General features: G+C 38.6%; 1 protein-coding gene across 1 annotated transcript; it reads left to right on the forward strand.

Annotated features, from left to right (window-relative positions):
* Window positions 1–19,691: 19,691 nt before the first annotated feature.
* Window positions 19,692–109,357, forward strand: LOC149086265 (metabotropic glutamate receptor 3-like). The gene is made up of 4 exons (XM_089232286.1): window positions 19,692–20,017; window positions 66,003–67,149; window positions 106,131–106,320; window positions 109,236–109,357. The coding sequence occupies exons 2-3, from the start codon at window positions 66,120–66,122 to the stop codon at window positions 106,304–106,306; spliced, it is 1,206 nt and encodes a 401-aa protein (XP_089088412.1). The 5' UTR covers window positions 19,692–20,017; window positions 66,003–66,119; the 3' UTR covers window positions 106,307–106,320; window positions 109,236–109,357.
* The last annotated feature ends 6,970 nt before the right edge of the window (window positions 109,358–116,327 follow it).

The raw sequence follows: 116,327 nt of genomic DNA on the forward strand, positions 1-116,327 counted from the left end.
TATTCCAGAATTGATGAGCAACGATTCCAGAATTGATGAGAAATAACTGAAGAACCGATGAGAAATAACTCAAGAATTGATGAGAAATGATTCCAGAATTGATGAGAAATGATTCATTCCAGAATTGATGAGAAATGATTCATTCCAGAATTGATGAGAAATGATTCTAGAATTGATGAGCAATGATTCCAGAATTGATGAGAAATGATTCATTCCAAAATTGATGAGAAATGATTCCAGAATTGATGAGCAATGATTCCAGAATTGATGAGCAATGATTCCAGAATTGATGAGAAATTATTCCAGGATTGATGAGAAATAACTCAAGAATTGATGAGAAACAACTCAAGAATTGATGAGAAATGATTCCAGAATTGATGAGAAATGATTCCAAAATTGATGAGAAATGATTCATTCCAGAATTGATGAGCAATGATTCCAGAATTGATGAGAAATGATTCATTCCAAAATTGATGAGAAATGATTCCAGAATTGATGAGCAATGATTCCAGAATTGATGAGCAATGATTCCAGAATTGATGAGCAATGATTCCAGAATTGATGAGAAATTATTCCAGGATTGATGAGAAATAACTCAAGAATTGATGAGAAACAACTCAAGAATTGATGAGAAACAACTCAAGAATTGATGAGAAATGATTCCAGAATTGATGAGAAATGATTCCAAAATTGATGAGAAATGATTCATTCCAGAATTGATGAGCAATGATTCCAGAATTGATGAGCAATGATTCCAGAATTGATGAGCAATGATTCCAGAATTGATGAGCAATGATTCCAGAATTGATGAGCAATGATTCCAGAATTGATGAGCAATGATTCCAGAATTGATGAGAAATAACTCAAGAATTGATGAGAAATAATTCCAGAATTGATGAGAAATGGTTCCAGAATTGATGAGAAATGATTCCAGAATTGATGAGCAATTATTTTCCAGAATTGATGAGCAATTATTTTCCAGAATTGATGAGAAATGATTCTAGAATTGATGAGCAATGATTCCAGAATTGATGAGAAATGATTCATTCCAAAATTGATGAGAAATGATTCCAGAATTGATGAGCAATGATTCCAGAATTGATGAGCAATGATTCCAGAATTGATGAGAAATTATTCCAGGATTGATGAGAAATAACTCAAGAATTGATGAGAAACAACTCAAGAATTGATGAGAAATGATTCCAGAATTGATGAGAAATTATTCCAAAATTGATGAGAAATGATTCATTCCAGAATTGATGAGCAATGATTCCAGAATTGATGAGCAATGATTCCAGAATTGATGAGAAATGATTCATTCCAGAATTGATGAGAAATGATTCTAGAATTGATGAGCAATGATTCCAGAATTGATGAGAAATGATTCATTCCAAAATTGATGAGAAATGATTCCAGAATTGATGAGCAATGATTCCAGAATTGATGAGAAATGATTCCAAAATTGATGAGAAATGATTCATTCCAGAATTGATGAGCAATGATTCCAGAATTGATGAGCAATGATTCCAGAATTGATGAGCAATGATTCCAGAATTGATGAGCAATGATTCCAGAATTGATGAGCAATGATTCCAGAATTGATGAGCAATGATTCCAGAATTGATGAGCAATGATTCCAGAATTGATGAGCAATGATTCCAGAATTGATGAGCAATGATTCCAGAATTGATGAGCAATGATTCCAGAATTGATGAGCAATGATTCCAGAATTGATGAGAAATAACTCAAGAATTGATGAGAAATAATTCCAGAATTGATGAGAAATGATTCCAGAATTGATGAGAAATGGTTCCAGAATTGATGAGAAATGATTCCAGAATTGATGAGCAATTATTTTCCAGAATTGATGAGCAATTATTTTCCAGAATTGATGAGAAATGATTCCAGAATTGATGAGCAATGATTCCAGAATTGATGAGAAATGATTCCAGAATTGATGAGCAATTATTTTCCAGAATTGAGGAGAAATGATTCCAGAATTGATGAGCAATTATTCCAGAATTGATGAGCAATGATTCCAGAATTGATGAGAAATGATTCCAGAATTGATGAGCAATGATTCCAGAATTGATGAGAAATGATTCATTCCAGAATTGATGAGAAATGATTCATTCCAGAATTGATGAGAAATGATTCATTCCAGAATTGATGAGAAATGATTCATTCCGGAATCGATGAGAAATGATTCCAGAATTGATGAGCATTGATTCCAGAATTGATGAGCATTGATTCCAGAATTGATGAGAAATTATTCCAGAATTGATGAGAAATTTTTCCAGAATTGATGAGAAATAACTCAAGAATTGATGAGAAACAACTCAAGAATTGATGAGAAACAACTCAAGAATTGATGAGAAACAACTCAAGAATTGATGAGAAACAACTCAAGAATTGATGAGAAATGATTCCAAAATTGACGAGAAATGATTCCAAAATTGATGAGAAATGATTCCAGAATTGATGAGAAATTATTTTCCAGAATTGATGAGAAATGATTCCAGAATTGATGAAAAATGATTCAAGAATTGATGAGAAATTATTTTCCAGAATTGATGAGAAATGATTCCAGAATTGATGAGAAATTATTCCAGAATTGATGAGAAATTATTCCAGAATTGATGAGAAATAACTCAAGAATTGATGAGAAATAACTCAAGAATTGATGAGCAATGATTCCAGAATTGATGAGAAATTATTCCAGAATTGATGAGAAATTATTCCAGAATTGATGAGAAATAACTCAAGAATTGATGAGAAATGATTCATTCCAGAATTGATGAGCAACGATTCCAGAATTGATGAGAAATAACTGAAGAACCGATGAGAAATAACTCAAGAATTGATGAGAAATGATTCCAGAATTGATGAGAAATGATTCATTCCAGAATTGATGAGAAATGATTCATTCCAGAACTGATGAGAAATGATTCCAGAATTGGTGAGAAATTATTCATTCCAAAATTGATGAGAAATGATTCATTCCAAAATTGATGAGAAATGATTCCAGAATTGATGAGCAATGATTCCAGAATTGATGAGCAATGATTCCAGAATTGATGAGCAATGATTCCAGAATTGATGAGAAATTATTCCAGGATTGATGAGAAATAACTCAAGAATTGATGAGAAACAACTCAAGAATTGATGAGAAACAACTCAAGAATTGATGAGAAATGATTCCAGAATTGATGAGAAATGATTCCAAAATTGATGAGAAATGATTCATTCCAGAATTGATGAGCAATGATTCCAGAATTGATGAGCAATGATTCCAGAATTGATGAGCAATGATTCCAGAATTGATGAGCAATGATTCCAGAATTGATGAGAAATAACTCAAGAATTGATGAGAAATAATTCCAGAATTGATGAGAAATGGTTCCAGAATTGATGAGAAATGATTCCAGAATTGATGAGCAATTATTTTCCAGAATTGATGAGCAATTATTTTCCAGAATTGATGAGAAATGATTCCAGAATTGATGAGCAACGATTCCAGAATTGATGAGAAATGATTCCAGAATTGATGAGCAATTATTTTCCAGAATTGATGAGAAATGATTCCAGAATTGATGAGCAATTATTCCAGAATTGATGAGCAATGATTCCAGAATTGATGAGAAATGATTCCAGAATTGATGAGAAATGATTCTAGAATTGATGAGCAATGATTCCAGAATTGATGAGAAATGATTCATTCCAGAATTGATGAGAAATGATTCATTCCAGAATTGATGAGAAATGATTCATTCCAGAATTGATGAGAAATGATTCATTCCGGAATCGATGAGAAATGATTCCAGAATTGATGAGCATTGATTCCAGAATTGATGAGAAATTATTCCAGAATTGATGAGAAATTTTTCCAGAATTGATGAGAAATAACTCAAGAATTGATGAGAAACAACTCAAGAATTGATGAGAAATTATTCCAGAATTGATGAGAAATGATTCCAAAATTGATGAGAAATGATTCCAGAATTGATGAGAAATTATTTTCCAGAATTGATGAGAAATGATTCCAGAATTGATGAAAAATGATTCCAGAATTGATGAGAAATAACTCAAGAATTGATGAGAAATGATTCCAGAATTGATGAGCAATGATTCCAGAATTGATGAGAAATAACTGAAGTACCGATGAGAAATAACTCAAGAATTGATGAGAAATGATTCCAGAGTTGATGAGAAATGATTCCAGAATTGATGAGAAATGATTCATTTCAGAATTGATGAGAAATGATTCATTTCAGAATTGATGAGAAATGATTCATTTCAGAATTCATGAGAAATGATTCCAGAATTGATGAGGAATAACTCAAGAATTAAGGAGAAATAACTCAAGAATTGATGAGAAATGATTCCAGAATTGATGAGAAATTATTCCAGAATTGATGAGAAATTATTCCAGAATTGATGAGAAATAACTCAAGAATTGATGAGAAATAACTCAAGAATTGATGAGAAATGATTCCAGAATTGATGAGAAATTATTCCAGAATTGATGAGAAATTATTCCAGAATTGATGAGCAACGATTCCAGAATTGATGAGAAATAACTGAAGAACCGATGAGAAATAACTCAAGAATTGATGAGAAATGATTCCAGAATTGATGAGAAATGATTCATTCCAGAATTGATGAGAAATGATTCATTCCAGAATTGATGAGAAATGATTCTAGAATTGATGAGCAATGATTCCAGAATTGATGAGAAATGATTCATTCCAAAATTGATGAGAAATGATTCCAGAATTGATGAGCAATGATTCCAGAATTGATGAGCAATGATTCCAGAATTGATGAGAAATTATTCCAGGATTGATGAGAAATAACTCAAGAATTGATGAGAAACAACTCAAGAATTGATGAGAAATGATTCCAGAATTGATGAGAAATGATTCCAAAATTGATGAGAAATGATTCATTCCAGAATTGATGAGCAATGATTCCAGAATTGATGAGAAATGATTCATTCCAAAATTGATGAGAAATGATTCCAGAATTGATGAGCAATGATTCCAGAATTGATGAGCAATGATTCCAGAATTGATGAGCAATGATTCCAGAATTGATGAGAAATTATTCCAGGATTGATGAGAAATAACTCAAGAATTGATGAGAAACAACTCAAGAATTGATGAGAAACAACTCAAGAATTGATGAGAAATGATTCCAGAATTGATGAGAAATGATTCCAAAATTGATGAGAAATGATTCATTCCAGAATTGATGAGCAATGATTCCAGAATTGATGAGCAATGATTCCAGAATTGATGAGCAATGATTCCAGAATTGATGAGCAATGATTCCAGAATTGATGAGCAATGATTCCAGAATTGATGAGCAATGATTCCAGAATTGATGAGAAATAACTCAAGAATTGATGAGAAATAATTCCAGAATTGATGAGAAATGGTTCCAGAATTGATGAGAAATGATTCCAGAATTGATGAGCAATTATTTTCCAGAATTGATGAGCAATTATTTTCCAGAATTGATGAGATATGATTCCAGAATTGATGAGCAACGATTCCAGAATTGATGAGAAATGATTCCAGAATTGATGAGAAATGATTCCAGAATTGATGAGCAATTATTCCAGAATTGATGAGCAATGATTCCAGAATTGATGAGAAATGATTCCAGAATTGATGAGAAATGATTCTAGAATTGATGAGCAATGATTCCAGAATTGATGAGAAATGATTCATTCCAGAATTGATGAGAAATGATTCATTCCAGAATTGATGAGAAATGATTCATTCCAGAATTGATGAGAAATGATTCATTCCGGAATCGATGAGAAATGATTCCAGAATTGATGAGCATTGATTCCAGAATTGATGAGAAATTATTCCAGAATTGATGAGAAATTTTTCCAGAATTGATGAGAAATAACTCAAGAATTGATGAGAAACAACTCAAGAATTGATGAGAAATTATTCCAGAATTGATGAGAAATGATTCAAAAATTGATGAGAAATGATTCCAGAATTGATGAGAAATTATTTTTCAGAATTGATGAGAAATGATTCCAGAATTGATGAAAAATGATTCCAGAATTGATGAGAAATAACTCAAGAATTGATGAGAAATGATTCATTCCAGAATTGATGAGAAATGATTCCAGAATTGATGAGCAATGATTCCAGAATTGATGAGGAATAACTGAAGAACCGATGAGAAATAACTCAAGAATTGATGAGAAATGATTCCAGAGTTGATGAGAAATGATTCCAGAATTGATGAGAAATGATTCATTTCAGAATTCATGAGAAATGATTCCAGAATTGATGAGGAATAACTCAAGAATTAAGGAGAAATAACTCAAGAATTGATGAGAAATTATTCCAGAATTGATGAGAAATTATTCCAGAATTGATGAGCAACGATTCCAGAATTGATGAGAAATAACTGAAGAACCGATGAGAAATAACTCAAGAATTGATGAGAAATGATTCCAGAATTGATGAGAAATGATTCATTCCAGAATTGATGAGAAATGATTCATTCCAGAATTGATGAGAAATGATTCTAGAATTGATGAGCAATGATTCCAGAATTGATGAGAAATGATTCATTCCAAAATTGATGAGAAATGATTCCAGAATTGATGAGCAATGATTCCAGAATTGATGAGCAATGATTCCAGAATTGATGAGAAATTATTCCAGGATTGATGAGAAATAACTCAAGAATTGATGAGAAACAACTCAAGAATTGATGAGAAATGATTCCAGAATTGATGAGAAATGATTCCAAAATTGATGAGAAATGATTCATTCCAGAATTGATGAGCAATGATTCCAGAATTGATGAGCAATGATTCCAGAATTGATGAGCAATGATTCCAGAATTGATGAGAAATAACTCAAGAATTGATGAGAAATAATTCCAGAATTGATGAGAAATGATTCCAGAATTGATGAGAAATGGTTCCAGAATAATGAGAAATGATTCCAGAATTGATGAGCAATTATTTTCCAGAATTGATGAGAAATGATTCCAGAATTGATGAGAAATGATTCCAGAATTGATGAGCAATTATTTTCCAGAATTGATGAGAAATGATTCCAGAATTGATGAGCAATTATTCCAGAATTGATGAGCAATGATTCCAGAATTGATGAGAAATGATTCCAGAATTGATGAGAAATGATTCTAGAATTGATGAGCAATGATTCCAGAATTGATGAGAAATGATTCATTCCAGAATTGATGAGAAATGATTCATTCCAGAATTGATGAGAAATGATTCATTCCAGAATTGATGAGAAATGATTCATTCCGGAATCGATGAGAAATGATTCCAGAATTGATGAGCATTGATTCCAGAATTGATGAGAAATTATTCCAGAATTGATGAGAAATTTTTCCAGAATTGATGAGAAATAACTCAAGAATTGATGAGAAACAACTCAAGAATTGATGAGAAATTATTCCAGAATTGATGAGAAATGATTCCAAAATTGATGAGAAATGATTCCAGAATTGATGAGAAATTATTTTCCAGAATTGATGAGAAATGATTCCAGAATTGATGAAAAATGATTCCAGAATTGATGAGAAATAACTCAAGAATTGATGAGAAATGATTCATTCCAGAATTGATGAGAAATGATTCCAGAATTGATGAGCAATGATTCCAGAATTGATGAGAAATAACTGAAGTACCGATGAGAAATAACTCAAGAATTGATGAGAAATGATTCCAGAGTTGATGAGAAATGATTCCAGAATTGATGAGAAATGATTCATTTCAGAATTGATGAGAAATGATTCATTTCAGAATTGATGAGAAATGATTCATTTCAGAATTCATGAGAAATGATTCCAGAATTGATGAGGAATAACTCAAGAATTAAGGAGAAATAACTCAAGAATTGATGAGAAATGATTCCAGAATTGATGAGAAATTATTCCAGAATTGATGAGAAATTATTCCAGAATTGATGAGAAATAACTCAAGAATTGATGAGAAATAACTCAAGAATTGATGAGAAATGATTCCAGAATTGATGAGAAATTATTCCAGAATTGATGAGAAATTATTCCAGAATTGATGAGCAACGATTCCAGAATTGATGAGAAATAACTGAAGAACCGATGAGAAATAACTCAAGAATTGATGAGAAATGATTCCAGAATTGATGAGAAATGATTCATTCCAGAATTGATGAGAAATGATTCATTCCAGAATTGATGAGAAATGATTCTAGAATTGATGAGCAATGATTCCAGAATTGATGAGAAATGATTCATTCCAAAATTGATGAGAAATGATTCCAGAATTGATGAGCAATGATTCCAGAATTGATGAGCAATGATTCCAGAATTGATGAGAAATTATTCCAGGATTGATGAGAAATAACTCAAGAATTGATGAGAAACAACTCAAGAATTGATGAGAAATGATTCCAGAATTGATGAGAAATGATTCCAAAATTGATGAGAAATGATTCATTCCAGAATTGATGAGCAATGATTCCAGAATTGATGAGAAATGATTCATTCCAAAATTGATGAGAAATGATTCCAGAATTGATGAGCAATGATTCCAGAATTGATGAGCAATGATTCCAGAATTGATGAGCAATGATTCCAGAATTGATGAGAAATTATTCCAGGATTGATGAGAAATAACTCAAGAATTGATGAGAAACAACTCAAGAATTGATGAGAAACAACTCAAGAATTGATGAGAAATGATTCCAGAATTGATGAGAAATGATTCCAAAATTGATGAGAAATGATTCATTCCAGAATTGATGAGCAATGATTCCAGAATTGATGAGCAATGATTCCAGAATTGATGAGCAATGATTCCAGAATTGATGAGCAATGATTCCAGAATTGATGAGCAATGATTCCAGAATTGATGAGCAATGATTCCAGAATTGATGAGAAATAACTCAAGAATTGATGAGAAATAATTCCAGAATTGATGAGAAATGGTTCCAGAATTGATGAGAAATGATTCCAGAATTGATGAGCAATTATTTTCCAGAATTGATGAGCAATTATTTTCCAGAATTGATGAGAAATGATTCCAGAATTGATGAGCAACGATTCCAGAATTGATGAGAAATGATTCCAGAATTGATGAGAAATGATTCCAGAATTGATGAGCAATTATTCCAGAATTGATGAGCAATGATTCCAGAATTGATGAGAAATGATTCCAGAATTGATGAGAAATGATTCTAGAATTGATGAGCAATGATTCCAGAATTGATGAGAAATGATTCATTCCAGAATTGATGAGAAATGATTCATTCCAGAATTGATGAGAAATGATTCATTCCAGAATTGATGAGAAATGATTCATTCCGGAATCGATGAGAAATGATTCCAGAATTGATGAGCATTGATTCCAGAATTGATGAGAAATTATTCCAGAATTGATGAGAAATTTTTCCAGAATTGATGAGAAATAACTCAAGAATTGATGAGAAACAACTCAAGAATTGATGAGAAATTATTCCAGAATTGATGAGAAATGATTCAAAAATTGATGAGAAATGATTCCAGAATTGATGAGAAATTATTTTTCAGAATTGATGAGAAATGATTCCAGAATTGATGAAAAATGATTCCAGAATTGATGAGAAATAACTCAAGAATTGATGAGAAATGATTCATTCCAGAATTGATGAGAAATGATTCCAGAATTGATGAGCAATGATTCCAGAATTGATGAGGAATAACTGAAGAACCGATGAGAAATAACTCAAGAATTGATGAGAAATGATTCCAGAGTTGATGAGAAATGATTCCAGAATTGATGAGAAATGATTCATTTCAGAATTCATGAGAAATGATTCCAGAATTGATGAGGAATAACTCAAGAATTAAGGAGAAATAACTCAAGAATTGATGAGAAATGATTCCAGAATTGATGAGAAATTATTCCAGAATTGATGAGAAATTATTCCAGAATTGATGAGAAATAACTCAAGAATTGATGAGAAATGATTCCAGAATTGATGAGAAATTATTCCAGAATTGATGAGAAATTATTCCAGAATTGATGAGCAACGATTCCAGAATTGATGAGAAATAACTGAAGAACCGATGAGAAATAACTCAAGAATTGATGAGAAATGATTCCAGAATTGATGAGAAATGATTCATTCCAGAATTGATGAGAAATGATTCATTCCAGAATTGATGAGAAATGATTCTAGAATTGATGAGCAATGATTCCAGAATTGATGAGAAATGATTCATTCCAAAATTGATGAGAAATGATTCCAGAATTGATGAGCAATGATTCCAGAATTGATGAGCAATGATTCCAGAATTGATGAGAAATTATTCCAGGATTGATGAGAAATAACTCAAGAATTGATGAGAAACAACTCAAGAATTGATGAGAAATGATTCCAGAATTGATGAGAAATGATTCCAAAATTGATGAGAAATGATTCATTCCAGAATTGATGAGCAATGATTCCAGAATTGATGAGCAATGATTCCAGAATTGATGAGCAATGATTCCAGAATTGATGAGAAATAACTCAAGAATTGATGAGAAATAATTCCAGAATTGATGAGAAATGATTCCAGAATTGATGAGAAATGGTTCCAGAATAATGAGAAATGATTCCAGAATTGATGAGCAATTATTTTCCAGAATTGATGAGAAATGATTCCAGAATTGATGAGAAATGATTCCAGAATTGATGAGCAATTATTTTCCAGAATTGATGGGAAATGATTCCAGAATTGATGAGCAATTATTCCAGAATTGATGAGCAATGATTCCAGAATTGATGAGAAATGATTCCAGAATTGATGAGAAATGATTCATTCCAGAAGTGATGAGAAATGATTCATTCCAGAATTGATGAGAAATGATTCATTCCGGAATCGATGAGAAATGATTCCAGAATTGATGAGCATTGATTCCAGAATTGATGAGAAATTATTCCAGAATTGATGAGAAATTTTTCCAGAATTGATGAGAAATAACTCAAGAATTGATGAGAAACAACTCAAGAATTGATGAGAAACAACTCAAGAATTGATGAGAAATTATTCCAGAATTGATGAGAAATGATTCCAAAATTGATGAGAAATGATTCCAGAATTGATGAGAAATTATTTTCCAGAATTGATGAGAAATGATTCCAGAATTGATGAAAAATGATTCCAGAATTGATGAGAAATAACTCAAGAATTGATGAGAAATGATTCATTCCAGAATTGATGAGAAATGATTCATTCCAGAATTGATGAGAAATTATTCCAGAATTGATTAGAAATTATTCCAGAATTGATGAGAAATTATTCCAGAATTGATGAGAAATAACTCAAGAATTGATGAGCAATGATTCCAGAATTGATGAGAAATTATTCCAGAATTGATGAGAAATTATTCCAGAATTGATGAGAAATTATTCCAGAATTGATGAGAAATAACTCAAGAATTGATGAGAAATGATTCATTCCAGAATTGATGAGAAATTATTCCAGAATTGATGAGAAATAACTCAAGAATTGATGAGAAATGATTCATTCCAGAATTGATGAGAAATGATTCCAGAATTGATGAGCAATGATTCCAGAATTGATGAGAAATAACTGAAGAACCGATGAGAAATAACTCAAGAATTGATGAGAAATAACTGAAGAACCGATGAGAAATAACTCAAGAATTGATGAGTAATGATTCCAGAGTTGATGAGAAATGATTCCAGAATTGATGAGAAATGATTCCAAAATTGATGAGAAATGATTCCAAAATTGATGAGAAATGATTCATTTCAGAATTGATGAGAAATGATTCATTTCAGAATTGATGAGAAATGATTCATTTCAGAATTGATGAGAAATGATTCATTTCAGAATTGATGAGAAATGATTCATTTCAGAATTGATGAGAAATGATTCATTTCAGAATTGATGAGAAATGATTCATTTCAGAATTCATGAGAAATGATTCCAGAATTGATGAGGAATAACTCAAGAATTAAGGAGAAATAACTCAAGAATTGATGAGAAATAACTCAAAAATTGATGAGAAACGATTCCAAAGTTAATTAAAGATAACCGAAAATTAAAGGGTGAGAAATACATTCAGAATTAATGAAAATTCAGAATTTATGACAGAAATAATTTGAGGATTACTTATAAGGCTTTCAATACCCCCCCCCCCCTCCCAGACGTTTGATTCAGGTCCCTGTGCTCAGGCCCTGTTCGACGCCCTGTTAGATAGGCTTGATACTTGGGCATACAACTATAAATATTTTTTATGGGCATTATATTGTATTTTATCACGTGTATATAGTTTTTAGTTTTCGTGATCGCATTTTTAATTGGGTCACTATTTTAGAAATACATGGCATCCATATTTGTTACGGGCATCTGTTTCTCAGCCACCTCGTTGGGCATTTTGCCTGTTGTGGCGTTTGTGTTTGTACCTGTGAAGAAACCATGGAATGGGTTAGACTAGGTTCGAAAACTTAAGATTTTGTTCGTCAGAAATGTTTAACAAGAAGTTTTAAATTAAATATAGCCGATGGGTCGTAAAGTTGATCACGGTCAAGAACCCCCCCCGATCTACAACATTTGGTAGGAGATTGTTCTGATCGATTATAGTTCTTGGGCAGAAACGGAATTTATAACACCCCAGTCTGATGAAGCAATAGATGGTTTGCAATTTCTGGGGATGGTTAAGTCTAACAGAAAAATGTGAAGTAAACCTACAATTAACATATTGTTTCGTTGAACGTTTAATTAGAATGTTGGAAGTGTCGATGTTAAGAAGGCCAATGGAGGATTTTGAAAAGAAAAGATAATCGGGAGATTAAAATTTGTATATGAGAGGTAAAAGCGCGGCTGGATATATTGAGCTGGCGCTTGAGCTTAGTAATGGCGACAGAGGGAGACCAGCAGTCAAAAAGGAAGCGTGTGGACTTATTTCGCATAGATTCTAACTTGTTTATGATAGTTTGCGTAGCGTATATGGGTGCGAAGTTTCAGAGTCATAGGAGAGAACAGGGAGGATGTATAGGGTGTTGCCTTGAAGTGGCAACAAACACAGGGGAAGTGATATTAGGCATCAAGAGAAACAAAAATTGTCATGGAACATGGTATCGCAAATCGGTGAAAATCGCAAAAATACTTATGAAGGGTGGGACGAAAAAGCCAATAATAAGTAGAGAAACATATATTTGACATCATGATTACTATATAAACTGTACATGAATGAACGCCAGGGTCTCTGCCACCGGACTTATCCCGTTGCCGAGATCTCTTCCAGCCCAGCTTCGTGGCAGAGTCCGGAACAAAGTGAGTGCACCTAACAGTATGAGTGTGTAGCTAGTGTTGTGTATGATATTTCAGTGCTGCCATCTATACTTCAAATTGTGAGTGAAGTGTAATGATTGAATATTTCTAACGTTGTAGGCCTGTTGCTCTCTGTGGTGAGACTTTTTAACGGGGAGATCGGCTCGCATTCGCGCCTTGAAGTTTGGAACCACAGAAAACCAACTTCAGCCGACCACTATATAAACTGTACAGCACAGTTCAATACCAGAAAGTAGACGAAGAGAAATGATTACATGCGATTTTGTACTCATTATTGTACACCGAGAAGAAAAATTAGTTTTTGGAGACATTTCTTTGGAAAATGTAATCAACGTGAAGATTCCAGGAGATATCCGCAGAGATGATCGCGCTCAGGTATTTGGTAATGGGAAACCTCAGAGACTAAGGTAGGGTATTGTTGATTGAGTAAGGGAAATCGAGGGGAAGTCTTGTACGTGTAACATTCATAAAAACTGTTTTTGAGGCGTTGAGGGGCAATTCCCAGGATGAGCAAGCACCCTTCGGATATAATGTTAAGGTTGTGTTCAAGAGATTCTTGGTCGGATCTATTGAAAACTGTTTGGTGAACGACACAATCGTCTGCGAAGTGTCTGATACGGCAGTTAATGGAGTTAGGGAGATCGTTAATATAAATCAAAAATAGTAATGACGAGAGGACCGAACCTTGGGGCGTGTCAGACTCAACATGAAGAAATGAAGAGTTTAGACCCTTGAATGAGACAAACTGGCTGCGGTTAATGAGGGAGGCTTATACCCGTATAAAAGGTTTTAACATATAAGTAAATGGAGACCATACTTACACATAAGTATTTAGGAGACCATACTTACACATAAGTATTTAGGAGACCATACTTACACATAAGTATTTAGGAGACCATACTTACACATAAGTATTAAGAGACCATACTTACACGTAAGTATTTAGGAGACCATACTTACACATAAGTATTTAGGAGACCATACTTACACATAAGTATTTAGGAGACCATACTTACACATAAGTATTTAGGAGACCATACTTACACATAAGTATTTAGGAGACAATACTTTTACAGAGGGACATTGACTTGGTCGAGGGGGTGCAGAAAAGAGCCACGCGTGCTCTTGATGAAAGACTTCATTTTTTGAAAACGTTTGCATCGGAAGAGGGCGGTATCTATGCGTCGACACACTCCTGTTCCACCCTTAAGGGTATTCAGGTAATTTTAGCAAATCAGACGCTGCAGTCAGGCCCAGTAAGATACTAGGAAGGGCTAAACTGAAATAAATCCCGAGTCGAGTGCCATTGAGGTCTGATTCGAGAGGTGGTGCCAACCCTCTTAATGTCCGTCGTAGGGTTTTGCTAAAAATATCAATCGATAGCCTCTGCCATCAGGGCTTAACATTGCAAAACGGCAATGCCAAGCTCAAGTCTCACCCTACAACCCTGGGGCAAAACGAACTAATCCAAACTATCGGGGGATATGATATCGAAGTGTTCAAAATTTTCAACGGGATGGATAGGATGGACCATGAATTATTAGTACACCGTCAATCAACTGCTTTTTATTTATTTATTTTTATTCAAGCATAAAAAGCATAAAAGTTTTATAAGGGGGCACCAGTATCGGTTGGTAAGGGGCAATTCTAGATTATGGTGTCGCAGGGAACTTTTCTCTACTAGGATTGTTAATAAATGGAATAGCTTACCCCCGGAGGTAGTAAATTGTAAGACAATTAAATTGTATGGCTAACCATAAAATTTAATATGTCCACCTTGGGATGCACAGCATATGTACATACGGTAATTCGTCCCAAACTTTTGCGAGTATTCTGTGAGTACCACTGCAATTGGATTTCTGTGGACTACGTGCGGAACTCTGGCAGATGTGCTTCACATTCTTGTCTGACATGCGGGGACGGCCAGAGGATTTCCCTTTACACAGACAACCCGTGTAATGCTCTGAGCGGTAAACAATTCAACACCAGGGTATTATCGACGAAAAGCACGATGAACAGTTGTTATGGACTCACACTTCGCGAAGCTTAAAACACAAAACGATTTCTGTTGTGTAGTCGCCATCTCGACAAACACTGAAGTGGCTGCCGAAGGAAGAGCGTTAGCGCTACCTTTCGGCAACTGCATGAAACTCGAGATTTCCCTGTTTCTACCTATACATTATTCGATCAAAACGGATTAAAAGCTGAATAGTTATGATTTATTTTTTTTAAATCGGATGATTCTTTTTGAAACACCCTGTAGTTTAGATATGTATTCGGCATCCATACATCTAATGGGATTTTTTTTTCGGCAACCTCGATGGTGTGGCTTTTGTATTTGTCTAAAATCATCGAATTTTACAATGGTGGGGTGGCAAAACCACGTTTGCCCCTTCACCTCACAAAAGTCCTATTACGTGGCTCTGTAGTGTCCGATTCCTTGGCCTCGTGTTTAGATGTCCAACAGAAAAACCAAACACCTGCTTTGCTTTATAAAACGCTGTGGGATACTTAAGTTTACGTACCAAGATAATGTTCATCCTTAACAAAAAAAATACCGAAAAAGCGCTTTTTTACGAAGTACCCAGTTGATTAGTTGGTTTTGTGAGTTTAGGTATCACGCTTTATAATGGCATTCATGTTTAACAGAAAAAAAAACCAAACATCTCTTTTATAACACGCTGTTGGATTCCTTGAGCTCGAGTTTGAGTACCAGGATAGTGTTTATAAAATGGTGTTGGATACTTTAGTCTCGAATTTAGGCACCAGAAAAGTGTTCATCCTTCGCAGAAAAAACACTGCACACCTGTTTTATAAACTGCTGCTGCGCATTATTTGAAGTAAGGTACCAGAATCACCAGAGGATCATAAATCCTTAAATGCGTAGCTTTGCACATACGCAAAGGGTCTGTTTTAGACGTTCGTTACTGCAGCCAGTTCGAAGATAAAAATTTAGAACCGTCTTTAATGGAGACACCATATATTTCCCATCTTATATTTTGAATTGGCTGTGGTAGATGTCCCTGTTAATGAAAATAACTCTTTGTTTGTTGCGGAGCACGTGTGGCTGTGATTTCACTGATTTGTTAAAATATTTCAAATACAAATACAAATACAACGCCACAACAGGCAAATTGCCCAACGAGGTGGCTGACTTAAGAACATCATGGATCCCCGAGCCCCTACCTACTACTGCTACACCACCCATGCACCCCCCCGCGCGGAACCCCCCTCCCCGACGAATCGGTACATGCGGTAATGTGCGTGTACGTGTAGTGCAACCTGACGTAAAGTTTGTTTCTGTGTAATGCTTGTTATGTGTAGTGCTGCCATCTGCCCCCAGTTTTACTAACTATGAGTGAAGTGTTATGGTTGAATGATTTACCGTTGTAGGACTGTTGCTCTCTGTGGCGAGACTTTTTAACGGGGAGATCGGCTCGCATTTGCGCCTTGAAGTTGGGAACCACAGAAAACCAACTTCAGCCGACCACCACTGTGGGGTTCGAACCCGGATCCTCGCATCACGAGTCCGGCACTATAACCACTCGACCACCACAGCGGCGCTTACATTTCTTTTCTTTTTTTCTACCTTGAAGTTTGCAACCCGAATTTTTTTCTTACGATAGTTTGAATCACAAAGAAGGTAGTTATAGGCTATATATATTTTGCATTTAATACTACTTCAATACGCTTACAACATTATGGTTGATTTTCGAGGCTCTATGCAGCCTCTTTAAGCAGTGTAATTCGAGATAGATTGTTATCAACTATGAAAAAAACTATCAACTCCAAAGAAAAAAAATTGAACATTTAATGGTTAAAGATACCAGTTCATCCTCTGCATAAAATGCAAAACACCTGTTTCATGAAATGCTGTTGGTTTGTTCATCCCCGAGTTTAGGTACCAGAATAGTGTTCATCCGTAAAAGAAAAGGCCAAACGTCTGTTTTATAAAATGGTGTTGGGTTCTTTGGACTCGAGTTTATGTACTCAATAATGTTTTTTTTTTCTTTGTAATTCCAATCCAAAAACCTAGTGTAGTTTTAAGCGCTTTTTGGGCCCAGAATCTTCTTATCTAGTCTGCATTCTAATAAATACAGCGGAACTTTGGTTAGCGAGCTTAATTCGTTCCGCCAACGTACTCGTTATCCGAATCACTCGTATATCGAATCACTTCCGCATAGGAAATAATGGAAACGTGGATAATTACTGTGTTTAGGACGATTTACGAACTCTCTGTTGTTTGCAAACGTATTCTTTTTGTGTGACTTTGAAAAAGAACCCTTATCCAATGACACTTGCTTTTGCCTCCTTTTTAGGATTTCTCGGAAATGGGAAATCACATTGTCATCGGACGGATTCATCACTCGCTTTGATACAGTTTTATTTGATTGGTTCTATGCTACAAAATTTTACACAGATTTGTACATTCTACACACCTCTCTAATCTCATTTGCAGTGAGAGACTTCTCTTTACTTCTTTCTCTTCCTCAGACGAGATACCGTCCATAAACTCTTGCTGTTGCGTGCAAAGAAGACCATCCATGGTCAAGTCCTGGACATGTTCCAGCACTAGTTCTTGAGTATCGCCCTCATGCACTTCCAGTCCCATGGTCTTTCCAAAGTACATAGTCTCTTCCACAAATGTTGGCTCCTGTTCATGAGCTAGCCCCTCAAAGTCACGTTCAATAATGCAATCAGTTCAGCCTACTATTTTTTTACAAGCAGAATTTGAAAAAAAAAAAAACTTCAAGCGCACATATGCGTTGCGTATACATTACTATATCTTGTTACAAATACAAAATACAAATACAAATACAACGCCACAACAGGCAAATTGCCCGACGAGGTGGCTGACTTAAGAACATCATGGATCCCCGAGCCATTTTTTGGAGGCCCTACCTACTACTGCTACACCACACATGCACCCCCCCCACGGAACCCCCAACGAATCGGTACATGCGGGAATGTGCGTGTACGTGTAGTGCAACCTGACGTAAAGTTTGTTTCTGTGTAATGCTTGCTATGTGTAGTGCTGTCATCTGCCCCTAGTTTTTCTAACTATGAGTGAAGTGTTATGGTTGAATGATTTACCGTTGTTGGGCTGTTGCTCTCTGTGGCGAGACTTTTTAACGGGGAGATCGGCTCGCATTAGCGCCTTGAAGTTGGGAACCACAGAAAACCAACTTCAGCCGACCACCACTGTGGGGTTCGAACCCGGATCCTCGCATCACGAGTCCGGCACTATAACCACTCGACCACCACAGCGGCACGTTACGTATCGCAAACAGTCACGCTCGCCCGTGTGTTCATCTTTCGAGTGAGTCACGCTGATCGGAAGAGACTATAAGGGAGAATATTGTCCGCAATCCACATTACGTGTGTGGACGAAAGCGAAAAACCATCAGCTCAATTGTAATAAAGTGAAAATAAATAAAGCTCAAAATTTTTGCTCGTAATCTGAATCATCACTCGTTAACCGAGTCAAAACTTTTGCTCGTTATGCAAATTTCCCGTTAACTGAAGTTCCACCGTAGACCCAAGCTAGAAGACCAGCACTCTGAGCACGATTTCCTCATCGGTAAATGTTGAAATTTTCTCAACTTCTTCTTGTCGTAACCTATAATTCGAGATCCTTAAATTCAACATCATATATTTGCCGACTAATCGAATTATTTGACCCCCTGAACATTGGGACTTCCTAATGTCTCATTTACTTACAGCCATTTTACATCTTCAAATTTTCATTTCCCATCATTGGTTCAAGTCATGCCTAACCGGGATCTATATCTCAAATCACATGACGGTTTTTTTTTCTCTAAAGCAGGTATAACAGTTACAGATGAAGTTATCTCCGAAACACATTGAAGAATCATTTCGGTACTTATTCATGCAATAGACATCGATAACGAATCTACAAATTTTCCACGGACCACGTATCACAGACCAAAAAAAATTTTTTTTTACAGGGGAAAGTGGGGGGGGGGGAGGGAGGAAAGAGGAAAAACTGATAATACATAAAAGATAACGGTTAAAAAAAAATTTTTTTTTGACTCATTTCAGGCTGATGTTTACACATGGAAACATATTTTTTCGGAGAAATTTAGATGAAATCTATGAATAATAATATTTCGCGTTAAAATTTCATCAAAATAAATGACCGATAAGAGACGACAAACAACAACAAAAAATCCATTTCGCAAATGCAAAATCAATTATCATTTCCGAGATTTACGAAAAAAAAAAAAGTCAACAAAAAAAAACATGCCGAAAGTGAAGCTTTCGAAGCACTGCCCCCTGGCGTCGAATCATGGAAACGACTCGAAAAGCCTCTCGGTTTCGTTTCATTCGTTCAAAAGCGCTTTTCTTGTCCTTCCGCGAGGACGTTCTTCTTTCGGGCTCTTCTTTTGGATTGGTTTTTAGCTCTTCTTAATTTTTTTTTCTTTTCTGGTTGTTTGGTCCGGCTCATTCTTACTATTATTATTTTTTTTTGTGGTGGCCGTCATCATCATCATCATCATCGTGGTTTGAACTTGATCTTCGGAGACAGACCTTGTTTCTCAACGTGAGTTCCGTCGTCCTACCGTCGTTGCGCCCCGGTACTTCTTCTTCATAATATTAATATTCATACCGGAGGCAACGATGTGGTCTGGATTAAGATGACCTTCACTAATAACAGGTAATATTATCATGATGTTAATTTAAATTTTTTTTATTGTATAGCAGGTTATGTCAATTATATCTGTTTTCTCTTCAGACGAAAATTTCAATTTTATTGGGTTTTTTTTCTTTGTACTCTAAAAATTCCAATAACAATATTTTTTGAAATGCACGTGATTTTCATTAAACAATATATTTTAACTATTTCATGTCACCTTTGGGGGATCATTTAAAAAAATCGTTTTTGTCATGCCGTGGTTTTGTTATAACCGTAACCTACAATGATTCTTACAGGGATTCTAACCCGTAGCTGCTAGGAGGTCAACGCGTTAATCTTAGATTTGTTTTATGTCACCTTAGGTGTATATGGATTTTTTTCTCTGTCACTGTTAGTAGAGCAGGATTTATTTTTTTCTTGCAATTTATTCACACTTATCAGTGATATAGGATTTCTCTTTCCTTAGCAGTGATGGGATTTTTCTCATTAACACTTATCAGTCATGATTTTTTTACTTGTCATCACATATCACAGTGATGGGGTTTTTTTCTTATCAATATCAGTGGTTTTCTGTCACTTGTCAGTGATAGGAGTTTTCTTGTTACAATTTATCAGCGATGGGATTTTTCTTGCCAACAGTTATTAGTGATGCGGTTTTTTTTTTGTCACAACTTATCAGTGATAGAATAGGATATGATAAGATTTTTCTTGTCAATATTTATCAGTGATAGGATTTTTCTTGCCGAACTTTAGTGATAGGATTCTTCTTGTACAACTTTAGTGATAGGATTTTTCTTGCACAACTTTAGTGATAAGATTTTTCTTGCACAACTTTAGTGATAGGATTTTTCTTGCACAACTTTAGTGATAGGATTCTTCTTGTCATAACTCAGTGATAGGATTTTTCTTGCACAACTTATTAGTGATAGGATTTTTCTTTCTAATTGTTAGCAGTAATAGGAATTTTGTTGTTAACACTTATCAGTGATAGGAATTTTTCTTTTCAACACTTATCAGTGAAAGGATTTTTCTTGCACAATTTATCAGTGATAGGAGTTTTCTTCTTAACACTTATCAGTGATGGATAACACTTAGCAAAGATAGGATTTTTCTTGTCAAAATTTTAATGTAGGATTGTTTTTTGTGAACTTATCTGTATTATTTATTTTATTTCACAATAGATGTGATGGGATTTTTTTGTCACTGAGTGTAGTAGGAGTTTCTTATTGTCACTATTTTAGTATTACTTATTTTTTGTCACTCTTAGTGTAGTATATAGAGTGAATCTAAATTCATTCGACCAACTTTAAAAAGTGATATAAAACACCTACAAAGGCATTTTTAGTCATAGAATGTGTGTGCTATGGATGACTTATCAATCAATCGAGGGTGAATATGCACCTTCGCATCGGGTGAAAGTTTGGTTTTTGTTGGTGTGAGGACCATCAAGGTCATGTTGCGCCAAGCCATGCCAAGCGAGCGGTATAACAACTTGTGATAAATTTTGAATTACCCAGGTTACACCACGAAGAGACCTACCACAAGGTCCAACCACATTTATGAGTGGTCTTACCCATTGGCGTACGCAAGGGAAGGGGTGGGTTGAAATTCTAACCCCCAAGCCGAGATTATAGTGTTATTTTGCAGGAAAAAACATAACCCTCCGCTTGAGAAGAAAAAAAATTGAAACCCCGCCCCTGAGAAAATGTTCACTTTTGTGAACTAATGCGCCTATGTTCACTTTATAAAGCAAGCGAGCTTGATTGTATAAGACATTCTAAAAGAAAAATCAACAGGCCACCCCCCCCACGTAAAATTTCTTTTGTACAGGGTGCAATTTACATACAGATCATTGGCGTACTCAAAGAGGAAGGGGGTCGACTCGGGATTTATTTCCGTTTCGCCCAATCAGATCTGTACTGATGGCGGTGTCCGGTTGACGAATTTATCGAGAGGTGGGTCAGGAATGTATCTATGAGTCATTTTAACTTTTAGTGCTAAGCCCTGGTGGCAGAAGGCTATCGATTAATATCTTTAGCATAAACCCCACGATTGACATAAAGAAGGTTGGCACCACCCCTCGAATCAGACCTCATTAGCACTCGACTCGGGAATTATTTCCGTTTCGCCCTGCCAAGTATTTTACTAGGTAGAAGAACTGCAGCGTCTGGTTTACGAAGTTAACCTGTATACCCTTCGGGGTGGGTCAGGGATGTATCAATGAGCTCATCTAAACTTTGATACTTCTGGTATTCTAGTAAAACCATCTTACCTCTCCAGAAGACTGGACCATCCTCTTGAAATAAAACATATTTTTGCTTCTAGTCACCCTTAGCCTAGCGAGATTTTTTTTTTTTGCCATCCTGAATGTATAGACATTTGTTGGTCATCCTTACTGTAGTGAGACTTTTTTTTTACTACACCAGGTGTAACGGAATTTGCTGAGCACCTTAGTGTAGCGGGACTTTTTATTTGCTACACCGGGTGTAACGGAATTTGCTGAGCACCTTAGCGTAGCGAGACTTTCTTTTTTTCTACACCAGGTGTAACGGAATTTGCTGATCACCTTAGTGTAGCGAGACTTTTTTTTTTGCTACACCAGGTGTAACGGAATTTGCTGAGCACCTTAGTGTAGCGAGACTTTTTTTTTTTTGCTACACCGGGTGTAACGGAATTTGCTGAGCACCTTAGTGTAGCGAGACTTTTTTTTTGCTACACCGGGTGTAACGGAATTTGCTGAGCACCTTAGTGTAGCGAGATTTTTTTTTTTGCCACCCTTTTTCATCACCCTAAATGTTTTAGGATTTGTATAGACACCAGTTGAATAGGAATTTTTTCCTGCCAGTAATGAAGTAGAATTTTGCCTATTATTCTTAGCATGGCAGAAGTTTGTTTCTTGTCCCGCTAAGTGAAATAAGATCTTCTAAACTTGTCACTCACGGTGATTGCAGTGATTCTTTTTTTTTTTTTTTTGTCACTGTAAGTACATTAGGTTCATATTATCTTTAGTGAAATAGAATTTCTTTCTCACCAGTAAAGAAAATGTAGGAACATTCACCCTCCTGGACACTCAGCAAATCATGATTCGTCATCGTCTCTAGAATGAAACCTCACCGAAAAGTCAATCATTCAAATATTGAATCCTACAAATAGGAAATTTATTTTTATTTAAAAAAAAAAGAATACATAGAAGGAAATTAACAAATTAAAAAAAAAATGGCGGCACATTCTACGCATTACACAGAATTTGCCTCCAAAACGAGGGGCGGATTAATCCAATTGTAACGCTAGTAGATCGTAAAAAAAGACGCTGCGAGAGATCGTAATCGTAACGTAAGAACGACGTCTTCAATGAAGTATTAAGTCGAGAGAGAGAGAGAAAAAAACGAGCGGAAAATTTTTATGGGCAGAGAAAGAGATGAAGAAAACAACTCATGAGGTCAAGAATCAATGTTCTCGTTAAAAAGTATTCACCTCACTTCATTACGAGGAGGGAGGGCACGCGCCCCCCCCCCATCATAAAAAGTCAAGTTATTATCATTATCATTACCCTTTTCTTGGGCTTATTATGGGCTATGAAAAAGGTGGTGCTTCCTTCCTTGCTTCCGGGAACACATTCCAAAATAATTCTAATGAAAATTGAAGAAAGATGATGAGAGAAATTGAAACTCATTTTGGAAATTTGTCAGCAAATTTCTTATTGTTTTTTATGATTTACGGAAAATTCACCACCAATAATTCACCGATAGTTCGTCATGTGAGTTGGTAAATGAGCTAGAGCTAAAAAGCAAGTGAGTGAGTGACCGAATGAGTGACTCACTCACCTACTCACTCTGTCGCTCATTTTCTCACCTGCTCACTCACACATTCATTTTCTCACCTGCTCACTCACTCACTCATTTCCTCACCTGCTCACTCACTCATTTCCTCACCTGCTCACTCACTCATTTCCTCACCTGCTCACTCACTCTCTCATTTTTTCATGTGTCCACTTACTCGTTCATTTTTTTATCTGCTCACTAACTCGCTCATTTTCTCACTTACTCATTTGCTTGCTCACGAACTCCCTGATTCATTTGATCAATCACTTACATGCTCGTTTACTCACTAACTTGTTTACTGACTCACTCACCTACTCACCCACTCATTCAGTACTTGTCAATGAATTGTTTGGCGGTGAATTGTTTTGTCGGGGGTGAGGAATTGCGGGAAGGTAAATTTTTCTGGTGGTGAATTGTTTTGTCTGGGAATTGAGAGGGATGGTGAATTTTCTTGGCGGTGAATTGTCTTGTCGATAAATTGTTTGGTGCTGAATTGCTTATTAGTTCACGCATGCTGTAAGAGGGTCTTGTACCGCAAGTAGAACCGACTTACCGTCTGCGTAAATCTTTAGTTTTTTCATCATATCTTTTAGCTGCTTTTATAGCTTCAAAAAAGTCTAACGCTATGTTTCTTGGACCGGTGGTTGAAGAACACTGCGTTAGAGGACGCTAAAGTTTGGCAATAGAAAGCACTCGTGTTGAATCTTACTGTGATTTGAGATTTACCTCTCGGATCAACCGTGGATCCAGAAGGGGCACGATGGGGTCGATCACTCCTTCCAAGAACAGAAAATTTGTCTGTTCTGGAAAATACTGGATGATGCATTGCAACACAATACGTCATTTTTCCGACACATCGCCCTGCATTCGCCTGCAGCCGCTCCATCCTCAGCTGAAGATGTCCACCTCCACTCCATTCGCAGTTGAAGATATCCGCTTCATCTTTCATTCGTAGCTGAAGATATCTGTCTCGGCTTATTCGCAGTTGAAAATGTCTACCTTTGCTTTATTCGAATCTGAAGATGTCTGTGTCCGCTTTACTCGCAGCTGAAGCTATCTGCATTGGCTTCCTTCGCAGCTGAAGATGTCTGTCTTTGTCCATCCGTAGCTGAAGGTGTCTGCCTTCACTCAGGTACGAATCCAGAGGAGCGGGTAGGAACAAACGCCCCCCCCCCTATCCCGAAGAGCCTAATAATGTAGGAAAATTTGTCTATCCCGCAAAAAATACGGGACGATCAAACGGACTTACACAATTCGCCCCTCCCATCACATCGACCTGGAACCGCGCTGGTCTCGGATCCATCACGCTATGAGCATCAGTTATCCTTAACCATATAAGTAGAGACGGAAACAGTAAGAACAAAGGTAAAAAATGAATCAGAAATATATCGATTTCACTCTCCAATGGAGTTCAACGCACTGGAGGAGAGATCGATGGCTCTTATCGAACCTTTAATGAAATATTGGTGGAGATCGTAATGCGTAATGAATGAATGAAAAGAGGGGTAAGATTTCGATTTTCTTGCCCGATACCGAAGAGCCCCGGATCGATCCCATTTACCCTTTTATCACTAGGTTAAGAATAAGAAAAGAAAAAGAAATATAAAGAGAAGCAGAGAGAATATATAACTCATCTCTGGTTGTTCTCTTGATACCACCGAGTGTAAAATTACTGGTTTGGTAAATCCGAAACCTGCTATTATATTTCAATATCTTCTCATGGGAACCTCAAATTAATCCCTTTTCTCCATTGGGTGCAGAAGAAGGTTCTTCTCGAAGACCTGGTGCCGAAATTAGGGTTAGGCTTGGTTTTTTTTTTTTTTTTTGTTTCCATCCAAGTTATGGGAAGATTAATGGACGTAAATCTCTTCGTGTTTGTCATAACATGGCGATTATTTGCTCTACAAGTTGTTGTAGATAATGTGTTTCTCGTTTGTATCCTTACAAAAAAAAGATCTACTTTTTTGTTAGTTATTTGGTAGAACATTCTCGCTACTGTCTTGCGCCCTAATCGACTTCACTGAGATCGTTTATCCTCGACTGTTGGGAGAGAGGGTCGTTGTTCGATAATCATGTCGATGATTATCTTGGACCTCAACATGAGAATTTTTTTTTTCAAGCTTTTTTATCGGAGGCATTCTTATGAAAATGACAGGGAGTGATTTCACGTCACCCAGATTACCATATCCTCGTTTATGATTCAGATTCAAGAATTTGTACCCTATCAGAATGACGCAGAAGAATTAGGATCTACGATTTCAACTGAATTTCGAAAATGAAGAATGCCTTCACGTCTAACCAGGATTTGCAGCGGGTACTCCAGTGATTAGAACTTCACACCACGGGTGCGCAAACTCCTTCTCGCGAAAGAGGTTCACACAAAACGATAAATGCCTGGATTGGAAACATTTTTTTCACAAAAATACGGGATATCGCCAAAAAAGTTATCAAAGCAAGCAAAGAGTTTCCAGTTATAGCCGGAAATATTGTCAAAGGCAAGACACTAGTTGGTCAAAAAAAAAAATTAATTAATTAATGAAATTTAAATTTGCTAGTAAAAGACGAAAAAAAAGTCACAGTCCAGTAAAGTTGTCAATTCCAACCAAAAAAAAAAAATTGTCAGAAACCACTAAAATTGCCATCTATCGCTAAAATCGATGAAAAATTGCCGATCGTGTAAAATGATAGGTACTGGTATCAAAATGTAATTCGCCAAAATAACGTATGTTTGACAAATATGTGAGATGAATACGTTTACACATGACTATAATTAATTATGATATAATTATAGTCATAATTGTCATAATATAATTCATGTCCCATGAAAATAGTCTTAATTCTTGATTTCAAAAATTCCACTAAGCCTCTTTGAAAATAATAGAAAAAACGGCACATTTCATGGAACATGGCACATGGCACAGGAATATCCCGTAAAACACAGGTCATATGTCTTCTACCCTTTATATGGAAGTGTCTGGCGCGGGAAAGACAAAAATACCGCATATGTGGCCCGCGGACTGAAAAGGTTGCGCACCCGTGCTTTACACCATGGGTAACTGAGAAACATAAAAACCCAAAGAAACTGAAACCCGCAATTCGGAAGAGACTTGAAACATTTCAGAAATCCAGCCTTTCCCCCACTTCTTTGGAAGTTGAAATTTTATCCCACGGGATTTCACAACTAGCATTGAAGACTGTTATCAATATTTCTGAAGCGATTCATATATAAGCAAAAGACAGCCGTATCCTGTTCTACATCCAAACAGACACCTCCAGAATCTGATATTTTGCGCACCATCAAAAAATAAGAAATGTCGAAAGCCATACATACATATACACTTACCACACCCCGTTATAGCGTCTCCCCCCCCCCCCCGGATATCGTGCCAAACCCAGTTAACGCCACAAACTTTATGTGAACAAATCTATGAATAGTGAATAATCGGGTTAACTTGTGATTCGATATAACGCAAAACACGTTATAGCACCAGAATTCTGCAAAACAAATGGTTGCGTTAAACTGAGGTTCGGCTGTAGCAGTTTCTGGTCTTCGAGCGCTAGAAATACCACATATCCCGCATATTGAAAAAGTTATGCACCCATGAATTAACGTTTCGTAGTAAAGACTTTCTTCTCCAGAAATTTATTGTATGGGTCCGCGAGCGGCAGAGGTACCGCGTATCTACCCCCTTACTGAAAACGTTGTGCCACCCTCATTTAACCACTAGCAGTGAAGACTTCCTGCTCCAAAAATTTATTGTTGGGGGTCCGCGAGAGGCAGAAGTACCGCGTATCTGCCCACTTACTAAAAAGGTCCTGAATTTACCACTCGTAGTAAAGACTTGCTGCTCTAGAAACTTATTGTGTGGTTCCGCGAGCTGCAGAAAAATTACATATCTATCCCACGGTATGGAAAGTTTGAACACCCCTGATTTAACGTTTCGGAGTAAAGACTTCTTGTTCCAAGAACTTTATTGGATGGCGGGTACTTGCGCCATCTCTCTACAACGAATTGAAACAACACAGGAAAAAAAAAAATAGTAACCAGGTTAACCATAAACCCAAAGTTTGATCATTATAGAGCCCCTTGAAGTCGCATAACCATCCATCGATCATTAAGAAAGGTTGGACGGAACTCTAAATAAAGTACAGTCATTTGCATCTTCAGCTAAGAGTTGAATCTTATACTCTTGAATATTGTAGAAGACGAATTGTATCAACGCATCATCGATCAACTTGGAAAGTCATTTTTCCTGTAAAAAAAACAAAACAATACTTTGAGATAATACAAACACAAAAAAACAACAACAACAAAAAATGCCGTCACGGCCTGTCACTAAAAATCGCGTAACACGTTTCACTATCAATTAGATTCGATTGATGAAGTTCCCTCTCGATAAACTTTCACATCCGTTAAGCTTACAGTTGCGTAAACTGTTTAAAAAAAAGGCGGGGGGGGGGGGGGAAACGCTTACGCCAGATATTTTTTTGATGACATCGCAAATTCCATATGATGGCGTATCCGAGCGTGAAACATTCATCTTTGATTTTTCTTCGGTAGGCTCATGGAGGCGAGCGAAATCGTCATGGTGAACACAGATTGCAATGATTTAGGACGAAAAAACATGTATGTATGTTTTATTTGCATGAATTCACGGCGATTCTATTTTTTTGGGGTTTCGAAACCGAGACCGTAACGATGAATTCCACGAATTTGTGTAATTCATAAACATACACGCTATTCCGATAGCTCTAGTCTCGGAAAAACTATCGCGTAAGTTCAATGATATCCGTTGAACGGAATCGGTTCTCTCTTAACGATAAGAACCGGGAACTGTGTGTGTGTGTGTGTGTGTGTGTGTGTGTGTGTGTGCGTACGCGTGTGTGGTTCGGCAGTCCCAATTAGAACCCCAATCACGAATCTTAAGCTGGTTAAAAGTGAAGTCAACTGGGACTGAACAACGTACTGCATTGAGGAATCGTGTAACATACTCCCACGAGAATTTTTTCTCATGCATGGATTAGGACAGTCCTTCTGGCTCCTTCAGGGGGAGGATTATTTCCAGATCATCCCTTTTAATTGTGTATCTGGATCACACAAGCTTTCTCTGAACAATACGGAAGTGCCATTATTATGCCACTGGCATCATGAAGGAAGCATGTGAAGATTCCTAAGCTTCTAGTGCTAGTTAGATCTAGGTGTATGTAGGTTCCTAACGATCAGCCGTTGATCTTAGAATATTCTGGCAGGGGAGCTACAAACGTTTCATTTACATCGGGGATGGATATCCTTGGTGACGAAGGGAGGAACGTAGTTGATGAGATCTTTTTGGTTGTTAAGAGGATGCGCCTAGATCTCAGTCTAAGTCGATACGATTTTCTCGGTTATTCAGGGATGCTTAGGCCTCATTACAAGTCGATGACACGTCTTTTCGTTTGCTAAATGAATTACTAGGTCTAAGTACTCTGATTTCTAAGTCGATGAGATGTTCTCGGATATTCAGGGATGCTCAGTCCTCATTGCAAGTCGATCAGATCTTTTCAGTTGATAAAGGGAAGACCAGATCTCAGTCCAAGTTGGTGAGATCTGCGCGGTTGCTCAGAAAAAGCCTATGTCTCAGTTAAAATTTATGCGATATTTTTGGTTGTTCAAGGGATATCCGAAGATGATGTCACTCTCCGCTATTCCGCTATCCGTACAAAGATTTTTGTGAGCTTTGGCCTAAATTAGGTCCGACCGTCCATGTACGGTCCCGTTTAGTGCACACGAGCTCCAAGGAAAGATTGAGATATTCGCTGCCTCTGTAGTCTAGGGCGTTCACCCGGAAAGTGAAAGGACGCGGGTTCCCCGCAGGGACAGTTGAATTTTCTCTATTTCCAAAATATATTTTCGCCTCAGCCAGCAGTTAAAAATCTTTGTATGTTCAAATATTGCCTAGGTCTTAGTCCATGTCGATAATATCTTCTCGGTTATTCAGGAACGCTCAGGCCTCAGTGCAACTCGATGAGATCTTCTTGGTCATTCAAGGAGGATCATTGAGGGATCTTGCTGCTGGTTGGCTTGTGGCTTGGTGTGGGTGGTTTGCTGGTCTTGGATGTCATTTGATTTTTCCACCGTGGCCCACGTCTCCTGAGACGGACCAACTTACATCCCCTAGTGGGACAGAGCGGGGGTCACGGTTGGTCTGGTGGTGGTGGTGGTGGTCATTCAAGGATGTCTAGGCCTGAGTTCAAGTAGATGAGATCTCGGTCATTGAAGTACGAATGGGTATCAGTCCAAGTCGATGGGATTTTTACTATTATCTCTCTAGAGATGGTCACACATCGGTCAGTGTCTAGAGTCTCATGAGAGATCAATGTTTTCGTCTCTTCAGATATAAATGAGTGCTCTTCTTGGCTTTACAGAGATGTGTGCACCTCAGTTAAGGGGGCACAGGATTGTTGAAGTGATGTGATATTCTCGATTGTCCAGACATTACTGAGAAATATTCTCAAATTATGCTATTTAAGGATGACTGAGTCCTGGTACGAATCGAAGAGATATTCTCGACGGTATATAGACTGCCGTTGTTTGAAGGTCAATAGTATCAGACACCCGCGGTTTTAAACTCATGTCCACTGGAAGTGCCGTAACTAATCCGGAAGAGTTGCGCGTGAACACGTAAAAGCTAGGACTTCTTGTTTTTAGACCAATCGCAATTTGATTCCTTAAGGGCCTCCTCACACTAGGATACTCAAATTGAACTCGAGTTGCCTCACCTTGAGAGTTGAGTTTCCCGTTCTCCCTCACACGGTGCTACTAAAAAAATGTTCAAAGCCCGGGAAAATGTGTTAAAACGACGCAGTGCTTTTAGTTTACCTGTTTATCTCCCTATGCATCATGAACCGGGGTAAGAAAAAAATTCAAGGATAAAGAAATAATGTGTTACGCCTGCCCCAAAGGAAAAAGGATAAAGAATGTTTTAGGTCTGCCCCTGAGGAAAAAGGATAGAGGATGTTTTAGGATTTTTCTTGAGGAAAAAGGGTAGAGGATGTTTTACGCCTGCTCCTGAGGAAAAAGGATAAAGAATGCTTTAGGTCTGCCCGAGTAAAAATGATAGAGGAAGTTTTAGTTTGCTCCTGTGTGAGGTCAATGAGATATTTTAGTTTGCTCCTGTGTGAGGTCAATGAGATATTTTAGTTTGCTCCTGTGTGAGGTCAATGAGATATTTTAGTTTGCTCCTGCGTGAGGTCAATGAGATGTTTTGGTTTGCCCCCCTAAAGACAAAAAAGAAAACATATCTGCTGTAAAGAAAACATGTCAAACTCTGCTCCGTTAGGACAAAGGATAAAAAAATGTTTAGGTATGCCCCTGAGAACGGAAGTTATTTTAAGCATACTCCTGAGGACAAAGGGCAAAGATTTTATGTCTGCTTCCAAGGACAAGGGAGAAAATATGTTTTAGGTCTGCCCCTGAGGACAAAGAAAAAAATATGTCTGATGTTTGCTCCTACGAAACAAAGAAAGGTATCTCCCGTTTATCCCTTAAGAACGAAGGTGTCTTTAGTCCCTGAGGACAAGGAAAATGTTTTCTTAAATCTGCTTCTGAGTACAACTGCCTTCCCAAGTTTGCTCCTGTGTACAAAAGACTTCTAAAGTTTGTCCCCAAAAATAAAGGTATCTTTGTTAAGATTGGGAATAGAGACAACATCTCCTACTCTTCCCAAGTTGTTCTCAGCATCATTAATTCCAACTACAACCAATCCCAAATCGACGCCAGACATCTGATGAACGCTATATCGATCGAGACCACATCAGTTCCGAGTCACCTACTGATGCCGCCGGTATTTCAGCATGACTCATGGAACTTCCTGTTTTGTCGACGGCTGTTATGGTGAGAATCAATTTTCAAGATGATGGAAGATAGCACGTCTGTGGCACATCACTCTGTCAAAAACTGAAGATAACGCCGTTTCTCCAAGATGGGAACGCAGAGTGAGAGTACATACAGCACGGTCGCGGTGTTTGTCATGCGAGTCATTCCTTGTCCTTTTGATTGAATAAAAAACCACTTTCCCATTCGTTTCCCAGGGCTTTTTTTTTCCCGCTATTATTATTCCGTCATAGTTATGATGTACTGCGAAATCGAGGTAAAATCCAACCAATAGTATATGTGAGGGGTAAGCAAGTGTGTTGTCGTCTTCCCGCAACCAGTCACCATTATATGAATGCGTGTGGTGCGGTCGCGGCGGGAGGAAGCAACAGAATCACCTTGAATTTGGTCATGGAACTGTGACATTGACGCGTTATGGATGGTGGCGACTCTCGCTTAACATACACGCACTTGTTGTTGTTCTTGTTTACTGTCGACCCCTTCATCTTAAGATGTCCTTCTTTTTTCCCCCAGTTCGTCATTTCTGCTCCATATTAGGTCATTGCACTATTGGCTGCTGCTGTTTCCAACCTACTCTTCCTGTGGCGCGAAAAAAAAAAAACAACGTCCACCACATACATATCCCTCCTCCTGGCTGCCATCACCGAGCAGCAGAAAAATGGCTATTTAATTGACCATCTGTATCTCCTGCCAAGCATGAAGTGGACTTTCACTATCAACGCCGGGGTTTCTGCCATTTGTCATTATTTGCGGAGGAAAGTGCCCAAATTACCCTGGGTCGGGTTCCCCCCCCCCCGCTTTTGCTTCAGTGGGTAAAGGCAAACGTTGCGTCGGATGGATCATTGTTGGCTCTCCCCGTATGCTTGGTAGCCCATCGCGTTGTGTAACTTCCTACTGAGATTGAGGTCTCCTTCTATAGTGAAGAGCAACCCCAAATCCCCGTATTAACCCAGGTTTAAACATATTCTAAACTAATTAGAAGTTTATTGAGAGACTTGAAAATAATTACGTATACTCCCATTTAAATTTACATTGAATTTATTTACATTATTATGATGATTCATTACAGATTACACAGGTACATGCACATTAACAATTAACTTTTTCAGTGATGTGGAGGAACATATTCTAAAAACATGACAATACATATTGAGCACCACTTACCCCATCAAAGATCCTAGACCACAATTTCTTCGACGTCATCCTTCTGTCCTAAGATTCCTATCCCTCTGATCTAACTACCAAAAACTCTCTCTTAGTCTGCGGAATTCTCCTCTCTCTCCGTTAAAATCTCTTTATATTTTGATTGATAATTTCAACTCCACCTTTTTGCGCTATTTCAAGACTTTCCATTCGCTCATCTTGAAATTCTCTTTTCCCGTCTGAACCACTTTTTAGTATTAAACATAATTTCATTGGCCCATCTCCTTCTCTGGGAAAATCTCACATTCCCATAACCTTTGACCCTACCATTTACTTTAGATCCGCTCCACGTCCATAGAAACCGTCTAGACGCACATTCCTTCGTAAATCAATGCATTTGACCAGCGACAAAGATTAGCCTTATCTTATTTTTCATAAGATTTCCAGTGCCACGGTCTTCAGCTTGACACGAATATTATTTTACCCACCTAACGTTCTCAACTAGGGTACCGTTTTATTACATTTCCTTCATTATCTCCGACTACATACAACTGCATTCCAAAATATAGCTTTTCCCATAAATTCAACAGTCTGTCTCCTGGGATTAAACTTTCCCATCACATGCGATTCACTATTACCCAAAATTTTGCCTCCTGACCTACATTCTTATACTATAGTAGGTTTCTTTTACCTTCACTGTAACTTCTTACTTTTCTTTCTTTTTCTGCTCGTTTTTCCATGAATCACTACTACTATTATATAATATCTATAAACTATTTCGATTTTCCCTAACTACCATCAATTAACTCATCTCGTTAAGATTAACTATCTTTAATTAACTCATCAAGTTAACATTCCTCCCCTTGCCGGAAAAAATTTGCTCACAGCAAATTTTCAATCCTCTCAGCCTGGGACTAGTTAACTACTGAATCATTCCTCCTCTTCCATTTACCCTTTCATCATATTGTTGATTTGAATTGAAACAACAATACTGTATACTATACTAGGCTGGGTTGGGGCAAGTCATACTCAAAAACATATAACTGTTTCATGATAAACACAATCATACTTATATCATTCATTTTACAACACCATATAATGCAATTCTTTCTATAACATTTCAAATATTTCAGCTAGAATGATTATTACTTTCTACCTTCACCACATATCGACTATGTTCATGCAAGTACTAAAATTATTTGACTTCAAGGTCCACAAATACTTAAGGGTTACATAAGTAATAACATATATTCTTTCAAAACATTAAAATATTAAATTTACTAGCACATGAATAAATATCCCTCAACTAAAGCTTGCAATTAAACATAAATGATAAACAGAAAATCCATTTGAAAAATAGAATATGTGATAGGACAACAGATCTCGCTAGCATCATCTTCCAATGGGAGAATCATAAGGTGAGTCTGCTTGTACCTAAATAAATCATATATACAATGACCTTCTCCATTTCTTCTTATCGTCTACCTAGAGAAACAAGGGTAGAACAACTGAAAATAAAAATAAATATCGTTAGAAATGTCATTAAGATAATTCTTGAAAAGTGTGACAGGAATGTACTGGGAAGTCCATTCCAACCGGAAAACCAACGATCAGGAGATACTTGTCCTGCGTAAAACTGCAATGTAGTTAAATTCGGATGCAACAGTTCAATGTCTGCAGCTTCTAAGCAAAACGACAGCGGCTGGCAGGTATGTACGGTACGGCCATAGAGACATAGCTTGTCGGAAATGCACCTGGTTTCCGCCTTGAATTCAATCATCTGTTTAGTGGGTGTAGATTGTAGTCTCAGAGTACTAGTAGCGACCTCGATTCGTTCAAACTTGACAGTCACCATGCCCTCAGCACACGTCGAATATGCCATGAACGTCATTCTGGCGAGTGGCGCACAGGCATAACAGCCAGTTGTCGTGATTTCCTCACTTTGAAATTTAGGACACACTGTTCTTCTTTCAACTACAATGTTATAGTTGTCAAAGATGAGTTGCACATTCACAGGTTTGGTGAAAAGCAGCTCCGATTTCAACTGCTCATTTTCATCAATGAAATAATAATGATAGCCTATGGTGCGAGGAAGCGCAGCGACTTTGCTATCAATCATACGGTTGAGCGCGGAATTCTTCATGTCACACCGAAGCAACTCCTCATATGCACTACACACGATGCTACTTTCCGCGAAAATGAAAGTTTTTGTTAGTGATGCATTTGCTTGAACCTGCCCGATTGCGTTATCTTGAGGCACCCCTGCTGGCGAAACATATTCCATATATGCTTCACGTTGTTTCCCGACACGCCTAATGAGCGACTTCTGTATAAGTTGAGTCGGTTGATCATAAGCTCCTAGAACTTTTATTTTTATGCCGTTCGTTGTAGACATCGCGTAATTCATCACAGTGGCTTGTGATGTTCCGTTCATACTTTCCTCCATTTCGAGATCGTATGAGCAAGTATACCCTGTAATCGCCCTGATTTCGTAGGTACGGAGATAGTCTGGAACTAGAAAAGCTCTGTAAAATAAACAAGGCTGCGAGTCTATTATATGACACGACGATGAACCTCCATCAATCGCAATACATCTGTTAATTCCCGGAAACTGTTTAGATTCCGTTGTTTCGGCTGAGAACCTTTTACCAGAAACACAGTGTTCTCCCCAACCGCACATAACATTTTGAGGACACGCTACCTGTGCTACCGCCTTCAATTCCGTGGGAAATGTAAAGTACATCCTCTGAGTATTCCATGAGCATCTAACTTTATTCAGTTTGATACTCAATGAAAATAAATTATTTTTATTTTCATCCTGAAACCATAAACAGTGAGTGTAATGTAAATTTTCTAGTGTCACCGTCGCTTGAGTGGTCATTTTACATGATTGCGCATCGTGAACATCTTCACACTCTGCCGTAGTCGATTGCACGATTAAATGATTATTGCATAGGGTTGATGAGGGTTGCACCATAGCAAATAATGCTATTAGTACCAGCATGTTCACTGCATGCTCTGGCATCCCTACACGGTTAAGATACTCTTGCGTTTGTTGTACTGAGTTTCGCAAACGATTTCCCACATGGGCACCTCCTATCATCGTAATTCGAGCCGTTCCTTTAATCAATCGAAATATCTGGTAAACAACCACCACTGTTGTTTTTACCACTTGGAAAATCGCCACCAATGCGGATTTTAAGTAAATTATTGTTATTGAAGCTAACAATATACACAGGGTGTAGACGAAATATGCTGCCGTTGCTGGAAGACATTTCAAATGTTGAAATGCTGCTATACAAAAGAAACACGGTAACTTTCTGCATATCGTACGACCATTGACGTGCAGCTCCTCTCGTATCGTGTGACCGCCTTTTTCGGCTACGAAAATAAATCGCAATGTCCCTGGAAAACGAAGAAAGTTTTCTGGAACTACGGCTTGAGTAGATATGAAATTAAAGTGAATTATTGTTTCCAGGCCCTCTTTACGCACGATCAAAAGTCCTGGAGATGACACTGCCACTATAGGATCATGAAATTCCAAAGTTTCACCATTCAAGGTGAATATGGCCTCCTCTTCATCAAGTAGCGACCTTCTATGACGTTGATGTGTTTGTGAGTATTCTAATGGGTGCTCACAAAACGTCAAAGATATAACTCGGGGTTCATCAATTCTTTTAACACCGTCATAATGAAATATATTGGATCGACCAACCTTAATGTGGCAAAAGCATGCTGATTCCCTACTGCAATTTACCTCTTGGCAATACTCGGCAGTTCCATTACAAGGCAACTGAGTAGTGCACGCACAAGGAAATCCATCCTTATCACATTCGAAGATTCGTGACGTTCCAGTTAATGATGCATTTTGTGATATTGTGAACAGGCGAGGTGTAATGAATTTCTCCTCCGTTAGTGGTGACCAAATGTAACTAATCCACTTTTTCTGGTCACACTGGCTACATAGCTTTGAGATAGCACAACTATTTCGTGGGAAATACTCGAGGTATTCTTTGGGGACCGCATGGGAACACTTCTTAGTTCCTTCATTAAACAAACAATATTCTGCGTTGTGTTTGAGCGCCATCACTGGTAATAGCGCCAGCACCAAAATCTGAAATTAATTGAATGCGTTTTTTTTTTTTTAATGGAGAAGTCATACTCAACAAATCCTGCCATGCTTTCTTAGTCCCTCCACATCACTGCATTAAGTCAATTTAATATTACTATTCATTAAATTAACATGATTTACTTTAAATTTTCTTTGGATTTTTTTTTTTTTCTCAATTCCTCACCTCAATGACATTTAAGAGTTTACTCGCCAATTTATCAGCTAATCGGTCCAGCACCGTTTTTTCCGACTCTTGTGATGCACTAGGTTGTGCCATCCAAGCAAATAATTTATCAGCAATATTCATATTATTGCTACTCGCATCATTACTAGTTCCACCTTCCAACTCTCCATCTCCAGCAGGATTGGTACTTTCTGCCATCCTGTCAATAGAATTCAATTTTTTGCACTCTACCATACACATTGCGCGCACGTAAATTGTAACGTGTTGCCTCTGAATTTGACTGAGTATCAGCCACATTCGCGGCAGTTAAGCTGCTTTCGTTTTCGGTTTCATTTACACTACACGCGTCATCAATAAAAGATAACTGTTGGGGGTCTACGTGAAAACTTTCTGGAGAGACATGGTTTCCCAGCTGGTTTCGGGTTCCCCCCTCTGCATTCGGAGGCAACTGAGTCTGTCTTCTGGGGATTATGTACGAATGCCATAACTCAGGCAGTTGTAACTCCCCCCCATTGGCTTCATTTTCTTTTTCCTCTTCGTCGTCTGAATTTCCCCCTGCACTTACGATTTCTACTTCTGACCTGTCCTCCACTTGCGACTCATTTTCCCTCATTTCAGGAAATGGGTCATATGGCCTATGTAATGATACTTTCGTGAGTCTATCCGAATGGACCAGTTGAATATCTTTTGGTTTATGTACGTTTTTTATTCTAAATAACACTGGAGATTTTTGTTCAATGATTCTATATGGTCCCGTGGATAGCCTACATAATTTATGAGACACCCCTCTTTTGGGTTTCCCCGGGGTAAATAAATATACGGAGTCACCTAATTTTAACTTCTTGTCAACAGCCGTTCTGTCGCGATACTGCTCTTGACGTTCTGCTGCTTGCAGCATGCTAGAACGTACAAAATCATGTGCTTTCTGTAACTTTGGCAGCAGCTGCAATACATATTGTTCATGCGCATAATAATTAAAAACAGGTGGTTCTTTTAACAATTCCCCTGCCGTTACCATATCTCTTCCAAAGAGGACAAAATGTGGTGTTTCCTTTAACACCGCATGAACAGCACTTCTATAAGACATTAAAACATGGGGTAACATATCATCCCATTCTTCGGTTTCCGTTATCATGCACGCTAAGGTATGCGTAATTGTCGCATGACTCCTTTCATTACTGCTATTTGTCTGGGGGTGCAATGCTGAGGTAGCTAAAGGTTTGATCTTCAACTTCTCAAGCATGGCACGAAAAACTGACTTATGCAAGTTTGCACCTCTGTCTGTAAGACAAAATTGAGGCCGTCCATATCGTGCAATAATTTCGGAATAAAATGTCTTCGCTAACGTTTCAGATTTCGTATCTGGCAATGCTATGGCTTCAATAAACTTAGAAAAATTGTCCATCATGACCAAAACATATTTATTACCCGACATAGTTACGTTGAATGGTCCCATAATATCTACCGAAACTAGCTCAAACGGTTCGGTTGGAATAAAGTTCCGTTGCAATGGTGCTTTCTTATTTGGATTATGGCTTCGTCTTTCTAAACAAATGCGACAAGTGTTAACGTGAATTTGACAATCTCTATAGTATCCCGGCCAAAAATAATGACTACGCAGTCTTTCAAATGTTTTGTCGAAACCCATGTGACTACTCAAATTATCATGAATTTCTTCCAATATTTCTTTTCGCATTAAAGTCGGTATTACAATTTGTTCAATATACTCTTCTCTGACAGGCCTAATGTCTTTTGAAGCATAATGGCATAGCAAACCATTCTTCATAAAATATGCCTCAACCATCTTTTTGACTGGCTCTGCATTAGCCGAAGTTAACATGTCTATAATTGGTTTTAAATGTGGGTCCAGTTTTTGCGCTTCGCGTATTCGATTTTCTAACGAAGTCGAGTGAGTTTCGACAGTATTTATCTGTCGACTTAGACAATCGGCGACGACATTGTCACGACCCGGTTTATGAACAATTTCAAAATCGTATTCTGACAAATTCAAACACCATCTCGTCAATCGCGGATTATGTGTTTTAAGGTTAAGCAAGTATTTCAATGGTTTGTGGTCACTTTCCACAGTAAACCGTCTACCTAATAAATAAGGTCTGAAATAATTGATACCCTCCATAATGGCAAGTAATTCTTGTTCAATTGCTGGATATTTCTGCTCAGCCGGTTTAAATTTTCGGGACATGTATGCAATAGGATGATTTCCCTGTTCATACCGTTGATATAGACAGCATCCGATTCCTATCTTACTGGCATCCGCCGACATTATAAAGTCCATATTAAAGTTAGGATATGCTAATAACGGTGGATTTCGTAATGCTTTCTTTAAATACTGAAAAGCTTCTTCTTGACTCCGACCCCATGTAAATGTGATATTTTTCTTAGTCATATCCGTAATAGGTTTTGCATAATCCGAATAAAATGGTATAAATTTCTTAAAGAAATTACACATTCCGAGGAAACGTCTACAGTCCTTGACTGTGCGGGGTTGTGGAAATTCATCGATTGCTTTTACATTATCGGTATGTGGACGTACACCGTTTTCGGAAATGACATGTCCTAGATATTTAATTTCTTTCTTCAAGAAATCACACTTTTTCGGTGCTAATTTTAAGTTATACTTTTCAAGCAATTGAAAAACTCGCTCTAATTTCTGGATATGGGTTTCTATATCAGGACTAGCTATCAAAAGATCATCAATGAAACAATGAATATGTTCATCATGTAATTCCGACAATAAACTGTCAGCTAGACGCTGAAATGCTGCCGGTGCTGTTTTTAACCCCATTGGTACAACATTGTATTGATAACACCCTTCTTCATTGCTGAAAGACAGATGTTTTCTATCATTCTCATCAATTTCGACCTGATAATATGCACTACAAAGATCAAGACTACTAAAGTATTTAGCGCCATTTAACTGTGCCAAAATATCCTGAATTAACGGAAGAGCATATTCATCCGATTGAATCGCTTCATTTGTCTTACGAAGGTCAACACACAATCGATACCCGCCATTTTTCTTTCGTACCATAAGAGTGGGAGCTGGATGACTACTGACACATGGTGAAATAATTTCACTCTCTAACATATCGTTAATTTGCTCCCTTAATTCCGCTCTTAAATGATACGGAGTTCTATATCGTGGGGATTTCTGTATCGGCGTACCATTCCACGGTATTTTGTGCTTTGCCAAAGTAGTTCGCCCGATTTCCGTAACATCTCTGGCAAATACATGTGTATATTTCAAGAGCAATGGTAATAATTTTCTTTTTATTGCCGGTGATAAATTATTTAGGTCAAAATCCTGTTCCGACAGTCTAGGCAATGTCTTTTTCCTTAATGGAATTGGAGCCTCTCTAACATCATCTTGTTCCGAAATCGTCCCAGTTCCCAATTTTGTACCCTTATTCACATGCCTGGGCTGTTCAGACATATTGGAAATTAATATCTGAATTTTCCCAGTCTCGTCAATTTTTCCCACTGAGTTTGCTACCCACAAATCACTCAGCTTATTGTTTCTTGGCGTAACCTCTATTTCACTTCCATATTCAAATCCTGGCACATTAACTGTAATCACTTTCTGAGTACGCGCAGGCACCCAAATTTTATTAGGCATTACTAAATTTACACATACATTTTCTGCCTGCGACACTGTAGCACACCCTGAATTCAATAGTTTTATTTCTGTAAACTTATTCTTTAACATGCCCCTTTTGACATCAAAAACAAAATCTCCCTTTTGGAGAAAATCATAACCTAAAATCATCTTATAATCCCTACTCAGCTCATACTCGGAGACATATACTTTATGATTCACTTTGAATTCTCCCAAATTTATAGGTATGCTATAACACGCTTCGTGTGGTAACGTCTGGCCAGTTACACCACGAATTTCAATATTTTGATTTCTTAATTGACGACACTTCACAGTACACATTATATTATTCATAATACTAGAATCAATTACACTAATACAAGCACCAGAATCAATAAGAGCACAAAATTCTATATCTCCGACTTTCACTGTCACAATCGGTAGAGGAAAACCCCTAACCTGATTTTGTTGAATCCTATATACAATGTTTTCTTTTCTATTTACATGTCTTCCCCTACCCCATGACCGTCACTTCCGAGGTCGGAAAACCTGCTGTTTACAAAACCCTGTCTCTCCCCTAGTGCCCCAGTTATTGGAAGAAACCTGTCCCCTACGAAAATCCTGCTGCTGACGGGGATTCCCTCTGCGAAAACAATTTCGCAATAGGTGGGTGGTTGACCCACATCCAAAACACGCGAGATTCCCTCTCGGCTGGAAACCTCGACCCGAAAATCGCGGAGGCACCTCAAACCTCTGCATATTACGTTGAGCTGGAAGTGGGGTAGTTGACATTTGTGGTGGGACCCCTCTTCCCCTACGAGCAAGGACATTTCCTTCTTTTACTTCTCGTAATTCTTGAGCCAATTTTTCCATTGATGTACGCTGGAGCATACTTTCTTTCGCTACTTCCGCTAACATAGACTGCAATGTGTTCAATTCAAAAGAATTGCCCGTTGCTTGCCTCTCTATGGCTTTTACTGTACCATAGTTACGACTAATTCCCTCATTTCCCTCTACAAGGGCAGCAAATTTGATTGCGGTGGCCAAATCTTGGGGGTCATGGTTTAATACATGTTTTTGTATTTTAGGGTTCAGCCCCGCTAAAAATTGTGACAATTTAGTACGATCTGCCAATCGTTCAACATCTGGACTATTGAAATTTGCTCCTTGCAGGAAACCGAAAGCAGCATTTTTTACACGCGAGGCAAAATCCTTGACCGATTCATTCGGTTTTTGTCTACATCCCGTAAAGTTCTGGAGATGGTAAGTTAAAGGAAATTCATTCTTGAAATGTCTCAAAAATTCTGTCTTGAATCGCTCATAATTTCTTTCCTCTCTTAGTTCCGGACTGTTTGCCAGAAATTCAGCGGCTCTTCCCTTCAATTTTGCTTTAAGCACAATCAATTTTTCTGTATCTGCCCATTCCGCAATTCTACCAATTTCCTCTATAGATTGGAGGAAATATTCCGCCGGATAAGACGGCTCTGAACCGGAGAAACTATTAAGGAGGCCTAAATAACCCGCAATTGTATTTATTTTGACAGCTGCTCTGTCACCGGATGATTCTACTTCATTACTGTGGCTCATTTTGTTTAGTGTTTAATTGAGTGCAAGTACCAGATTCAATTAATTAACTTATTTGAAAACAAAATTATAAACATTTAAAAATTATTTTCAGTCTCCAAAATCATTTATATGTAACGTTACTGTCACGGCACCATGGTTGGCTCTCCCCGTATGCTTGGTAGCCCATCGCGTTGTGTAACTTCCTACTGAGATTGAGGTCTCCTTCTATAGTGAAGAGCAACCCCAAATCCCCGTATTAACCCAGGTTTAAACATATTCTAAACTAATTAGAAGTTTATTGAGAGACTTGAAAATAATTACGTATACTCCCATTTAAATTTACATTGAATTTATTTACATTATTATGATGATTCATTACAGATTACACAGGTACATGCACATTAACAATTAACTTTTTCAGTGATGTGGAGGAACATATTCTAAAAACATGACAATACATATTGAGCACCACTTACCCCATCAAAGATCCTAGACCACAATTTCTTCGACGTCATCCTTCTGTCCTAAGATTCCTATCCCTCTGATCTAACTACCAAAAACTCTCTCTTAGTCTGCGGAATTCTCCTCTCTCTCCGTTAAAATCTCTTTATATTTTGATTGATAATTTCAACTCCACCTTTTTGCGCTATTTCAAGACTTTCCATTCGCTCATCTTGAAATTCTCTTTTCCCGTCTGAACCACTTTTTAGTATTAAACATAATTTCATTGGCCCATCTCCTTCTCTGGGAAAATCTCACATTCCCATAACCTTTGACCCTACCATTTACTTTAGATCCGCTCCACGTCCATAGAAACCGTCTAGACGCACATTCCTTCGTAAATCAATGCATTTGACCAGCGACAAAGATTAGCCTTATCTTATTTTTCATAAGATTTCCAGTGCCACGGTCTTCAGCTTGACACGAATATTATTTTACCCACCTAACGTTCTCAACTAGGGTACCGTTTTATTACATTTCCTTCATTATCTCCGACTACATACAACTGCATTCCAAAATATAGCTTTTCCCATAAATTCAACAGTCTGTCTCCTGGGATTAAACTTTCCCATCACATGCGATTCACTATTACCCAAAATTTTGCCTCCTGACCTACATTCTTATACTATAGTAGGTTTCTTTTACCTTCACTGTAACTTCTTACTTTTCTTTCTTTTTCTGCTCGTTTTTCCATGAATCACTACTACTATTATATAATATCTATAAACTATTTCGATTTTCCCTAACTACCATCAATTAACTCATCTCGTTAAGATTAACTATCTTTAATTAACTCATCAAGTTAACATCATCATCATCTGGGCACACAAACAACGGTTTGGATGGAGATATTACTTTGGTCATGGAAGCATGTAAATTACACCGAGTAATAATAACAATACGCACATGTATATAAGAACCTCGGAACACCCCCAAAAAAATTATTAATGGTGCAAAAATTGCTTTTTTCACCCGTTCTTTCTGAGTCTATTTTCGGTTGCCCATTACTAAATGGATATTGATGGACATACAAAAAAGAACATGAATAGAAATTTTCAGAACCGAAACTACTGTTTGGACTAGATGGCGTCTACGGTCAAAATAATGGGTTCATTGGGTTTCACAGTTCACATCTTTAATGTCTGTATTTGCTTGAAATTTCCCATATGGATGGCTCAGATGCTGGACCATGCACTAGTCCAAAAATGCATGCGAATTATGGTCTTTAAGCCTATGAAGCGGCAATTAGAAATCACTAAACCCCCATCAAAATGCCATATCTTTTTTTTAATGAAGCGGGCTTTCCTCTGATTTTCAGCAGGTGCAAACTAGAGGGTATAGGGAAAAGTTTTTCATTGAGAAATAAACTTTACAAAATATCTGGGATTATCAATGCTAAAATAATAGACTTATCGAGGCGAGATATCTCGTCATTGCCGCTTAAAGGGTTAATGCCTGTGCATGACCGAAACCATCCCGGGAAATCGGAGATGTTAGTGTATGTGTGAGTTAAAACCAGGGATCCATCTGGTGTTGGATCTGGAGGATCAGATTCATATGTGGATCCTGTTCTTTATTGTGCAAAACGGCTTAAAGAGCTCCAGGTTATTTATAAGTGCAGGTCCGTTTCCGGGTTAGAGACTTCTGGCTTGTAATGTGTGTATGACCGCAATAATCACAGTAGATCAGAGATATTGGGTTACGTGATAGTCAGAACCGCCCTTAAAGGTGTGGGACAGGTGCGGTCGCACCGGGCCCCGCACTCACGCGAAATATTGAACGCTTTCACCAATTCTGAAATATTTTTCTTTTGCATTGATTCTGAAATTCCCCCACCCCCCCCCCCCTCCCCCCACCACTTCTGGAATTATCGCTTCCATTAATTCAGTGACGCGCACGAAAACGATCCAACCGACCACTTGAAGCTTTGAAAGTTGATGAGTCCGAGTTCTTCTGCAGCTTCTCGATCTTTTTCTTGTAAAATCGGGTCGGAGTAAGATAAATTCTTGCTTCTTGCTGAATCAAACCAATCGTACACAACTGCATCTACGGCAAATTTATTTCTTGTCTTCGGAAATTTATTTATTCTAGCTTGATTTCCATTTTTCAGCCGCTCTTCTTGCCAGTAATCCTTTTGCTTACAAATCCAACACATCTGTGTCCTCCCGACATTGAATTCATCTACAAGAGCGCGAACGTTTTTCACTGTATTCTAATGACATCAATTTTTATTACTTCGGAATCTCTCCTCTTAGTGATGGCGAGCAACGATTATACTAGAGCTGGCCATTTTAAACACCGTGAAATCGTGTAAAATGTACGAGCACAAACAGAAAACTGACATCAGAGTTGCCAAATTGATGACTTTGAAGCCCAAAATTTCATTGAAAAGTAGCCAAAAGGTAGATCAAATATTGCGCTGTCATCTAGCGAGCATAATTTGAACGAAATTGCTACTATTGGTGTCCGTACAATTTTAGATGTGAAAATGGTGTCCGTGACCGTATCTGAAGGCGACCGATTGGTTCGAAATACATTATTTAAATAGGCTTTTATTTAGGATATTTTTGTTTGGCCGTAAAACAGAGGTGACCATAAAGAGGGGTTTTTACTGTATTAGTGAATGGAGCAGATATATTCTGAATTCGAGTTCTGGTGCGTCCGAAATCATTCTAGCAGCTCAGAGATTTTGGTCAAGGTTTTACGTATACGTAAAACATTGCATCGATTCGGATTCTAAATCTTGGTCATATATTCAATCCGGATCACCGAACTTCTGACGTACAAAGTTTGATATTGAAATATACTGAGAATCAACTGGAATTATATTTCTTGACGTAAGCAAGAATTCACAAATTTATGACCCCCCCCCCCACCCTTAATAGCCCTCGAATGCGTAGCTCAAAAATTGTTGCCTCAATATCGATTCGTAAACACACAACAAATGACCTCGGATTATCGAAAGAACAGAAAGACCTAAAAATGGCAAGACCTTTCTCGATTCCACGACCTTACAGAAAGGCTTCAAAGAAAGTTAAATAAAGGCTTACTCGGCCTGTAGGTAATTTCCCAGGCAGCAGAAGCACCTGCGTACGCAGCTGCAAGATTTAGACAAGAGAAGACCTACACACATGAATATTATTATTGTTATTATAACTATAAATATACGTTTTTTTTTTGTTATTTGATGTCTCATAGAAAGAGGAAAAAATTCTATTCTATTTGCAAAAAAGAAGAGAAATTGCGTGCAATTTTCTTCTTCTTGTCTTATTTTTTATTGGTGCGTACGCAATTGGCATAAAGTGAGGGGCGGTTACGGCCTGCGCCTTCCTCAAGGCCGTCTTCATAGTACAATATATATTATAAGAAATGATTTTTTTTCTGCAACGACAGTTATCATATAAGAAATATACTCACATACACACACACAAGTGAAATGACATGGCCGTGTTTGTAGTATGTTATGCTGCAGCCGGCCCTAAGGCTACGAAGGTAGGCTTTTTCTGCTTTTTGTTTTTTGTCGATGATAGGCCGGCCGACTTGTAGTTGAGGTCAAGGTAGGAGGCGGAAGAATACCGAGAAATACAGGAAAAGAAGATTAAGATGGAAAGAAATATAAATATATATATATGTTTCTTCGATTTAAGGTGATAATCTTATCTACTTTTTTTTTTGGTGATTCTTGTCAATTTGTGGTTGCGATGAAGGTCGGAAATTGAGTAACGCGTTTCTAAATGATTCGTCAATACGTATTGGCAATCAACTAAGAATATAAATTAACGTCGTGGCAAGTTGCCATTTTATCCATTTCATAGCACAGAAATTTATGTTTATCCGAAGAATTTGGTGAGGAGGTGTTTTCGGTGTTAGGGAATGTTAAATCTTTTCAATTTTTGAGGAAAAATATCTGCATATTTTCAATATTTTTTACTAGAATGCATTTGTAGTTTTTAATTTTTCGCGTCTGAGGTACTTGAACGTTTTAAAGAATAAATTTACTTGTTGTGTGAAATTTGTTCAATATTTCGAATGAAGTTGGAATGACAAATTCTCCAGCATAATATTTTCGAAAATTCTACAGAAATTTTTATTCCAAGAAAAAGAAAATCCATTCATGATCTGAAGAATCTGCAGAGGAGTAATTTTACAATTTATATGAAGTTCGAAAATTCTAAAATTTATAGAAATCTGAAAGTTTTACAACTTATATGAAATTTGAAAATTATGCAGTTAACCTAAGATTCAAACAATTTTTAGGAGTTAATGCTAAATCGATAAATTCTACGAAATTAATGCTAAATCGATAAATTCTACGAAATTAATGCTGAATTCGAAAATTTCAAGAAATTAGTCTTACATCGGCAAAATTCTAGAATAAATTTTGTAAGAGTAAATATTCCATCAATTACGGAATCAATCCCTAATTTGAAAATTCTACAGAGTTCATCCGTAATTTGAAAACCCTACGGAATCAATCCGTAATTTGAAAACCCTACGGGATCAATTCGTAATTTGAAAACCCTACGGAATCAATCCCTAATTTGAAAACTCTACGGAATCAATCCCTAATTTGAAAATTCTACAGAGTTCATCCGTAATTTGAAAACCCTACGGAGTTCATCCGTAATTTGAAAACCCTACGGAATCAATCCGTAATTTGAAAACCCTACGGAGTTCATCCGTAATTTGAAAACCCTACGGAATCAATCCGTAATTTGAAAATTCTACAGAATCAATCCATAATTTGAAAATTCTACAGAGCAATCCGTAATTTGAATATTCTACAGAATCAATCCCTAATTTGATTGAATGAAGTGTCTTTTACCAATTAAATTCATTTCTGCAATCACACCAAACTCCATTTTGGTTGGCATTTTTACCCACACGCAAATAAATTCATGTTTTCTCACTTTTCCACCGAAAAAAATTCATATTTTGACATTTTCACCGCGCAATTTCATACTTCGACAGTTTTATCGAATAAATTAATATTTTTGTCGTTTTCCACAGATTGAATCCCACTTTTGATATTTTCACGGAATAAATCTATATTTTCTGCATTTTTACCAAATGGTTCTGTGTTTCTATTATTTTGCTATCAATTCAACACATAATTTGACCATTGCAAAAACAAATAAGTATTAGCAACATCCACAGAGCAAATTTATGTATTATATTTTTATTAATTTTAATTATTAATTTTTAATATATGTATTCGTTATTGCATTCCTTATGCAAAAATAGTCCATATTTTTTGGAATCTTATGAAGAATAAATACTAATATTTCCCCGAATGAATTTCCGAATAATTCTATCAATTAATGAATAAATTTTCTTGTGGAAAAATTATCAGCATTTTTATAGAAATCGCAAGCATTTTTTTTTCTCACACTTTATTTACACAACGGACCATACACATATTTTTAGAGAAACATTTGGAAATAAAATCCTCTCATTCTTAAAAGAAAAAAAAAATTCACATTTTTAACAATTTCTACAAAACGAACCCGGATTTTTGATGGTTCTATAATAAGAACTATATATAATTTTACAATCTAAAATACAAAAAAAAAATTCTATAATTTCCTGTCCTTTCACAAAATTGCAAGCAAAAGAAAAACAACAACAAATTGGAGTGAAATTATACATTGAAGTTCGAACGAATGACCGATGACCCCCCTTTTTATAATGAACGAATTTCTCGGAAATGCGGCAAAATAAAATAAGTAAAATAATTTAATAGGAATTCTCTCAGTAATTTGAACTCGCGAGTACTCTGAACCCTCTCTTTTATATATAATAAAATAAGAGAAAAATAGATTCCCCCTATATATATAACGTTAATCTCGCATTTATTCATTTTCTACAGGCCGAAAAATTTAATGTTTTGTGAGGGCATTTGCCCCTTTCTCTCTCCCTTTCTCTCACATAACCACAAAAAAAGACCTATCATTAAATAGTCTTCCATTACGAAATTTAAATTGAATTTACACTTTTCTCACATTATTTATTCATTTTCTTTTCCGAATTATGAAAGTTCAAAATCCCAGAGACGATTTATATCAATGGAAAACAACATTTCGTGAGAAAAATCAGTTTTTATTTTTCTTATTTCGAGTTCGAACAACCCTTTAACATTTTAAAATATATGTGTATAAATAATAATGTGTGTGTATATATATATAATTTAAGAGTTATGATATGTGCGTGATATTCGTAATATATTTTGTTGAAATGCAGTGATTCAAAGTTTAATTGGCGCTTGAAAAACTCGGCTTATTTAAGTCTGAAATAAGCGCGGATGTGAAGTGGGGTCGATCGCCCTTCCCAAGAGGTGAATAACAAACACTAGAGAAATTTGTCTGTCCTGTAAGATACGGGATGATACAATGTACCTACGAAATTTACAATTTACCTAACAATAAGTCGCTTCTCCGCACATCGCTCTGAATCCGCCTGCTTCTGCTTCATGCGCAGCTGAAGATGCCTGCTTTTCGCTCCGCGCACAGCTAAAGATGTCTGCTTCCGCTCAATTTGAATCTAAGGATGCTTGCCTCCGTTCCATTTGAATCTAAGGACGCTTGCTTCAGTTCCATTCGCAGCTGAAAATGTCTGCCTCCGCTCCATCCGAATCTGAAGATGTCTGGCTCTGCTCCATTCGCAGCTGAAGATGCCTGTCTCCATTTCATTCACAGCTGAAGATACATGCCCCACTCCATTCACAGCTGAAGATGCCTGTCTCCATGTTATTCACAGCTGAGGAAACCTGCCCCACTCCATTCACAGCTGAAGATACCTGTCCCACTCCATTCGCAGCTGAAGATGCCTTCCTCTACTCTATTTACAACTGAAGATGTCTGCCTCTGATCCATTCGCAGGTGAAGATATTTGCCTTCGCTCAGGCACGGTCTAAAGGGGGGGGGGCGTGATAGGAACAATCGCTTCTCCCAAGAGCTAAATAATATGGGAATATATGCATATCCCTTAAAATACTGGGACGTTCCATCGAACTTACACACGATTCGCCCGATACATTGCCCTGGACCCGCATCTTATTGGAAGGTGTGGGGGATGGTTAAATTTAATTTTTGAAACCTTAAATATTGAGTTCGGTAATGTTTGGAAAAAATGTCCGAAATTTACCTCATATTTGAAAACCTCACATTTTTATATTGCACTTTTGGCGAAAGTTGAAATTGACCCACGTAGAGAGTCTCGGCTATATGACGTTGGCGATGTGTAACAGAAACTGTTAAAAAAGTTTACTTGATCGTTGAATTCTAGGATCTTGGACGATATTTGCCAAAAGTGGTTAAAATTCACCTGATTGGAGAATTTTAGATTTTTAACTTGCATTTTTGGCTAAAATTGAAAGTTACCTTGGATTATCTTGGGAATATTTAACAGAAATGGTCGAAAATTTACCTTATTATAGGATCTCTGAACCTACTCTTGTGACCTTGGCGATATTGGGCAGAAAAACTTCAATTTTACGTGAGGAAAAAGTGGTATTTATATAACAATTCAAATCGAATTTATTATCAATAGAGAAAAATTATTAATTTTTTTTTTAATGTAGGTCTAGTGTTTTTTTAAATGCCTACTCTATAATATAAAATCACAAACTCGAAAAGGGCCTGTTTCTAAGCAACCGAAATTAGTGACGATTTTATGTTACGGAAATGGGTGACGGAAATCTGTTACGTTTTTGTGTTACGGAAGTCGGTTACGATTTTGGGTCGAGTTTTCATTTAACTCCTGAGGACATCCGGAACCGCTTGACCTGTAGGGATCAAGTTTTGTGCATGTACCCAGGGGTATGTATACGTCACCAGTGCTCCCAACACACAGGGTCCGGGTACCCAGGGCAGGGAATTGGACAGATCTCTTTATGGGGAAATTGACAGGTTTCATTTTGAGTCGAGGATGAATACTTGCTTCTCATTGCGCATTGTGCTGCATTCATTGCTTATTGTGGCACTGCGAAAATAATGGTGCATTACTGATTGCGGTGCATTGCATATTGTAGTGCATCGCGTGCTGTATTGCTCATTGTAATGCCACGTTTAATGCGTATTGTGGTGCATTGCGTACTATAGTGCTTTTGCTTATTGCGATGCATCGCATAGTATGCTGCATTGCGTATTTGTAGTGTACAATATTACTGATTACACACATTACTACATTACTGATTGTGATGCTTTACGTGTTGTAGTGCACTGAGTGTTGTATTGCTTATTGTAATGCAGTGCACACCGTATATAGTGAATCACTACTTAATTTGCTGTATTGTTGATATTTGATATGGTGGTGCATTGCATATAGTGGTGCATTACTTATTGTGTTGTATTGCCTATCGTGGTGTATCACATATGTATTGCGGTGCATCGAGTATTCTGTTGTATTTATGATGGCAGTGCATTGCTTATCGAAATCAGAATGGGAAACTGGCAATGAATAACTATTTCGCAGGCATTTGCGGTGCCTGAGGAATATTTTGCTTTATAATTAAAGAAGATGTGAGGAGTAGTTAGCAGCTGCATTGGAGGAGTTGGGGGGGGGGGTTGGATGCCGTAGGCGTCAGGGGGGCTTTGCCCCCTAGTATATATATATATATATACTGTATACAGATATAGTTATGTCATTTAATACATATCATATTTGAACGTTTCATTTAATGCATTTTTACATCAACAAATGAATTCATTAGTCAATTTATTATAGGTTCTGGGGATTTTCGAAATGGCGGGATAGAAAACAATTCCCAATATCTTGAATCTGAATTCAATTCACTGCGTCGATTTGCAGAAGCTTTAGAACTTATAATTTCGAATACCACATTCTCCCGACTTACGAATAGTTTCGCGAGCAGATAAACAGAGCTTTAATTTGTTACGCAGTTGACGTTGCTTATTAAAATCGCGAATAATGTTATCATTCGTGTATTGTTATCACTTTTGCTAAGCACGGAACGGACCAATACCGTAACATGGAAAATTTCGTTTACAGTTATCAGGACTTCGATTTATGGTATCAGTCTTTTTCTGTCGAAAGTAGTTTATTTTTCTTTTTGCGTATTTTGAAGCTAAGGTTGATCCAGACTCATTTTTTACCTTTGTATGTTATTATCGTTATCGTTATCAATCTACAAGACTATATAGGAGGTCTGAAGGTTCCCTTATGGACAAAAATTTCCGTACTCAGTTCATACTGTACTAATCGGACCGTAATAACCGCTCGTGTCCGGAAAAATTTACTGACAATTCACCAACATGAGTGAGTGAAAGAGTGAGCAAGTGAACGACTGAAACTAGCCTCTCATCACTAAAGCTAGCTCGCTCTCGCTCACTCACTCACAAGTTCACTCTGTCAATCACTAGGTAGCTCACTTTTTCAATCAATAGGTAGCTCACTTTTTCTATCACTCAATAGATCGCTCACTTTGTCATTCACTCACCAAGTCACTCATTCTATCAGCATAACTCACTAGGTTATACTGTCACTCTGTTATACTCAATTATCCGGTCACTCGCTCACTCACTGACTAGGTCACTCCGCTCATTCTGTTGCTCCCTGACCAGGTCGCTCATTCTATCATTAACTCATTAGCTCGCTCACTCTCACTCGCTTGCTAACTCTGTTACTCCCTGACTACTACTTTACCAAACACCAGCTCTGGCCACATCGTTATATTGCAATTTACTGCCATTAATGAGATGGGTTGGAAATGAAGGCACTGTCTATTGGTGGTCGCCTCGAGTTCGTTAGGGAAAATATATTATCTATATCCTCGCTCGGGTTTGAATCCGGGACCGTGACAGCCACTTTCACGTTGGTTGATGGGCATTTTACCACCACGCCACTCGGGTGCAACAAAGTCGCTAACTTTGTCACTCGCTCACTAACTAGGTCGCTCTGCTCACTCTATTACTCCATGACTAGGTCACTCAGTCTGTCACACGCACTCAAACACCAGGTCGTTTACCTACAGACGTGGTGGCTCCCCGACATCCCGACAGGGTCAAATTGAAAAATTTAATTTGACGCACTCAATCACCAGGCCACGTACTTACTCATTAGGCCACTTATTCTGTCACTCGCTTACGTACTAGATCCCTCGGTCTACCACTGGGTCGCTCATCATGACACTCACTCACTAGTTTGCTCACTCACCAACACTGACCACTTTGTCACTCACTTACTTACTACTGTACCATTTGTGGATTCACTCACACTCGGTCATTCCTCGTTCACTGACTCGTGTCGAACTGTTTTCGGTGAATCTTCCCAGCGGTGAATTTTCCGTCGATGAATTTGATTGTTGGACATTGAATTTTCTTAGTGGTGAGTTGAATGGCGGTGTATTGTTGTCGGTGAATTTTCCGTAAACCATAACCGCGATGATCTTTCAACTGACCACAGTCACAGTTCTTCGGCCAGAAGGCATTTGACAAGGGAATCTATACAAGAAAGTACCAGACATTATAAAATGCATACCGTAATTAGTAGTACACATTAGACAGTTTATTTTACTCTTCACAATTTCCGAATAAAAAAAAAAGGATTTGAGCTCAATGGGAAAAAGAATCCTGTTTTGCAACAATTGAGAGGGGAAAAAGCACGTTTTAACATTTTGAAACCTGTTAAGAGGGAAACGAGTTGTCCCGTTCAACCAAACGGGGCATATGGTCATCCTACTTAACACCGGGGTATTGCTTGGATGTAGATATCAATCGCTTATTGCTATCATCAACCCGATGTAATCACATTAAGCGGCGTATACCGTATAACATGCACGCAGTTCCAATTCGATTGTGTAATAGTAAGTTCATTTATGTGGCAATGGTCCCAAGTCTTGTGTGTGCGCGGTCCAGAAAGGCTGCTAGATGTCACTGATTGGTCACCCATTCATTTCTTGGCTCTTTATCCATTCATCCTCAGATACTGGGACATTCCTTCGACAACTTCTTCATCGTGAGATAAGAAAGAAAAGAGAAACCAAGAGATAGCTCTATACTTAAGAAGAAAGAAAGAAAATGTGTGTATGATCTAGTTGTGAGCGCATGATTAACGGCGACTATTTCGAACCCTAGACCTATACAAAGAAGCCATTGCCTTCGGGCCAAAACGTGCTCAGACAAGTAAACCAGGCTAAATAACCAGACGAGCAACTTCAATATAAGCATGCTCTTGACCCTTCTTCGGATATTCTTCGAGCATTGGTTTTGAATTATGCGTTTTATATACGAACGGTACTGATGGCTTCGATCTATCTAATTTGACTCTTGACCAGCTCATCTTCAACCTCTTGTTCGCGAGCACCACGGTGCTTTCCCCTGAAGTACAAAAGTGATCAATTCTCGTGTCCGATTTCGTGCTCGCGAGCACTAGATCAAAGCCTCAATTAAACACTATTAAAAAATTGCATTCGAGGATTTACAGTTATGCAGATTCCAGGCACAAGTATGCCAAGGTTGCCGTAAGGGTGCTCTTCGTTTGACGATGGGAAAATCAGCAGTGCTCGTGACTCGAGGAGAAGTTGAAGGCCTCTGCTTTACACTATTGGTTTTCACCCTCTTGAAGTCCTCGGCCCGGTTAATTTTTTTTTTGTAATTGGAAAGGGCTGGTCATACACACGACGTAGTGGGAAGTAAATTAGGCGAAGTAAAACGGCAAATCACTCGCGACCTGGTTTGGTAATGTCAGGGCCCTACGGTTGAGAAACACTGCCATAGACCCGTGATGCGCAAACTTTTTGCAGCGCAAACCCCCCCCCCCTTTTTTTTGACAAAAAAAGTTATCGGCGACTAATACATAGGCTGACCATATGTCCCACGATCCCCCCCCCCTACATTGGCTGACCACGTGTCCCGGTTTTCGGGGATATTTCTATTTTCAGCAAGTAAACGGAAGCTTTTTTTCCGAACACTTGTTTCGATTCTGATTAGGCGATATTGACTTCCAAGAGATATTCAGTTTTTTTTTATTATTCATATATTTACTTTGTTTTTTGATGTACTTAGCGTCCCTTATGCTAGATGGAATTGCATGTCTTTGATTTTCGTATACAGGGTGATTAAGAAATAATCACCCGATTTCATAAAGGCCGTTCAAGTATTACGTAAGCAAATTTTTAGTCATTTTTGACCCCCTCCCCCCCTTGTCAGCAAAAGTCAACAAAACGCTGACCCCCCCCCCCCCCCCTTGCCAGCAAAATTTCGTCATCAGCTCTAGCCCCCTCATATTTTCATGAAGGGTGGTCGATGACGTAAGCATTATCCAAACCCCCTCCCCCTTGTCATCAAAAGTCAGCAAATCGTAAACCCCCTCTCCCCCCCCCCATCGATGATGACGTAATACTTTGATGACCCCTAATGATTCTACACTTGAAATCGACCATTAACAAAAACTGTTCATAAAACGAAGACACATTTCCCCCCCTTATATTCGCATATTACTCATCATTCTATTCTGTGCTTTTAATTTTTAAGAAACATACAATTTTGAAATCGGGTGATTCTCTGTAAGTCACCCTGTAAAAAAGTACTAACTTGATATCATCCGCCGCATGCCAGAAACACGAATGTACATACTTTCCTTTTTCTTCTATCAGCTGTTTGGATACCCTACCTGAGTTGTGCCTGAAACGCGAATGTGTATCCCTATTGAAACACACGTTAGGAAAATAACTTTCATAGAGTAACAGGGGTAGAGTAAACATTCAAAAGTCAGAGTGAGGTAGATGACTTTTTTCTCAGCTCGAGATATCAAGGAAACAGTTATTTTCCGGATATTATGCTGAGATGAACTCGGAAAGAAAAGTTACAACGTCTCCGCCGGGACGTTGTGATAGTACACACCAATGAAAACAATAGTCATCAAAGAACGCATGGTCTAACAAGAAACGCAAACGCGCGTTTCGAAACGGCCGCTACGCAAACGTTAAAATGGCATTCCTGTTGAAATTTATAGGGAGAAAAAAAACACCGTGGCATGCAAATGTAAGGTGAGGAAGAACAAGAAGAAACCGTATGCAAATCTGCGTCACAGTGAGTTATTGGCATTATCACATGTGGAGTTATTCCAGTATGGGATAATAGTACAGTTTAGTAATACTGAAAAGCAGACATGCATTCCATTTACGGAGCTGCAAACGGAAGTATCACAGAGGCAGCACGAATGTACGGAGAGCGTTCCCCCCACAGGGCGTTGCACGGTCCGAAAACACTTACGCGCTCTCATCGGCAGCTGTGTGAAACGGGGCTGACTAACTTCACAAGGCTAGCACCCGTGCCTTTAATTCACTGCGACGCAGATTTGCATACGGTTTCTTTTTCTCCCCCAGCTTTCATTTGCATAGTGTTATTCACCGCCCCCTCCCCCCAATAAATTTCAACACGAATGCCGTTTTAACGTTTGCGGAGCGGCCGTTTCGAAACGCGCGTTTGCGTTTCTTGTGACCATGCATTGTCCGATGACAATTGTTCGTTTTTGTGTGTACTATCACCTGTTGAAGTTTTTCCCATCTTTTCTGAATCGCCCCGTATATATATAAATATATATACACACATCCTTTTTCAGCCACCTCATTGGGCATTTTATCTGTTGTGTCCTTTGTATTTGTGCATCTCTCTTCATTTACGCGTCAGGGTTGAGTTTGGTTTTCGACGTCAAAGGCTTTTCGAATATCGAGAGAAAATTCGTTTCACTAGAAACTTTGAAACTTCAAGTTTCTAACGAAATATTGGACATTGAATCCAAATATATTCTGGACGACACGCATTCAGATCATGGCAACAATTTCATTCAAACCACGAATTCAGCTTTCCGAAGACGCGTCAAAGGTAAACAATTAGCTGCGGCTCCATTAGGTAAAAAGTGATAAAAATATTTCGAGAAAGTGGATTTTTCCGATAAAATTCGAGTTTTTGAGGCGCTCCCGTCAAGGCGTTTGATAAGGTAACGATAATGCAACATGTGCGAAGGCCAAACTTGACCTATTTTCGTGACGCTCGAAAGACGGGGTCGATTTATAAGACGTGTTCACGTCAAAAATATGTTTCCAACTGTCCGTTTTAAAGGGTCTCGTACCCTTTGACATAGTGAAAAACTATGCTCTAATAGAAATATCATTTAAAAATACTATTTAACCATTGATTTATTTCAAATTTTTACACGTGTTCTTAATTCGTATGTGCTATAAGGTTTTACATATCTTGGATACTTAGCTTTTTGTAAATTTTCAAAAAATGCCTTGATGCCTTATTTTATCATGGTGCGCATATTAAAATACTACGGCATCAATGTATTTGAATAAAAATTGATTCAAACGATAAAGGAAACTGTTCAGTTCATGAAATGAAGTAAAAGTCAATCTTATTAAAATAAAATTTTTAAATTTCAAAAATGTTGAAAATGAAAATGTAGTTTTAAATAAAATTGAGATAAGAGTCAATAAAATCTCAAATTCATGAACTGAACAGTTTACTTGATTGTTTGAATCAATTTTTATTCAATTACATTAATGTCATTGTAATTTATCATGCGCAAGCTGTTTTCAATGCATTTTTTGCTAATTTACAAAAATTAAGTATCCAAGATATGTAAAACTTTATACCAGTATGAGATAGCACATACAATCAAGAGCATGTGTAAAAAATTTGAAATTAATCAATGATTAAATAGTACTTCTAATGATATTTCTATTAGAGCATGGTTTTTCATCATGTTAAAAGGTACGAAACCTCTTAAAATTCAAGTAAAACGAAAGAAACAATTCCAACGGACACAAGAAGACAGACGCAACGTCCTCTTCATCCAAAATGGCTGCTTTCTATACTCTCCCAAATACATACTACAGAAAGATTCCAACAGTCCCCGTAATGTTAGCATAACCTTGAACACTCGAAAGTGTTAAGCCTTTTTTTGTCTCCGATTCAATATAGAATTTCATCCAATGTTTGCTCAACCGCCACAACCACAAAAGATCCACCGCCACAACCAACCAAACCACCCCTTAACCAAACAAAACTCTCGCATCCAATTCCAATCTCCCACTGACACCCAAACAAGTTCCACCATCAGGAATCCGGTGCCATTTCATAACCATAATACCCCTCCCCCCCCAAAAAAAAAAACAACAGAAAATTACAAGGAATTAGGCTTAACTTTCCCTCTCTCTGAAGAATCGAAAGTTCTGGAAACTATTCAAAGTGTAAATATTATATCATAAGAAATTCTCTCTCGTGAATAAACACGTCCCGGAACTAAAAGCTCTATTATGTAAATTAGATTTGAAGTATGTCACACAATTTAGGAAACATATACAGCGAAATTTCGGTTAACGAGGAATTTGGTTTACGAATGATTTGGTTAACGAACAACAGGTTGGAACGAATTTAGATTCGATATATGAGTAAAATTTTTGAACAAATTATTTTGATTCGATAGACGACAAAAATTTTTGAGCAAATTTTGATTCGATATACGAAAGATGATTCACATTATGAGCAAAATATTTGAAAAAAAATTGATTCGATACACGAGCGATGATTTGCATTACGAGCAAAATGTTTGTGCGGTACGGCAGCAGATAACGGCGAATTATTATTAATTAAATGTCATTTTTAATAGTTATTTACATGCGCATAAAGAATTGTGGAACGAATTATCCGAGTTTCCATTTTTTCCTACGGGGAAGTTTGATTCGATGTGCGAGTTGTTCGGATTACGAGCACGTTCACGGAACGAGTTGCGCTCGTAAACCAAAGTTCCACCGTATCTTTGACCGACAGTGTATGTAAATATGATGTCAAAACTGTTGCAAAGTATTATTTCGTCTCCGCCTACTTTTCTTCTTTTGGATTGCTGGCAATTTTTTCGTACTGAGAGGTCAAAGTTCTTGTTGACGTCCCGCAAGGTTCTTCCCTCGCACCGTTCCTTTCTCTTAATACACATAGAACTTTCTAGAACTCTGTAATATTGGAGTTAATCCCCGTCTGAAGTCACCCAGTGTGGGGTGTGCGTTGTTATAACATGGGTATTAAATGAGGGGGGGGGGAGAGATTGGGAATAACATAAAAATTCTTTCTCGACTTTTAAAATATTCACATTGTTGCCTTTTTAGAACTATATAGGGAATCGACCGCTCTCCAGTCAAATGTCAGAGTTGTAAAAAAGGGGTTTTTATGGTCGCTGTTGTAAAAATTTTATTGTTGTAGGGGTGGGGGGGGGGAGTGAGTTATTGGTTTTCGGGTTGGAGGAGGTCATGGTCTGTGATTGGATTTGAACGTCTATCACGAGAAGACACTTGGCCGCTCCTATTTTCAAGGGGAAGGAAGAGGGATGAGCTGATGAATATGTGTTGGGAGGACGTTAACCTGGATAAGAGCTTGAACCCTATAGTGTTGTAATCGTAGGACAAGGATGCTCAAATTTTTTGAGAGTGCGGGTTACTTCATTGATTTGAAAACGTGTCTCGGGCTACTTAAATGATGGGGAACAGTGCCATCGCAAATCACGTAAGTGAAATGGAAACGTGCCACAGGACACTTGAATAATCTGGAATTATGCCGCGAGTCACTTAAGTGATTTGTGAATGTTCCGCAGGCCACGTAAGAGCTCTGCAACAGTGCTACGAGCCCCTTATGCGTTCTTGAACTGCGCTTCAGGTCACTCAAGTGATTTCTAAATGTGCCGCGGGTCAGTCAAGTTACCTGTAAATATGCCACGAATCACTTTAGTTATACGAACGTGTCGCGGGCCACCTAATTGATATGAAACTGCACCACGGGTCACTTCAGTGATCCGGAAATGTATTGCGGTAAGTGATGTGGAACTGCACCACAGGTAGGTTTGAGGTCGTTGGTCACATCAGGTGACTCCGAGGGCCACATTTGGCCCGCGGGTCATAGGTTGAACATTTATCATGTTGCGTACACTCACTTCCAAAAGTTAACCACGCGACGGCTTATATAACATTACGACACCACTTTAATCTTGCCCCTCTGTATTGCACAGTGGTTCCGTTCACAATTCCGACAGGGTTGAAATCCTGACAGGTTAGAATCTCGACAAGTCGAAATCCCGACAGAGTCAAATCGAAAAATTTAATTTCTCCGTATTGCCAGTACTGTGCACCGAAAGCTCCACATGAAGGGACTATGCACCCGAGTACCACGCACTTGTGTTCCCGTGCAATCCAGAACGACATGGTTACAGTGGTGTGGTTATGCTATATAAGCCGTTTTGCGTGCTTAACTTTTGGAAGTGAGTGTGTATTGATAACGGAAAACCTTTGACTGGTCGATGGAACTCCCTTTGGGCGGGGGGGGGGGGCTGCATTTGGTCCCCGCGGGAAAGAGGTTGTGCACATCCCCGTTCTTAGAACGAAAATTTATTTTCAAAAAAGAGGTAGAAATGTTCATTTCTATAGTCAAGTTATGTTTTTGACACTAATTAAATTCAGCAAAGGATTCGGACAACCACCAAGAAAGAGGCCTTCCAACAACAATCGAAACCAAACGGACGTGTCATGTCGTACAACCAGCGACGACAAGACAGGACATCGCATTAGAATGCGCGAGGGCATGTGTCGCCCCAGCGGGTCGCTCGCTCGCTTAAATTTATGCACCCATTTCGCTGGTTGTTTCGGTGACAAAGTGCTGACATTCAACGGAGCGGCAATCGCGTTGACGATCTTAATGTCAGTCAGTCAGTTTCTTGGTCAAAACCGCACGACTCCATGGAATGTGGTGCCCCGCTCGCACCGCACCGCACACGCTCCACTGGCGTTTTATGGCACGCACGTCATCCAAAAACACAATGACCGCAACGTGGGCCTTTGAAAAACACCGCTGACAAATCCGTCATAATATTTATTTTGTTCATTTTGCAGCATGTGCCAGGGACGTTATTTGTCTCTTCCATCATCGAGACTTGGGCGATCTCCTAAAACTTAAATATCTTGATGTCTTATCTCAAGTAAAAAAACACCTGGCCTTTTAAAGCCCAGGTTCCCTGTTTGATGGTCGCATCATGCACAGATGAAATTGTGGTGGCATATATGTTATACGCGGTAAATGTGATAAATCTGGTTATTATGCATAATCGCTGAGCATTTTGGTAAGTTTGATAAATTTCCCTAAATTTATCTCTTTTACCAGGATTATGCATAATACCCAAGCTTGGTTGCTAAATTTCATTAATTTCACTAAAACGGTGCGTTCCTCAACCTCTCTTCCCAAGGACCAGTAATATGTGTGAAGCAACTCCACGAACTACTAATTCACATCACGAGTAGTGTGACCACATGCCCCGTATTTTGAGGGATATTTTCTATTTTCACGTATTTTCGGTCAGCTTCTTTCACACGAAATTGTCCCGTGTTTTTAACGAAGCTTATTTGAAAATTGATGATCTTCACTGAAATTATTAATGGAGATAATTTTCACAACTTATAAATTATACTGTGATAATTCCGTGGAATACATTTCAATTCATTGCGATTTTCAATAGTCCTTCATTTTACACCCATTGCTAATTTTCTGGTAATTTCTGCAACGATCGGTGATTTTGCAGACTTGTGACTAGAACCCGGAAGTTTAGGTACTAAAAATGGTCAAAATAGGCAGGTTAAAAAGCACTAAAAATGCCTAAAATAGGGATTAAGAAAGGCATTTATTGAAAGAAAAGTAAAATAACTAAAAGCTAAGATATATATATATATATATATATATATATATATATATATATATATATACAGTCAAACCTCGTTAATGAGTCACTCTTTGGAGAGCATAAATATGACTTAGTAAGCGGAGTGACTCGTTAAACGGAGTAAGCCGTAGCTGTGTCAATTCCTGCCCGAGGACAATTGGGACTTCCAAAAAGTGATCCGTTAAGCGGAGTGACGTGTTAACAGGGTGACGCACTAACGAGGTTTGACTGTATATATATATATATATATTGAGCTGAAAAGTTGGTTGCATTCCGTCTACTGTTTCAATTAAAGTACAGTGTAACTGCATTAGTATCCAAGTTAAATTGATTTCCTGCCAAAAATGAAAATGAAATATTACTGGTCCCTCAGAATAAAGTCAATTTCGGGGTCATTATTTCCAGCAGCCCGTAGAGAAAATTGTCTTGGGACTCCTTCGAGTTACGAATAATTCTCGTTTATTCGTTGCATTATTTGGAATATTAATCGTAATTTCTGCAGTTGAAACATGGCTATTATTATGTTCTACTGTTGCAACAACACCTAATTTTTTATTTTTTTACTAGTAGCTTACCCGTCGCGCGTTGCTGCGATCTCAGAAGAAAGGAAATTCAAGGAAATGTGAAGGAAAAAGGAAACAAAAAAAACTGCCAGAAACCTTCGCGCGAGTGTACTCAACAACTTCCCAAAGTTTCATGGCGATCGGATGAATGATGTAATAATGCATAAAGGACAAACATACTTTCGTTTTTACATATACTATATATAGATTTCCGTTGGTCCCGGTTTCTCATTATCATATAAAGCGAAAGCAATATCCCTATGTTGATATTTATTTACATGCCATGTACTACATAACAGGAAAAAAACTAATTTAATTTTCAGTGATTCAGCAGTTTCAGCAATAATTTGCAATTCTTCATTTTTTTAGATACAATTATGTCCCGTATTTAGAATCGTATTTTTTTTTTTTTCGTATTTTTCATTGTTGACATGTGGTTACCCAAAGAAGGTCTAATTTTCTATTTTAAACCATGAGTAGTTACAATTCAATTACAAAAATTCAATAATTTTTCTGTCAGTTGGAATAAAATTACCAAGTCTACCCGCGGATTACCACCTGTGCCATCGTCGTGGACTACTTCTGGGCCGCGGACCATAGGTTGAAAAATTGCTATAGAGTATGTCTGGGATGCTCTTGGGAGGCAATTGTAGTGTAGTTCTTCAACACCCCCTCCCACCCTTCCTCCTAGAATGATCCAAGAACTGAAAACAACGTTGCTGGAGGAATAGACCAACTGTAACAGGGACTCCTAAACAGTCTGATTTCCAGTATGAAATCACGTTGTGTGACCCGTATAACACAGTAAGAAGGCACTATACCAGAGCTATATTAGCAAGGGATCTCTCGCTACAGAGAGCACCAGGTCTACAACGGCACAGATATTCAAAAATTACACTTCATTCGTAATTTGAACTATAGATGGTGCAATTAAAAACTGACACACAACACTATATACTCACTCAGACTGTTAGGTGCACGCAAAACTCCACCGGTAGTAAATCGCCCATGGCGATAGACCGGAGTTGTACTCGGTTTGAAAAAAAAGAAGAAAATAAGAGCTGTTTCTCATCTCTTTGATCTTGTGCTTGTCGCCTTGGCTCAGTGGGCGTGGTCTCGTAGCTGCTATGTGAAGTAACAGCCCTGATACTTTTTCGCTTTTTTTTTTCTCGCAGACCATGTCAGCTTTTAAAACGTAGGGTATCGAAGAAGATTTTATATTTTAGTGGCGTATTTCACAGCTTTAAGTCAGAGATTTCTCGATATGGTGGTGTTTTAGCGTCACTGCTATATGCGCGTGTGGTATTTTTATTATCTTTTTATAACTAACTAGCTATAATATCCGGCGTTGCCCGGGTTTTCTTCAATGAGGCTTCTTTGGATCACGTGATATCTCCCTCTTTATTTGAGGGACATACAAACTCTGTCTAAGTTCACCAATATGGCGACTTCCTGCGCGACTCAGGAAAGAAACAAATCTAGATTTAAAAAGAAACGTAAAAATAAATACATATTTTTTCCTTTTTTAAAGGCTGCTAGGCATTTCAATTCCCCCCTTTGCACTTCAAGTTATCCATCTCTGCCTGTTTCTGCTTCAAAAAATATGTAATAATGCATAAAGGACAGACAGACAGACATACTACATTCGTTTTTATATATATACATAATAATAACACGTATGTGGGACACTTTCAAGCTCAAGGCCCCACGTGGCCGCACCTATCAAACACCCCTTTTGGGCGGTTCTGGTGAATTTAATCGAATACCGAATATGTACGTAAAATAACTAGACATCGTTGTTTGGAGTGCATTTATGGCGTGAATGAGATGTAAACGAAAACAAAATTAAAACGGCATGGTATGGGCCCCACAGGTTCTGCGTTCGTCTGAAACAAAAACATTCATGCCTAACACCATCCGGCCAAAGCTAAGTTTATTCATGGCAACACAAATTTTTCTATATCCCAGGCACTCATACCTTTTCACGTTTACGTTTAGCTCGAAGGGGGTTGAGGCTTTCTCATAACAGGTAATACTGTTCTAAGCGTTGGAGATTCTGAAAAGAGCAAGTCTTTTGAAGTTCGCACAATGCTCAAAATATCCAAGTTCTCAGAATATGACTTCTAAAATTTATGAAGTAATTTGAAAAAAAAAATGTTGAAGTAGTTGTTTATGGCGGGAAAAACTCGAAAAGGCGTTTTTACAAAAAGTTTGAAAATTTGCAAAAAAAGGCATTTATGGTATTATATCCTGAAATTCTGGACTCTACTTATAACAAAGCATTGGCGACAAAATCGGCGATTTTTCGTATTTCAGATCTGCGTTTTGAATTATTTTTCCCCCCGTAAAATAATTTTTTTACTGTGATTTGCATCAGCCTTTTTGCTTTTCCGGGCTTTAGAAATTGTAGCAGTAATTGGCGAAATCTGTCGAAAATTGCGTGCTTCGGCTCTAATTAGAGATATCCTGTATTTACGATCGCAATTTTACGTAATTTTCTTTGAGGAGATATGGTTACCCATGATGTGAAGTACTAATTTTTTGTATTTGAATCCATAAGGATTTTACCAACATCAATTACAATGGAATATTTCATTGAATCATAATTAAATCATCAAGTCTGTCTGCGGACCACTTGTTCCATCGTCGTGGAAACCACAGGTTGAGAAACGCTGCCCTAAAATAATCACTTTTAACGGCGTTGATGCATAGCGCCCAAGTGCCGTTGGCAAATTTCATAAGTACTGAAAAATTATCATTTTTACCAGTGATTCTGTATAATATTTCAAACGTCACGCCGTTGGTGAACATGATAAATCGTAAAGCATATCACTTTGAACACACCTCTGTATCTTGGATACCTCCTTACAAATACAAATACAAATACAAATACAACGCCACAACAGGCAAATTGCCCAACGAGGTGGCTGACTAAGAACATCATGGATCCCCGAGCCCCTACCTACTACTGCTACACCACACATGTACCCCCCCCCCCCGCGCGGACCCCCCCAACGAATCGGTACATGCGGGAATGTGCGTGTACGTGTAGTGCAACCTGACGTAACGTTTGTTTATGTGTAATGCTTGTTATGTGTAGTGCTGTCATCTGCCCCCAGTTTTACTAACTATGAGTGAAGTGTTATGGTTGAATGATTTACCGTTGTAGGACTGTTGCTCTCTGTGGCGAGACTTTTTAACGGGGAGATCGGCTCGCATTTGCGCCTTGAAGTTGGGAACCACAGAAAACCAACTTCAGCCGACCACCACTGTGGGGTTCGAACCCGGATCCTCGCATCACAAGTCCGGTACTATAACCACTCGACCACCACAGCGGCATTGGACGGTTTTGAATTGAACCAAACATAACCCTATAACACAGTACGTCCTCTATATCTTGGACTCCCAAACTTGGACAGATTCTAATAGAACCGTAGGTGTCCAACTTGGACATCTATATATGATAATTTATGCATGTATTGTATCATTATATCGGAGGTACGATCGTGAAATTTGCATAAACACATACACAGACCATAAATTTCAAGTATTTATCGACTTTATCAACAACGCTTACCTGTTATTCATAATTACAGGTAAAAGTGATAAATTTATCAAACTGTATATGTATCAACAGATTTATCACATTTACCGTAACATATAGCCTACTGTAGGGGCCGTTCAAGTATTACGTCATCATCGATGGGGAGGGGGGGTGGTTTGGATAATGCTTACGTCATCAACCACCCTTTATCAAAATATGAGTTAGGATTCACAGGGGCAGAGCTGATGACGAAATTTTTTGCTGACAGGGGGGGGGGGTCAAAAATCTCTAAAAATTAGCTTACGTTATACTTGAACGGCCCCTGTATATGAATATTCACCTTTGTTTTTGCTTTTCTTCTTTATAGGTGAAGCTGCTGCTGGATTGGAAACAGAAGAACTACGAGTGACTGGTACCGGTGCCAGTCCCGAGGACTGGTAGGCACTACTTCTTCTTCCTTCCCCCCCGCCGTTGCGAACCACCGATGGCGGACGGCGTTTTCACAGATCGAGTCCAAGAGGACAATGTCGTCAGTCTAGTGCCTATAGACCGATGGAACCTGACGCGATTCGCCACGACGGAGGCCTTCGCAAACTGTACGTCGAGGGTGGACTCGCTGCAACCCAGAGGGGACCCGTGGGTCATACCACTGGTCGTACTGTCGTCGTTGAATGTCGCCGCCGTGTTGGTGTTCGAGGTATACGTGCTCTACAAGTCGTGCGGGAGCCGGCGTCACCTCTTCTTGGGCCAGATGTTACTGTTCGGGCTGCTGTTGAGCTCTCTCCTGGGCTTCGTGTTCGTGCCAACCCCTCACTGGTTTACATGCGCCGTCGCGAGGGCCGGGGTGGGACTCGCGTACGTAGTGGTGTTCGCGACGCTGCTGGTGAAGTGCGTCTTCCTGCTGAGCCTCCACGTGGGCGTATACCTGAGCGCCGCGTACCAGGGACTGCTGTTGTTTTTCGCCATAGCCGTGCAGGTAGTGGTGGCCATCCAGTGGCTGGTGTACAAGCCGCCGCAGGTGGTCGTGATCGTGTATGGCGGGACTGACTCATCGTGCTACACGTCCTGCGCTACCCAGCCGTCCGACATGATCGTGTCGCTGGTGTACAGCATGTTCTTGATGGTCGGAGTGGCCATCTTGGCCATCAGGGCACGGACAGTACCGGAGAACCACGGAGAAGCGATGTACATCGGCGCCACCGTCGGACTGACGATACCAATTTGGATAGTGTGGATCCTGGTCTCGACGCTGGCGGACTCCAGACACCACGACGCGTGCGTCGCTTTCGGCGTTGTCGTGACGGCGAGCGTCGTTTTCTTGGTGATGTTCCTCCCCAAGGGTCGTCAGCTCGCATCTATGAGCCGGAACGGCATGTACGCCGATGACTGTTTCTCGTCGATCAACCAGTCCATCTACACGCCATCTTTTCTTCACCTGAAGCCAGCAGTTCCTTACGCCGCCAAGCAAGGAACCCTCGTCAAACCTCTGACATCAGCATATCCACAACACCAAGGTAAAAGTTACAATCTTTTTACACATAAATTAATCTATAACACTAACACATTAAGCTGATATCTATACACGAATCAACGCACTACGCCATCTAGACTATATATCAGCAACAGAAACGAAGTTACTCGAATTTAATTTTTGCTGCGTTGGCGCATACTTAATTGCACAAGCTGGGTAAAAATGGATGCAGAACCGACCGGTTGCCATTTCAAATATGCTGACTGTAATGACATAGGTCTTGTCCACTTTCCACGATGCATTTCTATGGTCCTTCTTTCATAGTGGAATCACCAAGTCCACTTTCCACAATGTCTTGTGGGCCATGTCTTTGCTGGATCATAGTGAAATCCCCAGTACAAGTTAACAACGCACCGCGATGCCTTTCCAGAATCGTAGCGGAATCCGCAAGGCTACGCACGTGGCCATGTCTTTTCCGGACCATAGCGAAGGACCCCCAAGTCCACGTGCTACGATTCCTTTGTAGGATCATAGCGGGGGAACCCCCCAATTCGACGTAACATGATGTCTTTGGTGTATCAAATGGAATTTCTACGTCCACTTATCACGACTCTTTCCTGCCTGTCATGTCTTAACTGGGTTATAGTGGAGCACCCACGTTTATGCACTACTAAAAGAACTGCACTTCGGGGGCGGCTCAAGCTTACCTACCGCATGCTCCCAAAGCCAGACAAGTAAGAAACCGAATTTTTCCTTCGCCGTCATTTGACTGTTCTAGAAAAGTTATTGGGGTGGGGGCGCCAAAATGCACACTTGTCCCTTGTGAATAAGTAAATTCTTGTTTCTGGTATTACGATCCCACGTCTTGTCAAACATTTTGGTGTCAACTCTCCTAACAGACTGCCCCCGAGATCAACGCACTCCTTACACCTTCTCTTAGCCCCCCCCCCCTTTGGACGTGTCTAGAGATAGGCAAAATTCACCCCTACTTGAACTGACATTCTATTTCAAACCGTGCACCACCCAGGCTCTATCGACCATTGTCAATTTTAGCCATTGCCCCGGATGAGGTGGTGTCGGGTGCTTTATTATGCATATACAATACAATATAAATACATTATTTAAAAAAAGGCATATACAGATTTAAATACTTCTATTACATACAAATTTATATTGATAAGCTCTTATGATGTCTGTAGCTCTATTGAGCGTGGCCAGGCACCAGGTCCTGAATCACGTTTTCCCTCGTTGGCTTGTTGGGTCGCATCTTCCCTGGTTGGCTTGTTGGCTCGGGTCAGTCATCCCGACTTGCTTATATCCCGCAAGGGACAGAGCGGGGTCATGTCTGGTGTTCGGGGGGTGAGCCCTCCGCTGTGGCCCGGCCAGGTCCTGGACCACGTTCCTCGTTGGCTCGTACTTGAACTGACAAGAAAAGGGTCATCGTCGAAAAATTGTGAACAAAATTAAGTACATTCATTTCACCCAGAAACAAATAAAAACCAAAAAAAATAATGGCGGAATGTAATCATTAAAGTCACAAAAAATTATTCAAAATGATAACAGTCGGCTACTCATCACCTCTCGCACTTCTTGACGATATATATATATATATATATACTATAAACTTTTTCTTTTTATTTCTTTCTTTCCTCCAAAAGCGTCTCTGTTCTAGAAACAAAAAAACTTACCCCAGCTTCTCTAGTTATCTCTCTCTTTGTCTGTACCTTATTATGTGTTGTTTGAATGACGTCACTCCAACACTCTATGGTTGCGGGAATTTTTAAATTCATTCTTGGCTTCTATTGGCGTTTAAAATATTAATACGTATTTACCAGGTTTTTTTTTTTTTTTCGAGTGACCCATAATAATTCCACCGGATTTTTTTACTTTTGCGCATCATTTAAATGAGTAGAATCAGTGGTAATTTTTTCAAAACTTTTTGGGAACGTCACTTTGGGAGTTTTTCTTTGTCAGTCTACAGCAGTGTTTCCTCAATCTTTTTGAAGACAAAGACCAGTAAAATGTCTGAAACAATTTGAAACACCATTTGTTGTCCCGTAATACGGGACATTCGTGTAATTTTCGTTGTTCATATTTTTTCTTTATGCATTTGTCCCGTTTTTTCAACGATACCTATTTGAATTTGCAAAATTAACTCAAGTCGTGAAGCACTCGCGCGCGCACACACAAACACTGCATTTTCATAATATAAACCATGTTATGATTATTACGGCATACGTTATAAATATTCATCTCACACATTGGCGTACGCAAAGGGGGCTTTTGGGGGTTTTAAACCCCCCTTCAAGCCGAGATTATAGTGAAATTTTGCAGGAAAAAACATAAACCCCCTCTCTTAAGAAGAAAAAAATTTAAATCCCCCTCCCCCTTGAGAAAATTCTACGTTCTATGATCTCACATATTTGCCATGTTTAACGTGTCGTCCGCAATTTCTGTAAATGTTAATTACGATTGCTGATTGTGCCTACTACTGACCATGTTTTTGATGATAATTGATGTCCCGTATTTTACGGATTGTTATTTAAGATCCCAGGTTGTCATATTTTTCTTAATGAAATATGGTCACCAGATCATTTGTATATTTTTTTCCTGTGAAACACATTTTTTTTACTGAAATTTGTAGTAGCCATTTATACAAGGATGACGCGCGCGTCACTCTCCACTACCATACGAAGGTTTTTAACAACTGGCTGGTGCGAAGATATATTTTGGAAAGAAAGAAAATTCAACTGCGCCTGCGGGGAATCGAACCCACGTCCTTTCACTTTCCAGCAGCGTCAGCAGTTGTGAGCTTGGCCTGAGTCTGGTCCGGCCGTCTATGTACTGTCCCTTTCAGTGTACACGAGCTCCAAGGAAAGACAGAGATTCGGTGTCTCTGTAGTCTAGTGGTCTAGGAAAGTGAAAGGACGTGGGTTCGATTCCCCGCAGGGGCAGTTGAATTTTCTCTCTTTCCAAAATATATCTTCGCAACAGCCGGTTGTTAAAAACCTTCGTGAGTAGCCATTAATTTCGACACCTTTCAGCGATGCTAGTAGTAATTAACAAATTGAATTTAAACAATAAATTTCGATTTCTCCCAAACTTTATTGTCATCCCGTATTTAGGATCGCAATCTGCTGTATTCTCCTCGATGATGTTCGGTTAACCTAGGTATGGAGGTGTAATTTTATTTGAACCCAATAGAGATATTACTAATATAAATCACAGCGAGTGAATAATTTTATCAAGTCCGCCTATATTGAATTGTAATTAAATTATCAAGTCTGCCTATGGCCATTGTCACGGACCATAGGTTGAGAAACGCTGGTCTAGAGTAGTTGGTCAAACGTGCGGATTACTGTAGAATGGATTAATAATGCTATAAAGAGGAGGACGAACCTTCTGGAATCGATAAAATCACCAAATGACCTCGTCCATTGTCGGAACATGGATCATGCAATGACGGTTGATTGGTGGAAGAGTTTGATCTGGGTGACACGTAATAGTATTCTAAATCATCAGGCGTTCGAACCGTTATAGGCAGCCTTGAAAATTCTTTCCAGAATCGAAGCATGGAAGCACGCGTTACATAATCCTGACAATGCCCAAGGACCTTGAGACCTCACTCATACGTCCATCCTCTAAAAACCGACCCATGATATCTCAACGCACTTCCGATCAGACATCAGACCCATATCTCAGGAGAGAAATGGCAACCATTGGGATTTCTAATCACGTCTCTTTTCGAAAATTTATGACCCGATCGAAAGTGACCTGTCAGTAAAAATCCGATATCCTCTCAACAATCTTATACGTCGGTGACAAGTTCTTAATTCCCAAAGAAGAGGTTCCTTATCAAGTTGTTACCATCCACCATCTGTCTCCTGATGGGAATGAAGCAAAAAAAGAAACGCACCTTCTAAATACCACCTCGAGGGCATTTATAACATGATTTTTCCTTGTACAAATGCCCACGCATCTTCCTCACTCGAAATCGAACCGCGCGCCGCCGTGGCTACTGGGTTAACTCGCGTGAACCCCGTCGACTGTTAGTGGCATTTAAACTCCACCACACCCTGTATGCATGTATATATGCATGTAGCGGTGAACCAATGTCGTCGTCGTCGTCGGATCTATCCGCCTCGAAATAGAATCTTTATAGTACATAGTTGTATCTCCATCAGGTGATAATTGTCGCAGCCTCGCCCACCTGGAATAATACGAGTTTAACCCATTAACGGTGTCGACACCTCGTTTGGATACTATCCCGGTAGGTCGTAAAAAAAAAAAAGATAACGAAGGCTGAATCGAAAACGAGGTGTGAGTCGGGAATTGCTCGATAGGCGTTGGTTGTCGGGCACCGGCTTCCTGTTTTGTTGTTGAATGGACGATTTATCCTCTCGGTCAATTCGATGTCCCGCCGAAAGACTCGAGGTCTTCATCCCTGTATACCGGTCAAGATTGAAATGTAGGTCAAGACCCATCCTCATTTATCATCAGATTGAACGTGCAATTAAACAGCGCCCTCTGGCGTCGCAAACGAGAAAGTAATTTTTGTTCATAAAGTATAAATTTTCCTCAATTACAACGTCAATGTCGTGACGATTGATAAGACGCGGTATTCTGTTTTGCTGCCCACGTGATCGGTCTGCAGGACATACAGGATAGATAGATCGCTGGATACTTTTTCTTGTGAACTTAATTTTGTGTATTACCTCCCGTGACTGTTACATCTTTGACCTGTCGGGCCTATTGGATATGGTTCTGTAGTTTAGGGCTGATTCCGGGAGGAACAGCTTAGTCTAAGTTGTACATGCTCACCCGAAAACGTCCCAGGTAAAACACTTTTCTGCACTATTAAACCATACGCTCCCCAGGCACTGTCGACAATCGTCAATTTCAGCCATTGGTAAAACAGTAAAGGGTCAGAGAACAGCTAGCTGATGCACAATAAGTGACCTAAAAACTCTTTGTTGACCCTTTACCAAAAACCCACAAACTAAAAACTCGAAGAATTCTTGGGGACAAGCTGAGAGACCCAAGGACTCCTTACTGATCCTTTACCGAAGACCCCCCCCCCCCCCACGAACTGAAAGACTCGAATAATTCTTCTAACACATTCAGACCCATAAACGTGTTATGGACACACTGAGTGACTTGAGGACTCCTTGGTGACCCTTTACCAAAAATCTACGCACTAAAACCTCAATGAATTCTGAGACACACTGGGAGACTCGATGACTCCTTGCTGGTCCTTTACCGAAGACCCCGCGCACTGAAAAGACTCGAATAATTCTTCGGAACACACTGTGAGACCTTAGAACTCTTGACACATTGAATGACACTGAGGGCATCTTCTTGACACTGAACGACCTGAAAGTAACTTCTTGACACACTAAGTTACTTGAGGACTCCTTGGTGACCCTTTACCAAAAACCTACGCACTAAAACCTCAATGAATTCTGAGACACACTGAGAGACTCGATGACTCCTTGCTGGTCCTTTACCGAAGACCCCGCGCACTGAAAAGACTCGAATAATTCTTCGGAACACACTGTGAGACCTTAGAACTCTTGACACATTGAATGACACTGAGGGCATCTTCTTGACACTGAACGACCTGAAAGTAACTTCTTGACACACTAAGTTACTTGAGGACTCCTTGGTGACCCTTTACCAAAAACCTACGCACTAAAACCTCAATGAATTCTGAGACACACTGAGAGACTCGATGACTCCTTGCTGGTCCTTTACCGAAGACCCCGCGCACTGAAAAGACTCGAATAATTCTTCGGAACACACTGTGAGACCTTAGAACTCTTGACACATTGAATGACCCGAGGACATCTTCTCGACAAACTGAACGACCTGAAAATAACTTCTTGACACACTGAGTTGAGGACTCTTTAATAACCCTTTTTTTTCGAGGATTCACACTCTAAAATAGTCGAAAAATTCTTGAGGACACGCTGAGAGACCCGATGACGCCTTCTGGACACACTGAGTGACTTGAGGACTCAACGATTTGCTAACCCTTTACCGAAGACCCACGCACGCGCACGCTGAAAGGAAGACTAGACTAATTCTTCTTGGGGACAAGTTGAGGGAAGCCCGACGACAAATTCTTGACATTTTATACATATCTAAACAAATACAAAGGCCATAACAGCTAAAATGCCAAACGAGAGAGAGAGAACCGAACTCTGGTGACCCTTTTTGCTTAAGATACACGCACTAAAATAAGCATATTGCCTACCAGGCATATTTACACGCGTACCTACTTCTCGAAAATATATATTACTATACTATTACTTATATCACCATATACAGACAACTACAGTAGTCAACGCTTATAATAATTACCAGTAATAAGAATCAACCGCTTATAAGAATCAAATCGGCCAAAAAAAGAAAAATAAAACCAAACGCTGTTTTAACATAGGAAAATCGTCGGTTATAAGAATCGGATCAAAAAAAAAAAATTCGGATTAGTTATTCGGAATTAATCATTATTCAAGGATAATGATTTTTCATGCATTCTCTCGAATGTCAAACTTGCCGTAAGGGTGCTCTTCTTTTGATGATGTGAACGATCAGTGCTCGTTACTATAAAAAAGTTGAAGATCTCTGCCTAGGGGTTGGAATCTTTGGTTGGTAACTGGACTAGACTTTTCAGGGTACCCCCCCCCCCCTCTATAGTGAATATATAACATGAAAAAAACAAAAAATGATGAGAACCATTCCTTGTACCAGGGCTGTATCCCTGCCAACCCCATCCTTAGGGGTAGAGGGGCATGACAATTGTACTACACAGTAGTAGTTCAATTGATGTGTAATATTTTAGTCGGTCTACATTGAAAACGAACGATCTCTGAAGACTGATATGCTATTACAAATACAAATACACAAATACAACGCCACAGCAGACAAAATGCCCACGAAAAAATTAATAAGATTTTTTTTTCGATTCGAAACAGCATAATCTCGCCTACCCCTTGAGTACTCCAGTGGCAACTGGAAGAGTAACAGCAAGCAAGGTGGCTGCTGCATATCTCATTTTTGTGAGGCATTTCTTCTCTTGAGGACACAGGGCCGTGCCTGGGTGGACCCGTGCGTTAATACAGCGCTGAGCCGTCCTGGAGAACCCCTTCTTGACACACTCGGTTTCCCGGAGACAGCTTCTTGACAGTCTGAGTAACCTGAGCACACCTTGGTGATTTTTTTCCGAAGACCTATATATATATATATAAATAAGTGTATATATATATATATACTAAACAGGGATTCTCGAGCTATGGGTCACGACCCAAACTTGATTCACGGGGGCATCCTAGAAGACTCAGAAATTCATTCACAGTCCTGATAACAAATGCACTTATTGCGTCACTTGGTTTCACTAATTTCGAGAAACAAATAGTCCCACGGGTCGCGAAGCTGATCTTGTTGATTTTGTGTCGGGGGCTGGAAAAAGGTTAAGAACCTCTGGGCACATATAGACATTTCAATGAAGATTTTCGGAAAGTATACAAGAAATTGATGGAATATTCAACCTACACCCCCTCCTCCATTTTCTCTTCCATATCATGCACGAAAATATTCCCCGAGAAACCAGTAATTCAGTCTCAAGATTGTGGCCTACATTTAAGTTAAGTAGAAAGGGACAAATCTGGGCCATACAGATACAAACTTCCGACAAAAATAAGCATTTCATTCGGATTATTCACCGACAAGAAACCATTTATGCATACATTTAACAGACGTACAATGAGACGGTCGGGCCATAATACATTCGAGATCCTTTGATCCATCCACAAAAAGCACATTATATATATTTTTTGTGAAGGTCGTAAATCCTTAAAAGATGGCTCTCTTTCTTTTTCTTTCACGGTGTCTCCCATTGCCCTAGAAGACATTATTTATAGCATATTGTATTGTGTGTGTGAGAGACACGCTAGACGAGAAATGTCACGGACACGTCGAGTCACTAAAGTTAATGATCCATGTTTTGGGGGAGATATTGTATCCCGTGTAACAGATCTCGGAAAAATTATCCTAGATATGAGGTGGGTTCTTCAACGCGTAGCCAAATGTGGCAACCCTCGGAGCTCTTAACCATTGCCCGTTCACCTTCATTTTTAGGGAAAAAATGAAAAACATTAAAAGACGATTAATTAGTTACGTACAGTAAACATAAATTACGCAATTTACAGAATCGCACTTGAGAACCCCTTAATTTAAAAAGGAAAAAGATTTCTCAGAATTCGTGAAAGAAAACATTGAGAATCTGTGACAGATTATTTGACAATTTTGTGACAGAAATAACCTGATAATTTGTGACAGTAGTTCGGGAATTTGCCACAGAACTAGTTGGAGAATTTGTGGCAGAATAATTTGAGAATCTGTGACAGATATTATTTGAGAATTTGTGACAGAAATTATTTGAGAATTTGTGACAGAGAGAAATTATTTGAGAATCTGTGACAGATATTATTAGGGAATTTGTGACAGATTTATTTGAGAATTTGTGACAGAAATTATTTGACAATTTGTGATAGGAATAATTTGAGAATTTGTGGCAGCAAAACAGAAATAACCTGATAATTTGTGACAGTAGTTCGGGAATTTGTCACAGAACTAGTTGGAGAATTTGTGGCAGAATAATTTGAGAATCTGTGACAGATTTATTTGAGAATTTGTGACAGAGTAATTTGAGTATTTGTGACAGAATTATTTGAGAATTTGTGACAGAAATTATTTGAGAATTTGTGACAGAGAGAAATTATTTGGGAATCTGTGACAGATATTATTAGGGAATTTGTGACAGATTTATTTGAGAATTTGTGACAGTAATTATTTGACAATTTGTGATAGGAATAATTTGAGAATTTGTGGCAGAATAATTTGAGAATTTGTGACAGATATTATTTGAGAATTTGTGACAAAAATTATTTGAGAATTTGTGACAGAAATTATTTGACAATTTGTGATAGGAATAATTTGAGAATTTGTGGCAGCAAAACAGAAATAACCTGATAATTTGTGACAGTAGTTCGGGAATTTGTCACAGAACTAGTTGGAGAATTTGTGGCAGAATAATTTGAGAATTTGTGACAGATATTATTTGAGAATTTGTGACAGGAATTATTTGAGAATTTGTGACAGAATTAATTTGAGAATTTGTGACAGTATTTGTGACAGCAAACAGAAATAACTTGAGAAATAACTTGGAAAAAATACACTGCAAGCCTAAACCATTGTGGGTCTCTCTCTTGCTTATTTATATTTATCTGGAGAGACAGCCTCTGTGTGTGTGTGTGCAAAAGAGACATTACTTATGTCAACACCCTCCGCTATCGGCTATTGGAATTCAGAAACCACCCCTATCCCACGAACACGGCAAGAAATAGATAATTTAAAAAAAAGGAGGGGGCGCCTGGAACCGTAACCTACACCCATAAAGAGCCTCTCACAACGGTATCGGCGCTGTCGTGAAAGAGGGACTTTTCCTGTAATCTGTGAGTGAATATCTGAATTCGTTGGAGGTTATTTTCGGGAGAAAAAAAAACCTGATTGAATATTCGTCTGGGTGTGCAGGCCTATAACTACATGCAAAACTGAATGGAAAAGTGTATTGGAAAATTCAACAAAATGACGATATATATAATATATATATATAATTATGCAACCAAAAAAATATATGGCGGTGATATTGGCGGGGAAAATTTCGTGGAAATCGCGCCAAAATGTTCTTGAGCTCGCCATGGATTTTTGATAATGGTAACCAATATTTTTCTAATTTAAAAATTTTAAACGAATATACATTGGTTCAAAACGGTATTTTTTCAGTATCTTTTTCGAAATAAAAAAAATTTGAAATATTCTATATAAATGATCATCAGAAACCTCCGATATATGAGAACTATATTTTGCGGCGAAGGAATACACTCTCTACCTTTCTCTTCACTGCAAAGTTAACCTGAGACAAACTATAGTAAATGACACAAAATCAACGCCCCCCCCCCCCATTCCATTGCCCTATTATATTTTTAGTTTGAAAAAAAACCCCATTTGAATGATATTTGCAGGGGCCAAGCTGGTCTTATGATGTCACCAACAACAGATAGCAGCAGCTGAGAATAAAAATACAGTCGAATCCCGTTTCAACGAATACCGATACTACGGAAATCTCGTTTTATAACGAGCACTTTACTAATTCCCCAGATAAGTTTACATAGGAATAAAATGCAAAAAACCTGGAATTCCTTTATAACGAAATTTCGTTACAACGAAGTGATTTCTCGGTCTGTTGGAGTTTGTTATACCGGGATTCGACTGCACTGAATTGAAGGAAACAACTCTGACCACAACACAGCCTCACTCATACTGATTGCGTTTTTCGTTGGAATAGGACTCTTTCGTTTTTCCACATTGATACCGGCACCCATGAGAGCCGAAACATATGTCGGTGGTTAACTAAATGGTTATTTGTTCCTATCACGTCGTCAATATTTTTGGTTTGTAATTATTAGGAATCCAGAATCACACATTTTGTTAACGTGACTAGCAAATGCTGCTTCTTCTCCGGCACTAAAAACCTTGGAATAACCTAGTTTACTAGAAAATGTATTTTTAAGTTTGCTTTTGATGATGATACGAGGTATTTTGAAGTTATCCGAAGATTGCTTTTGTGTCATCTGACTAGATCTAACAGCATCTAAACAGATTTGAAGGTAGTCATTGCTGTAGGCCTGCATAACTTCGACTTCCAGGCTAACGCTTGTATTTATACGCCAGTCTGGAAACAAAAACTTGAAATAGTACAGACATTTAGGCAACATAATCGTTCAACGCGTAATTATGTTTTCAAGTGTTCTCACAAATCAATTAACCCTACAATGCATACTGTTACCAATTGGCAACATCTGCTTTAAATATGTTTCTTTTCCCGTTGCCAATTGGCAACTTTGTTTGAGACATTCATTATATTCCCATTTTTAATTTCCTTTCGAAAGCCATTCATAGGTGGCAGTAAAACTCCTCAATTAAAAAAAAGAAATGTAAATCTTCTGTCACACACCTATCAAAAAAGAAAATCACGCACTGTAGGGTCGAAAGGACTCTTACTTGCATTTCTTTACACGTTGAAGTTTGCGACCAATTTTTTTCTTTCTTTTTATATTTTGAATCATAAAAAAGGTAATTATATATTTGCAAAATAATAATACTTCAATACATTAATTTTGTATGTGATTTTACGTCCTCTTTAAGACCCTATATAAGGAAAACAATTCGGAACAGAGTTTTTTTAAATATTTTTCCCAGTTTTCTAAAGGATTCAATAATTATGGAAAAAAAATTATCAACTCAAAATAAAAAAAATCATGCATTGTAGGGTTCACAAGGGTTGCAAAAATATGTCCTACTTTGGCCTGACATTTTTATGGGCCAAATTAGGGTGTATTTTTACCAGAAAGTTAGTTACCCCCAGAGCTTATATTTTCAATTAATTGTTTTTGGAAAGAAACGAAAGATTTATCAAAATTTTACTCGTACTACAGTTGAAAGCATCAAACTATTTCTAATAAGGCTAATACCAAACTTGACAAATGTGGATTACAATCCCCTCAGTTGAAAGCTTGAGAGATGAAAAAACCACGTGCAGTCACATCGTACAAAATGACCACTGTTGTTGCCTAGTCGACCATTCGTGAACCACCAGATACACTTAGTTGCTTTGCTTATAGTACCGTCACTCAGCAATAACTGCAAAAAATAGTTCCGAAAAATTCCCTATATAGTAATTGGAATACATTGGAATATACGAGTAATAAATATATATTATATATAATATAACGTAATTATAACGTAATAAATAAACTGAAGAGCCAAATATATTGCCTGATATATTGCCAAATAATACAAATACAAGGCCACAACAGGCAAAATGCCCAATGAGGTGGCTGAGAAAAAGGTGCCCATAACAAATATGGATGTCATATATTACAAAAGTACAGCAACCCAGTTAAAAATGCAATTACAAAAACTATAAACAATATATATATATATAAACTGAAGAAAACAATTATTTTCCGGATATTATGCTGAGGTGAGCTCGGAAAGATAAGTCATCACGTCTCCGCCGGGACTCGAACCCAGGCCCTCTTGCATATCGGGCTACCATCTACACCACTGGAGACACATGACTCTGCCTTCCTAATTTCACGCATTGTGTCGTGAGGCGCTGAAGTAGAGGCACTCTCTAGTAGCCTCTCTTACTTCAGGAAATGGCCCCCGGGTGGGACGGTTCTTTTCTTTCCGAGTTAACTTCACCATAATATCCAGAAAATAACTGTTTCCTTGATATCTCGAGCTGAGAAAAAGCCATCTATCTCTCTACAATTGTCATAACCTGCAATTTCTTCACCTTGATGCTGTCGTTTTTTTAAAAAATCGGTTATTTTTAGTTATTATTCACTGATTTCGATTACACTGTTGCTTATGTTTTTAGAAACTCCTTCCGAATGGTACTTGTAAGGAGATAAACCAATGTTTCCAAGAATACGCAAAACTAATGCTCACAATGGAGACAATGAATTTCAGTCGTCTTCTAAAACTTCCATCAAACTCAATTTGATACTGAAATCATCAGAGTTTTCGTTGAATCTAATTTGATCAAAATACTAATTCAAATATTTTTAAATATGGTATCACTTATCCACTTATTCAAAATGTTCTGCATGTAACATGATATAAAAGACATCTAATCGATGTTTTTTCAAAATATCAAGTCAATTCACAAACTTTTAATAACAATTTTAATCGAATTGATCGACTCGATTAACTCAACTAAAATTTTTAACTGCGAGTAACAATTGATACCGAATCAATCGATTAATCGGACCAGACCTAACAGAAATACACGGTATTAAAAAAAATCCCATAAAATCATGTTCGTCGAAGCCTGAATATAGCTACTTAGAAATAATAAGTAAGAAAAAGTAACTGAACAACTAAAATATCTGCCCATAGAAATATGGTTGTCATTCTGCCACGTTGCCTGGTCTGACGAGTCTCGGTTCCAATTGCTTCGAGCTGATGGACGTGTACGGGTATGGAGACAACCTCACGAATCCATGGACCTTGCATGTCAACAGGGGACTGTTCAAGCTGGTAGAGGCTCTGTGATGGTATGGAGCGTGTGAAGTTGGCGTGATATGGGACCCCTGATACGTCTAGATACGACTCTGACAGGTGACAGGTACGTAAGCATCCTGTCTGATCTGATCACCTGCACCCATTCATGTCCATTGTGCATTCCGACGGACTTGGACAATTTCAGCAGGACAATGCGACACCCCACACGTCCAGAATTGCTACAAAGTGGCTCCAGGAACACTCTTCTGACTTTAGATACTCCCGCTGGCCACCAAAATCCCCAGACATAAACATTATTGAACATATCTGGGATGCCTTGCAACGTGCTGTTCAGAAGAGATCTCCACCCCCCTCTTACTCCTACGGATTTATGGACAGCCCTGCAGGATTCATGTTGTCAATTACCTCCAGCACTACTTCAGACATTAGTCGAGTCCATGACACGTCGTGTTGCGGCACTTCTGCGGGGACCCTACACGAGATTAAGCAGGTTTACCAGTTTTTTTGGCTCTTCAGTGTATATATTACATATATTTTATTGCTTTTTTTATACGTTTTATAATTTTATTGTTTTGAGTCAAAGAAGGGTTCCCAGGGACAATAGCCCACTTTTACGGTATATGTTGAAATGATGTGGATGCCAATTCCCCTCTCCCCATAAAATGTATAAAATAAGGGCATAGGGGGGGGGGCGGGCCCTGAACATTTTTGGTTTCGCCAAATTGTTGAGACACAGCTGATCCAGTGTCTTGTGAGGGCATCTCTGGTATTAGACATTTTTTAACAAATAAATCGCATATATATGATTTCAAGCTGATCTGACTCAACTATCGCGAGATTATTAATTATTAGTTTATTCATAACTAATTGGTTAATGAACAAAGTATTTAGCTTTATAAGTGAAAAATAAATAAATTTTAAGTAAATAAGGCAAGGATCAGATTAAATTTCCCCTCGAACATGTTCAATTAGTTTCTCTTCCATCGCCCGTAAAAGCCTAGAAGGTCAAATAACCAAAAATAAAACGAGATTAGGAGATACGGCCTCTTCACACGAATGTCAAAAATCTGGAAGGTTTGATTTGGTTCTGACGCGTCATGTGTGGCGTGTTACATCGGATTGCATGATCCCGCACATTCCCACGTTACGTCGGCACAGTGCGAACGTCCCTACAGAAAAGTCAGAGGTAACGTTTTGTACCACATGTGGTCCCACATTACGTCAGAGTATATGCACCTTTACGTTTCCCGACCGCAGATTTTTGCAATCCTAGATACTAGAAACCCATGTGCTGAAATAGATTAATTCATTCACCATTACGTCTTAAATGACCACTCACGATTGATTCCGCTTATTCCTCCTTCAAACTCTATCCATGAAAAGAGTGTTATAAGTGTCTCATGGGGCAACATTCAAGAAAGAAACCCATCGGTATAAAAGCAGAATGGGTCTGAACGGGTCAAGTGACCCTAAACACCACCACCACTCGGAACACAACAAGATTAACACCCACGCGCATTTCCTTTGCACGCTGCGTGCGTGCAATGCGTATAACGGCGTAGGATGTGTTTTTTTTTTATCCATCCATCCATTTTGTTAGTTTGTACGCATGCATGATCATGGGCGGGGGAAGCATGTGTGCTCGCTCATACAACGAACGCCTTCCCGGTTAACCTTGGTCAAGGTTCCGCACGAAACTGACCGACATCAACACAGAACCGGCGAGTCAAGATCAAGGAGAGAAAGGTCTGAGAGATCATGACTGAACTCTCTCTCTCTCTCTCTCTCTTCCTGCTTTTGCCATTTCCTCTGATTTGACCATTATGAAGAATGTTACATGATTTGAACTTGGGAAATCATGCAAAGGAAAATGTTGACCAATGTTTACCCCGAGTGTGAGGGCAGATGGTGACACGTGATATATAGGTTCAAACAGAGAGACGTTGTTCATGACGGCTGGATGGATAAGTCAATTAAAGGCTCAAACCATCTCACGATGTGGAGTTAAGGTAAATTCACTGCCACGCAATTCACCGATAGGAAAGTTCGCAGCTAAACAATGGCCATCAGTGACGATAGTTCGTCACCAGTGAGTTGGTGACCAAGTGACAGAGCAACTGAATGAATATGTGAGCGAGCGAATGACTGAGTGAGTTGAATTGAGCTATCAAAAAAGTTAATGAGTGAGTGAGCGATCGTGAGCGATCGACCGAGTAAGTTACCGTTTTAGTGATCAAGTGACTGAGTATGGGGGTAACCGTATTAATGAACGAGTGAGTGGGTGAGTTACTAACTGAGCGGGTGATTGTGCGAGTGACCGTATGAGTGACCAAGTCATTGGGTACGTGAGTGATTGAGCGAGAGTCAGTGACCATATGAGTAACCGAGTGAGTGCGCGACGATATGAGTGACTCACTCACCTGCTCACTCACTCACTCATTAACGCCCAGACTAATTTGATCAATCACTCATTTGCTCACTTACTCACCTGCTCATTCTATCACCTCCTATGTATGTCACTTTGTTGATGGATTGTTTGTCGGTGAATTTTTCCAGCGGTAAACTTTCCTGTCGGTGAATTTTCCTAGCGGTGAATTGCGTTTCGGTGAATTTTCCCAGCGGTAAATTTTCCTTTCGTTGAATTGAGTAGTGGTGAACTGTTGTCGGTGAATTTCCCGCACACGCACGATGTGTGTCTGGCCGCTGCAAACAGACTTTGGCGAAAACCCTCGTGACCCCTCCACGTGAAGGTGCGCCGAGAACGTCCCTCCCCTCTCTTTCATGCAACACCATTCTCATTGAAGAAGTGGCCAAGTGACGACTGTCGACAAGGATTGACCGTAATTATGATAGATTTGTCTTTGATTGTTTTCACTATATGAACTCATTGACGACTCGGGTCGATGGAGAACCTCCCTCTCCCCACACCCAGTAATCCTGGCCTTTAACTTGCCCATCCTCAAAAGGTCTTAAAGGGTATACAAGTGCAATTTCATCGGTGAGACGGTTATTGTTATATCCATCTGAAGATGCCTTGACAAATGTTTGGTATGTGATAATGACATCTACTCCTTCGCATCAATGGAAATCTTCTGTTATGTCAGGTGCGTCCATGTAATCCAAGGGTGTTCAACTTTTGGGGGAGTGCGGGTCGCTTCGATGATTTGAAAACGGGTAGCGGGCAACTTAATTAAGTGATCTAGAACAGCGTCGCAGGTAACTAAAGTTATCTGGATTGTAGTTCTCATTGATGGTCTCATTCATTTTGAGGCAATTTATTGCCGTTTTATACAGTGTACTCGACATTTCTAAGTGTTGAGTCTATTGGGGTCCTCGGGTCTCACAACGTGTCCTTAAAAATTATCCCGGTCTTCCGGGGTGTGGGTCTCTGGTGAACGATCACCAGGAAGTCCTGGGGTCTCATAGCGTGTCCTCAAGAATGGTTTGGATCTTCTGGTGTGTAAGTCTCCTGTAAAGGGTCACCAAGGAGTAAGGAGTCCCCTGAGGTCTCACAATGTGTCTTCAAGGATTATCTTCAGTGTGAAGGTCTCCGTTGGAGAGTAGCCAAGGAGTCTGTGTCTAACTGGGTCCTCAAGGATTATTCGAGTCTTTCAGTGAGTGGGTCTCCGGTAGAACGTCGCCAAGGAATTTTCGAGTCCCAAAGTGTAGAAGGAATCGGACAGCACCAAGAATTATTTTGAAGAATATATTTATAGAATTTTTGGAAACGTATTAAACATATCCCCCCCCCATGGCCCCCACAAGGCTGGGGCTGACAGGGCTCTAGACCTGGGGCCCGGGACAATTCTCATAACTTTTTGCTTTTTCACGCTATACATGAACTATAGAAGGGCCCATGAGAAGTGTGACCAGGGGGCCCGCAAAAGATCCCAGCCTCAGGGCCCTAATCCAGGATTTGGAGGCCATGCCCCCCCCCCCTCCCCAAGAAACAACTGCCTACCAATTTACATACTTGCTGTCAAAAACTACGTGCAGTTCTCGTTTCCATGAGGCTCCCTCTGCACTCGAGGCTCCCGGCCCATACCCGGGTGGGCTCATGCGTTAAGATGGCACTGCCCTGGGATGGGGGAGGGGGAACCTATCACTCTTCAATTATTACACCATAAATCGCCCACACATCATCCTGGATCTGCATCGACGCTTGCAATTTTCCATCAGGCACCTCGATATGCCAAATTGGCGCTATACTTTCTCGCAACCTTACGGATTTCAATTATAATACGGCCCGGTTCGTTTTAAAGATTCGCGTTATCTTTGTGGACAGCAGATAACAGTCGTTACCTGTTTCGAAAAAGTTAATGTTGAGGAACACAACAGACGTGGAGTCTAGTGTTTGATGATCCTAATGACGATTCCGTTCCAAGAATGATGCGTTCTGCAACCGCCAGGGGGTTGAGCGTTTTCAATCATCATCAAGACGCTGTCGAAATGATTGTTTTGCGGCACCACGTAAGGGTTAAGTATCCATTGTATTTGATGTACGCGTGGTTGTGTGCGGTTTCTCTCTTTCAATGTCCGTCATGATTATGTCGTGGATCGAGTATTTAGGAAATGATGGCGGTGGTGGTAAATAATGATTATTATCATGATACTGCTATTTGCTGGTGGTTTTTTTCCTTTCTTTTTTTTTCCTGCGGTTGGTGGAGAAATGCTTCCTGAATTCCACGTCCACAATCTGATTCGGCTTCTTCATGTCATTTCCTGCTTTCTGGTTGTGATTTTTCGGACAGATTTTGTTTCCTTCTAAAAACGGTCTTGATTGTATGCAAGTTATATTAGAATTGAGAATTAACCTATATTTTGATGTTTCAGAATTACCTAGGCCCTCAGTTTTCCAGTTTCCTACGGCAACCGCAGTGTTGGAAAATTTCCCATGGCATCCTCAGTGCTCCAGAATTCCCATTTAATCCTCAATGCTTCAGAATTTCCCATTTCATAATCAATGCTCCAGAATTTTTCATTGCACCTTCAGTGCTCCAGAATTTCCCATTTCATCCTCAGGGCTCCAGAATTTTTCATTGCACCTTCAGTGCTCCAGAATTTCCCATTTCATCCTCTGGGCTCCAGAATTTTTCATTTCACCATCAGTGCTCTAGAATTTTTCATTGCACTTTCAGTGCTCCAGAATCTCTCACTAGCACCTTCAATGCTCCAGAATTTCCTACAATACCCTAAGTAATCCGAAATTTCTAATAGTTAATTCTAATTCTAATTCTTTTAGTAATACAGAATTTCTCCATTTCACCCCTTCAGTTTTCCAAAATATTTCATTCCAGAATTTTCTACGAAGCTTCTGTAGTCCAGGATTTCCTGCGCAACGTCAGCGGTGAGTGAATCATTTGTGTTTCAGAACTTCCCATCCTAGCATCAGTATTCCCATGGTACTTTTCTAGAACTTCCCATCTTTATAAGTACCTTCTAGTAAGGGACCTTATGGTATCCTTACTAGAACTTCTAATGGTACGTTATGGTATCCTAACTAGAACTTCCCGTGGTACCTCATGATATTCTCACAACAAATCCCGGTCATATATCATCACGCGACAATTTCCAACCAGTGGAGTTGGGTGGGAAATGAAGGCACCATCTATCGGTGTTCTATGCCCGGATTTGAACCCGTGGACCTTGACCGTAACCTTCATAGCGGACGACGAACATCTTACCACTACGCCACTCAGACGATATGGTATCCTTAGGCCCTTTCACACGGAGCGGATGCGGACATGGGTCCGCATGCCCTTTAACACGAGCACTAAAGTTTTAAATTCGTGCATAGAAACTATTTTTTTCGAAATTTTTGTAATTATATTTCTCCCTCATCCCTGATTCAGTGCCCATAGGCAGCCTAGAACCATTCTTTGGTGGTTTAATCTAGAGCCCCCCATAGAATATGAGTATAAAGATGCCTTTATTTCGATCCTCACAAGTAGTCGATGGGAGAAAATATCTTAGAATGTTTTCAAGATTTTGAAAAAAAAAAAATCAGTCTTTTGGAAAATATGAAAGAAAAATTCCAAAAACATCCAATGATGTTCCAAAAAAAAAAAATCAGGAGATATCAAAGACTTTGCAAGTATGGACAAAAAATGCAGTTAAAGTTGCATTTGCTCGAATGCAACTGGTGCACCTATTGGTTGAATTCTTCAACTTTTATAAAGCATCTTTTATAAACCTTTATAGTATAATCCTAAGCCCGGATTACACAATAAAAATTTTATAATAATTCTTTTAAAAATGCAACCAATAAGCTGATCGGTTGCATTTGCTCGAATGCAACCGATAAATTTATTGGTTGCCTTTTTTCAAATTTTGTAAAATAACTTTCATAAACCTTTTAGAGTGAAGTCCCATCCTTAGATTAGTCACTTCTGAAATACAAAATTTCACTTTTTTTTAGTATATAGACTCCATCGAGTAAAATATACTTGTAGGTTTCGGGGGGAGAGGGGGAGGCACCAAAACTATTCAAGTGCTTAGGGCCTTCAAACGTCTTAATCCGGCCCTGAGTGAACACCGTACGTGCATAACGTTGTTTAATAAAAGTATTTTTTTCAAGTTTAAAAAATTAAAAGATTAAAAATAAAAATAAATATTTATTAAAGTATGTAGTCAATTAAATATTCGTAATGAACAGAACGGCTTATAATTTTGGTCCCATCAGTGGCCGTTGTTGGTAGGTTTTATTGGTTTCATTGTATAAAATTGTAAAGTATGGACAAAAGGCAGTTAAAGTTGCTATATCTCCTATATCTCCTTTATCTATGAAGGAAACGGAGGCATAGACATATGTGGGTACATCCTATTGATGAACAGGGACCTTCACATGGTGCTTTTAAGGGTATTTATGGCAAATAATTAAAAAATTCCGCGCAAAATCATCTTTAAAAGTAGCCAAAGTTGCGGGCGAATTCTACCCGGACCCGCGTCGTGTGAATAGCTCCATATAACCCAATTGTCAAAACTTGTATGTGCGGATGCGGAGCCCGCACTAAGGTTTTGAACATGCGGACGACGTCCGGACCCCCATGAACACTTCGAAGTTGCGGGTGAATTTCGGCTCGTCTGAAAGGCTCAGTATAAATCAATTGTTAAAACTTCTTCCGGACCCGCTTCCGCATCCGCTCCGTGTGAAAGGGGCCTTACTAGAACTTCCCATGGTGCTTTTGATCTTCCAGAATTTCCCACGGCAACAAGATACTCTAGACAGGGTTCTTAAACTGCGCGCAGTGGCGACCCTGACAAAGGTTTTTGGAAGCGATTGATTTCTCTTTTAGACTCCTTGTTTTGGGAAGCCTCGGATAAACGTTGATCACTGAAAGGGACGCCGTAGGTGAAAAAAGGTTGCGAACTCCTGCTGTAGATAAAATTTCCCTCGGCCCTTTCAATGTTCCAGTTTCGTCGACGTACCCTTTGAGTACCACGATTTACAGCAGCATAAATTTCAGAATTTCTGAACCTACTCTTGGTATACCAGTATATCAGGAATTTCTCGCGGTGTTCTTAGTTATTCAAAACGCTTGTCTATCCAAACAATATCGGGATTATTTTCCCAACACACATTACAGTGCATCTGTATCGTGCTTTCCATATATTTCTCGAAGACAAGTTCTCGTCATAAACTGAATATTTCCCAGAAATTTCCTGTAAATATTTTTGTTCTAACTAACTTCATCCGTCCCTCCTCAAACCATCAGACCACCAAGGGTAGTCACTCTCGAATAATCTCAAATCTCAATCTGCAAGAACCAAATCATCAAGTTTTCCAAAAATAGTACCTAATCTTATCAACAATCGGAAGAAAAGATATCAATTCGAAGGCACAGCAACAACAATCCTGGAGGAATGTTGGGCAACATCATGTTAATATACACACAAAAGATAAGAATCCAATGCGGGGGACAGACCAATCTTTTTATAATCAGATAGAGCTGAGAAAGAGAGAGAGAGAGAGTTATATCCACCATATGATGGGTATCTATCCATCTGTAGCCAAAGCCATGAGCGACATTCCGAGGTGTGGTCTTCAACGTTATCATCATCATCATCATCATCCTTCAAGAGTATTGACAGCAGAACTTGAAGGCTCTTTCTTGAAGAAACCCGTTTCTTCACTCAAAATCTAGACTACCGGTTCAAGACGTTTACAACAAGAGAAGACGTTTTTGTGTAATAAGCGGCACTGATTCCATTAGCGTATTAGACGTTTTTCTTCAAGAAAGAAGAAGACTTCTCTTTCTTCTAATCATTCCTACTTTTACTTTCTTTAAATAAAATAACAGCCTTATTGCGTCATCATGGCATGTTGCTGCTGCTGCTGCCACCGGAAAAGTTTGAAATTGTTTCGAGTCAAGTCTCGCGTCCATCTATAGGCCTATATACATACTACCTACTTCCGGCAAGGAATGGTGGTCATTCTTCCAGATCTTGCAGAGTTCGTTGGCCCCCTTCAAGAATACGGATGTCAATCGATTTGACTAGAATATTGAAGGGTTTTGGTCCGATGGGAGGCGACACTTTCATTCTTTACATTGTCTGCGAGACATCTTCTAATGATTTCGTTTCCGCCATCTTGTTCTTCTTCGTCTCTCGCAGACCCTTTAATTTTCGTCGATTGACGTCTTCAAGAACTCTTTGGTTGGTCTGTATCCATTGAGAAGTCAGTCCGCCCTTGTAAGGAGGTGGGGGGGGGGGAAGAAATAGCTGACATTTGCCTTTTTAGTGGTTGCCATAGCAGGGAAAAGAATTTGAATGTGTGTGCGATCGAGAGAGAGAGGCATTTTATGTGTTCTTGTCAGTTGGGAATTAATTCGAGCTGCCATCTTTGTCTGTCATATTATTACTGTGATCGAAAACAGGAAGAAGGGAATGCGCTGACTTTAGTTCGGATACGCCCTATCTCTAAAGAGGTTATTGTCGGAATCTTTTCTCAGGTTAAGAGATCAAGACGTTGCCCAGAAGAAGAGAGGTTTGTAGAAATTGGGATGGTGCACCACAGTGGCCGCTCTTCGGCCGTGGGATCCATGTCGGCCACGTGGATACTCCCACCACACAAGGAAGGGCACCAGATCCGAGTTAAAATGGCAGGACAGAACGGACCGAGCACAGCCAGGCTCTGTCGCTTACGTGATATAAGCTCATTGCCCGGAGGGCGTGGTGGTGCCGGAGAAAAATTCTGAGTTTCAAGGAGACAAAAAAATGGGGGTCCCTATCATGGGATCTAAAGTACCTTTAATCATGCATGTGCATTCATATACTATTACAAATAAAAAAACCATGTGTGAAGTCAGACGCATAACAAAGAGAATCAGATGAGTTCGAGGAGCCCCTATTTTAGGGTACCTAGATTCAAAGTAGCATGTTGGCCTACTAACATAAATATATACACACAAGTGCGAGACTGTACATAACATATAAGTAAAAATAAAAAATATCTCGAGGGACCCTAGCGTGCGACCTAAACGACCTTTTCATATACATTCAGATACAGTTTTAAAAGCATGTGCGAGGGCAGGCAAATACGAAAATGACCAGGTTATACTGGGAGTTCGTCCCCCAATCCCAAATTTTAGAGTGCCTAGAGGACCCTTTGATAATAATATGCATTAAAGTGCTAGATTCAAAGAAGCGTATGCAGGTATGCATATATGGCCATAAGTGCGAAACCGTGCAATAAAATCAGTTAAACACAGTAGTTAAAAGCAAAAGTAGGGTCCACATATAGGTAGAAATATTTTTTCGAGCCGCTCTTGGTGCACGTGCTACGTATTCAGTAATGTATTCCCGAGGAGGTAGTAGTGAATTTCCGCGATTTTCAAAGGTATTTGCGTTTGGGACTTTTACATCACAAATCCCTCCTCCCCTCTACCACACTGTAATGTCGCAGGATTAATCTCACTGTATCTTTAGTGTCCCAGGATTCATTCAACAGATTTTTTGTACTCTACGATTTATCCCACGAATCTCATAGCGTAACACAGTTGCTCTCAAACTTTTGTCACCCACGGATCCCTTACTGAATCCATGGTTCATCTCCGTGGTTCCCACGAATATACAGTTTTGTTGATATTTTCACTTATGAAAGAACCACTTCGACGCATAAATAGGCACACAAATGAGTATCATCAGCTCGCCGCGATGCCGCCCCCCCCCCAACAAAAGTTGGTGACGCGTGTAGGCGTCGCGATGCACATTTTAAGAAACACCGGCCTAACAGAATTCGGTCCATAACGCTTTTATCGTTCCAAGATTCATACCGCGACACTTTAAGGTTCCAAGATTCAACCCATTGCATTTAAGTGTCCCAAGATTCTATAACGTATTTTGGTGATCCAGGTTCCATAGGGCGACGCTGTTATTGTACCCAGATTAATCCTGATGCATTTTAAGGGCTCCGATCCCACTGCATCCAAGTGTCCCAAGATTCGTTCGCCTCTTTGGTGATCCAGGATTCATACGGCGACGCTTTTAGAAATCGGAACAGAAAGTTCATTCAAAAAAAAACTTTTGGTGTGTTTTAGGATTTATCCTTCGACGTTTTCATGGTTCTGGAATAATTTTCACGTCTTTTTGGAGTTCCAGGATTCGATTTATTTAGGGTGCCAAGATTAAAAATCACTTTTAAAGTCCCAAGACATCCTGCTAGATCTTTAGTGGTTGAAAAATCCATTCCTCGTCACTTGAAGTTTCCACGACCCGTAAAATGGAACTTTTAGGGTTCGAGAATCTATCCCACGACACTTTTATAGTTGCATGTTTTATCTCACGAGACTTTTAGGATTCCTTTAGGATTCCCACGAACCCCGAATCAAACGGGGAAGGGGAGGGGACAAATTATTGAACGCTCTCACCATTTACAGAACAATTTCTTTCATTAATTCTGCATTTTCATCAAATATAAATTTTTATCAATTCTGAAATTATTTTTTTCTATTATCTTTGAATTTTCATCAATTCTGGAACTACCTCTTTCATTAATTTAAAATTTTCCTCAATTTCGAATTTTCATGTATCCCAAAATTTACATAAATTTTTTGAGTTAATTTGCATTTAATCGTTTGAATGTTCATATTTTTTAAATAAATATTTTTCCATCATTCCTGAAATTTCTATAATATTATATGAATTTTTGGAAGACGATTTTCCCAACCCCCGCCCCCCAAACTGCATTATATCAAAGCCAAAGACTCCCCATTTCAAACATTTTTGGGGGCAACGAAATTGTCAAGACGCCCCTGGCCCGCTAGTATTTTCACACCGAGCCCATTCGGTGCGGCACTGCTCTAGCGGAATTTTTTGGCATTTTCTTACTCTGAGGTCCCTTCGATACCGTATATCTATCTGTCTATTGATTCTTTAAGAGCCGGTAAAACAGGAGTCTCTCTATCGGAGGTACCGCGAGGGGGGCGTCATCTAGTATGTGTACTGTCTGAGACCTTGAGGCCGGCCGGGCCTTTTTTCTCGTTGATGTCAATGAACTATTAAGAGGAGGAGGAAGAACAACTGTCTCTCTCTCTCTCTCTCTCTCTTAAACAGTGAAATATTTTAACAAAAAATAAGAAAAATTTATCAAGTAAAAATATTAGGAAAAAGAGCAACAAGGTGTAGCTGTCCTCTCTCTCTCTCTTTCTCGCTGTATAGTGAATTTAGAGCCTCTTTTTTTTCGTTCGTTGGCGAGGTCAAGAGGCTCAAATGGCTGCACCCACATCGTTTCGAGAACGTAGAAAGTAAAGTGAGTAACATTCATTTGTAGTAAAAACCGACCGAAAGCCATAAAGAATGGACGTGAAATATGCCTCCTCGAAGCGAAGTAATACAATAAGGCTTTCTGTACACGTTCGTATCGATTGGATGGCTCAACAGGCTCAAGGGTTATGGACTCCTCCGATGGCTGTTTATCATTCCCAACTTTTTCCCACCTCGATGTACTAGAAGGTATTGTGGCTCTTTTTATGACGAGGGCCATTTGTTTTAGGTACTATGCTGCTGCTCTTTTGAAACATTTCCTCAGTGAAGAACGAGTCTGCATGAATCGGATATCTTTTCTTTTGCATTCCGTACAACGCACCGCCTAGGCTCTATCGGCAATTGTCAATTTTAGCCATTGTCTCGGATGAGGGGCTGGGTGGTGTCGGGTGTTTTATTATGTATATATAAATGTATTACATGATGCACGACAACAAAACACATTTTAAAAAAAGTTACAAATTCCAAATGTTACAAATGTTATAAATATTGAAAAATTCACAAAATATTCAAAATTTATGTCCATGGCTTTGTAGCTCTAGTGAGCCCTTTGCTGTTTACCGTGGCCGGGCTAGGTCCTGGACTACGTCTACTCATCTCGGTTTGGTGGATCTAGTAAGCCCTCTACCATGGCCAGGCTAGGTCCTGGACCATTTCTACTCTTTTCGGCTTGGTGGCGCTAGTGAGCCCTCTACTGTGTCTAGACCAGGTCCTAGACCACTTATACTCTTTTCGGCTTGGTGACTCGGGTGAGCTCTTCGTGTCATTGTGGCCAGCCCAGGTGCTGGGCCCTTTTCCTTCACAAGAAATGTGACAATGACAGAGACTAATCCGATATATATCTGGTGAGTGTACGAGAGAGAGGTGTTCAAACGAAGTTAAGTGATGTCGAAGTTCGTGAATGGGTGAGAGCTATTAAGGAAGGAGGGAAGAATTTCGAGGATGAACCATGTTCGGGATCGGTGAAAAATCTTCAGGGTGGGCTTGGACACTGATATTGAAACATTGTCCTGCTTTCATTTACGAACTTTTCCATCCCGCACTACATTCTGGAAATATGGAGGTGAATTTCTGTTGTGTGTATGGGGTGTCACGTACTTTTAGCTGAGGAAACAAATATCAGACCTTATTTCATAAACACTTGATCTGAAAATCTTCCCCCCACCACGAAATTCAAAATGTGCGCCTGTTTTTTGTTTGCGAACGATTTCGATACAAACCGAGTGAAGTGCAAAATTGTGAGAAACGGTCGATTTTTAAATATAATCATTACCATACTGACTTTAATACATTGCAATCGTTTACACGAGATTGGAATTGGGGGCAACTTGCTGAATCGGATAGAATCGTGGTTTAAGAGATAGATCACAACGAGTTATGGTGAACGGGGAATTCTCTGGTTGGACAGGCGTCACAAGTGGCGATAAAGACCAACCTAATCAGGATTGGAGCATGGGCAAATGAATGGAGCATATCTTTCAGCATTGACAAGTGCAGAGTCGCTTATTTTGGTTCGAATAACCCCCGTTTCACTTACGAGTTGAATGGTGTTACTATTCCGCATGCAACTAGGTTGATGATCTGGGTATTCTTATTGACGAGCGGTTAATGTTTTCTAAACATTGTTTAACGGTGGTGGGAAAAAATCGAATAGAATGCTTGGTCTCATTTCCAAAAAGGTCTCTTCGCGTTCTCCTAAAGTCATTCTTCCGCTTTTCCGAGGCTTAGTTCGTCCTGGACTATAGTATGCCTTATGGTTTTGGGGACCATAGCTACAGAAGGTTTGGTTAAGAGAGGACAGAGAAGAGCTGCGCGTGTCCTTGATGGCACACAAAGCTTGTGCAATGCAAGCACCAAACATGGCACCCACTCTAGCGGCTGTGCCATGCTGGAAAGACCCTCTTAGTGTTCGGGCCCGGCAGGCATCCCCGGCCCGTAAGCCACAGGACCTAATCGCCTCCGACTCACGGCACCCCCTCCAAAATCTTCAGAAACCCCCGCCGGTCGCCAAGGAGCCCGGGCGGATCGCCCGCAAGAGAACAACCAAAAAATCCCGAACCATCCACCCTCATCACTGTACTCTGTCCTCAACCATCAGCCGATCTGCAACACCAACTCCTCTCATCTTGTCCTTGTCCACAAAGCTTGTGCAATGAAGAATGACACGATTTCTTGAATATGTTTACATTGGAACAACGCAGGTGTCGGGGGGATATGATCGAAGTATTTAAAATTTTCAGCGGGATGGATAGAATGGACCATGGGTTAGTTATACACCGTCAATCAACTGCTTCGGCAAGGGGACACCAGTACCATTTTGTAAGGTATATCTCCAGATTGTGAGGTTGCAGGGATTTTTTCTCAAATAGGGTTGTCAATAAATGGAATAGCTTGCCCCCGGGAGTCAGACGTTCAAAAGAAGTATGATAGACATGGTGGGATAAATCGAGAAGCTACCCATACTTAGATAAGACGACTATAATCATTTTTATGGGCAATAGTAATTGTTAGTTTCTTTTTCGCGCCGAGGAGTTGATTAGTTGATCAATGAAATTCATTCAGATGCATCGCTCCGGTGAAGAAGTTTACCGCATTGCACTTTTGTGTCGTACAGAGAAAGTGGCAACACCAACAGCTTTATCAACATTTCCGGCGATCATGTTGTTCAAAACAACGTTATTAGACCCTCTTGGAAGAATGAAAACAAGTGACGAAATTACAATTAAAATCAAGACGATTTTGAGCGAAATATGAAAAAAATATTCGTTGTAGAGCGATTTCAAAATTTCTTAGAGAGGATCTTTATGGAGGGATTTATCGTAGTAGAGGATATCGCGTTGTATCGAGAGGTATTTAACTTTAGACTACTGTATAGGTAAATCCAAACAAGATTTGAAAAAATATCAGTGTATAGGGATTTAACGTTATATCGAGTATCGTTATAGCGAGATTTCACTGTATTTGACATCCATATTTTTTATGGGCATCTTTTTTTTAGTCACCTCGTTGGGCAATTTGCGTGTTGTAGCCGTTGTGTTTGTACTTGTATTAATTTTAATTTGATAATTTATTTTTTACCTTGTCGGGGTCCCACAAAATTACCCGGCGTGCCGCACGCTGGCCATGCCGGCGTGGACATTAAACGGCATGAACGCGTGTCAATGCACGTTGAAATTTATGTAACCATAATATTATCGTGTAGGTAGGAGGGATGACCACTGTGACTTATGGCACTCACTAATATACATGGTACATATAATGTATAAGAAATAAAGGGAAGGAGGAGATCAAAGATCGCACGCGAAGCCGAGATGATTGCTCTTGAAAAGCCATTCCTCCATCTTGAAGGAAGTCGACTTCCTCCTTCGACCTCGCCTTACTTCTTTCTTTTCTTCCTTCAATAGCTTTTTCTTTCTTTCTTTCTTTGATCGTATACAATTGCATACAATGTTTCTTCTCACTTCACGACCACCAACGGCGAAAGTGTGGACGTAATTTAAGTAAGGTTTTGAACCCTTGACCCTTTCTCTTACGACTTGCAAACAATCATGCAAATTCGGGATTTCCCTTTCCTTTTTGAAGCTCTTTACTTGCCACCAATAATTTGGGGTGTTTTTAATGACATTAGAAGCCCGGGCCCATACGTTTTCAATGATATCGGAAGCCCGGGGCAGAAGACGTTTTTGGAGGCCCTCCTCGGGACAATTTTTCACTGACTGATTCACTGATTCATCATAGCCGAGCCGAAACCACTGAAATTTGGTCACTAGTTTCATTTCATGAATTAAAGATCCACTAAGAAAAAGTTTTTTGAAATACGACCCCGAAGGGGGACCATAAGGGGTTCAAAGGTTACGTAGAGAAATCATGCTGAGCGAAAACCGCTGGAGCTATAAATATGGAATTTAGTCAATATTTCATTTTATCATGTAAGAACGGGCTTTTTGAAATTCGACCTCTGGGGGGGGGCATAAGAGGGCGCAAAGTTATATAGATAAATCATGCTGAACCAAAATCGTTGATAGTATAAATATGGGATTTAGTCAATACTTTCATTTCATGACGTGAAAACTAACTAAAAAGGTGTTTTCGAAATTTTGCCGCAAAGGGGGACATAAGAGGGACAGAAAAATCACGCTTCGCCGAAACCGCTGAAGCTATAAATATATAATTTTGTCTGTAGTTTTAGTTCGTTTAATTTAGAACTCAACCACACACGCACGCAGACCACACACTAAAAGAGATATTTCAAAATTTAACACTAAGGGGGTCATATATGGTGGGGGGAGGAGTTTCAAAGGTTATATGGCACAAAAGCTATAAATTTGAAATTTGATGAGTTTTAAATTTTATAATGCTGAGAATAACTAAGACGGGATTCCTGAAAATTTAACCCCCGTGCGGGAAATCATTGCAGAATAGTTTTCAGATTACCAACTCCACTCGAGCGAAGCACTGCCTACAGCTAGTAAAAGCGAAAATCTATTACAGAATGCATGAGAATTATGAAGAAATACAAACACTCCTGACAAAAATTACTGAAACTTTGATGGGGAATATGAAATTACTGAAAGAATCGATGTCAGAGAAAAATAAAAAATTATCTGACGAGAAGTAATTCAAGAATTATTAAAATTTCGGAATTGACGTAAATTCAAAACTGAAATCAATATTCGGAATCGGTACTAATTCAAAAATTGAATAAAATTCACAATCACAAGATCAATAGAAATTAAAAAATTAACGGAAGATACGATTCCAAAACTAATGAAACATATCGTTTCAAAATTATTGAAAAAGCAACCCAGGATTATAATATGATACAAAAACAAACACAAAGGCCACAACAGGCGAATTGCCCGCCGAGGTGACTGAAAAAAGATGCCAATGAAAAATATGAATGTCAAATACAACTAAAATACAGTAAAGCCTAATATATGGAAGAACATATATATCAAGGAAAAAAACTGATAATTTTTAATAATACGCTGTCCATAAAGAAGATTATGATCGTCTTATTTAAATATGGATAACTTCTCGATTAATATCACTATGTTTATTTGTACTTCATTTTAAGCGTATCAATTATGTTAGAATTCATGATCCTCGGTGGTGAGCTATTCCATTTATTCACAATCTTATTAGCGAAAACTCTCAGCACCACCACAACCTGGAGTTGCCCCTTAATAAACGATACCGGTGTCCCCCTTGTCGAAGCAGTTGATTGATGGTGTATTAATAACTAATGGTCCATCCTATCCATCCCGTTGAAAATTTTGCACAATACGATCATGTCCCCCGAACACCGATATACCTGCACATTCATCCAATGTAAACATATTTAAAAAATGAAATCTCTCTTCATAACTCAAGCCCCGTGTGCCAATAAAAACACGCGTAGCTCTTCTCTGCACCCCTTCAACCAAGTCTATGTTCCTCCGTAGGTGTATGGTCTTCAAAACCTAACATCATACTCCAGTCCAGGACGAACTAAGCCTCGGAAAAGCGAAAGAATGACTTTAGGAGAACGCGAAGAGCCCTTTTTGAAAATGAAACATAGCATTCTAGTCGTTTTTGTTGTTTTTTTTTCACGACCGCTGAACAATGTTCAGGAAACGTAAGCCGCTCTTCCTAAGAATACCCAGATCGGCGATCCTATATTTGCCTCCGGGATAGTAGTCGTACCATTCAACTCATAAGTGAAACGTTCGTTATTCAAACCAAAATGAGCGACCATTTACTTATCCATACTGAAGGTCATACTCTATTCCGTAGCCCATGGCACAATTTTATTCAAGTTCGTCTGAAGCAACTCCCTATGGATCGGATTACTTTACCTATACTTTTTCTCGCAATCCCCATTAAGTCATCTGCAAATTTGCTAACAATCCCTTCGATATCCTGATTGAGTTTATCGATATAAAGTAAAAAAGTATGGGTCCAAGAACATTTCCTTGAGGGACTCCATTTTTGACACCTGTCCAATCAAAAAATTCCCCGTTCACCATAATCCATTGTGACCTATCTCTCAACCACGATTCTATCCAATTCTCAACAAGTTATCTAAATCCCAATCTCATGTAAATTCTTCAAGAGTTTACCATGTTGGGGACCCGATCGAATACCTTCTGGAAATCAAAGTAAAACACGTGCGCATTTTTCCGCTTGCCCAAAGCCTTTGTGATCATAGAAGCAAAAGAGGTTAGTCACACGTGACTTCCCCTTCCTGAACATTACATTATTCTAGGCTATTCACTTCACCAATTGCCTTTTGATTATAATTTCCAAAATTTTCTAGAGGGAGCTCTCGTCAAACTCACTGGACGATAATTTCACACTAATAATAATAGAGAAATCTAGAAACAATTCCAGAATTGATGAAAGGAATAGTTCCAACATTAATGAAATCTAAAAATTAAAAAAAGGAACAATGTCATGTTTTAATGGAATCTGAGAATTTCGAAAGAAAAACTTTTATAGGATTAATGGAAATTAAGAATTGAAAAACAAAAAAGTTATATTCCAGGATTAATGAAAATTAATGAAAGGAAGAATTTAAAAAAAAATGAAAATCATTAATTAATAGAAATAATTCTAAGATTCATAAAAATTTCAGAATTTTTATGGGAGAAGAAATTCTAGGATAAATGTAAATTAAGAATCGATGAAAAATTAATTTCAGGAAATACAGAGATTATATAAGAATCAATGAAAGTCCAATGAATGAAATTCCAAGATTGATGAAAATCAGCGCAACTGTCTTCATACTTCAGCGCCTCACGCCACCGTGCGTGAAAAAAGGAATTCATGGTCGTGTCTCCAGTGGTGTATATCAGAGTTTCGCAACCTGTGGTCCTGGTCCGTGAATGCTTTGTAACCGGCCCAAGAAATCATTTTCATTTACTACCGACATGAATGACAAATTTTGTGCTGTGAAGTTGCAACTAATTACTTGAATTTTTTATGATATGCAAATTATTCAACAACAATACATTTTGGATTATAGGGTAGGTCAGCGTCGAAATTCATCTTCTGCCGCTATAGAGCGGAGCGTTAGTTATCACTACGGGGTCCGTGGCATCAGAAAGTTTTGCAAGACTGGCGCACTTACCCGGTGTGCAAGAGAACTGGGTTCGATTACCGGTGGGGAACAGATGGCTTTTCTTTGCGAGTTCACCCCCGCATAATACCCAGAAAAGTTTTATATGAATTAAACAAATAATTGCATAATTTGAAGAAATGAAGAATTAATAAAAGAAACAAGTTCATAGTCAAGGGAAATTAAGGATTTTCTTCTTTGTACTAACGAAACAAATAACTCCAAGATCCGATGAGAAATTCCAGAATTAATGAAAGAAATAATTCTCGAATTAATTAAAAAATTGGTGGGAATTAAAAGTTATGCAAAGATAAAATGTAATGAAAAATGAAAACTGAGAATTACCGAAGGAAATAACTTCAAGATTTAAGGATATAATTAGTAATTTATGAAAGAAATAATTTCATTATTGATGAAGATTAAATGACTAATGAAAGAAAGGTAATTATAGGAATAATAAGAAAGTAATTGTAATCATAGGAATAATATAAATCAACAACTAATATTAGAAATAGTTCCAGGAAAAGAAGAATTGGTCATGGAAATAATTTCATGATTAAGGGGAAATTAAAAACAATTGAACGAAATAATTCTAAGATTGTGAAAATTTAGAATTAATGAAAGAAATAAATCTAAAATTAATGGAGGGAATAAATCAAAAATTGATAAAAATTCAGCATTGACGAAAGAGAAATAAATTTAAAATTAATGACATATCAGAGCCGATCAAAGTAGTAATTTCAGAGCTGGAATGAAAGCCGTCAACACTGTTGTGGCAGCAGCGCCCCACTGATGCATCTGTGGCAATAATGCTGCTCCACAGAGATATTCGCCAAAAATTTGCCATGGATACTCTCCTCACGATTGTGGCAACTACCTAGAAATATTTCTTTACACCACTGTCATCTCATGTTTAGATATCACCAGAAATCTTTAGAATGCGTTGATGGAGGCCACCGATGGCCACAATTGTGGCCCCTGACCCCCTTCAAGACTGTGTGGGTGGTAGAAATAACTTCCTGAAACAACACGTTGTATACGGGATTAAGATCAAGTATCTATGAATATAAGAAAGCACAGAAATAGCGTCTTCTTTAGGGCTAGGCTCGCCTAGGCTTCGAGGTCAAGAGTGTACATACATGAATTTGATGTGGAAGATTATTTTCTATGTGAGTTATGCAAATTTTTCTTTCCAGCAAAAAAAAACAACAACAACTATCTTGTTTGGATATCTTTTTTGGCAAAAAACCTGTCCTCTATTTTTTATTACTTTGGCTCTTGAGATGGATGATTAGTCCTCCTTTAATGTCTTAGTTAGGTCTTAGACTGGTTTTATGAGGAAGTTTGGCTGGTTGTTGATTACGATGTCCATTCATTATTATTATTGTTCTTGCGATAACAAGAGTGATAGATAACCTACAGGTTCTTCAGGCGAGCCTATGTGTCAACGGTAGACAAATATTCATTCTTCGGCAAAGTTAGATGTGATTTAAAATTTGATTGATCAGTCGCGTGACCACGTAGCAACTAGCGTACTTCTGGACTGGACTGTCTGTTTCGTCTAATTGCCATCTTACGAATAAATAATCGACTTAAACGTTAAAAAAACCGTTGTAATTAGTAAATTTAATTAAAGATGATTAATCAGTGTTGCTATTAATGATTATTATTAATTTTCAATTGATTTTAGGAATGACTTGAAGGCATTAAATTTTTCAATCGATGGCTTTTTTGAAAAATTGATTAATACATTTTTAAATTTATGACGAAGAATTAATAGATATTTCGAATTAATGGCACAAGATTAATAATTTCGTGAGATTTTGTTTAATTAATAATTTTCTCACGTATTCACCAATTGTTTACAATTTTTCACCTTTTTTTTTCTCTCGATGTTGCCAAGAAACTATGCTTTGCACTAATTCTGGGGCTTTGGCCTGTACGAATAAAATATATAGGTAATAAATTTTGACTTGAAGAATTGATAAATTTTGAATTTTGATGTGACATGAGTAAACAGTTGATCGATTTTTCAATTATGAGGAATTATTTAATGAATTTTTGAATCGATGCCGATGCATTTTTGAATTGATGATTTGAAGAATTAATAAATTTTATACTAATGTCATGAAGAAATAGTTGATAAATTTTTGAGTTGTTGACATGAAGAGTTTGTTAATAAATTTTAGAAATAAGGACTTGAAGATTTAATTAATAAAGTTTTAAATTGATACAAATACAAATACAACGCCACAACAGGTAAATTGCCCAACGAGTTGGCTGAATTAAGAACATCATGGATCCCCGAGCCATTTTTTGGAGGCCCTACCTACTACTATAAATACTTTTTTTATAATTTTTCAATTGGCTGCTTAAAGATTAACTAATGAATTCCTGAATTTAAGATTTAAAAACTCGATTAATACATGCGTATTTAGATCGATGACAGGATTCAAGTATTTATAAAATTTCACAGCTTGAATTTTTTTCCCTATTTCTATTGGAGGTTCAAAAGCAATTCTCGATGCCGTGAATCTATAAATTCTTCAACAAAGTTTGGAATTAGAAATTCATTGGAGTGGGAGATCTCTCTTGAATTATGCTACTTAATGAAACTGAACATTGATTCATGAAATTTTTAATAATTTAGAACAATTTCATTTATAAATTTCCTATTGTTATGATAAAAACAGTTGGAAAAAAATCAATTAAAAAAAAACGGAAATTTAAATTTTAATGGGAAATAGACGTTTCAGAGTGAAAAAGAAAATAGTGTAAAAAATCGAGATTGAAAAAATAAAATAATCCGTAAAAATAAATAATTTAAATGAAGAAGAAATTTCCGTAAAAGTGAAAGAATAAGCTTTAAATGAAAAAAAAAACACCGTCTAAATGAAAAATTCGATGTACCGTGTGATTGGAGAAAAAAAATAGGAAATTGGAAAATTAAAAAAAAAATTTTTTTTAACAAAAATAAATTTTTTAAGAAAAATTAAACTTTTTTTTTTTGTTAAAAAATTTTTTAATGAAGAAAATGTAAAAAAAACTAAAATAACAAAAAGTAAAGAAGAGAGAATAATGGAAAAGAATTTAAAAAAAATTAATTTGATATTGTTTCAAAAATAAAAAATTTTTTTATAACGCATTTTTTGAAAAAATGCGTTATAAAAAAATTTTAATATTAAAAAATATGTTTCAAACAAACAGCAATGAAAAAGGTTAAATAATTTCCAAAAAATTTAAAATCAAATTATACTAATAAAAATATGAGTTTTTCGTTTAATATGTTAAAAAAATGAAAAAGTGTAAAAAAATTCATAAAATTCATAAAAGTCACATTTTTTAAAATTAAATAAAATATTAGAATTTCAGAATTTCAATTAAATTAATTAATTAAAATTTCAAGGTGATAAAATATTTAATTTGCCAATTTTTATCTTATGACGAATGTCACGAGTTTTTCCGATTATTTCTTTTGTTGTCAAATCATCGTCCATAAACAGTTAAGAAGAATAAGATGACACTCATACACAACTACATTACGACAACAATGCGCAATTTCAATGACACATACCCAACAATAAAATAAATTATTACAATGTTCAAGAAAAACAAGCCCGTAAAAATTTATCTCTGGTCGTTAATCTTAAGACGCTCCTTCCCTTGACGCCATCTAGTGTCAGATGACGTCACCGTCGGGACAAGTTGTCCTCCATTGTCCGACATTCGCCAATGGTAACTAAACAATCAAAAATCACAATATATATTTTTTTTTTTAATCATCAAAGGACAACAATAATGGGGCCCGACGTCTCAATAATGGACGGTATCAGTTGAATTCTCGCTGCCTTACAAAGTTGTCCTCCATTATCCGACAGTCACCAATGGTAACTGAACCATCAAACATCACAAAATACATTTGTCATGATAAATATAATAAATCAGGTTAAGAATATCCCACGTAATAACTGGTTATTATACATAATCGTCGAGCATTTTGGTAAGTTCGATAAATTTCCCTAAATCACTTTCACCGGCGATTATGCATAATACCCAAGAGTCGCGTCGTTGTTAATCACTGCTATACACTATACACGATAGTTCATACATGTATTGTATCATATGAAGGTCAGACTACATTCAACACACATACTAGACCAAGGGTGATTAACCTTTACGAGAGTGCGGGCACTTCATTGGTACGAAAACGTGTCGCGAGACACTTGAGGTATCTGTGAATGTTCCGGGCTGCTAAAGTTTTCTGGACTTCTGCCATGGGTCGCTCAAGTGATGTATAAATATACAGTCGAATCCCGTTATAACGAACTTCAAGAGACCGGAGAAATCACTTCGTTATAAAGGAATTCGAGGTTTTTGCATTGTTCCAATGTAAACTTATCTGCGGGATTAGAAAAGTGTTCGTCAAAACGAGATTTTCGCTATAACGGTATTCGTTAAAACGAGATTTTCGCTATAACGGTATTCGTTAAAACAAGATTTTCGCTATAACGGTATTCGTTAAAACGGGATTCGACTGTACCATGGGTCATTTTAGTGATCTGAGAATGTGCGGCGGGCCACTTGAGACACGTGGAAATCTGCCGTTGGCCATTCAAGTTCTTCAAGAATGTGCCGCAGGTCACTCAAGTGATCTGGAACTATGTCGCGGGCCGCTTGAGTGCTTGGAAACTGTGCCGCAGGTTGCTGAGGAGATCTGTAAATATGACGCGGTCACTTAAATGATCTGAGAATGTGCCGCGGGCAGCTTAAATGATACGGAACTGCACCACGTGTCACTTAAACGATCTATAAATGTACTTATATACTTCAAGTTCGTTTTTACAAAAATCTGTTTGAGGTCACGGGCCACATCAGATTATGACTCCGAGGGCTACATTTGGCCTGCGGGCCGCGGGGTTGAGTATGTATGTACTAGACTCATTTGGATTTTTTTTCATATCTATCAATTACACAAGTGTAATTCACCAATTACATTAGGGCATTATGCATAATTACAGATTAAAAGGTGATAAATTTCAAGTATTTATCAAATTTACCAACGATACTTGGTTGTTATGCGTAATCGCCGGTAAAAGTGAGAATTTTTTCGGTATTTTTCAAATTTATCAACGACGCTTATAGGTATTGTGCATATTTCGCCTATAAAAGTGATAAATTTATCAAACTTACCAAGATGATTGGTAAACTTGCATAACAATCCGTTATTATGTATAATAACTTAATCACATTTTCCATCTATAACTATGCATTTCATCTCACTATACGTATATCAAAGGGCCACGACAATGGAGCACAGATATCTCAACAATGGACGACATGAGTTAAATTCCCGGTACCTTACATCACCTTTAAATTCGATGACGGATAATTTTTGTTCGGAATTTAGGGGGGTCTAAATATTTTCATGCCACTCGTAGGGAGGCCTCATGTAAGGTGAGTTCCACATAATATCCGTGAAAAATGATAAATTACCAGGTTTATACAGTGATCTCATTGAGCGATGAGCTTCGTCCCGCCCATTTTAACATACGGGCATTTCTAAGGTATTCTTATCCGATAAACTATAATTTTCTACCGAGAAATACATTTTTTTTGCTTCATATAACTTCAGGGTAGGCCTAAAATATTATATTATTAGAGGTCATGCGATTTTTTGGTGTATAAAAAGATTCCTTTCTAAAATTCCGAGGAAAAATTACATACGGGATCTTTCGAGTGATTGCACAGCCTAGGCCTAGAGAATGTTTTTGTAATTCCATGCCTATAACAATCATCAATGCATATGAGATTGTCTGAGCAGAGCATTTAAAATGCTCCATGAGTTATTACTCCATGAAATCATGTATTACAAATCTCCAGTAGCGCCGGTGCCTTTAACTGAACCGATCGCTCTCGTCTTCGTGGATCGTTGGTTCAGACGTCGGAAGCTGAACTGATCGCTCTAGTCTTTATGGATCGCTGGCTCAGACGTCTTAACCCGAACCGATTGCTTTCGACTTCATGGATCATTGGTTCAGAAGTCGGAAGTTGAAATGATCGCTCTAATCTTCATGGATTGTTTGTTCAGACGTCGGAAGCTGAACTGAAAATTTTAAAATTCGTCAAAATGCATAGGGTGCATCGTAAGTGCAGTATTTCAGGATTTCTCACACGACCCTCAAGAATTAACGCATGGGCTCCTCCGAGCATACCCCCAAGAGCCTCGATTCCACAAATGCACATCGTGATAATGTGCTCTGGTATTATGATTTTTGAGGGAATATTATTTATCTATACAGATAGGCACGTACACTAACAGCCAGGTAGGAGACCATACAAAATTATTTTGACCGGGACCCCTGATGCTGTTAAGACGGCTCTGTCTTGAGTAGACTACATCAGAATTTTCCACGACACGTCATATTCATCAGATTTTTCCCGGATACCTCATGTTCATCAGTATACGTCTATCAGTTTTTTCCACGACATCTCATATCCATCAGAATTTTCCGCGACACCTTCAGCACATCTCTATATCAGAATTATTTCCCATGACACCTTGGGTTAGAGCGTTATCACAATATTGTTCTTGGCATCACAAGAATTTTTCGCGTGATCTCAAGTATATCAGAATTTACCTCAGTATTATAAAAAAGGACATTTTCCTAACTTAAAGGATTTGCATTAAATAAATCAGAACGTTCTCTCGCGGTACTCGAATTCTATCAGAATTCTAGGTGGCTCTGTTGAGTGCATCAAACTTTTGTTTACACTGACTAGATTGTATCGTAATTTTTTAAACGCTTAGACTACATTAGAATCTTCTAGTGATAAAATTCATAAAATTTTGCAAGGAAGGATTTGATCAGCACCTTTGATTGCTTTAAAATTTTAAACGAATGCATGAAAAACTTTTTCTCAGCTTATCAAATGATGTTTTATTTTCAATATTAAATGATTCCATCATTTATTCAATTAATTAATTTTGTTCTTAATTTTTTTTCTAGAAAGGAGCTTTTTCGTTCCTCCGCCAAATCCGTCGAGACTGTGGCGCTACACGCATCATCCCGCAGCCCTGCAGTTCCCGACTCTACACAGGACTCACGACGACCTGTACTGGGCCAGTGAACGCTACATCTACGCTCCTGCGGGTATGAAACTGTACAGGTCTCCTCTCTACTAAAGATGGATTTTGAGGTATATATATATACATAACACATTTTACTTGTTATAATACACAATTCAGTTATGTTTTGTAACAATGATTGCTTCTATATTGTAGTTAATGAAATACCCGCTGTGACAATAAAATTGGTCGTGCGCCCCTTTACATATTGAGGATGATTTCCTTGAACATGGCATGATCGATCCGACGGATGCCACAGCTTTCAACATTTTACGTGAAAATATTAGCTATTGGTGGTGCTTCCTCGAACCGGCAACCACAGAACACGCGAGCGATCGATCCCACGGTTTGAATTCAACAATCCATGAACACGACGCCAATAGGTTCTCATTTCGACATATGAGAGTGTCAGAGGTCTCTGAAGACGCAAGTGGTTGGTTTTATTTTCGATGTCTGAACCAACGATTCAGGAAAATTGAAGTGATCGGACCAGCTTCCGACTTTTGAACCAATCACCGATGAATGCACAAACAATCGATCCGGTTTATGACGTTTGAACTAACGATCCATGAAGATGAAAGCGATCAATTCGCTCTTCAAAGCCGATGGTCAGTAACGACGGAACTGATTGGTATAATTTTGGATGCTTGAACTAACGATCTCTATGAAAACGGGTTTAGCTTTTCACGTATGGTCTAACAACCCAAAGAGATGCAAGTACTCGACCTGGTTTAGGACGTTTGACCCAACGATCCAGAAAGACCAGAACGATCGATTCTGCTTCCGGTATCTGAACCAACGATTCATGAAGACGAGAGCAATCGGTTCAGCTTTCGACGTCTGAATCAACGATCCATGATGACTAGAACTAGATCGGTTCGGCTGTCTGTACTAGCAATCCATACAGACAAGCGCGATAGGTTCTGCTCCCGACATCTGATCCAACGACCCATGAAGACCAGAGCGATCGGTTCGGTTTCCGACGTCTGAACCAACGATCCATGAAAACTACAGCGATCCGTTTAGCTATCGACGTCTGAACCAACGATCCATGATGACTAGAACTAGATCGGTTCGGCTGTCTGTACTAGCAATCCATACAGACAAGCGCGATAGGTTCTGTTCCCGACATCTGATCCAACGACCCATGAAGACCAGAGCGATCGGTTCGGTTTCCGACGTCTGAACCAACGATCCATGAAAACTACAGCGATCCGTTTAGCTATCGACGTCTGAACCAACGATCCATGATGACTAGAACTAGATCGGTTCGGCTTCGGACGTCTGTACCAACAATCCATACAGACAAGCGCGATCGATTCTGCTTCCGGTATCTGAACAAACCATTCATGAAGACGAGAGTGATCGGTTCAGCTTTCGACGTCTGAATCAACGATCCATGATGACTAGAACTAGATCGGTTCGGCTGTCTGTACCAACAATCCATACAGACAAGCGCGATCGGTTCTGCTTCCGACATCTGATCCAACGACCCATGAAGACCAGAGCGATCGGTTCGGTTTCCGACGTCTGAACCAACGATCCATGAAAACTACAGCGATCCGTTTAGCTATCGACGTCTGAACCAACGATCCATGATGACTAGAACTAGATCGGTTCGGCTTCGGACGTCTGTACCAACAATCCATACAGACAAGCGCGATCGATTCTGCTTCCGGTATCTGAACAAACCATCCATGAAGACGAGAGTGATCGGTTCAGCTTTCGACGTCTGAATCAACGATCCATGATGACTAGAACTAGATCGGTTCGGCTGTCTGTACTAGCAATCCATACAGACAAGCGCGATAGGTTCTGCTCCCGACATCTGATCCAACGACCCATGAAGACCAGAGCGATCGGTTCGGTTTCCGACGTCTGAACCAACGATCCATGAAAACTACAGCGATCCGTTTAGCTATCGACGTCTGAACCAACGATCCATGATGACTAGAACTAGATCGGTTCGGCTTCGGACGTCTGTACCAACAATCCATACAGACAAGCGCGATCGATTCTGCTTCCGGTATCTGAACAAACCATCCATGAAGACGAGAGTGATCGGTTCAGCTTTCGACGTCTGAATCAACGATCCATGATGACTAGAACTAGATCGGTTCGGCTGTCTGTACCAACAATCCATACAGACAAGCGCGATCGGTTCTGCTTCCGACATCTGAACCAACGATCCACAAAGACCAGAGCGATAGGTTCCACTTCTGCTGTCTGAATTAAACGAACCCTAAAGACGCAAAAATGCAATACACAATCTTCTGACATCTAACGAACGACCCATTAAGTCTTCACACAATCCTGCCCGAATAGAATATACCCAGATTTGACTCAACAGCATCACGGGGCCCCTGGGGAAACCTGTATTCTAGGGAGGTCCATCTACCTGACTGGAAGTTTCAAAATATCAATTTGCATACTCTCTCATTTAATCTCTAAAATTCCATAATAGGACATAACTATGATTGTTCCCTTCCCAGGTTCATACCCGGTGGCCCATTGCTTAAATATGGCCCTGTATCCACCACGTCACGTATTTTGTAATTAATAACCAGAACAATACGTTGTTATTATTAATATGTTTTAAAAGACAGCGGACATGTAATAATTTCTCAAACAGATTATTGTTAATTTTCAAGATGAAGTCGGGCATTCTTTTAATAAGTCATTCAACCAACATCTGAACATGGGATAGGCTTCGTTATTATTGTTACTATTACTATTATTAGAGCAACGCCTCTCGAAATTGTAATAATATGTTCGTGAATATTCCGTAATTAATTTACATAGATATTGTTCCATTATAAATTCTCATTATTCATGGAACTCATTAATTAATTGTCATCTTTATTTGATTAATTAATAATTTTTTAAGGATTGCTATTGTTGCCTCTATTGTGTTGGTTTAGTTCATTTCTGGTGTTTCCAATTCAAATTCACTTTTGTATTATATATATTTTTTTTATTGTTGCAGAATGCATTTTGGTGCGCCCCCTGGTGGAGATTGAAGAGCATTACACAACTTCGGCCATTTTCATCGTTTTGCTTTCCGTTGTCATTAATTGATATTAGATTATTAAAAAAAAATTAATTAAATTTTGGTTACTTTAACTTGTTTTCCGATCGACAGATGGCGTTTTGGTGTTGATATTCATAGTTGTCTATTACTTCTACATGCCAAATGTATGTAGAGGGTGTTTCAAAAAAAAAAACGTTGCCGAAATGGAAGGATAATTCAGGTGTACGATAACAATTCAAACTCACATAGGAACATTGGCGCGCAAACGCCATCCGCTACTGGGACTTGTTGCGCCACACACTTGTAAATATTATACCCGGTTGCGTCATACGCCTACTATGTTTGAGAAGGTGCGGCAGTCCACGCAGAGTCGATGTAATGCATATGCAGTGCGTCTGGCAAAAGCTTTGGGTAGTAGTATTGTTACTAAATGAATTATTGTAGAAGGATTCTTCTTCGTCGTCCTTTGTTTTACGCATTATTTTAAATATCGTCTGCTGCTTCCAGATGGCGTTTGCGTATCTATGTGATTTTGGATTTTTATCGTATGCCTGAATTACGCTTTCACTTTAGTGATGTTTTTTTCGAAAAACCCTGTATATAACCACCGATCAACCACTATTGAGGAAATTTACTTTCATTATCGTTTTATAATGAAAACTCCTGAATAGTGTGTACTCGAACCTAATAACACACGTATGTCAGTGTAGGTGTAATGCAAGTTCGAGTGCTGTCATTTATCTTTTGAATCGAAGCGAGAAAGTGGCAGCTATAATGATGTTTTCTCTGACTATAATTGGAAATATTGTAGGTGTACACGTAATCGCTAGTTGCTGCCATCACCTTCTGAATCGGAAGTGAAAACTTATCGCACACAATGTATGATTATTTCTTCTGAATTTAATTGTAGATGCTGAAGGTGTGCCGAAACACACACACACATTTAAAGAAATTTGCAAAACCACAAAAAACCAACTTCAGTCGCTGTTCACTAGATGGTGTGCCATACATTCAGAAATTGTATTTCCATCCACGTGACTAAAATTAAGACTCGAGATTCTGTGAACGGCGGGACTCGAGGGGCGCCATCCATCTGTGACCACCTCAGAATCCAAAAAAAAAAATTGCATTATTGTCAATCTCCTAAGTCAGCCTGCTGCCTTCCTCATGGCGCCCCCGTGATAGACAAGAGCTCTACCCTTACGCCAACTCCCTCTTATTCCTTATGGCGGCTGCTTATTTTCACTCGCTGAATACAGTATCAAAATATAAAGTACACTAGGTTACACCTAATGGGGGTGGGGGAATTGATTCAAACCGTAGGGTTCTCCGCAGACGAGACAGCGGCTCCTTTATTGTGAGCGCCAATCATTAATGGGCTGAACCCTGTACGTCTCTCGTGGGTCACGCCTTATATGATGCTTGATTAATGTCTCTTAAATGCAGTTCATCCCATGACCCCCTACATGGAAGGAGCTGATAGGTCTCCATCCCGCAGGCCAATTATGCTATACAATTATTACACAAGGACTCGGCGCAAGAATCGTTAACCATGATTAATCCTGTCTCTGAAAAAACCGACTCACAAGTGATCTGGATATTGGATGAAAGCACACCAACAAGATCGCGAGGATTCGTGTTCGAAGCCCGTTGACGGCACAGTGGTGGTCGGCTGAAGTTGGTTTTCTGCGGTTTTTCAACTTCGAGCCGTGAATGCGAGTCGGTTTTCTGTTTGAAAAAGTCTCTCTGCTGAAAACAGGCTGATAAATTCAGGTATTTACCACCTTTAATTCAAAATATGGAAGACACAGATGGTAGCGAAAACAAGAACGCGAACATCTCTGGCAACATAATTACGTTAAAGGTCACACGTACAACTATTAACACACATTGCGGCATCTACCGATTCGTTAGAAATTCTTTCCCCACTAAATCATTCCGTCACAACTTATCCTTTTAGAAAATAAAACAATGAAACGATGCCTCAATGGTAATATCTTACTTTACTAATCCTTATGAACACAAATACAAAAACAACACCACAACAGGCAAAATGCCCAACGAGGTAGCTGAGAAAAAGATGCTCATAACAAATATGGATGTCATATACAGTAGGCCTCCCGTATTCGCGGGGGTTACGTTCTTGGGGTGACCGTGAATACGGAAATCCGCGAATAACCGAAATGTTTATCTCGTTTATTGAGCATCATGAGAAGAGCAGGGTGACGCAGAGGTAGAAGGGAATGTAAAACAGTGTGCAGCGGGGGGGGGGGGGGAGGGTTGTTGTCGACGTTTTCTGAAAAAACAAATTGTGATTTCTGTTTGTTGTTTATTCTTCATATCATCAAGTATGTTGGAATATGCTAACAAGGCTTCCTCTACTATTTTTTCTACATGTGAAGAACGTACGTATGTCATGAAAATAATCTATTGCTGATTTGAATTTGCGAGGCCCTTTTGCTATTACTCATAGTGAACTTGTCTTCTCCTTAAGAGCTGCCACGGCTCTAGTTATGGCAGTAATGGCATTAGAAATAGTGTAATTCTTCCATACCTTCAAGACATTTTATGCATTGGCATCTTCTATTGCGTACACAATCATTTCCATTGAGTGGCGTGTATAGTGAGCCTTTAATGTTCGCTTTACCCCCCTGATCAAGGGGCTGGATGATAGATGTTGATTAGGAGGCATATAAAGGACTTCCACACCATCAGCTTTGAACACATTGATATCTTGTTGTCCAATGAGAATTATCCAGTATAAAAAGAACTTTGAATGGCGTGTCTTCACTCTTCCGGAACGAAACACCGTTTACACCAATCCGGGAAAAGTGTTTTCATAGTCCAAGCCCTTTTATTGTTCATCTAAAATACTGGGAGCTTTGAAATCCTTTCTCTTTAATGCTCGCGGATTCGCAGATTTGAAAATTACGGTGGGCTTTATCATTATGTACCCATACGCATTTGCACAAAACAACATAGTAAGTCTATCTTTAACCAAGAGCTCGCTTTTCTTCTTGATTGAGGTAATGTTCTTTACGGCATTTTCTTCCAAAATAGTGCAGTTTCGTCATCGTTAAACACCTGCTGAGGTGCAAACCCTTCTCTTCAATAATTTTCTGCAAAGTCTTTGGAAATTTTCTTGCTGCCTCCTGGTCGACAGAGGCTTGTTCGCCAGCGATTTTTACATTGCGTAATCCGAATCGTTTCTTAAAGCTATGAAACCAATATTTACTTGCATAAAATTCTGATGAAATAGACGTTTCACCAGCCCTTCCCTTTATAGAAGCGTAGAATGTTTTATCGCCTTTTCCGTTATAATACTACAATCAATTGTAATACCTTTTTTGTAGTAGTCTTGTACCCACAAAAAAACAGCATTTCCAGTGCGAGAAATACATGGATACCGTAGGCGATGCAAAGTTTTCGCTGCCACAGGTGCAGCTAAAACCACGGCTGAACGAATTTCAGATTCCTTTTCCTTGATATATCTTACCATAGATTCGTTGATTCCGTAATGGCGAGCCACAGCAGCAATTGACTTACTTTCGCCAAGCATAGTCAATATATCCAATTTTTCTGTAAACCTTCCACTTTTTTTTTGTCGTTCCGAAGTATTATCAGTAGCAGTAGAAAAATGAGCCATCCTAAACACACACAACTCAAATTTTATAAACAAAACACGTGAATGACGATTGCTGAGTGTTTCCAAAAAAAATTCCAATAACGGAAAAAAACCCGCGAATACGGGGGGCCGACTGTACAGTCGAATCCTGTTTTAACGAGTACCGTTGTAGCGAAAATCTCGTTTTAACGAGTACCGTTGTAGCGAAAATCTCGTTTTAACGAGTACCGTTGTAGCGAAAATCTCGTTTTAACGAGTACCGTTGTAGCGAAAATCTCGTTTTAACGAACACTTTTCTAATCTCTCAAATAAGTTTATATAGGAACAATGCAAACAACCTGAAATTTCTTTATAACGAAATTTCGTTGTAACGAAGTGCTTTCTCCGGTCTCTTGGAGTTCGCTATAACGGGATTCGACTGTATTTAAAAAATACAGCAACCCAATTTACAAATGCAATCATAAAAACTAAAAACAATATATATACATGATAAAATATTATACAATGCCCATAAAAAATATTTATGGTTGTCTTATTCGAAGTATGGATAGAGCTTTTCGATTTACCCCAACTTGTTCATCGAATTTCTTTTTAAACGTGTCGTTTGTGTTAGAATTCACTACCCACGTGGTTAATTTATTCCATTCACTAACAAACCTATTAGGGAAAAATTCCCTGCAACACCATAACCTAAAATTGCCCCTTACTTAAACAATACTGGTGTCCCCTCGTCAAAGCTAATAATTCATAGACCATCCTATCCATTCCGTTAAATATTTCAAACACTTCGATCATATCCCCCGATACCTGCGATCTTCCAATATAAACGTCTTCAAAAATGAAGTCTCTCTTCATAACTCAAGCCTTTGTATGCCAATAAGGACACGCGTAGCTCTTCTCTACACCTATTCAACCAGGTCTATATCCTCCGTAGGTATGGTCTCCGTAACCTTACAGCATACTCCAGTTCAGGACGAACTAAGTCTCGCAAAAGCGAAAGCATGACTTTAGAAGAACGCGAAGACACATTTTCGAAAATGAAACGGAGCATTCTCAATTCGTTTTTTCTACCACCGCTGAACAATGTTCGTGGAGTTTTTATTGATAAATTAAAACATGCTCTTGTCATACCCATTCATAAATACGGTGATGTCAACGATTTCAAAAATTACCGTCCGATATCTGTTTTGCCTGCTTTTTCGAAAATTTTGTGAAAAATAATGAAGCACAAAATTATAAATTTTTTAAATCAATTTCATTTTTTTCGAAAAATGAGTTCGGCTTTCTTGAAAATAAAAACACCGAGATGGCAATTTTTAAATTTTCAGAAAAGGTTTATGAAAGTATCAATGTGACAACTCTTGCTATATTTTTAGACTTAAAAAAGCTTTTGATAGTGTCGATCATACAATTATTATGCATAAGTTATATTGTTCAGGTTTAAGAGGCAACACTTATCACAAATGGAGTTCCTCAAGGAAGTGTCCTTGGCCCCATACTTTTTTCACCTTTTATCGATAAACTCGATCAGGGTATCGATGGGATTACTAGCAAATTCGCAGATGATGTGAAGTTAATGGGGGTAATCGGAAATGAAAGCGATAGGGAGTTGCTTCAGACCAGTCTAAACAGGATTGCAGGATTGGCAAATGAATAGAGCATAATGTTTAGCGTTGATAAGTGCATGGTCGCTCATTTTGGTTCGAACATCCCACGGTTCTCTTACGAGTTGAATGGTGTCACTATCCCGGATGCAACTAGGGTCACCGATTTGGGAATTCTCATTGACGAGCGACTTAGGTTTTCTGAACATTGTTCAGCGGTGGTCAAAAAATCGAATAGAATGCTTGGTCTCATTTTCAAAAAGGTCTCTTCGCGTTCTCCTAAAGTCATTCTTCCGCTTTTTCGAGGCTTAGTTCGTGCTGGACTGGAGTGTGCTGTAAGGTTGTGGAGACCATACCTACAGAGGGACATTGACTTGGTTGAAGGGGTGCAGAGAAGAGCTACGCGTGTCCTTATTGGCACACGGGGCTTGAGTTATGAAGAGAGACTTCATTTTTTGAATATATTTACATTGTATGAACGCAGGTGTCGAGGAGATATGATCGAAGTGTTCAAAATTTTCAATGGGATGAATAGGATGGACCGTGACGTTTTAGTACACCGCCAATCGACTGTTTTTACAAGGGGACACCAGTATCGATTGGTGAGGGACAATGCAAGGATATGGTGTCGCAGGGAATTTTTCTCTAATAGGGTTGTTAGTAAATGGAATAGCTTACCCCCGGAGGTAGTAAATTGTAACACAATTGACACGTCCAAAAAGAAATACGATAAAAATTTTGGGGTAAATCGAGAAGCTATCCATACTTAGAATCAGACAACCATAAGTATTCTTTATGGGCATTGTATAATATTTTGTCATGTGTATATATTTGTTTATAATTTTTGTTAATTGCATTTTTAATTAGATTGCTGTATTTTTGAAATATATGACATCCATATTTTTATGGGCATCTTTTTCTCAGCCACCTCGTTGGGCATTTTGCCTGTTGTGGTGTTGTATTTGTATTTGTACTAGTTTAAAAGTTATCTGCCAAATAGAATGTAAGCAGTTAAAATAAATGATACAATAGGCACATATGATTATTAAAAATGACATCCCCCACAGGGTTCTGTTCTTGGACCGATTTTATTTCGGATCTTTGTTAATGATATCAAATAATCTGAATCTACACGGTGATTTGATAAGCTATGCCGATGACACAGCTATTGTTTTGTCAGAAAAATCATATACCATGTTGAAATCTGATACTAAAGAAGATTTAACAAAAATTAACACTTGGTTGAGGCGTAATAATTTAACCTTGAATCTCAACAAAAGTAAAGATATAAATTTTCAATTATATAATAGAAATATCAAAACACTTATAATTCGATGCCATGAGTCGGGATGTTCTTGTGATCAATGTTGCTGCCCGATTGGCTCAGAAACAGAGGAGGTTAAATATTTACGGGTCACTATAAACAAAAATTTGAAATGGAACTTTCACGCACTTGGTAACAAAATAAAACACACGAATGTTCGTTTATATTGCTTGAAAAATATTATGTCTCCTCAATTTTTTTATTCATACACTTTATTTTGCTTGGTTCTACTCAGTTATTCAGTATGCTATATGTGTTTGGGGAGGTGATTATGAGTCAAACTTGAATGTTTTAATAAGTTCTCTGAAAAAAATATAAATATTATTGCCTCTCGTAACCCAACACTATCTGCCTATAATTATAAATCAGGCTATAGATTCCATATTGAAAAACTATATATATATGCCGAAGTCTCTAATGTTTATTTATAAAAATTAATACTTGGTGTGAAATCAGGCAATGCTCAACAAACACATGTCTTCATCTATGTTTTC

The sequence above is a fragment of the Pholcus phalangioides genome, unplaced genomic scaffold (genome assembly GCF_987345545.1).
Source record: "Pholcus phalangioides strain wild (caught in Gottingen) unplaced genomic scaffold, Ppha-v1.0 ptg000005l_1, whole genome shotgun sequence".
Taxonomy (NCBI): Eukaryota; Metazoa; Arthropoda; class Arachnida; order Araneae; family Pholcidae; genus Pholcus; species Pholcus phalangioides.

What these genes read in the sequence shown, in the direction of transcription:
- LOC149086265 (XM_089232286.1), top strand. Translation starts at nt 66,120, where the DNA reads ATGGCGGACGGCGTTTTCACAGATCGAGTCCAAGAGGACAATGTCGTC. An exon ending in AGCATATCCACAACACCAAG is followed by an intron (nt 67,150 to 106,130) that starts GTAAAAGTTACA and finishes TTTTTTTTCTAG; the next exon opens with AAAGGAGCTTTTTCGTTCCT.